General features: G+C 54.9%; 6 protein-coding genes across 9 annotated transcripts; all 6 read right to left on the bottom strand.

Annotated features, from left to right (window-relative positions):
* Positions 1-1,814: 1,814 nt before the first annotated feature.
* On the bottom strand, positions 1,815-20,290 carry LOC106029627 (maestro heat-like repeat-containing protein family member 2B). 4 transcript variants are annotated; one of them, XM_066996150.1, is made up of 41 exons: positions 19,566-20,289; positions 19,249-19,388; positions 18,783-18,905; positions 18,026-18,191; positions 17,745-17,843; positions 17,089-17,240; positions 16,475-16,618; positions 15,828-15,920; positions 15,471-15,540; positions 15,246-15,359; positions 15,086-15,159; positions 14,603-14,722; positions 14,356-14,463; positions 13,997-14,159; positions 13,834-13,874; positions 13,399-13,540; positions 12,940-12,992; positions 12,432-12,539; positions 12,049-12,168; positions 11,777-11,899; positions 11,123-11,278; positions 10,768-11,025; positions 10,375-10,454; positions 9,828-9,966; positions 9,620-9,712; positions 9,121-9,225; positions 8,787-8,910; positions 7,950-8,062; positions 7,709-7,861; positions 7,310-7,464; positions 6,917-7,079; positions 6,447-6,634; positions 5,382-5,519; positions 5,072-5,183; positions 4,723-4,866; positions 4,266-4,448; positions 3,969-4,121; positions 3,346-3,468; positions 3,009-3,111; positions 2,388-2,440; positions 1,815-2,209 (listed from the first exon to the last, which is right to left on the bottom strand). In XM_066996150.1, the coding sequence occupies exons 1-40, from the start codon at positions 19,588-19,590 to the stop codon at positions 2,406-2,408; spliced, it is 4,896 nt and encodes a 1,631-aa protein (XP_066852251.1). In that variant the 5' UTR covers positions 19,591-20,289; the 3' UTR covers positions 1,815-2,209; positions 2,388-2,405. The 4 variants fall into 4 exon arrangements, with proteins under 4 accessions (XP_066852251.1, XP_066852252.1, XP_066852253.1 ...); XM_066996151.1 differs by having other exon boundaries at positions 10,768-10,941; XM_066996152.1 differs by having other exon boundaries at positions 10,768-10,890.
* Positions 20,291-26,486: 6,196 nt separating this feature from the next.
* LOC136790723 (maestro heat-like repeat-containing protein family member 2B) lies at positions 26,487-32,119 on the bottom strand. Its single transcript, XM_066996143.1, has 12 exons — positions 31,772-32,119; positions 31,379-31,541; positions 30,909-31,096; positions 29,845-29,982; positions 29,535-29,646; positions 29,186-29,329; positions 28,729-28,911; positions 28,432-28,584; positions 27,809-27,931; positions 27,472-27,574; positions 26,851-26,903; positions 26,487-26,672 (listed from the first exon to the last, which is right to left on the bottom strand). The coding sequence occupies exons 1-11, from the start codon at positions 31,981-31,983 to the stop codon at positions 26,869-26,871; spliced, it is 1,554 nt and encodes a 517-aa protein (XP_066852244.1). The 5' UTR covers positions 31,984-32,119; the 3' UTR covers positions 26,487-26,672; positions 26,851-26,868.
* A 4,039-nt stretch (positions 32,120-36,158) lies between these two features.
* On the bottom strand, positions 36,159-81,380 carry LOC136790775 (uncharacterized). Its single transcript, XM_066996553.1, has 48 exons — positions 81,377-81,380; positions 80,707-80,873; positions 80,435-80,557; positions 79,781-79,936; positions 79,426-79,683; positions 79,033-79,112; positions 78,486-78,624; positions 78,278-78,370; positions 77,779-77,883; positions 77,445-77,568; positions 76,604-76,716; positions 76,363-76,515; positions 75,964-76,118; positions 75,571-75,733; positions 75,100-75,287; positions 74,039-74,176; positions 73,726-73,837; positions 73,377-73,520; positions 72,920-73,102; positions 65,934-66,053; positions 65,662-65,784; positions 65,008-65,163; positions 64,653-64,910; positions 64,260-64,339; positions 63,713-63,851; positions 63,505-63,597; positions 63,006-63,110; positions 62,672-62,795; positions 61,831-61,943; positions 61,590-61,742; positions 61,191-61,345; positions 60,798-60,960; positions 60,327-60,514; positions 59,273-59,410; positions 58,960-59,071; positions 58,611-58,754; positions 58,154-58,336; positions 51,064-51,183; positions 50,792-50,914; positions 50,139-50,294; positions 49,784-50,041; positions 49,391-49,470; positions 48,838-48,976; positions 48,630-48,722; positions 48,131-48,235; positions 47,797-47,920; positions 36,431-36,550; positions 36,159-36,281 (listed from the first exon to the last, which is right to left on the bottom strand). Exons 1-47 carry the CDS (start codon positions 81,378-81,380, stop codon positions 36,450-36,452), a joined length of 6,444 nt encoding a protein of 2,147 aa, XP_066852654.1. The 3' UTR covers positions 36,159-36,281; positions 36,431-36,449.
* On the bottom strand, positions 81,098-84,432 carry LOC136790724 (maestro heat-like repeat-containing protein family member 2B). The gene is made up of 7 exons (XM_066996144.1): positions 84,267-84,432; positions 83,912-84,169; positions 83,519-83,598; positions 82,972-83,110; positions 82,764-82,856; positions 82,265-82,369; positions 81,098-82,054 (listed from the first exon to the last, which is right to left on the bottom strand). The coding sequence occupies exons 1-7, from the start codon at positions 84,420-84,422 to the stop codon at positions 81,923-81,925; spliced, it is 963 nt and encodes a 320-aa protein (XP_066852245.1). The 5' UTR covers positions 84,423-84,432; the 3' UTR covers positions 81,098-81,922.
* A 1,684-nt stretch (positions 84,433-86,116) lies between these two features.
* LOC136790722 (maestro heat-like repeat-containing protein family member 2B) lies at positions 86,117-89,638 on the bottom strand. The gene is made up of 8 exons (XM_066996142.1): positions 89,406-89,638; positions 88,752-88,907; positions 88,398-88,571; positions 88,005-88,084; positions 87,458-87,596; positions 87,250-87,342; positions 86,751-86,855; positions 86,117-86,540 (listed from the first exon to the last, which is right to left on the bottom strand). The coding sequence occupies exons 2-8, from the start codon at positions 88,905-88,907 to the stop codon at positions 86,409-86,411; spliced, it is 879 nt and encodes a 292-aa protein (XP_066852243.1). The 5' UTR covers positions 89,406-89,638; the 3' UTR covers positions 86,117-86,408.
* Positions 89,402-94,836, bottom strand: LOC136790774 (maestro heat-like repeat-containing protein family member 2B). The gene is made up of 12 exons (XM_066996552.1): positions 94,833-94,836; positions 94,163-94,329; positions 93,891-94,013; positions 93,237-93,392; positions 92,882-93,055; positions 92,489-92,568; positions 91,942-92,080; positions 91,734-91,826; positions 91,236-91,340; positions 90,902-91,025; positions 89,678-89,797; positions 89,402-89,528 (listed from the first exon to the last, which is right to left on the bottom strand). The coding sequence occupies exons 1-11, from the start codon at positions 94,834-94,836 to the stop codon at positions 89,697-89,699; spliced, it is 1,266 nt and encodes a 421-aa protein (XP_066852653.1). The 3' UTR covers positions 89,402-89,528; positions 89,678-89,696.
* Between the last annotated feature and the right edge of the window lie 15,780 nt (positions 94,837-110,616).

Below are 110,616 nucleotides of genomic sequence, written 5' to 3'. Positions count from 1 at the left end.
GTCAAGAAAAAAACCTTGGGGACACAGCGTAATAGCAAGATGGAAAGGTGCTCAAGAAATGTTTCACAGTATTACTGCAGATTCACAGAGGTCAATATCTTTGTAATGTTTGCAGCAAGGGGAAATTTATAATGTTGTGTTCGTAAGGTACCCATAAAGCACCAGCTTTTTTACCACTGAGAACTCATGTAAGCATTATGAGACGTCTGCACTATTATTTTGTTTACCAGTTACTTTATTCATCAAGGATCTTAGGAGATGCCGACTGGAGCCCTCCTAATAACAGTTTTATGCCACAGGAATTTTCAACGTTTGAATGAAAGCCGTATTACAAACACTTGGCAAGAAATGTTTCTCCTAATGCCCTTCTAGCTGTATGGGAGTCGTATGTTTCTGTCAAGCTTACAGCTTAGGAAAGCCAAGGATTGCAGTAACTGTAGTAGAACCTCTGAGCTGGTATCCTATAGGAAAGCTCTGGTAGAGGCCTTGTTAAACTTTCTACTGCTCGTTATGATTCTGTTACACAACAGAAATTTTTGAGAAAGGGAAGAAAATAGTCCAAATTTTTTTTGAAAGCTGTTTTGGCCATAAAACAAAGTAAGAGCAAGGGACCTGCACAGGAGATCCAGTGTTTAGGAATAAAATGACAAGAGAGTCACAGAATCATAGCATGGTGGAGACTGGAAGGGACCTTAAAGCCCATCCAACACCCTGCCATGGGCAGGGATACCTCCCACCAGACCAGGTTACCCAAAGCCCCATCCAGCCTGGCCTTCAACACCTCCAGGGATAGGGCATGCACAGCTTCTCTGGGCAGCCTGTTCCTGTGTGTCACCACTGTCTGTGTAAAGAATTTCTTCCCAGTGCCTAATCTAAATCTACCCTGTTTCTCCACAGCTGAGGTGCAAGCCTGCAGGGAGGAAGAGACTGTCTTTGCACTGCAGGGGCTGTTCAGCCATTTCATCCATGTGCTCCTCTCTGTCTTTCCAGGTCGCTACTGGCAATGAGTTGGCATACGACGATGGCGTGCTTGGTGCAAGCTTGGTGCTTGAACTTCTCCACATGCGTCACGTGAACTTGACTTCCTCTGGCTGCCCAGATCGCTATAAACCACCTCAAGCTTGGCTCACTCCCTAAGGTACAGGATACATCTCTCCCACTTCTTGGTTAGTGCTTAGGTAACGCGATTATTGCTTAGGTAGCACATAGAAAAGCACCCCAGGTGCCCAAACAGATGTCGAGCCCCACTACTGCGCTTCGGATGTTACCATAACTCCCTACTTCGCCACAGGACACGAGGAGGGCTGGCGTAACATTACGGCATGCTGTAACGGTGCTGCGGCCATGGGCTCCACCCGCCCTGCCACAGTGGCGCCGCAAGCTCTGATTCGCTGAGAGGTGTCTCCGGGTGCCCCGGTGGAGTCCTCCCGGTCCATTGGGGAACCGGCTGGCACCATCTGGAACAGGCCAGAACCGACCGTGCAGGCTGTGCCCGGGGCAGCCCCAGCCTTGGCTCCCTCAGGGCCGCTCCTGCAGCCCCCCGCAACCCAGCCCTCGCGCCCTGCCCCCAACGTGGGGTGGGAGGACGGGGCAGGGGGACGGGAGCAGGCCTCAGCCCAGAGGCGCTGAGCAGCGGCGGTGCGCTGGGCCCTGCCCCGCTCTCCCCTCGCCCAGCCTGGCTGTGGCTGCCGTCAGGCAGCTGAGGCACTCCGTCCCCCGGCATCGCACGTGCTGGCTGCTCCCCTCCCAGCCTCGTCCTGCACAGGGCTGGAAACGGTTCCGATCCCATCCCATCCCTGAGGACTGGGGTGAGGCCGACCTGCCCACAGTGCCCAGGTCTCTCTCCTGGCCCACCTTGACGACAGGAGCGACGTTTGCTTTCTCCCAGTCCTCAGCAGCCTCTCCTGATCGCGGTGACATTTGAAGGATAATCCTGGGAGGCCTCACGGTGAGGTCTGCCAACTCCTTCAGAAGCCATTTGTGCATCCTGCCAGGCCTCGCCCCACAGGCTCCAGCGTGCCCCCCCTGGCCCTGGGAAAAAGACCCTTTGTCCACAGTGGTGAGGCCACATTGAGTTGTATTTCCCCAAGTACACAGCGGTGAGACCACGTGCGGAATTTTATTGCCCACAGTGTGCCACAGTCACGGAGGGCTTTGTCTGCCGCCTGCCACGCTCGGGTGTCCTCAGTGCTGCTCAGGCCTTGGAAAGCTGCAACAAGACAGAAAGAGCTGTGAGCAGCCAGCCCAGGCAGCTGTCCCCCCTGCCACCCTGGAGCTGCTCCCCCCTGGCTGGCCGGCCCCTGGTGCCGGGCATTTGCCGGGCTGCTTCTGGGCTCTGACCTCTGCCCAGACCCACGGATCCGGAGCTCAGCCCCACGTGAACCGACCTGCTATCTGACGGAGCCTCAATTCCTTCTTCTTCTTCTCGCCAGGATGTCATCTAAAGTACAGAGCAAAGAGGCAAACATCAGAGCACTGCTCCACAGCCCTGGCTTCCCGCCCTGCCCTACGGCTGGGACACATACTTGGGGAGCCACTGTGCAAGGCTCTAAATATCACAACTTGATGGTTGCTAAAGCTTTTTAAGGAACTCGGAGGCAGGTTGCAATGAAAAGCCCTGTGTCCCTGTCTACCCCATCTTGAGCCCATGGTACACAGCACGGTGGGTGCTGTGGCTCAGCCTCCGGAGCAGGCCCCGGCAAGGATGAACCAGCAAGCTGGTGCCTGGCAGGCTGCGGGGGGCAGGCTGGACTCGCTGCCCACCACGCTGCCTGCACCTCCCCGGGACGGGGCAGCGAGCCAATCTGAGCATCGCCCCGTGAGGCGCCCGGCCACTCTGCTAGCGCCAGCTGTGTGGTGCTTCTCCTGCACACAGGCCAAGCTCTGAGCAACCCTGTCTGCCCTGTTCTGCAAAGGCAGGGCCCAGAGGAAAGAGGAAAGAGAAAGCAGAGGCCCCTCCAGCTCTCTGGTCGGGAAAGGGAGTGGTAAGTTCCAGTGCGGGCTCTCACCAAGGATTTCGACGGCCGATGTGTGCAGCCTCTGACCGTTCTCTAGGCAGCCTCTCCTGGCTATGGTGTGGAGCCTGTCCAACATGGCGGGGGCGTATCTGGCCTAGGGAAAGACAGGAAGGCACAAGTTCATGTGGGTCCGAGAAGATGCCTTCTGTTGACCCTCAGCCAGCTGGCTGGGTGGGCCGCAGGGGGAAGGTGAGAGGCAGCGGGTGGCCAGGAGGGATGGCCATGTCCCAGTCCCGGCCAGCCCAGCATGCGTCACCGCACACTCCCCTCTGGGAGCCAGGGCAGGGCCGCAGGGCCCTGATGTCTCGCCGGAGCACAGCTTACTTACCAGGTGACTGCAGACCTCATACTGCAGCTCGTTTGCACCCAGCCTCTTGGAGAGATCGATGATCTCCTGCACCCGACTCAGCCCCATAAATGGAGCACAGAGACTGAAGGTGATCTTGCACATCTGAAAAAGAGAGTTGTGCCGTCATTCCTCCTCCACCAGAGTGTCTGGGGCCTACCCAGGGAGCTCGTCCAGCTGTGTGCTGCTGAGCTCCACCTGGGCGGGGGGCTGCCCGAGGGGCACTCGCTGGCAGGGGAATGCACTGGCGGCAGCAGAGGGGACCTGCTCCATCCCTTAGGCCGGCACCCGACCCAGTCCTGATGCCTGGCGGCCGGATCCGTGGGCTTGCTCCCCACTGCCCTCTCCCAGGGGAGCACCGGCTCCGGGAGGAAAAGGCAGGCACAGAGGCACGTGGCCAGAAAAAGGACCAGAGGCCTGAGATGGTCCTGCCAGCGATGCTGGTAAGACTGCCCTGGGCAGCACAGCGGAAGGCTCGGTGAACACTTTTAGGAGGGATCTGCAGAGACGCCCAGCAGCTGCTGAGCAGGCAGGAGTGGCAGAACGCCTCGGCCGTGGCCGCGCAGCTTTCTGTGGCTTTGGGAGTAAGCTGCAAGGGCACTTACGCTAGCAACTGCAAAGTCGGGATCCCGGAGGTGCAGGAGAAGGCTGACCCATGTTTCTGCCACTTCTCCGGCGAAGAACGACCGCTTGATCGAGGCTGAGGAGGCCAGGACTGAATAGAGGCGGAAGGCCGAGTAGCGAAGGTACTCTAGTTCCTGCAACCCAGAAACCCGTTTGTCAGCTGGGTAACGAGGCCAAAGCAGACATTCAGCCAGCAGAGGCCATCCACGCGGCGCGTGCAGGCCCCTGCCCACCCCCCACTTCTCAGACCAGCGGCAGAAAGAGTTGGGTTCACTCACAGACTCGAAGAACATCTTGGTGGACCTGGCGATGGCTTCAAAGGCCGATCCCAAGTTCACTGCCTGCAGCACCCTCACGAACTCAGCTAGCGCCACCATGCTTTCTGCAACCACCTCGGGACAGGCAATGTCCGCCAGGCTCTGTTGCAGCACCTGTACAACAGGTCTCCTGTGCTTTCGCACCTGCAAAGCCAAAGACACGCACAGACTTAGGGCTCTTCCTGCCTCAAAGAGCTGCTCTTTACGTGGCTGACAGGTCTGTTACGAAGCATTGTTACTCTGACATTTTGCACCAAATTTTCCCTTGGCAGCCCTGCTGGCATCAGGGGAAGGAGCGTGGCCTTAGGAAAGAGCCCTGTTTTTGCCTTTGCCGCTCTGTCCAGGCTCTCGAAGCAGCTCTCCCCCGGGGTCTTGCTAGGGAGGGGCTCCAGTCAGAGCACAGGAAAATCCGTCTCACCTCCACGGGCACACTGCTGACTGCGTTGCCCAGAGCTCTCACTGCCATCTGCCTTATGGTGCTGCTTCGGTGCTGTGCTTTCTCAGTGAAGACCCTGAGAATCTTCAGGACGTTCCTCCCCTCGATAGGCGGGTCATTCATCAGCTACAATAGAGCAACACATCCACGAGAGTCAGGACACAACCTCAGCCCAGGCACAGCACACAAACAGGGTTCGAACAAAGGAGCTTCCATCCGAGTCTCGATGGCGACGCTTTCTTCTGATCTCTTCCCACAGAAAGAGGCAGCCCAAGCAGCAATACCTTTAAGAAAAGCCCTCTGGAGCCCTCCTGCCCTCCTAGTGCCTCACCTCAGCAAAGAAAGCCATGGCCGTCAGCTGCAGGTTTGCTGATGGGCAGTCCAGCCACTGGGAGAAGCTCTCAATCAGCTCCTGTGAGATGAGCTGCGCACGGACCAGGACTCTGCACAAAGAGCACAAGAGGCAACGCCTGGTCAGGCGGGAAGGCTGCAGGCTGCCACCCCGGACTTCCCCTCCTCCAGCACAGGCGCTGTTCTGTCCTGCAGCAGAGCTCCCCGAGCACGCAGGAAAGGTCCCCGCCAGCCGTTGCCCTGGACGCAGCCACCCAGAGGAAGGTGAGATGCTGCCTTGGGGCTCTCACCTCGTCAGGAGGCACATGCCCTCGGCATGAGTGTGGGGGCTCTCCAGCATCGCCGACATTTTTTGCATCCAGGACGGCGTCAGCCAGTTCTTCTGAGTGCATTTGCTCAGCACTGACATAAGAGTTTCGCAAAAAGGCCTGGTGAAAGAACAAGAGCCAGAGGAGTCTCAGATCACAGCAGCATTCCGGAGGGGAAGACTTAGCAGAGCAAGAATGCTCAGCAGCTTTACGAGCCGGTTCTTCACTCATCCCAAGCTCCATCGAGGGAGAGGCAACTGAAGCAACGCTGTGTAGCCGCCAAGTCTGTAAAGCTGGCAAAAAAACAACTGTCTTTCTTAGACCTGGCAATGCCCCAAGCCACTTACAGAAGGACAAAACCCAGGGCCCCCAGGCTCAATCGATGCCAGGCACCCACAGCCCTCCCTACGGGCCCTTGCCGCCAGCACGTTGCGCAGAGGGGCTTGCAGGCTACAGACGGCCCCAGCTTTCTCCTGCCCTTGAGGAGCGGGAGCAGGGACAGAGCGCGGTGCTACAAAGAATTCCCGGGATGGGGCCCCCCAGCTGGGCCTTAAGGGGAGGAAAGAGCACCCTGCGGCAAAGTGCCCTGTTATGTTGTGGGGGGACTGACCTGACCACTCGAACCTCCGCAGGGAGGCAGCACCGCCTGAGTGCAATGGTTGGTGCACCCTGACAGGCCATGAATTACACCGGCAGGGCCTCTAGGGCAGGAAAGCACAGCTGCCTGTGGTCAGAGCTGGGCCACAAACCCTACGAGGATGTGGCAGCTGTGCTCGTGCTCCCTGGAAGTCACCACGCAGGAAGACCCTCAGCACACAGACATCTCTACCGTAATGAAAACAAACTTTGGACAAGCCATCATGCAATAATTACAGCCTGCCCGAGCGAAAAACAGAGAAAAGAAACCCCAAACAAACGGGGATGGGAGGAAAAAAACAAATCTGCAGCCTCAAGTGGCCTCATGCCTAGGAAGCAGGACAGGAAACAAACAAACATGCTTGCCTAGGCAATTCCAGGCCCCCCTTCCCTGCTCCTCCCGCTCCTGACCTGCGCACGTTGTCCTCTCGCCGCTGATCCTCAGAGAGCCCTCTCCAGGGGCTGAGGGGCGCAAACAGCATCTCTTCCCCCAGTGCCTCGCTGACCTGCAGCAGGAGCCCAGGGAGGAGGGAGGGAAGCAAGCTCTGGACCCCCTTCTCGGACTGCACAGACACCACTTCTGAGATGGCACAGGCGACCTACAGGGAAATTAGACCGAGAACCACCTGTTAAACAAGAGCTTTGCCACCAGCCCCGGCCCCCTGGCTGCCTGGGGCACTTTTACTGCCTGCACGTCCCGTATCCGTGACAGCCTTGCAGCCTGGGAGCAGCGGCTGTCCCGGCCGTCCCGAACTGCTAACGCGGAGACGCCCCAGCACAGCGTCCTGGCAGTGTCCAGAGACGTTTGCAAAGGGCACCCAACGCCTTTGCCTCGGACTTTGTGTGGGGGAGCAGACGCAAACCCCTGCCACTGAACGTACAGTCAAGGACTCCGGAGAAGGCTGGTGGTCCTCCAGCCTGCGACTGGACGAGCTGGGCTCGGAGCTGTCGTCTCCCACTCTCTTCAGCTTCTCGGATAAGCGCCTCAGCACACAGATGCCAATGCTGTCTTTCCCCAGAGTCCGCCACAGCTCCAGTGTGTTTCTGCAAAGGAGAAGATGTGCAACCATGAGCCCGTATGCTCTGTTACCTGTGATGCCTTCACCTCACTCTTCTTCAGCAGCTGGGCTGAAGATGCCCGGTTCCTACCAGCGATACGAGCACACCTCAGACATTTTGGTGTAGGAAAAGGAGCTGCTGCTTCACTTGGATCACCCTAGTGGAGACAAGCTACGGCTCTCTGACCCCAGCAAGAAAGGGAGTAGTGCACATACCTGTCCATAGGCACAAACTTCTGGATGATGACATCCGTCGTGAGCTCCTCGTGATAGCGGGCCAGGATCAGCACCGCATCGTGCACAAAGTACATGAACGAGGTCTGCAGCATGGACCATGTGCAGGTGTGCAGGATGGAGAGGACTCCTGGCACCTGAAAGAAGCAGGGGAGAAGGAATGTCTTGGTACGTCCTTGCTTCTGCGGGGACATGGACGTTCAGCCCATGAGCCACGCCTGCTCCCTTGCCACGCTTTCAAGCTTTAAGGCGAAATTTCACCCCTACCACCTTGCCCAAGCCCTGGCTCTGCACCGAGAGCTTCTTTAGCACACAAACGGCAAGATGTGTGGTGCGACAGCCAAAACGAGAAAGTCCACGTCGCGGAAAAATGTCTCTTACGTCTGGAAGAATGTCCTTTCCACATATTTTCACGAAGGTGATCATCCAGTTCCCTGCAGCACGCACACGTCTTCCTCTGGCACGCCGGAAGGTCTCCTTGATGGCCATCATGAAGTCCGTGGCCTGTTCTTTGGGGAAGTTTTTGCAAACGATCTGGAAAGAAACAAGAAACAGGAGAGATCCTGTCACGGCTCTGCTCCAGCTCTTCAGAACTTAATGCAAACTTGAGGGCACTCTTTACCTTTCCAATTTTGACAGAGGTCTGGAGCTGCTGAGATGCGGCGATCTGATTACTCAGCCCCTCACACCAGCTCGCAGGGTCGTCTGTCTCGAACACCCTGTTCGTGGCCTTGGCTGGAACGAGCATGGGGAGAAAAGGGGAGTCACACTTAGGGAAACTGAACTTCCGTTCCCGGGCTTTGCTGAAGGGGGACCAGAAGCCAGGGTAGTTAGTCTTTAACTCGGTGCAGCGGGATGTCCCTTGCCAGGTTCTGCAGCTGACAAGCTGGCGGTGCTTGTTTCAGGGGCTGCAGGCCTCTGCTCCCTGCAGCTGCCTCTCCTCCTGCCGCACAGGCCACCAGCGTCTCTGGGAGGCCCACACTCTCCTCAGCGCAGACAGATGCTGCTCAGTGAAAAGGTGGTAAGAACTGCCTTCGACGTGATTTCCCGGGGGGTTGGTTGGTGCCCCATCCAGCAGCTTCCTTCAGTACAGAGAGTGTTTCTCAAGGGGCTGGAAAGGGGTTGAACCAAAATCCATCGCCTCACGCTCTGGGCCTGCAGCTCAGCTCCCTCCTTCCTAACGCTCCTCACTTGAGGGGTCTACGTCCTGCTGTCAGCAGCGGGGGATGGCCCTGAGTGCCCCCGGCTGCAGGAAACGCTGCTGGCAGGTGGGACTGGGTGTTCCTCTGCCAGGATCCCTCCCCAGGTGGCTGGGGAGGTGGAGGACGAACAGGGTGGGGAGAGGACAGCAGCCGAGCACCGTGCCTCTCCTTTCCCTCCTGGCAGCAGGGCCCAGCCCCTGGGAGCCTGGTAGGGCCAGGCGGGGCACAGAGGGCCGGCAGGCGCCTGCTCTACTCACCTTGGATGTGGAGAAGGGAGCTGAGGCAGGTAGCGGCCAGCTGGCGGGAGCTGGTCACGGGGTCATAGGTCAGAGGCCCCAGCAATCCCGCCAAGGAGCCAAACGGCACGTAGGCACATCTTGTCTGCATGGGGGAGAGGAAGAACAAAGGCTGTAGGCGGCCCCAGCGCCCCCTTGCATCTCCCACCCGTGCCCCACTCAAGCCAGGACTGGGCAGAGGGGCCACCCCATAGTGCTGGGGGACCCGAAAGCCCGTGCACAGCTGGGCAGAGCTCCCCTTCCAGGCCCCAGTGGTTCCAGGGAGCAGGGGCACACGGTGGGCATCCTTACTCACCTGGAAAGTGACTCCATCTCTGCAATCCGCCAGCAGCTGGGCGTAGACCTGCAGGGCCCTCTTGCGCTCCCACGGATTGTCCGAGGAGAGCCGGAGCCACAGTACCTGGGGCAGAACAGCTCTGTCTCACAGGGGGCATCGTTCCCTTCCCGCCATCCCTCTCCATTTCCCTCCCTTCCTGGCACTTTCCCTGAGGGCCTGCCCTGCGGCCCCACCGAGTGGGCACTGGCACTGCTGCCTGCACTGCCCCACTCTCTTCAGACACACCTGCCCCCACCCAGGAGCTTTTTCATGCAGCCATCTCCTTGCTCCAGCCGGCCAAGGGATGCCTCCTGGCTCTCCCCCCTGCAGGGCCCATTTCTTTGCCTCCCTGAGGTCACAGTGACCTGGCATGGCAGCAGGAGGTTCCTGCTCCTCTGCTAATTCGCCAGGGGCCCCAGATCTCGGTCCCCACTACTGACAGGAGGCACGCTTTCCCCATCGCCCCATGGATACTCACGTGGACGATGTCTACGAAGACGACAGTGGTTGGCTTTGTCTTGAGCAGGACTGCCATGAGCCGGCCCAGAGCCTTCGTGGCCATGTGCAGAGACTGGAAGCAGAGGAGAGGGACAGAGATGCGGTATCACGGTTGCTGCCAGCGCACAGGTTGTGCTGGGGGGTGGGGTCCTGACCAAGATGTGGGCAGGGAAGGGACACCAAGGTACCTGTAGCTGCAGCAATGCCACCTCCGCGTTCCCTATCTCCTCCATCTGCTCATCCGCTGAAGGAAGTGGCAGAATGGACTGGCAGCAGTCAGACAGCAGGCTGCAAATTTCCTTCCTGCTAAAAGAGATCTTCAGCTTGCTGGCAAGGGGAAAAAGGAAGAGAAAAAAAAAAGAAGAGTTACTAGCGCTCTCCAGAGACGGTCAAATGGCATCTGGTCTTGTCCTCATCGACCGCCCCAAATCCAACCAGCCTAGCCTGTGGCGGTGAGTGCTGCCTTCAGCTCCAGCAGCTGCTCTCTCCTCCCCGGCAGCAAATACCCCCCAGCTCCAAAGTGAGGGAGACCCTGGGGCTCCTTATCTTCCCTGCCAGATGGCAGGAGGACCAGAGCCTTTCTCCCCGCCCAGAACCTTCCCTACAGGTCACTGGGCACAACAGACCAGCCCTCCCTCTTGTAGATGCTGCTCCTCTTCCCCTACCCCCTTTGGGAGTTCCCCGACAGGACGAACGTCATCCCGCCTCACAGCCCCCGCAGCTCCTCGCTCTTACCTCCACTGCTCCAGGGCCAGAATCACCTTCAGGTGCAGTGACGATGCCGGGAAGTCCCAGAGAGTCTTCCTCATCAAGTTCTGCAAGTCCCAGAGAGAAATTTGCAAAGTGGGCATTGGGCGTAGGAGAGCTCTTGCACCCTGCCCAGAGACGGGCGCTACTACCAGACACTGGCTCCATCACTCCTGCAGCTCCCACAGAGGCGCTGCAGGATGTAGCAGCTCCCCAGCGGCTGCCCAGCCATGGCCACTGACTGCCAGCACCCAACGGCCCCACCAGCTGGGGACATGGCTCTAGGAGCTCAGGAGCTCCCACTCAGCTGAGGGAGACCTTCATGCCTCATGGCATGGCCCAAAACTCCCCTGCAAGACAGCTCTGGCTCTGGGCACTCACCTGCAGGATCAGCAGCAGCTTGTGCTGCAGGACGGGATCAAAGCTGCCGAAGTTACCCACAGCTTGGATGGCACAACCGACCTCGGTGATGCTCTGCACCAGGGCGAGATTTTTCTCCAAGTTCTGAGGCCCAGCAGAGAAGAAAACACTTTGAACTGGATGAAGGTCCGCGGGCTGCAAGAGGAACATGTGCACGTGGGGGAAATCTAGGGGAAGGGCTTGGATCTTCATGCTGGGACAAACTGTTTCTTGGGGGACCTTTTGAAAGAGACGGCCCATCTCAGTATGCCCTAGCGCAGAGGGACTGGAGCTGGGGCACCCAGCATCCCTGCCCCTGCACGCCCCGAGCTCTCACCTGGCTACTGGAGATGTAGAGCAGCAGGATGTTGCCCACGATGTCTGCCTCCACGTGGGTGAGCAGTTGTTCCTTGGAGGCACGCAGTGCCATGCTGCTGTAGGTGAGCATGGCAGCATTGCAAGTGGCCTGAGCTCTCCTGCTGGCCCGGGTCATCTGCGTTGGTAAAGATGCTGTGAGACGTCTGCCCGATGGCCCCCCACACCCCACGATGCCCCTTGGGCTCCCGAGGCAGGAGCTGCCCTGCCCCTGCACCAGCTTCTTATTTCCCCGGGCACGTCCTGGCAGCTCCTCAAGCTGCTCCCCCAGCTCTCTGTGAGCTCTGGGGCCAGGAGTTGTTCCGAGCCCGCAGGCCGGGCTCTCGCATGGGGCTGGGCCGGAAGGGCGCAGCCTCTGTCACGCTGCATTTCGGTCAGGGGAACAGGGCTGTGTGCAAGCAGCCGCTGCAGCTCGGATCCACGAGGCACAAAACCCCATCCTCTCCGAAGACACCCCACGGGCCCCAGCTGCGGGGGGTCCCCTTCGAAGCGCAGGTCTCGAGGGGTTCTTACACTAGGGGCAACCTAAATGCAGCTGCCATGATTTGGCCGCTACTGGTGCAGAAGTGAAAAGAAGGTGGAAGAAAGCCAATGAGTGAAACCCCAAACGCTTCACCTTCTTGCGTCTGGAAGCCCCAAAACACTGGGCGTTGCACAGTGTGGCAGCAAACGTTGTGAAGGTCTCCAAGGCCAGGCGGAAGTGGCTGTCGGCGGCTTGGCAGACAAGAGAAATGATTCCCTGCAACAAAAGACCGAGGGACAGTTGGCACAGGCCCAGACGTTCAGTCACGGCCAGCCACAGTGGCAGGCAGCGATGAGGAGATGGAAAAGGCCTGGAGCAGGGCCGGAAGAAGCCCTTTCCCCCAGGGACAGACCAGGGAAACTCACCTGGGCCTCAGATGGCTCCTCAGGTTTTGCTTTCTTCAGATGTTGCAGCAGCTTCTCTTGGACGTGTGGGAGTTCCTGACAAGCTCCCAGCGTTGTCCCAAGAGCCTTGTACAGGAAAGCCTGGAAGGGAAAAAGCCGAGCCCGAGATGCAGCAACAGCGTGGCCTGCTGGAACGGGGCCAGACCAGGACAGGCCCCAGCGCACGGGGAGCAGCCGAGACCGGACGCAGGGATGGGCTTTAGCCAGCCCCGCTCAGCACGGAGGGAAAGGCCGCTGGGGGGCAAGGGCTGGGGAAGCAGCGCAGAGCACCGCCTGCAGCCCCAGCCCCGCAGGCGGGCGCCCCGTGGCTGCGCTGCCAGGGGAGAGCCGGGCGGGGAACTGACCTTCTCCCCAGAGCCGCTGGGAGAGCTGTCCAGCCGCTGGCTCAGCTCACAGCTCAGGCGCTTGATCCAGGCGTCGTCCTTGATGGTTTCCAGTGATGCCCTCAGGAACTACAGGAGAGAACAGGAGAGGAAGCGAATGTTTCTTTGCCTTTTGCCAGGGCCGTTTCCCACATTCCCAGGTCCCGGGAACCTGCTGGGGGAGAGCTGCCTGGAAGGACAGTCCCTCGCCCCACCTCACCACAACCCTCCCTCCTTTAACCCGCCTGCGCTCTTCTCCTTTGACACCCCTTTGGCTCAGGACAAGCAGGAAGAGGCAGTGCCAAGGCACACGGCCACGCCAGAGTGGCATTAAATGAGGGCATTCGCGTTCAGCTGTGGCCCGTGTGGGGAGAGACTCCTCTAGGCAGGCAGGCACCTTCTGCAGGAGGAGGCGCAGGGTGCCTGGGAAACGCCCCTGCCACCTGGGAAATGCTACCTCTATATGCTATGCCTCCCAAGGCTGCCGTACCTTCAGCAGATGGCGCTCCCACTCTGCAGAGTCTGGGATGTTCTCGTTTTCTCCTAGAAAGTAGGAAGAAGAAAAAAGCCCTTGCTTGGGATCAAGCCACAAAAGAAGAGCTGCTGCAAACCCGGCCTGGCCCAGGGAACCTGGTGGCTGCACCCCCTCCAGAGGCAGCCTTCCTGTCCCTCCCCACAAGCACCGTCCCAGCAGGGACATGGAGGTGCCACCAAGACCAGCATGCTGTCCGAGGGGACGGCAAGGGCCCCATCCATGCGCCGGGACGAATGGGTCGCTGTGGGACCACTCCCCCCCCCCCCCCAGCTTCAGTGCTGGCTCCCTGGAAGGGAAACGGCAGCAGAACAAGCACTGGGCAACAGGCAACGATTTCCCTTAGCCATGCTGGGAAGCTGACTTGTCATGCCCTCCCCTCCCTCCCCTGCCTCTCCATCCCCACCAGCACTTTACCCTTGAGGTACTGCAGCAGCAGGGGAATCTCGGTGTTCCACAGGGCCCCCACAGCTCCATGGATCCTGCTGTGGAGGCTCTGCATCACCAGCAAGGCAGCAGCTTGGAGTTCACTGCCCGCAAAAGGAGACCCCGCCACCACCTGTGTACAGAGAGCACAGAGAAGCAGGGTCACTTCTGCCGCAAGACCTGCGGCTTCTCCCATGAAGGAAGCAGCTCGGCGCTACCCCGGCTGCCAAGGAGCAGCTGATGGCTGCGCCCATCGTGCTTCAGCCACGGGAAGGGAACGGGGTCCCCAGGTGGCACACTCAGGACACGCTGCTCCCTCCCCAGGGCTCCTGACACCAGCCTCTAAAGCATCGCTGCCCCGGCCTCTCTGGACATCGCTGCCCTGTCCAGAAAAGCTCTTTCTTTCCCCAGGGCCCCACTACTCACCAGCAGGCGAGCCAGCAAGGTATGTGGCGTCAGCGTTGTCTCTGCGGGGAGAAAGAAATGCTGGGTGAGATGCCAAGCCACACTGTGCCCTGCCACTCTGACGTCCCTGCAGGACGCAGACACAGAGGTCAGCAGAGCTCATTGGGGGAGTTTCTACTCCTACCTTGCAACAGGGAGTTGAGGACATCGGGATCCAGCTCTTGATGCTCACGCGCTGCTGTTAACTCATTTCTCTCAGCCAGGGCTCGGAGACAGCGGGAGAGGGGGATCAGCATGCCCGTGTACTTGGCCGGCAACACATATATCAGCAGCCTCGGCCACAGGAGCTGTATGTAGGCAATGAGACAATTCAGCCCATCAGCATTTCTGCCTCAGCTCAGAGATGGAGAGGATGGTGTGCATCTCCCTGAGCCCTGGGCACTTCAGAGCACACTGGGGGGGAGCTTTCGGGTGTGCAAAGGGGTCTAGGAACAAACGGCCTGAAGGAGAGGAGCAGCAGCCGCAGGACAGAGTATGACTTACTTTGGCCATCCCTCTCACAGAGATGTCCAGTGACCCCAGGACGTCCATGCACAGCCCTTGGAGACCTCCTTCTTCCTGGGCTTCTTGGGCAGACAGGAGTCCTGCAGCCTGCAAGACAATGTTGGGAACCCCCCGGTTGCTCTCAGTTCCTGACCCAGAAGGCTCAGGCGTGGCCCCGCCAGTGCTCCCATGCCAGCCTCCTGGCAGCGCAGATCTCCCAAGGGAAGATGTTGCACACTGGCCTTACCCTTCTGCTCGAGCTCTGGCTGAACTCGCTGAAGATGTATCCCACAGCGTCCCACGCTGAACAGCTCTGGGCATTGGCACTGAGCAGCTCCCTGATGAAGTGCAGAACTGCCCTCCTCACCTGCCAGGGGTCAATTGTGGTTATGATTTTCCTGCTCCGAAGCCAAAGGGAAGCCACCTGCTCACCGGGGCAGCCCTTCCGGCCTGCATAGAGACAGCGAGGATGTAGGAGAAGCCTTTTCTCCTGAGGTCAGGGCACGCTTTAGCACCAGGCCGTGCATTTTCCCTGCACAGCACGGGGACACGGGGACCTGCCCATGCTGGCAGCGGCATCACCTCTCGCCATCAGCCCTCCAGTAACCAAGGAGCGGGGAAATGGTTGTCTAGGTCAGAGCCCTTCCAGTACAGTCTTGCCAGGCTCTGCCCTGCGGGAAAAGGTTTCTCTACCACCCCGACGGCATAGTCCCTTCCCAAAGCAGCTCACCCGGGTGCTGGGGTCCCTGCACACACACTTGACAGCCTCCACGACCTGGGGCAGCTTCTCTGTCATCGCGGGCTCTGCAAGAGATACAGCGAGGCATGCGTGGAGGCACAGCCCAGAGGGCGGAAGAGAGCCCTCAAAGCCCTGACCCCGCAGTACTGACCGTCACAGCGTGCCAGAGCACCGAGCAGACCCAGGGCTGCCACGCGCCCGGCCTCCCTCTCGTGGCTCAGCTGGGACTCCAGGAACAGGATCGTCTCCTCTGGGCAGATCCGAGCTGTGGGGAGGAAATCCCATCCTGCATTAGCAAGCAGCTTACACCCATTCCTGAGCTTTGGGAGAGAGCTGCCGGGACACCACGGGGCATCGCCACATCTCCTCTCCTTACCTTGCAGCAGGATGCACTGGGTCAGCTCTGCCTTATGGTCCTGGCTGTGCTCTTTGGTGTCGTCAGTGAGCTGTGGGAACAAGGTCCATTGGAGAAAGTCACATCGGCATCAAGAGGGACCGAAAAGGAACGGCGCTGCCAGCTCTCATCTCCCTGGGCACTCGTGGGAAGAGGACCCCCAGCCAAAACCCAGCCCACCCCACAGCGTCCACAGGGACACACGCACAGGTCTGGAGCACCCAGGAGCCACCCAGGAGCCAAGGCTGAGCAGCCTTCAAAGTCTCGGGGCTCTGGAGTCCTCCCGAGGCTCAGCCAAGAGGTAATTGCTGTGGCTGCGTGGGTGCAGGCTCCCCTTACCTCGTTGTACACGACACTGCTGATGGCAAGACACTTGCCCTTGGGGATGAGGGTCTGAACTTGCTCCAAGGCCTCCAGGAAATAAATGAGGCTCTGCAAGAGAACAAGAGAGGAAGAAAGGGCCAAAGCCATGTCAAGCCACTTGCGAATGGAGAAACTGTGCGCAGCTGAGGTCAGGGGAGTCCCCAGTGCTCCTGCACAGGGCTTCCTGTTCACCCTCCCCTCACGGCAGCACTAGGAGTCTCTTCTCTGAACAGAGCCTTCTTTTGGCAATGTTTCCAGGTATTTCCTACCCATCAGGCCTCTTACCCCCCGCCCCCCCCCGCCCCCCCCAGTCAGATACAACTGGACATGGCCCTGCACCTTAGAACAGAGCTCCCCATGCAAACAGCCCCCACGGAGGTGGTAGCAAAGCCTCTCGGCTCCCAGAGATGGGCCCCACTGACTCTCGGCTCCCTCCTGGCCCCATCACGGTTGCTCTTCTTTTGCCTGAAGAGCCCAGGGAGCCTCAGATCTCCATTGATCTCCCTGTTCCATCTTTCTCTAAGGGGAGCTCCCTGGCTCCTCCCTGCATGCCACAGATCCCCGAGCCCTCGTGCCACTCGCACAGACCCCACGTCCGTGCCAGGCCCTGTGCCACACCTCACCTTGGTCACCCTGGAGGTGTCTTGGACCGTTCGATACTGGTGCAGGAGCCAGAGGAGCTGCTCCCAGACCTGCTCCCGGTGCTCCTCCTTGTGCAGGAGGATGCACATCAGTGGAGTCATGGCCCTGATGACGGCCTGCTTGTCCTGGAGAGGAACCGGGGAGGCCCAGCGTCAAAGGCTGAAGGTCTGCCCTGCCCACGGAGACGACTTCCCCTCTCCCTCTCCCTCTCCCTCTCCCTCTCCCTCTCCCTCTCCCTCTCCCTCTCCCTCTCCCTCTCCCTCTCCCTCTCCCTCTCCCTCTCCCTCTCCCTCTCCCTCTCCCTCTCCCTCTCCCTCTCCCTCTCCCTCTCCCTCTCCCTCTCCCCATTCCCCTTTCCCTTCTGCCCTGCAGGAGACGGGCTCGCTCTGGAGGGCAGAGAGGTTTTCCCCACCCCTCACCCCCCCACCCTGCCTGCCCAAATGCCCTGGGATTCAGCTGCTTCCCCGCAGGGAGCCCCCAGCCCCAGGCATAGAGCCAGTCTGGGGCCTTTTGCAGCCAGCCCGCTGGGCACAGACAGAGGCACCGTCGGGGGCATCCCTGCTGCCATCCCCAGCTGGGAAACAGCAGTCCTCACCTCTTCCTCCTGGCAGTCCAGCCAGTTTCCTGCCACAGAGCAGAACACCTGGGAAAGGTTTTCGTATATCTGCTCTTTCTCCGTGGCAGGCAAGGGGCATCCTTTCCAGGTGCAGATGTAAATGTTGACCCCTTTCGCCCATTGCTCCAGAACTGCACCAAGAGAAGAGAAAAAGGAGCCTGTAGCAGGGAAGGTAGCGGCACCCCCCGCCAGCCTGCTGTAAGCACAGTTCAAGGCTCGCCAGGGTTCAGCTCAGGAGCAGATCTAGGTTTGAGGGCAAGTTGTGTGCTCGAGGTGTCTGGATGACAACGCCACGCTGTTTCTGTCCTCCACATGACGCCTTTTCCTCACAGTCTCCAGCATTTTCCTCTGCAGCCCCTGCCCTTCCCTTCCCAAATCTTTGCCCATCAGCACAGGGACATTAACCCGGGAGGAAAGCCCAGGAAGGCAGCAAAGGGACCCAGGAGTTCCCGGGCACCTTCACCTCCAGCCCACAGAAACCTCGTGGCCTTCACCCACCCTTTCCAGGTGCCCCAACGTTTTGGGATGGCCGAGGTCTGGGAGCACTGTGGGCTCAGGCCCGCCATGCCCGCTCTGAGACCGGAGCGAGGTGCCAAGGGCTGCCCTGCCCCTGCCCCTCCCCAGGGTCCACTCACCACCACAGGCGGCACGCAGGATCCGGCTGCTCCCTAACTGGCCCACCACGGTGCGCAGGCCCAACAGCATCATGCGCATGAAGGGGATGCACTGCAGGGCTGCGAAGAGAATGGAGAGTGGCCACGGTCAGAGCCCCCAGCTGGCACTGGCAGTGAGGGAAGAGGCGCTGCAGCCACGGTGCCCCCCAGCTCAGCACGGACCGTGTGGAGAGGGGAAGGATCCCTTTCCCCAGCTATCACAGACTGGCCCAAAGCGGGAGGATGGGGGTGCTGGACCGTACCATAGGTGCTGAAGAGTTTGCCCACAGTGATGAGCACGAACTCCTTGGAGATCTCCCCCGGGGCCTTCAGCTGGGCCTGGAGCTCGGCTATCACAAAGCTGAAGTGGGAGCGGGCCAGAGCCACCAGGACGTCACTAGCAGCCATCTTCGTGTCTTCCGTCACGCCCTGAAAAAGAGGCTCAGGTGAATTGCCCCCCGGGAGACAGGCTGAGGCACTTGGACGGGCTGAACAGGTGCAGGTGCCGGAGCACTGGCACAGAGACACTGTGGGGTCTCCCTCCTTGGAGATCTTCAGAAGCCGCCTGGACGCGGTCCTGGGCAGCCTGCTCTGGGTGGCCCTGCTGGAGCAGGGGTTGGACCAGGTGGACCCAGACAGTCCTGCCAGCCTCAGCCATCCTGTGATACCCTAATATGTGAACCAGCCAGCACCGGCTACGGGGCTTCAGCTCTAACGTTATCTGTGTGCTGGAGCCACTGGGAAGATGGCCCCTACTCCCCCACAACACCCCTTGGGGACAGCTGTGCCTGGGGCTGGGCGGCTGCCACCTCTGGTCCCCTGGGGAAGGAAGGTGAGCAGCTCCCCGGCTGTCGCTCCCCGCCTAGCCCAGGCAGGCATTTCCCCAGCCGCTTTGTCCCTCAGGGCTACTGGGGAGCCTCTGTTGGGCCCCAGTGCCAGAAAAACCTGTCTGCACTGCTCCAGATTTCCCTGAAATGCCTGGCAGGCTGCTCCCACCGCCTTCCAAGAGCACCATCTCACCTGGTCAGCTGTCAGGTCACGGGACACCTCTGCTATCAGCCGGTTCACGACACCGCACTGCAGGCGGCTGTCATCTCCCCACAAGACGCTCTCCAGCTCGCAGTAAGTCTGCGCTCTGTCACCCTGGGGACAGAGCACGACAGGGATCAGTTGCAGTTGCTTTGCCCTTCTTCCCAGGGAGCCGCCAGCTGCCCACCCCCGCTTGGCAGAGCCTAGGGACGTGCCGCTGGGGCTGGGAAGCTGCAATGGCAACACAAATCCCCTGGCCTCTAGGCTTTGGCACCCATGGGACCTTGGGACGGGGCCAGGGCAAATGACTGCTCCTTGGTTAGCTCCAGGCTGGGCCCTGCCCCGCGCCGGGGCTTCTGGACGAGGAAACCAAGAGGGCAGAGGTGCCGACAGGCACAGCTCCCCCTGCGGCACCCAGGGAACCCCACTGCATCATGGTGGGGTGCCCCCAGCTCACCTCCTCGTCTTGCAGACGCTCTAGCAGAGAAGTCACAACAGTGGCAAAGGTCGGGGCCGCTTCAGGGACAGGCCCCGTCACCCTGCCTCTGCTGTGGCGACGTCTACGTCTGGGCCGGCAGCCCACACAAGTAAAGAGACCTGGAAGGAAAGAACGGAGCAGGTGTCATTGGTGCTGCTGGCTGCAGGGGGCTGGAGCTGGTAGGGACAAGTATCTTGGCCAGTTTGGAGAGAAATCTCCGCAGGAGATGCAGCCCCGAGCAGCCTGCTGTGAAGGGTCCTGCTTCAGCCCCCAACCTCCCTCCCGCTGCCCCTCACCGCTAAGGGCTCTCAGCCTCTCCATCGCAGCAGGATGTCCCCAGATAGACACAATGCTCTCTCTGGGTCCTCCTCCTACAGGCCCCACAAGCAACTGGGCCACAGCTGGCACCCATGCCAGAGGGATATAGGAGCCAGGCACTGTGACATCACCACCAGGGCCTGTTACCACACAGAGGGCCGTCCCTACCTCACCACTGAAGTAGACTTGAAGAGGAAACTTCTGCACTGAGATACATCGTGGCAAACCTACAGTATCATGGTCTGGTTGTCACCTTCCACCACTTCTCCACTGGGGTCACAGGATCACAGAATATCCTGAGTTGGAAGGGACCCACAAGGATCACTGAGTCCAACTCCTGAGTCTCAAAGGACCGCCCAAAAAGTCAGGCCCTGTGTCCAAGAGCGTTGTCCAAATGCTTCTTGAACTCTGGCAGGCTTGGTGCTGTGACCACTGCCCTGGGGAGCCTTTTCCAGAGCCCGACCACCGTCTTGGTGCAGAACGTTTTCCTCACACCCAGCCTGACCCTCCCCTGTCACAGAATCACAGAATCACGGAATGGTTGAGGTTGGAAGGGACCTCCAGGGATCCTCTAGTCCAATCGCCCTGCTCAAGCTGGGTCACCTAGAGCATGTCACAGAGGATCGCATCCAGGCAGGTTTTGAATATCTCTAAAGAAAGAGACTCTACGACCTCCCTGGGCATCCCCATTCCAGTGCTTAGCTCCATGCCATTCCCTCAGGTCCTGCCGCTGTCCCCAGAGAGCAGAGCTCAGCGCCTGCCCCTCTTGCGTTTGACTAACCTCTGTGTCTGCCTTATGCTGTTTTATGAAAAACAGTGTTGAGAAATGCACGTATGTCTCCCAGATGCTTCCATTCTGCTTTTCACAAAAGAAAGGACATGAAGCTATACATACAGAACTGTATTAAAGTGTACACTGGAGCTTTGTGAAGTGTGCTGACTGATGTTTTTACTGGGGAGATGTTTCTCCAGGTATATGCCAGGTACATAAATCACTTTCCACTGCAAATAACTGATTTTTATAATTTTTCTGTAAAATGAAAATAGAAGCTGAGTAGCGTGAATTTGAGGTAGCTACTTACTGAATTATCAGCATGCTGTATTCCTAAACAGCAGTTTAAAGTCTTCCAGCTATACAAAAAAAAAAAAAAAAAAATTCCTGAAATTAAAAAGGTAACTACTTCAGGAAGATAATGCTTATAATTAATACATTAATGAAAATAAACTTGGTAGGATATTTCTGTGATCTACTACTCTACCTTTCTTTAGGAAAGCACCAAACTCAATAAAATCAGAAGTCGAACGAACATATCTATATATACTGATACTGCATTGAACCCAAATAGAAATCTTTTCTTGTTGCAGTCAGCAAAACCAGGTTATCTTTCTGAAAGAAGAGTCTGATGGCAATTTTATATAAAAATGTTCTGGAAATAAATCACCAGAACTAGACTCCCATTCTTCATCATACTGATTTTTATGGTCCAAAGAGAAGGATGATAAGAGTGACGCTCTAGCCTGGTAGAGAGCATATTCATCTGAGATATGGAGGTCCCAGGCTTTCCTTTCGTGAATACTGAAGTGTTTTGCACAAAATGGAACAGCTTTGACAGAACAGATTGAGAAAGACTCTGAAGCTTTAAGTACCGTTTCATACATTCTTCTCGTCCTCAAGTGTATGCTCAACCACGGATCACAACAAAAAAAAGAGTTCTTTCTAATATTCTTGATACCGCCACAGCGGCGCCACCAGCTCTGATGGGCTGAGAGGTGCCACTGGCTGCCTGGATTGGCCCGGTGGAGTCCTCCCGGTCCATTGGGGAACCATCCGGTACCATCCGGAACAGGCCAGAACCGGCTGTGCCTGGCCCGCCTCGAAGACAGTTAATTCCTGCTCAGTTGCAGTAGCAAGACTTTATTTTACAGTGCCAGTGTATCTAGTTAAAGAATGTTGTTTACTGGTGTATTCACAAATTAAAAAAGAAACAACACCAAGGTTTTTTATTTGTTTGTTTGTTTTCAGGAATTTGCACCGTAACATCCATCTTATGCACGGTAGTACTCTCACAATAGTGCAATAGAATCGCTTTTATTGTCATGTCCAACCTTTACTCTTCTTCCTAAACACACTCATCTTTTTGACTGGGGCATGAAAAGTACAGAATAAAAGTAATTCAGGAGGTTATATAAGATCTGTTAAAGCAGCAGGTATCAAATGGCTGTCTCACTTCACTTTCACTACTTCAGACGTAATTACTGCTGCTTAATGGCGGACGGGCTGGAGTCAAATTTGCAGTCTAAATATTAAGAGTGGGTGACGGCAACAATAAATATCTGTCAGCAGCTGCTTTCATATACTAAAAGAATCTGCTTGTGTCTGGTCAGAGTGATAAAACCATATGAGAGTTCACAAATTAACTGACTGTAAAAGGATTTGTCAGACCTGCTGGGCTTCTGAATTTATATATCATTTTGGAAAAATATTTGTAGCTACAGATTTGTGACTGTTGTAACAGGAAATCAAATCAGAGATAAGGAGAAAGGCAAGTATAAGGTTTTTTATCTACGTTTTATGCAACTGCCTCTACTTTTTGAACAGCGTATGCAGGACTTCCTAGTAAAGTACCTCACCTTCTGCTGACAAGGCAAGGAAAAGCGTGCAGCTTTGGGCGATAAGCGCACCTCTTACGTCATCAGCAGACACGTTTAGGATACTGTCATGTTAATGTATTGAAATTTCAGTAAGTATAGCTTTATATTTCTTCTGGCTTCTCTCGTCTTTCACTTCTAGCACTAGACATGTAAAAAAAGGCCCAGCAATCCCGCCAAGGAGCCAACCCGCTAAGTTTGTAAGCATCTGCCTCGGTAAGTTTCTTATCAAACACGCACATTGGGAACAAACGCCGACTCCACGCCACCGGGCCCTGGGGGACCCAAAGCCCCATCTTGGGGAGGGCTGGCGTGCTGTTACAGCGTGCCCTTACGGCGTGTTGTTACAGCGTGCCCTTATGGCGTGCTGTTACAGCGTGCCCTTATGGCGTGTTGTTACAGCGTGCCCTTATGGCGTGCTGTTACAGCGTGCCCTTATGGCGTGCTGTTACAGCGTGCCCTTATGGCGTGCTGTTACAGCGTGCCCTTATGGCGTGTTGTTACAGCGTGCCCTTATGGCGTGCTGTTACAGCGTGCCCTTATGACACCGGGGCCATGGGCTGCACCCGCCGTGCCACAGTGGCGCCGCAAGCTCTGATTCGCTGAGAGGTGTCTCCGGGTGCCCCGGTGGAGTCCTCCCGGTCCATTGGGGAACCGGCTGGCACCATCTGGAACAGGCCAGAACCGGCCGTGCAGGCTGTGCCCGGGGCAGCCCCAGCCTTGGCTCCCTCAGGGCCGCCCCTGCAGCCAGGCATGAGATCTATAATGGCAGAAAGCATTTCCATTTGGACCAGGCTGCCACCAGTAAGTGTTCTTGTGAGGGTGTGCTGCTGCGAATGAACAGCAGTCGTGCACTGGGCATCTGACGAGTTACAGCATGGGGACTGCACTCCCTGCCCATTTGTCTGCAAGGTCTTGAAGCTGTAGTGGGTTTATGTGGCAAGGTTTTGGCAGCAGGGGGCCATAGGGGTGGGTTCTGTGAGAAGAATCTAGAAGCTGCCCCTCGTTTGGTAAGGGCCCCGCTACTTATCAGAGCCGAACCAGTAAGTGATGTTGTTTGTGCTCTGTGAGAGCGTATTTAAGACGGGGGGGGGGGGGGGGGGGGGGGGGGGGGGGGGGAAGAAAACTGCCACACAGCAGCTGGGAGAGAGAGAGGAATGAGAAGAATGAGAAACAGCCTTGCAGGCGCCAAGGTCAGTGAAGAAGGAGGGGGAGAGGTGCTCCAGACACCAGAGCAGAAGTCTCCTGCGGCCTGTGGTGAGGACCATGGTGAAGCAGGCTGTCCCCCTGCAGCCCATGGAGTACCACAGTGGAGCAGGGTTCCACGCTGCAGCCCGTGGAGGAGACCACGGTGGAGCAGGTGGACCTGCACTGACAGAGGCTGCGGCCTGTGGAGGACCCCCACCAGAGCAGATTCTGGGCCAGACCTGTAGCCCGTGGAGAGAAGACCACGCAGGAGCAGGGACTCTGGCAGGAGCTGCTGCCCATGGGGGATCCAGGTTGAAGCAGTTTGCTCCTGAGGGATGGACCCCGTGGTACGGACCCATATCTGGAGCAGTTCTTGAAGAGCTGCTGCCTGTGGGCAGCCCACGCCGGATCAGTTTGGGAAGGACTCCACAGCACAGGGGACGAGAGTGACCGAGAAGGAGCAGTGGAGATGAAGTGCCATAGACTGACCACAACCCCCATTCCCCTGTTCCCCTGCGCCGCTCACGGGGAGGAGGTGGAAGAGGGTGGACGGTGGGGAAGGCATCTTTGGTTTCTTTCCTTTGTTTCTCGCTTCTCTAGCTTGTTAGTAATAGGCAAAAAATCTTACTGTCTCCCTACTCTGTTTTGCCCGTCACGATAATTGTTGAGCAATCTCCCTGTCCTTATCTCAATCCTCAAGCCCTTTGCATAGTATTTTCTCCCTGTTCCTCTCTGAGGAGGGGGAGTGAGAGAGCGGTTGTGGTGGAGCTCAGCCACCCATCCGAGTAAAACCACCACAGAAGCGTTTGTTGAGAACTACTTTTGAGAGCAGTTTTCCAAAGATGCCCAAGATGAGTTCCTGTAATGTGCAAAGTGTGAAAAGGGCTCTTTAGTGAAACCTGGGGGAAAAAGTTAAGATCCAGGTTATAGTAGTATACGTTCTTACGAAATGTACACATTGAGAACAGGGGTGGCAAGCAGTTTCTTCTTAAGGGAAGAGAGTTTTGTAGAAACAAATTTGGAGAGGTTTGTCAAGAAAAAAACCTTGGGGACACAGCGTAATAGCAAGATGGAAAGGTGCTCAAGAAATGTTTCACAGTATTACTGCAGATTCACAGAGGTCAATATCTTTGTAATGTTTGCAGCAAGGGGAAATTTATAATGTTGTGTTCGTAAGGTACCCATAAAGCACCAGCTTTTTTACCACTGAGAACTCATGTAAGCATTATGAGACGTCTGCACTATTATTTTGTTTACCAGTTACTTTATTCATCAAGGATCTTAGGAGATGCCGACTGGAGCCCTCCTAATAACAGTTTTATGCCACAGGAATTTTCAACGTTTGAATGAAAGCCGTATTACAAACACTTGGCAAGAAATGTTTCTCCTAATGCCCTTCTAGCTGTATGGGAGTCGTATGTTTCTGTCAAGCTTACAGCTTAGGAAAGCCAAGGATTGCAGTAACTGTAGTAGAACCTCTGAGCTGGTATCCTATAGGAAAGCTCTGGTAGAGGCCTTGTTAAACTTTCTACTGCTCGTTATGATTCTGTTACACAACAGAAATTTTTGAGAAAGGGAAGAAAGGGAAGAAAATAGTCCAAATTTTTTTTGAAAGCTGTTTTGGCCATAAAACAAAGTAAGAGCAAGGGACCTGCACAGGAGATCCAGTGTTTAGGAATAAAATGACAAGAGAGTCACAGAATCATAGCATGGTGGAGACTGGAAGGGACCTTAAAGCCCATCCAACACCCTGCCATGGGCAGGGATACCTCCCACCAGACCAGGTTACCCAAAGCCCCATCCAGCCTGGCCTTCAACACCTCCAGGGATAGGGCATGCACAGCTTCTCTGGGCAGCCTGTTCCTGTGTGTCACCACTGTCTGTGTAAAGAATTTCTTCCCAGTGCCTAATCTAAATCTACCCTGTTTCTCCACAGCTGAGGTGCAAGCCTGCAGGGAGGAAGAGACTGTCTTTGCACTGCAGGGGCTGTTCAGCCATTTCATCCATGTGCTCCTCTCTGTCTTTCCAGGTCGCTACTGGCAATGAGTTGGCATACGACGATGGCGTGCTTGGTGCAAGCTTGGTGCTTGAACTTCTCCACATGCGTCACGTGAACTTGACTTCCTCTGGCTGCCCAGATCGCTATAAACCACCTCAAGCTTGGCTCACTCCCTAAGGTACAGGATACATCTCTCCCACTTCTTGGTTAGTGCTTAGGTAACGCGATTATTGCTTAGGTAGCACATAGAAAAGCACCCCAGGTGCCCAAACAGATGTCGAGCCCCACTACTGCGCTTCGGATGTTACCATAACTCCCTACTTCGCCACAGGACACGAGGAGGGCTGGCGTAACATTACGGCATGCTGTAACGGTGCTGCGGCCATGGGCTCCACCCGCCCTGCCACAGTGGCGCCGCAAGCTCTGATTCGCTGAGAGGTGTCTCCGGGTGCCCCGGTGGAGTCCTCCCGGTCCATTGGGGAACCGGCTGGCACCATCTGGAACAGGCCAGAACCGACCGTGCAGGCTGTGCCCGGGGCAGCCCCAGCCTTGGCTCCCTCAGGGCCGCTCCTGCAGCCCCCCGCAACCCAGCCCTCGCGCCCTGCCCCCAACGTGGGGTGGGAGGACGGGGCAGGGGGACGGGAGCAGGCCTCAGCCCAGAGGCGCTGAGCAGCGGCGGTGCGCTGGGCCCTGCCCCGCTCTCCCCTCGCCCAGCCTGGCTGTGGCTGCCGTCAGGCAGCTGAGGCACTCCGTCCCCCGGCATCACACGTGCTGGCTGCTCCCCTCCCAGCCTCGTCCTGCACAGGGCTGGAAACGGTTCCGATCCCATCCCATCCCTGAGGACTGGGGTGAGGCCGACCTGCCCGCAGTGCCCAGGTCTCTCTCCTGGCCCACCTTGACGACAGGAGCGACGTTTGCTTTCTCCCAGTCCTCAGCAGCCTCTCCTGATCGCGGTGACATTTGAAGGATAATCCTGGGAGGCCTCACGGTGAGGTCTGCCAACTCCTTCAGAAGCCATTTGTGCATCCTGCCAGGCCTCGCCCCACAGGCTCCAGCGTGCCCCCCCTGGCCCTGGGAAAAAGACCCTTTGTCCACAGTGGTGAGGCCACATTGAGTTGTATTTCCCCAAGTACACAGCGGTGAGACCACGTGCGGAATTTTATTGCCCACAGTGTGCCACAGTCACGGAGGGCTTTGTCTGCCGCCTGCCACGCTCGGGTGTCCTCAGTGCTGCTCAGGCCTTGGAAAGCTGCAACAAGACAGAAAGAGCTGTGAGCAGCCAGCCCAGGCAGCTGTCCCCCCTGCCACCCTGGAGCTGCTCCCCCCTGGCTGGCCGGCCCCTGGTGCCGGGCATTTGCCGGGCTGCTTCTGGGCTCTGACCTCTGCCCAGACCCACGGATCCGGAGCTCAGCCCCACGTGAACCGACCTGCTATCTGACGGAGCCTCAATTCCTTCTTCTTCTTCTCGCCAGGATGTCATCTAAAGTACAGAGCAAAGAGGCAAACATCAGAGCACTGCTCCACAGCCCTGGCTTCCCGCCCTGCCCTACGGCTGGGACACATACTTGGGGAGCCACTGTGCAAGGCTCTAAATATCACAACTTGATGGTTGCTAAAGCTTTTTAAGGAACTCGGAGGCAGGTTGCAATGAAAAGCCCTGTGTCCCTGTCTACCCCATCTTGAGCCCATGGTACACAGCACGGTGGGTGCTGTGGCTCAGCCTCCGGAGCAGGCCCCGGCAAGGATGAACCAGCAAGCTGGTGCCTGGCAGGCTGCGGGGGGCAGGCTGGACTCGCTGCCCACCACGCTGCCTGCACCTCCCCGGGACGGGGCAGCGAGCCAATCTGAGCATCGCCCCGTGAGGGGCCCGGCCACTCTGCTAGCGCCAGCTGTGTGGTGCTTCTCCTGCACACAGGCCAAGCTCTGAGCAACCCTGTCTGCCCTGTTCTGCAAAGGCAGGGCCCAGAGGAAAGAGGAAAGAGAAAGCAGAGGCCCCTCCAGCTCTCTGGTCGGGAAAGGGAGTGGTAAGTTCCAGTGCGGGCTCTCACCAAGGATTTCGACGGCCGATGTGTGCAGCCTCTGACCGTTCTCTAGGCAGCCTCTCCTGGCTATGGTGTGGAGCCTGTCCAACATGGCGGGGGCGTATCTGGCCTAGGGAAAGACAGGAAGGCACAAGTTCATGTGGGTCCGAGAAGATGCCTTCTGTTGACCCTCAGCCAGCTGGCTGGGTGGGCCGCAGGGGGAAGGTGAGAGGCAGCGGGTGGCCAGGAGGGATGGCCATGTCCCAGTCCCGGCCAGCCCAGCATGCGTCACCGCACACTCCCCTCTGGGAGCCAGGGCAGGGCCGCAGGGCCCTGATGTCTCGCCGGAGCACAGCTTACTTACCAGGTGACTGCAGACCTCATACTGCAGCTCGTTTGCACCCAGCCTCTTGGAGAGATCGATGATCTCCTGCACCCGACTCAGCCCCATAAATGGAGCACAGAGACTGAAGGTGATCTTGCACATCTGAAAAAGAGAGTTGTGCCGTCATTCCTCCTCCACCAGAGTGTCTGGGGCCTACCCAGGGAGCTCGTCCAGCTGTGTGCTGCTGAGCTCCACCTGGGCGGGGGGCTGCCCGAGGGGCACTCGCTGGCAGGGGAATGCACTGGCGGCAGCAGAGGGGACCTGCTCCATCCCTTAGGCCGGCACCCGACCCAGTCCTGATGCCTGGCGGCCGGATCCGTGGGCTTGCTCCCCACTGCCCTCTCCCAGGGGAGCACCGGCTCCGGGAGGAAAAGGCAGGCACAGAGGCACGTGGCCAGAAAAAGGACCAGAGGCCTGAGATGGTCCTGCCAGCGATGCTGGTAAGACTGCCCTGGGCAGCACAGCGGAAGGCTCGGTGAACACTTTTAGGAGGGATCTGCAGAGACGCCCAGCAGCTGCTGAGCAGGCAGGAGTGGCAGAACGCCTCGGCCGTGGCCGCGCAGCTTTCTGTGGCTTTGGGAGTAAGCTGCAAGGGCACTTACGCTAGCAACTGCAAAGTCGGGATCCCGGAGGTGCAGGAGAAGGCTGACCCATGTTTCTGCCACTTCTCCGGCGAAGAACGACCGCTTGATCGAGGCTGAGGAGGCCAGGACTGAATAGAGGCGGAAGGCCGAGTAGCGAAGGTACTCTAGTTCCTGCAACCCAGAAACCCGTTTGTCAGCTGGGTAACGAGGCCAAAGCAGACATTCAGCCAGCAGAGGCCATCCACGCGGCGCGTGCAGGCCCCTGCCCACCCCCCACTTCTCAGACCAGCGGCAGAAAGAGTTGGGTTCACTCACAGACTCGAAGAACATCTTGGTGGACCTGGCGATGGCTTCAAAGGCCGATCCCAAGTTCACTGCCTGCAGCACCCTCACGAACTCAGCTAGCGCCACCATGCTTTCTGCAACCACCTCGGGACAGGCAATGTCCGCCAGGCTCTGTTGCAGCACCTGTACAACAGGTCTCCTGTGCTTTCGCACCTGCAAAGCCAAAGACACGCACAGACTTAGGGCTCTTCCTGCCTCAAAGAGCTGCTCTTTACGTGGCTGACAGGTCTGTTACGAAGCATTGTTACTCTGACATTTTGCACCAAATTTTCCCTTGGCAGCCCTGCTGGCATCAGGGGAAGGAGCGTGGCCTTAGGAAAGAGCCCTGTTTTTGCCTTTGCCGCTCTGTCCAGGCTCTCGAAGCAGCTCTCCCCCGGGGTCTTGCTAGGGAGGGGCTCCAGTCAGAGCACAGGAAAATCCGTCTCACCTCCACGGGCACACTGCTGACTGCGTTGCCCAGAGCTCTCACTGCCATCTGCCTTATGGTGCTGCTTCGGTGCTGTGCTTTCTCAGTGAAGACCCTGAGAATCTTCAGGACGTTCCTCCCCTCGATAGGCGGGTCATTCATCAGCTACAATAGAGCAACACATCCACGAGAGTCAGGACACAACCTCAGCCCAGGCACAGCACACAAACAGGGTTCGAACAAAGGAGCTTCCATCCGAGTCTCGATGGCGACGCTTTCTTCTGATCTCTTCCCACAGAAAGAGGCAGCCCAAGCAGCAATACCTTTAAGAAAAGCCCTCTGGAGCCCTCCTGCCCTCCTAGTGCCTCACCTCAGCAAAGAAAGCCATGGCCGTCAGCTGCAGGTTTGCTGATGGGCAGTCCAGCCACTGGGAGAAGCTCTCAATCAGCTCCTGTGAGATGAGCTGCGCACGGACCAGGACTCTGCACAAAGAGCACAAGAGGCAACGCCTGGTCAGGCGGGAAGGCTGCAGGCTGCCACCCCGGACTTCCCCTCCTCCAGCACAGGCGCTGTTCTGTCCTGCAGCAGAGCTCCCCGAGCACGCAGGAAAGGTCCCCGCCAGCCGTTGCCCTGGACGCAGCCACCCAGAGGAAGGTGAGATGCTGCCTTGGGGCTCTCACCTCGTCAGGAGGCACATGCCCTCGGCATGAGTGTGGGGGCTCTCCAGCATCGCCGACATTTTTTGCATCCAGGACGGCGTCAGCCAGTTCTTCTGAGTGCATTTGCTCAGCACTGACATAAGAGTTTCGCAAAAAGGCCTGGTGAAAGAACAAGAGCCAGAGGAGTCTCAGATCACAGCAGCATTCCGGAGGGGAAGACTTAGCAGAGCAAGAATGCTCAGCAGCTTTACGAGCCGGTTCTTCACTCATCCCAAGCTCCATCGAGGGAGAGGCAACTGAAGCAACGCTGTGTAGCCGCCAAGTCTGTAAAGCTGGCAAAAAAACAACTGTCTTTCTTAGACCTGGCAATGCCCCAAGCCACTTACAGAAGGACGAAACCCAGGGCCCCCAGGCTCAATCGATGCCAGGCACCCACAGCCCTCCCTACGGGCCCTTGCCGCCAGCACGTTGCGCAGAGGGACTTGCAGGCTACAGACGGCCCCAGCTTTCTCCTGCCCTTGAGGAGCGGGAGCAGGGGCAGAGCGCGGTGCTACAAAGAATTCCCGGGATGGGGCCCCCCAGCTGGGCCTTAAGGGGAGGAAAGAGCACCCTGCGGCAAAGTGCCCTGTTATGTTGTGGGGGGACTGACCTGACCACTCGAACCTCCGCAGGGAGGCAGCACCGCCTGAGTGCAATGGTTGGTGCACCCTGACAGGCCATGAATTACACCGGCAGGGCCTCTAGGGCAGGAAAGCACAGCTGCCTGTGGTCAGAGCTGGGCCACAAACCCTACGAGGATGTGGCAGCTGTGCTCGTGCTCCCTGGAAGTCACCGCGCAGGAAGACCCTCAGCACACAGACATCTCTACCGTAATGAAAACAAACTTTGGACAAGCCATCATGCAATAATTACAGCCTGCCCGAGCGAAAAACAGAGAAAAGAAACCCCAAACAAACGGGGATGGGAGGAAAAAAACAAATCCGCAGCCTCAAGTGGCCTCATGCCTAGGAAGCAGGACAGGAAACAAACAAACATGCTTGCCTAGGCAATTCAAGCCCCCCTTCCCTGCTCCTCCCGCTCCTGACCTGCGCACGTTGTCCTCTCGCCGCTGATCCTCAGAGAGCCCTCTCCAGGGGCTGAGGGGCGCAAACAGCATCTCTTCCCCCAGTGCCTCGCTGACCTGCAGCAGGAGCCCAGGGAGGAGGGAGGGAAGCAAGCTCTGGACCCCCTTCTCGGACTGCACAGACACCACTTCTGAGATGGCACAGGCGACCTACAGGGAAATTAGACCGAGAACCACCTGTTAAACAAGAGCTTTGCCACCAGCCCCGGCCCCCTGGCTGCCTGGGGCACTTTTACTGCCTGCACGTCCCGTATCCGTGACAGCCTTGCAGCCTGGGAGCAGCGGCTGTCCCGGCCGTCCCGAACTGCTAACGCGGAGACGCCCCAGCACAGCGTCCTGGCAGTGTCCAGAGACGTTTGCAAAGGGCACCCAACGCCTTTGCCTCGGACTTTGTGTGGGGGAGCAGACGCAAACCCCTGCCACTGAACGTACAGTCAAGGACTCCGGAGAAGGCTGGTGGTCCTCCAGCCTGCGACTGGACGAGCTGGGCTCGGAGCTGTCGTCTCCCACTCTCTTCAGCTTCTCGGATAAGCGCCTCAGCACACAGATGCCAATGCTGTCTTTCCCCAGAGTCCTCCACAGCTCCAGTGTGTTTCTGCAAAGGAGAAGATGTGCAACCATGAGCCCGTATGCTCTGTTACCTGTGATGCCTTCACCTCACTCTTCTTCAGCAGCTGGGCTGAAGATGCCCGGTTCCTACCAGCGATACGAGCACACCTCAGACATTTTGGTGTAGGAAAAGGAGCTGCTGCTTCACTTGGATCACCCTAGTGGAGACAAGCTACGGCTCTCTGACCCCAGCAAGAAAGGGAGTAGTGCATATACCTGTCCATAGGCACAAACTTCTGGATGATGACATCCGTCGTGAGCTCCTCGTGATAGCGGGCCAGGATCAGCACCGCATCGTGCACAAAGTACATGAACGAGGTCTGCAGCATGGACCATGTGCAGGTGTGCAGGATGGAGAGGACTCCTGGCACCTGAAAGAAGCAGGGGAGAAGGAATGTCTTGGTACGTCCTTGCTTCTGCGGGGACATGGACGTTCAGCCCATGAGCCACGCCTGCTCCCTTGCCACGCTTTCAAGCTTTAAGGCGAAATTTCACCCCTACCACCTTGCCCAAGCCCTGGCTCTGCACCGAGAGCTTCTTTAGCACACAAACGGCAAGATGTGTGGTGCGACAGCCAAAACGAGAAAGTCCACGTCGCAGAAAAATGTCTCTTACGTCTGGAAGAATGTCCTTTCCACATATTTTCACGAAGGTGATCATCCAGTTCCCTGCAGCACGCACACGTCTTCCTCTGGCACGCCGGAAGGTCTCCTTGATGGCCATCATGAAGTCAGTGGCCTTAATGCAAACTTGAGGGCACTCTTTACCTTTCCAATTTTGACAGAGGTCTGGAGCTGCTGAGATGCGGCGATCTGATTACTCAGCCCCTCACACCAGCTCGCAGGGTCATCTGTCTCAAACACCCTGTTCGTGGCCTTGACTGGAACGAGCATGGGGAGAAAAGGGGAGTCACACTTAGGGAAACTGAACTTCCGTTCCCGGGCTTTGCTGAAGGGGGACCAGAAGCCAGGGTAGTTAGTCTTTAACTCGGTGCAGCGGGATGTCCCTTGCCAGGTTCTGCAGCTGACAAGCTGGCGGTGCTTGTTTCAGGGGCTGCAGGCCTCTGCTCCCTGCAGCTGCCTCTCCTCCTGCCACACAGGCCACCAGCGTCTCTGGGAGGCCCACACTCTACTCTGCGCAGACAGATGCTGCTCGGTGAAAAGGTGGTAAGAACTGCCTTCGATGTGATTTCCCGGGGGGGGGGTTGGTTGGTGCCCCATCCAGCAGCTTCCTTCAGTACAGAGAGTGTTTCTCAAGGGGCTGGAAAGGGGTTGAACCAAAATCCATCGCCTCACGCTCTGGGCCTGCAGCTCAGCTCCCTCCTTCCTAACGCTCCTCACTTGAGGGGTCTACGTCCTGCTGTCAGCAGCGGGGGATGGCCCTGAGTGCCCCCGGCTGCAGGAAACGCTGCTGGCGGGTGGGACTGGGTGTTCCTCTGCCAGGATCCCTCCCCAGGTGGCTGGGGAGGTGGAGGACGAACAGGGTGGGGAGAGGACAGCAGCCGAGCACCGTGCCTCTCCTTTCCCTCCTGGCAGCAGGGCCCAGCCCCTGGGAGCCTGGTAGGGCCAGGCGGGGCACAGAGGGCCGGCAGGCGCCTGCTCTACTCACCTTGGATGTGGAGAAGGGAGCTGAGGCAGGTAGCGGCCAGCTGGCGGGAGCTGGTCACGGGGTCATAGGTCAGAGGCCCCAGCAATCCCGCCAAGGAGCCAAACGGCACGTAGGCACATCTTGTCTGCATGGGGGAGAGGAAGAACAAAGGCTGTAGGCGGCCCCAGCGCCCCCTTGCATCTCCCACCCGTGCCCCACTCAAGCCAGGACTGGGCAGAGGGGCCACCCCATAGTGCTGGGGGACCCGAAAGCCCGTGCACAGCTGGGCAGAGCTCCCCTTCCAGGCCCCAGTGGTTCCAGGGAGCAGGGGCACACGGTGGGCATCCTTACTCACCTGGAAAGTGACTCCATCTCTGCAATCCGCCAGCAGCTGGGCGTAGACCTGCAGGGCCCTCTTGCGCTCCCACGGATTGTCCGAGGAGAGCCGGAGCCACAGTACCTGGGGCAGAACAGCTCTGTCTCACAGGGGGCATCTTTCCCTTCCCGCCATCCCTCTCCATTTCCCTCCCTTCCTGGCACTTTCCCTGAGGGCCTGCCCCGCGGCCCCACCGAGTGGGCACTGGCACTGCTGCCTGCACTGCCCCACTCTCTTCAGACACACCTGCCCCCACCCAGGAGCTTTTTCATGCAGCCATCTCCTTGCTCCAGCCGGCCAAGGGATGCCTCTTGGCTCTCCCCCCTGCAGGGCCCATTTCTTTGCCTCCCTGAGGTCACAGTGACCTGGCATGGCAGCAGGAGGTTCCTGCTCCTCTGCTAATTCGCCAGGGGCCCCAGATCTCGGTCCCCACTACTGACAGGAGGGATGCTTTCCCCACCGCCCCATGGATACTCACGTGGACGATGTCTACGAAGACGACAGTGGTTGGCTTTGTCTTGAGCAGGACTGCCATGAGCCGGCCCAGAGCCTTCGTGGCCATGTGCAGAGACTGGAAGCAGAGGAGAGGGACAGAGATGCGGTATCACGGTTGCTGCCAGCGCACAGGTTGTGCTGGGGGGTGGGGTCCTGACCAAGATGTGGGCAGGGAAGGGACAGCAAGGTACCTGTAGCTGCAGCAATGCCACCTCCGCGTTCCCTATCTCCTCCATCTGCTCATCCGCTGAAGGAAGTGGCAGAATGGACTGGCAGCAGTCAGACAGCAGGCTGCAAATTTCCTTCCTGCTAAAAGAGATCTTCAGCTTGCTGGCAAGGGGAAAAAGGAAGAGGAAAAAAAAAAAAAAAAAAGAGTTACTAGCGCTCTCCAGAGACGGTCAAATGGCATCTGGTCTTGTCCTCATCGACCGCCCCAAATCTAACCAGCCTAGCCTGTGGCGGTGAGTGCTGCCTTCAGCTCCAGCAGCTGCTCTCTCCTCCCCGGCAGCAAATACCCCCCAGCTCCAAAGTGAGGGAGACCCTGGGGCTCCTTATCTTCCCTGCCAGATGGCAGGAGGACCAGAGCCTTTCTCCCCGCCCAGAACCTTCCCTACAGGTCACTGGGCACAACAGACCAGCCCTCCCTCTTGTAGATGCTGCTCCTCTTCCCCTACCCCCTTTGGGAGTTCCCCGACACGACGAACGTCATCCCGCCTCACAGCCCCCGCAGCTCCTCGCTCTTACCTCCACTGCTCCAGGGCCAGAATCACCTTCAGGTGCAGTGACGATGCCGGGAAGTCCCAGAGAGTCTTCCTCATCAAGTTCTGCAAGTCCCAGAGAGAAATTTGCAAAGTGGGCATTGGGCATAGGAGAGCTCTTGCACCCTGCCCAGAGACGGGCGCTACTACCAGACACTGGCTCCATCACTCCTGCAGCTCCCACAGAGACGCTGCAGGATGTAGCAGCTCCCCAGCGGCTGCCCAGCCATGGCCACTGACTGCCAGCACCCAACGGCCCCACCAGCTGGGGACATGGCTCTAGGAGCTCAGGAGCTCCCACTCAGCTGAGGGAGACCTTCATGCCTCATGGCATGGCCCAAAACTCCCCTGCAAGACAGCTCTGGCTCTGGGCACTCACCTGCAGGATCAGCAGCAGCTTGTGCTGCAGGACGGGATCAAAGCTGCCGAAGTTACCCACAGCTTGGATGGCACAACCGACCTCGGTGATGCTCTGCACCAGGGCGAGATTTTTCTCCAAGTTCTGAGGCCCAGCAGAGAAGAAAACACTTTGAACTGGATGAAGGTCCGCGGGCTGCAAGAGGAACATGTGCACGTGGGGGAAATCTAGGGGAAGGGCTTGGATCTTCATGCTGGGACAAACTGTTTCTTGGGGGACCTTTTGAAAGAGACGGCCCATCTCAGTATGCCCTAGCGCGGAGGGACTGGAGCTGGGGCACCCAGCATCCCTGCCCCTGCACGCCCCGAGCTCTCACCTGGCTACTGGAGATGTAGAGCAGCAGGATGTTGCCCACGATGTCTGCCTCCACGTGGGCGAGCAGTTGTTCCTTGGAGGCACGCAGTGCCATGCTGCTGTAGGTGAGCATGGCAGCATTGCAAGTGGCCTGAGCTCTCCTGCTGGCCCGGGTCATCTGCGTTGGTAAAGATGCTGTGAGACGTCTGCCCGATGGCCCCCCACACCCCACGACGCCCCTTGGGCTCCCGAGGCAGGAGCTGCCCTGCCCCTGCACCAGCTTCTTATTTCCCCGGGCACGTCCTGGCAGCTCCTCAAGCTGCTCCCCCAGCTCTCTGTGAGCTCTGGGGCCAGGAGCTGTTCCGAGCCCGCAGGCCGGGCTCTCGCATGGGGCTGGGCCGGAAGGGCGCAGCCTCTGTCACGCTGCATTTCGGTCAGGGGAACAGGGCTGTGTGCAAGCAGCCGCTGCAGCTTGGATCCACGAGGCACAAAACCCCATCCTCTCCGAAGACACCCCACGGGCCCCAGCTGCGGGGGGTCCCTTCGAAGCGCAGGTCTCGAGGGGCTCTTACACTAGGGGCAACCTAAATGCAGCTGCCATGATTTGGCCGCTACTGGTGCAGAAGTGAAAAGAAGGTGGAAGAAAGCCAATGAGTGAAACCCCAAACGCTTCACCTTCTTGCGTCTGGAAGCCCCAAAACACTGGGCGTTGCACAGTGTGGCAGCAAACGTTGTGAAGGTCTCCAAGGCCAGGCGGAAGTGGCTGTCGGCGGCTTGGCAGACAAGAGAAATGATTCCCTGCAACAAAAGACCGAGGGACAGTTGGCACAGGCCCAGACGTTCAGTCACGGCCAGCCACAGTGGCAGGCAGCGATGAGGAGATGGAAAAGGCCTGGAGCAGGGCCGGAAGAAGCCCTTTCCCCCAGGGACAGACCAGGGAAACTCACCTGGGCCTCAGATGGCTCCTCAGGTTTTGCTTTCTTCAGATGTTGCAGCGGCTTCTCTTGGACGTGTGGGAGTTCCTGACAAGCTCCCAGCGTTGTCCCAAGAGCCTTGTACAGGAAAGCCTGGAAGGGAAAAAGCCGAGCCCGAGATGCAGCAACAGCGTGGCCTGCTGGAACGGGGCCAGACCAGGACAGGCCCCAGCGCACGGGGAGCAGCCGAGACCGGACGCAGGGATGGGCTTTAGCCAGCCCCGCTCAGCACGGAGGGAAAGGCCGCTGGGGGGCAAGGGCTGGGGAAGCAGCGCAGAGCACCGCCTGCAGCCCCAGCCCCGCAGGACGAGGATGTCAGATGGGGGTGTTAGCGTTCATGAAGACACATAATCCACAAAGTGATTATATGAAGGTGTTTTATTAGGCGCTGGAAGTTAGGGGCATGCCTGCCCAAATCTAACTTTGTCTGATTTGTTCTCTTAGTTCTCTTTTATCCCCTAAGCTATTACAGACACATTAGGTTTCACAACTCATCTATGCATATTCATTTCCTAGCTCCGCCTAGCCTCGCTTCGTATGCTAATTATCAGTCCTTCTGCGCTTGCGTACTAATCTCTGATGGTCGTCAGGATGAAGTAAGATGTCTTCATCAGAGTTGAACTTTTTAACCTTTCCTTCTCACGCATGCTCTCTGAGCCCTTGGTCTCAGTCCAAACCGCAAGGTTGGTTTGATCCAGTTCCCAGAGTCCAAGAAGCCCCAGTTATCTAGACGTCTTGCAAATTGAGCATTCTTTTAATCCTCCTTACTCCTCATCATGAATTGGTGCGTTCTCATGTTACCCTTGCACATATATTTTGTATCTTCCAAGTACAGCCTCGGAACAGTACATCGCAAATGTAACATATTAAACAATATTGTATTATTTCTTCTTCTATTACTAACATTTCCCCCCTTTGAAAGCATTTCACTCCTTCGAGGAGGGCAAATGCTTTCACTAACTAACTAAAATGTTTTACACTCAGTGCTCACCAATAATATAATCAAGGAAAATAACTTCATTAGGAAGCAAGAAAATTACAAAGATTAGGATTGTCACAACATTTCATAAGTCCACCACTTCCGCTTTATTTTATGTTCGCTCTTCTGGTTGGTTTCACTTGATCTGAAACCGATTTTGTCTATTCAGTTTTCATTGCATTTCGCCTCCTGGGTTCCTCAGATTCTTTCTCTGAAATCCGGAGTTGTTAGATGCTGGTGGAGGATATTGAGGACGTGGTTCCATTTGCCGAGCAATGGTTTGCATCACTGTCCAGTTCCAGGTTGTCTTCCTTAGCATCAGACTTTTCAGCATTATAAATGTTAAGCAAATTAGTATCCCTACAATCACCAATATAATTATTGTCTCCAGTAAGGACTTAACCCAGTTACTAATAGTCCATCAGCTAAAAATTTTATCCAACCAGCTTGTTGTCATATCTTTCTCTTCCTGTTCTGCTTCTTGTTCTACTCAAGCCAGTTGTTCTATGACATGTTCTACATCAATAGTCACATTTGAAATGTGAATGCAGCAATGATCAATATGATCTTTTAGAAATCTGCATACTCCATGTTCCTTTAATAACAGTGTATCTAATGCCAATAGATTTTTGTAGCACCATTTTAGTTGTAGATTGTAGTTGGATATTAAGGTCTCTAAAGCCTTCTTTTGTGGCTCTCGTGCGCCTACTCACTTGTCCTGTAAGTTTATAAATCATTTCCCTATTTCGATAAGTAACTACCTTTGCAAATAGAGATTCTAATGCCCAATTGAATTTTACTCCATCCGAGGGTTCATGCCATATATCTTCATCTGCCCCTTCTTCTAAACTTCTTTTTGCTCTACTAATTTGTAGGGTTTCCAACTTTCCCTTAAAAGGAGACTTTTTCCCTATTGGACGCAGTGTGGGGAGGGAGTCCTAGAATTATTTCTTTTAGCTCCCCATCTATCGGCAGGTGTGTAGTCCAAGTTCCATTACTGGCTGCCCATACAAATTGTCCTGGACTTTGTATGGTACTATAGCTACAATCCACTGCAACTTGACTAGCCTGGCTATTTCTTTCCAAATTGTACTTAATTCCTCGGCAAACACATCCTGCCCTAAGAGCTATCAATACCGGAAGTAAGTGCTTGATATCTTCATTATTACTGTCGCAAGTGTATTTCTTCTCACAAGTCCACCAAGCTACCTTTGTTGACTCTTGTCTACCACTACTATCAACCCGGCTTACTGTATAAAACTGATCAGTTCCATTCTGCTTTCCCTGCCATTTAATACACCATGATGTATTCCCTCCATACTGGAATTTCTGCAATAAACTTACTGTCCAAGAACTATCCCACCCTTTCATTCCTTTTGGCTCATTTTTCTCTTGACATTCCCAAACAATCTTTTCTCTAACTCCTTCTACTACACGTAGTTTGTCGTAATAACACTGTCCCACATTCTTAAATCTGCCTATCGTTATGAATTGGTAGTTCTTCTTTTCACATTCAGACCTTGATGTTGGGGGGGCTCAGTTTCCTATAGTATTGTGTAACATTTATCCTCTCTAAAACTTTCACTTCTTTACATTGAATTGTTTCATTTCCTTTTACTTGGGGCAGTGGGGAGGTTATTGTACCCCACTCAAGCGGGTCCCCCGTTGCTTTTGGAATGGGCATACAAGCAGTAATTCTATCAGTTCCTTTAATTATGGCAAAATCTTTAATCCATCCGACCAGTAAATTCTCTGATGGTTGCCTGTGTGGGATCTGTACCACTTGTGTCCATGGTACCTGGCCCTCTCTTTTTCTTCTAGATCCTTTTCGGTGGGCTACCAATATTCCTTTATCCAATTTCGGATATACCAATATTTCTCTTATCCCGTAATCTGGGCTATTTTCATGTGTTACCATGCACCGCTAGTTTCCTTTGTTGACTTTAGTAACACTAAACAGGGTTCAGGTGGTAGCTCCTCTCAGTTGTTGTCCCAATTCTATGGTTTTACTTACGTACGCCTTCCCCTTCCATCCAGCCTTCAATCCTGTATTGTCCCTGGTTGTGTCTACGTATATTTCCTGGCTCTGTCCGGAGTCATTTATTTTTTCCCAGACCACCTGTAGAGAGCTAATTGTTATTGGTTTATTGTTATGCATTCGACATTCCAAAGTAACATTTTCTCCTTCGAATATTTCCTCTTTCTTATATTTTTCTGGTATTTCTAGGAACTCAATTACAAGGTATTTACACAAAACAATTACTGTTATCGTTACCGTTGTTAAGAACCCCAACATTGTATGGTTATACGCGCCTCATCTGTAGTTTTGTATTTCCGATTGCTCGCACTGACCAAAATTCGGGAACCTTTTTCACCCGAGTATAATGAATCCAAGCATCCACCCCTTCTACCTTTACAGCTGTAAAAGTAGTCAATAATACTTGATAAGGTCCGGCCCACCGTTCTCTCAGGGGTTCTTCATTCCAGTTTTTAATGTACACTCGGTCACCTGGCTGAATATCGTGGACAGGATTTTCCAGTGACAACGGTCGGTTCCACACCAGAACACTTTGAAGTTGAGCTAAAGTTTTACCAAGAGACAATATATAATTATAAACATCCTGGCTCCCTGTTATATGCATATTAGGATTTGATTCTGGGGATTCATAAGGCTTTCCATACATTATCTCATATGGGCTTACTGACATTCCACTCCTTGGCTTTATCCTTATTCTCAGTAAAGCTATAGGCAAAGCTTGTGGCCATTGTATTTTGGCTTCCTGGCAGATTTTACTGATCTGTCCCTTTAGAGTTTGGTTCATCCTTTCTACCTGTCCGCTAGATTGGAGTCTCCATGCAGTATGTAAATTCCAAGAAATTCCTAATAGCCGGCTTACGTCTTTAACCACAGATGCAACAAAGTGGGGTCCCCTATCCGAGGATATTCCTAACGGAAACCCCAAACCTCGGAATGGTTTTCCATTATATAACCATTTTACTGTCTCTTTAGCTTGATTGGTGCAACAGGGAAGGGCTTCTGGCCATCCGAAAAAGGTGTCAACCCCTACTAACAAATACCTATGTCCCCCAGTCCTAGGTACCTCTACAAAATCAACTTGCCAGTAATCTCCTGGTTCTATTCCTACTCTAACTCTTCCCATTTCAGCATGTTTTCTTGCTACTGGATTATTTTTCAGACAAATCGCACACTGACATTACTGATTTTGCCATTGTTAACATATGTGTAGAGACAATGCTACGTTTTAAAAATGGTACCATTGCCTCTGCACCCCAGTGACACTCATTATGTCTTGTCTGAAGTATTTCTCGCATCACCAAGGGGGATATTACTATCTGGCCCGTAGCGGTTACATAGCGTCCATCAGAGTTCTTTCGGGCCTTTAGGAGATTTGCTAATTTCTCATCCTCTGGCAAATATCTTGGGGTTCCCAAGATACAGCCTCGGAACAGTATATCGCAAATGTAACATATTAAACAATATTGTATTATTTCTTCTTCTATTGCTAACAGGGGCAGTCCTGTAAGCTGTCAGTGACTGAAATGTGACCTGTTGCACATGGAGTGGGTTAGGAACAGGAATTCACACCAGCTGTTTTGGACATGACTGCATTGTCATGTATATATTTGTACATAAAATCCTGTGTTTAATGGTAGATGATCTACCAGACTGCAAAGGAGAAACTCCTGGTCCAAGCGGGTTCCAGAAGTTCCGGTTGGTTTGAGCTGTGGGAGCAACTGCTTTCTCTTTCCTCTTTCCTCTGGGCCCTGCCTTTGCAGAACAGGGCAGACAGGGTTGCTCAGAGCTTGGCCTGTGTGCAGGAGAAGCACCACACAGCTGGCGCTAGCAGAGTGGCCGGGCCCCTCACGGGGCGATGCTCAGATTGGCTCGCTGCCCCGTCCCGGGGAGGTGCAGGCAGCGTGGTGGGCAGCGAGTCCAGCCTGCCCCCCGCAGCCTGCCAGGCACCAGCTTGCTGGTTCATCCTTGCCGGGGCCTGCTCCGGAGGCTGAGCCACAGCACCCACCGTGCTGTGTACCATGGGCTCAAGATGGGGTAGACAGGGACACAGGGCTTTTCATTGCAACCTGCCTCCGAGTTCCTTAAAAAGCTTTAGCAACCATCAAGTTGTGATATTTAGAGCCTTGCACAGTGGCTCCCCAAGTATGTGTCCCAGCCGTAGGGCAGGGCGGGAAGCCAGGGCTGTGGAGCAGTGCTCTGATGTTTGCCTCTTTGCTCTGTACTTTAGATGACATCCTGGCGAGAAGAAGAAGAAGGAATTGAGGCTCCGTCAGATAGCGGGTCGGTTCACGTGGGGCTGAGCTCCGGATCCGTGGGTCTGGGCAGAGGTCAGAGCCCAGAAGCAGCCCGGCAAATGCCCGGCACCAGGGGCCGGCCAGCCAGGGGGGAGCAGCTCCAGGGTGGCAGGGGGGACAGCTGCCTGGGCTGGCTGCTCACAGCTCTTTCTGTCTTGTTGCAGCTTTCCAAGGCCTGAGCAGCACTGAGGACACCCGAACGTGGCAGGCGGCAGACAAAGCCCTCCGTGACTGTGGCACACTGTGGGCAATAAAATTCCGCACGTGGTCTCACCGCTGTGTACTTGGGGAAATACAACTCAATGTGGCCTCACCACTGTGGACAAAGGGTCTTTTTCCCAGGGCCAGGGGGGGCACGCTGGAGCCTGTGGGGCGAGGCCTGGCAGGATGCACAAATGGCTTCTGAAGGAGTTGGCGGACCTCACCGTGAGGCCTCCCAGGATTATCCTTCAAATGTCACCGCGATCAGGAGAGGCTGCTGAGGACTGGGAGAAAGCAAACGTCGCTCCTGTCGTCAAGGTGGGCCAGGAGAGAGACCTGGGCACTGCGGGCAGGTCGGCCTCACCCCAGTCCTCAGGGATGGGATGGGATCGGAACCGTTTCCAGCCCTGTGCAGGACGAGGCTGGGAGGGGAGCAGCCAGCACGTGCGATGCCGGGGGACGGAGTGCCTCAGCTGCCTGACGGCAGCCACAGCCAGGCTGGGCGAGGGGAGAGCGGGGCAGGGCCCAGCGCACCGCCGCTGCTCAGCGCCTCTGGGCTGAGGCCTGCTCCCGTCCCCCTGCCCCGTCCTCCCACCCCACGTTGGGGGCAGGGCGCGAGGGCTGGGTTGCGGGGGGCTGCAGGAGCGGCCCTGAGGGAGCCAAGGCTGGGGCTGCCCCGGGCACAGCCTGCACGGCCGGTTCTGGCCTGTTCCAGATGGTGCCAGCCGGTTCCCCAATGGACCGGGAGGACTCCACCGGGGCACCCGGAGACACCTCTTAGCGAATCAGAGCTTGCGGCGCCACTGTGGCACGGCGGGTGCAGCCCATGGCCCCGGTGTCATAAGGGCACGCTGTAACAGCACGCCATAAGGGCACGCTGTAACAACACGCCATAAGGGCACGCTGTAACAGCACGCCATAAGGGCACGCTGTAACAACACGCCATAAGGGCACGCTGTAACAGCACGCCATAAGGGCACGCTGTAACAACACGCCGTAAGGGCATGCTGTAACAGCACGCCAGCCCTCCCCAAGATGGGGCTTTGCGTCCCAGAGGGCCCGGTGGCGTGGAGTCGGCGTTTGTTCCCAATGTGCGTGTTTGATAAGAAACTTACCGAGGCAGATGCTTACAAACTTAGCGGGTTGGCTCCTTGGCGGGATTGCTGGGCCTTTTTTTATATGTCTAGTGCTAGACATGTAAACTAGCTAGACATGCTAGACATAGTGCCGAGTAGCGAAGGTACTCTAGTTCCTGCAACCCAGAAACCCGTTTGTCAGCTGGGTAACGAGGCCAAAGCAGACATTCAGCCAGCAGAGGCCATCCACGCGGCGCGTGCAGGCCCCTGCCCACCCCCCACTTCTCAGACCAGCGGCAGAAAGAGTTGGGTTCACTCACAGACTCGAAGAACATCTTGGTGGACCTGGCGATGGCTTCAAAGGCCGATCCCAAGTTCACTGCCTGCAGCACCCTCACGAACTCAGCTAGCGCCACCATGCTTTCTGCAACCACCTCGGGACAGGCAATGTCCGCCAGGCTCTGTTGCAGCACCTGTACAACAGGTCTCCTGTGCTTTCGCACCTGCAAAGCCAAAGACACGCACAGACTTAGGGCTCTTCCTGCCTCAAAGAGCTGCTCTTTACGTGGCTGACAGGCCTGTTACGAAGCATTGTTACTCTGACATTTTGCACCAAATTTTCCCTTGGCAGCCCTGCTGGCATCGGGGGAAAGAGCGTGGCCTTAGGAAAGAGCCCTGTTTTTGCCTTTGCCGCTCTGTCCAGGCTCTCGAAGCAGCTCTCCCCCGGGGTCTTGCTAGGGAGGGGCTCCAGTCAGAGCACAGGAAAATCCGTCTCACCTCCACGGGCACACTGCTGACTGCGTTGCCCAGAGCTCTCGCTGCCATCTGCCTTATGGTGCTGCTTCGGTGCTGTGCTTTCTCAGTGAAGACCCTGAGAATCTTCAGGACGTTCCTCCCCTCGATAGGCGGGTCATTCATCAGCTACAATAGAGCAACACATCCACGAGAGTCAGGACACAACCTCAGCCCAGGCACAGCACACAAACAGGGTTCGAACAAAGGAGCTTCCATCCGAGTCTCGATGGCGACGCTTTCTTCTGATCTCTTCCCACAGAAAGAGGCAGCCCAAGCAGCAATACCTTTAAGAAAAGCCCTCTGGAGCCCTCCTGCCCTCCTAGTGCCTCACCTCAGCAAAGAAAGCCATGGCCGTCAGCTGCAGGTTTGCTGATGGGCAGTCCAGCCACTGGGAGAAGCTCTCAATCAGCTCCTGTGAGATGAGCTGCGCACGGACCAGGACTCTGCACAAAGAGCACAAGAGGCAACGCCTGGTCAGGCGGGAAGGCTGCAGGCTGCCACCCCGGACTTCCCCTCCTCCAGCACAGGCGCTGTTCTGTCCTGCAGCAGAGCTCCCCGAGCACGCAGGAAAGGTCCCCGCCAGCCGTTGCCCTGGACGCAGCCACCCAGAGGAAGGTGAGATGCTGCCTTGGGGCTCTCACCTCGTCAGGAGGCACATGCCCTCGGCATGAGTGTGGGGGCTCTCCAGCATCGCCGACATTTTTTGCATCCAGGACGGCGTCAGCCAGTTCTTCTGAGTGCATTTGCTCCGCACTGACATAAGAGTTTCGCAAAAAGGCCTGGTGAAAGAACAAGAGCCAGAGGAGTCTCAGATCACAGCAGCATTCCGGAGGGGAAGACTTAGCAGAGCAAGAATGCTCAGCAGCTTTACGAGCCGGTTCTTCACTCATCCCAAGCTCCATCGAGGGAGAGGCAAAGAACCGCTGAAGCAACGCTGTGTAGCCGCCAAGTCTGTAAAGCTGGCAAAAAAACAACTGTCTTTCTTAGACCTGGCAATGCCCCAAGCCACTTACAGAAGGACAAAACCCAGGGCCCCCAGGCTCAATCGATGCCAGGCACCCACAGCCCTCCCTACGGGCCCTTGCTGCCAGCACGTTGCGCAGAGGGGCTTGCAGGCTACAGACGGCCCCAGCTTTCTCCTGCCCTTGAGGAGCGGGAGCAGGGACAGAGCGCGGTGCTACAAAGAATTCCCGGGATGGGGCCCCCCAGCTGGGCCTTAAGGGCACCCTGCGGCAAAGTGCCCTGTTATGTTGTGGGGGGACTGACCTGACCACTCGAACCTCCGCAGGGAGGCAGCACCGCCTGAGTGCAATGGTTGGTGCACCCTGACAGGCCATGAATTACACCGGCAGGGCCTCTAGGGCAGGAAAGCACAGCTGCCTGTGGTCAGAGCTGGGCCACAAACCCTACGAGGATGTGGCAGCTGTGCTCGTGCTCCCTGGAAGTCACCGCGCAGGAAGACCCTCAGCACACAGACATCTCTACCGTAATGAAAACAAACTTTGGACAAGCCATCATGCAATAATTACAGCCTGCCCGAGCGAAAAACAGAGAAAAGAAACCCCAAACAAACGGGGATGGGAGGAAAAAAACAAATCCGCAGCCTCAAGTGGCCTCATGCCTAGGAAGCAGGACAGGAAACAAACAAACATGCTTGCCTAGGCAATTCAAGCCCCCCTTCCCTGCTCCTCCCGCTCCTGACCTGCGCACGTTGTCCTCTCGCCGCTGATCCTCAGAGAGCCCTCTCCAGGGGCTGAGGGGCGCAAACAGCATCTCTTCCCCCAGTGCCTCGCTGACCTGCAGCAGGAGCCCAGGGAGGAGGGAGGGAAGCAAGCTCTGGACCCCCTTCTCGGACTGCACAGACACCACTTCTGAGATGGCACAGGCGACCTACAGGGAAATTAGACCGAGAACCACCTGTTAAACAAGAGCTTTGCCACCAGCCCCGGCCCCCTGGCTGCCTGGGGCACTTTTACTGCCTGCACGTCCCGTATCCGTGACAGCCTTGCAGCCTGGGAGCAGCGGCTGTCCCGGCCGTCCCGAACTGCTAACGCGGAGACGCCCCAGCACAGCGTCCTGGCAGTGTCCAGAGACGTTTGCAAAGGGCACCCAACGCCTTTGCCTCGGACTTTGTGTGGGGGAGCAGACGCAAACCCCTGCCACTGAACGTACAGTCAAGGACTCCGGAGAAGGCTGGTGGTCCTCCAGCCTGCGACTGGACGAGCTGGGCTCGGAGCTGTCGTCTCCCACTCTCTTCAGCTTCTCGGATAAGCGCCTCAGCACACAGATGCCAATGCTGTCTTTCCCCAGAGTCCTCCACAGCTCCAGTGTGTTTCTGCAAAGGAGAAGATGTGCAACCATGAGCCCGTATGCTCTGTTACCTGTGATGCCTTCACCTCACTCTTCTTCAGCAGCTGGGCTGAAGATGCCCGGTTCCTACCAGCGATACGAGCACACCTCAGACATTTTGGTGTAGGAAAAGGAGCTGCTGCTTCACTTGGATCACCCTAGTGGAGACAAGCTACGGCTCTCTGACCCCAGCAAGAAAGGGAGTAGTGCATATACCTGTCCATAGGCACAAACTTCTGGATGATGACATCCGTCGTGAGCTCCTCGTGATAGCGGGCCAGGATCAGCACCGCATCGTGCACAAAGTACATGAACGAGGTCTGCAGCATGGACCATGTGCAGGTGTGCAGGATGGAGAGGACTCCTGGCACCTGAAAGAAGCAGGGGAGAAGGAATGTCTTGGTACGTCCTTGCTTCTGCGGGGACATGGACGTTCAGCCCATGAGCCACGCCTTCTCCCTTGCCACGCTTTCAAGCTTTAAGGCGAAATTTCACCCCTACCACCTTGCCCAAGCCCTGGCTCTGCACCGAGAGCTTCTTTAGCACACAAACGGCAAGATGTGTGGTGCGACAGCCAAAACGAGAAAGTCCACGTCGCAGAAAAATGTCTCTTACGTCTGGAAGAATGTCCTTTCCACATATTTTCACGAAGGTGATCATCCAGTTCCCTGCAGCACGCACACGTCTTCCTCTGGCACGCCGGAAGGTCTCCTTGATGGCCATCATGAAGTCAGTGGCCTTAATGCAAACTTGAGGGCACTCTTTACCTTTCCAATTTTGACAGAGGTCTGGAGCTGCTGAGATGCGGCGATCTGATTACTCAGCCCCTCACACCAGCTCGCAGGGTCATCTGTCTCAAACACCCTGTTCGTGGCCTTGACTGGAACGAGCATGGGGAGAAAAGGGGAGTCACACTTAGGGAAACTGAACTTCCGTTCCCGGGCTTTGCTGAAGGGGGACCAGAAGCCAGGGTAGTTAGTCTTTAACTCGGTGCAGCGGGATGTCCCTTGCCAGGTTCTGCAGCTGACAAGCTGGCGGTGCTTGTTTCAGGGGCTGCAGGCCTCTGCTCCCTGCAGCTGCCTCTCCTCCTGCCACACAGGCCACCAGCGTCTCTGGGAGGCCCACACTCTACTCTGCGCAGACAGATGCTGCTCGGTGAAAAGGTGGTAAGAACTGCCTTCGATGTGATTTCCCGGGGGGGGGTTGGTTGGTGCCCCATCCAGCAGCTTCCTTCAGTACAGAGAGTGTTTCTCAAGGGGCTGGAAAGGGGTTGAACCAAAATCCATCGCCTCACGCTCTGGGCCTGCAGCTCAGCTCCCTCCTTCCTAACGCTCCTCACTTGAGGGGTCTACGTCCTGCTGTCAGCAGCGGGGGATGGCCCTGAGTGCCCCCGGCTGCAGGAAACGCTGCTGGCGGGTGGGACTGGGTGTTCCTCTGCCAGGATCCCTCCCCAGGTGGCTGGGGAGGTGGAGGACGAACAGGGTGGGGAGAGGACAGCAGCCGAGCACCGTGCCTCTCCTTTCCCTCCTGGCAGCAGGGCCCAGCCCCTGGGAGCCTGGTAGGGCCAGGCGGGGCACAGAGGGCCGGCAGGCGCCTGCTCTACTCACCTTGGATGTGGAGAAGGGAGCTGAGGCAGGTAGCGGCCAGCTGGCGGGAGCTGGTCACGGGGTCATAGGTCAGAGGCCCCAGCAATCCCGCCAAGGAGCCAAACGGCACGTAGGCACATCTTGTCTGCATGGGGGAGAGGAAGAACAAAGGCTGTAGGCGGCCCCAGCGCCCCCTTGCATCTCCCACCCGTGCCCCACTCAAGCCAGGACTGGGCAGAGGGGCCACCCCATAGTGCTGGGGGACCCGAAAGCCCGTGCACAGCTGGGCAGAGCTCCCCTTCCAGGCCCCAGTGGTTCCAGGGAGCAGGGGCACACGGTGGGCATCCTTACTCACCTGGAAAGTGACTCCATCTCTGCAATCCGCCAGCAGCTGGGCGTAGACCTGCAGGGCCCTCTTGCGCTCCCACGGATTGTCCGAGGAGAGCCGGAGCCACAGTACCTGGGGCAGAACAGCTCTGTCTCACAGGGGGCATCTTTCCCTTCCCGCCATCCCTCTCCATTTCCCTCCCTTCCTGGCACTTTCCCTGAGGGCCTGCCCCGCGGCCCCACCGAGTGGGCACTGGCACTGCTGCCTGCACTGCCCCACTCTCTTCAGACACACCTGCCCCCACCCAGGAGCTTTTTCATGCAGCCATCTCCTTGCTCCAGCCGGCCAAGGGATGCCTCTTGGCTCTCCCCCCTGCAGGGCCCATTTCTTTGCCTCCCTGAGGTCACAGTGACCTGGCATGGCAGCAGGAGGTTCCTGCTCCTCTGCTAATTCGCCAGGGGCCCCAGATCTCGGTCCCCACTACTGACAGGAGGGATGCTTTCCCCACCGCCCCATGGATACTCACGTGGACGATGTCTACGAAGACGACAGTGGTTGGCTTTGTCTTGAGCAGGACTGCCATGAGCCGGCCCAGAGCCTTCGTGGCCATGTGCAGAGACTGGAAGCAGAGGAGAGGGACAGAGATGCGGTATCACGGTTGCTGCCAGCGCACAGGTTGTGCTGGGGGGTGGGGTCCTGACCAAGATGTGGGCAGGGAAGGGACAGCAAGGTACCTGTAGCTGCAGCAATGCCACCTCCGCGTTCCCTATCTCCTCCATCTGCTCATCCGCTGAAGGAAGTGGCAGAATGGACTGGCAGCAGTCAGACAGCAGGCTGCAAATTTCCTTCCTGCTAAAAGAGATCTTCAGCTTGCTGGCAAGGGGAAAAAGGAAGAGGAAAAAAAAAAAAAAAAAAGAGTTACTAGCGCTCTCCAGAGACGGTCAAATGGCATCTGGTCTTGTCCTCATCGACCGCCCCAAATCTAACCAGCCTAGCCTGTGGCGGTGAGTGCTGCCTTCAGCTCCAGCAGCTGCTCTCTCCTCCCCGGCAGCAAATACCCCCCAGCTCCAAAGTGAGGGAGACCCTGGGGCTCCTTATCTTCCCTGCCAGATGGCAGGAGGACCAGAGCCTTTCTCCCCGCCCAGAACCTTCCCTACAGGTCACTGGGCACAACAGACCAGCCCTCCCTCTTGTAGATGCTGCTCCTCTTCCCCTACCCCCTTTGGGAGTTCCCCGACACGACGAACGTCATCCCGCCTCACAGCCCCCGCAGCTCCTCGCTCTTACCTCCACTGCTCCAGGGCCAGAATCACCTTCAGGTGCAGTGACGATGCCGGGAAGTCCCAGAGAGTCTTCCTCATCAAGTTCTGCAAGTCCCAGAGAGAAATTTGCAAAGTGGGCATTGGGCATAGGAGAGCTCTTGCACCCTGCCCAGAGACGGGCGCTACTACCAGACACTGGCTCCATCACTCCTGCAGCTCCCACAGAGACGCTGCAGGATGTAGCAGCTCCCCAGCGGCTGCCCAGCCATGGCCACTGACTGCCAGCACCCAACGGCCCCACCAGCTGGGGACATGGCTCTAGGAGCTCAGGAGCTCCCACTCAGCTGAGGGAGACCTTCATGCCTCATGGCATGGCCCAAAACTCCCCTGCAAGACAGCTCTGGCTCTGGGCACTCACCTGCAGGATCAGCAGCAGCTTGTGCTGCAGGACGGGATCAAAGCTGCCGAAGTTACCCACAGCTTGGATGGCACAACCGACCTCGGTGATGCTCTGCACCAGGGCGAGATTTTTCTCCAAGTTCTGAGGCCCAGCAGAGAAGAAAACACTTTGAACTGGATGAAGGTCCGCGGGCTGCAAGAGGAACATGTGCACGTGGGGGAAATCTAGGGGAAGGGCTTGGATCTTCATGCTGGGACAAACTGTTTCTTGGGGGACCTTTTGAAAGAGACGGCCCATCTCAGTATGCCCTAGCGCGGAGGGACTGGAGCTGGGGCACCCAGCATCCCTGCCCCTGCACGCGCCGAGCTCTCACCTGGCTACTGGAGATGTAGAGCAGCAGGATGTTGCCCACGATGTCTGCCTCCACGTGGGCGAGCAGTTGTTCCTTGGAGGCACGCAGTGCCATGCTGCTGTAGGTGAGCATGGCAGCATTGCAAGTGGCCTGAGCTCTCCTGCTGGCCCGGGTCATCTGCGTTGGTAAAGATGCTGTGAGACGTCTGCCCGATGGCCCCCCACACCCCACGACGCCCCTTGGGCTCCCGAGGCAGGAGCTGCCCTGCCCCTGCACCAGCTTCTTATTTCCCCGGGCACGTCCTGGCAGCTCCTCAAGCTGCTCCCCCAGCTCTCTGTGAGCTCTGGGGCCAGGAGCTGTTCCGAGCCCGCAGGCCGGGCTCTCGCATGGGGCTGGGCCGGAAGGGCGCAGCCTCTGTCACGCTGCATTTCGGTCAGGGGAACAGGGCTGTGTGCAAGCAGCCGCTGCAGCTTGGATCCACGAGGCACAAAACCCCATCCTCTCCGAAGACACCCCACGGGCCCCAGCTGCGGGGGGTCCCTTCGAAGCGCAGGTCTCGAGGGGCTCTTACACTAGGGGCAACCTAAATGCAGCTGCCATGATTTGGCCGCTACTGGTGCAGAAGTGAAAAGAAGGTGGAAGAAAGCCAATGAGTGAAACCCCAAACGCTTCACCTTCTTGCGTCTGGAAGCCCCAAAACACTGGGCGTTGCACAGTGTGGCAGCAAACGTTGTGAAGGTCTCCAAGGCCAGGCGGAAGTGGCTGTCGGCGGCTTGGCAGACAAGAGAAATGATTCCCTGCAACAAAAGACCGAGGGACAGTTGGCACAGGCCCAGACGTTCAGTCACGGCCAGCCACAGTGGCAGGCAGCGATGAGGAGATGGAAAAGGCCTGGAGCAGGGCCGGAAGAAGCCCTTTCCCCCAGGGACAGACCAGGGAAACTCACCTGGGCCTCAGATGGCTCCTCAGGTTTTGCTTTCTTCAGATGTTGCAGCGGCTTCTCTTGGACGTGTGGGAGTTCCTGACAAGCTCCCAGCGTTGTCCCAAGAGCCTTGTACAGGAAAGCCTGGAAGGGAAAAAGCCGAGCCCGAGATGCAGCAACAGCGTGGCCTGCTGGAACGGGGCCAGACCAGGACAGGCCCCAGCGCACGGGGAGCAGCCGAGACCGGACGCAGGGATGGGCTTTAGCCAGCCCCGCTCAGCACGGAGGGAAAGGCCGCTGGGGGGCAAGGGCTGGGGAAGCAGCGCAGAGCACCGCCTGCAGCCCCAGCCCCGCAGGACGAGGATGTCAGATGGGGGTGTTAGCGTTCATGAAGACACATAATCCACAAAGTGATTATATGAAGGTGTTTTATTAGGCGCTGGAAGTTAGGGGCATGCCTGCCCAAATCTAACTTTGTCTGATTTGTTCTCTTAGTTCTCTTTTATCCCCTAAGCTATTACAGACACATTAGGTTTCACAACTCATCTATGCATATTCATTTCCTAGCTCCGCCTAGCCTCGCTTCGTATGCTAATTATCAGTCCTTCTGCGCTTGCGTACTAATCTCTGATGGTCGTCAGGATGAAGTAAGATGTCTTCATCAGAGTTGAACTTTTTAACCTTTCCTTCTCATGCATGCTCTCTGAGCCCTTGGTCTCAGTCCAAACCGCAAGGTTGGTTTGATCCAGTTCCCAGAGTCCAAGAAGCCCCAGTTATCTAGACGTCTTGCAAATTGAGCATTCTTTTAATCCTCCTTACTCCTCATCATGAATTGGTGCGTTCTCATGTTACCCTTGCACATATATTTTGTATCTTCCAAGTACAGCCTCGGAACAGTACATCGCAAATGTAACATATTAAACAATATTGTATTATTTCTTCTTCTATTACTAACATTTCCCCCCTTTGAAAGCATTTCACTCCTTCGAGGAGGGCAAATGCTTTCACTAACTAACTAAAATGTTTTACACTCAGTGCTCACCAATAATATAATCAAGGAAAATAACTTCATTAGGAAGCAAGAAAATTACAAAGATTAGGATTGTCACAACATTTCATAAGTCTACCACTTCTGCTTTATTTTATGTTCGCTCTTCTGGTTGGTTTCACTTGATCTGAAACCGATTTTGTCTATTCAGTTTTCATTGCATTTCGCCTCCTGGGTTCCTCAGATTCTTTCTCTGAAATCCGGAGTTGTTAGATGCTGGTGGAGGATATTGAGGACGTGGTTCCATTTGCCGAGCAATGGTTTGCATCACTGTCCAGTTCCAGGTTGTCTTCCTTAGCATCAGACTTTTCAGCATTATAAATGTTAAGCAAATTAGTATCCCTACAATCACCAATATAATTATTGTCTCCAGTAAGGACTTAACCCAGTTACTAATAGTCCATCAGCTAAAAATTTTATCCAACCAGCTTGTTGTCATATCTTTCTCTTCCTGTTCTGCTTCTTGTTCTACTCAAGCCAGTTGTTCTATGACATGTTCTACATCAATAGTCACATTTGAAATGTGAATGCAGCAATGATCAATATGATCTTTTAGAAATCTGCATACTCCATGTTCCTTTAATAACAGTGTATCTAATGCCAATAGATTTTTGTAGCACCATTTTAGTTGTAGATTGTAGTTGGATATTAAGGTCTCTAAAGCCTTCTTTTGTGGCTCTCGTGCGCCTACTCACTTGTCCTGTAAGTTTATAAATCATTTCCCTATTTCGATAAGTAACTACCTTTGCAAATAGAGATTCTAATGCCCAATTGAATTTTACTCCATCCGAGGGTTCATGCCATATATCTTCATCTGCCCCTTCTTCTAAACTTCTTTTTGCTCTACTAATTTGTAGGGTTTCCAACTTTCCCTTAAAAGGAGACTTTTTCCCTATTGGACGCAGTGTGGGGAGGGAGTCCTAGAATTATTTCTTTTAGCTCCCCATCTATCGGCAGGTGTGTAGTCCAAGTTCCATTACTGGCTGCCCATACAAATTGTCCTGGACTTTGTATGGTACTATAGCTACAATCCACTGCAACTTGACTAGCCTGGCTATTTCTTTCCAAATTGTACTTAATTCCTCGGCAAACACATCCTGCCCTAAGAGCTATCAATACCGGAAGTAAGTGCTTGATATCTTCATTATTACTGTCGCAAGTGTATTTCTTCTCACAAGTCCACCAAGCTACCTTTGTTGACTCTTGTCTACCACTACTATCAACCCGGCTTACTGTATAAAACTGATCAGTTCCATTCTGCTTTCCCTGCCATTTAATACACCATGATGTATTCCCTCCATACTGGAATTTCTGCAATAAACTTACTGTCCAAGAACTATCCCACCCTTTCATTCCTTTTGGCTCATTTTTCTCTTGACATTCCCAAACAATCTTTTCTCTAACTCCTTCTACTACACGTAGTTTGTCGTAATAACACTGTCCCACATTCTTAAATCTGCCTATCGTTATGAATTGGTAGTTCTTCTTTTCACATTCAGACCTTGATGTTGGGGGGGCTCAGTTTCCTATAGTATTGTGTAACATTTATCCTCTCTAAAACTTTCACTTCTTTACATTGAATTGTTTCATTTCCTTTTACTTGGGGCAGTGGGGAGGTTATTGTACCCCACTCAAGCGGGTCCCCCGTTGCTTTTGGAATGGGCATACAAGCAGTAATTCTATCAGTTCCTTTAATTATGGCAAAATCTTTAATCCATCCGACCAGTAAATTCTCTGATGGTTGCCTGTGTGGGATCTGTACCACTTGTGTCCATGGTACCTGGCCCTCTCTTTTTCTTCTAGATCCTTTTCGGTGGGCTACCAATATTCCTTTATCCAATTTCGGATATACCAATATTTCTCTTATCCCGTAATCTGGGCTATTTTCATGTGTTACCATGCACCGCTAGTTTCCTTTGTTGACTTTAGTAACACTAAACAGGGTTCAGGTGGTAGCTCCTCTCAGTTGTTGTCCCAATTCTATGGTTTTACTTACGTACGCCTTCCCCTTCCATCCAGCCTTCAATCCTGTATTGTCCCTGGTTGTGTCTACGTATATTTCCTGGCTCTGTCCGGAGTCATTTATTTTTTCCCAGACCACCTGTAGAGAGCTAATTGTTATTGGTTTATTGTTATGCATTCGACATTCCAAAGTAACATTTTCTCCTTCGAATATTTCCTCTTTCTTATATTTTTCTGGTATTTCTAGGAACTCAATTACAAGGTATTTACACAAAACAATTACTGTTATCGTTACCGTTGTTAAGAACCCCAACATTGTATGGTTATACGCGCCTCATCTGTAGTTTTGTATTTCCGATTGCTCGCACTGACCAAAATTCGGGAACCTTTTTCACCCGAGTATAATGAATCCAAGCATCCACCCCTTCTACCTTTACAGCTGTAAAAGTAGTCAATAATACTTGATAAGGTCCGGCCCACCGTTCTCTCAGGGGTTCTTCATTCCAGTTTTTAATGTACACTCGGTCACCTGGATGAATATCGTGGACAGGATTTTCCAGTGACAACGGTCGGTTCCACACCAGAACACTTTGAAGTTGAGCTAAAGTTTTACCAAGAGACAATATATAATTATAAACATCCTGGCTCCCTGTTATATGCGTATTAGGATTTGGTTCTGGGGATTCATAAGGCTTTCCATACATTATCTCATATGGGCTTACTGACATTCCACTCCTTGGCTTTATCCTTATTCTCAGTAAAGCTATAGGCAAAGCTTGTGGCCATTGTATTTTGGCTTCCTGGCAGATTTTACTGATCTGTCCCTTTAGAGTTTGGTTCATCCTTTCTACCTGTCCGCTAGATTGGAGTCTCCATGCAGTATGTAAATTCCAAGAAATTCCTAATAGCCGGCTTACGTCTTTAACCACAGATGCAACAAAGTGGGGTCCCCTATCCGAGGATATTCCTAACGGAAACCCCAAACCTCGGAATGGTTTTCCATTATATAACCATTTTACTGTCTCTTTAGCTTGATTGGTGCAACAGGGAAGGGCTTCTGGCCATCCGAAAAAGGTGTCAACCCCTACTAACAAATACCTATATCCCCCAGTCCTAGGTACCTCTACAAAATCAACTTACCAGTAATCTCCTGGTTCTATTCCTACTCTAACTCTTCCCATTTCAGCATGTTTTCTTGCTACTGGATTATTTTTCAGACAAATCGCACACTGACATTACTGATTTTGCCATTGTTAACATATGTGTAGAGACAATGCTACGTTTTAAAAATGGTACCATTGCCTCTGCACCCCAGTGACACTCATTATGTCTTGTCTGAAGTATTTCTCGCATCACCAAGGGGGATATTACTATCTGGCCCGTAGCGGTTACATAGCGTCCATCAGAGTTCTTTCGGGCCTTTAGGAGATTTGCTAATTTCTCATCCTCTGGCAAATATCTTGGGGTTCCCAAGATACAGCCTCGGAACAGTATATCGCAAATGTAACATATTAAACAATATTGTATTATTTCTTCTTCTATTGCTAACAGGGGCAGTCCTGTAAGCTGTCAGTGACTGAAATGTGACCTGTTGCACATGGAGTGGGTTAGGAACAGGAATTCACACCAGCTGTTTTGGACATGACTGCATTGTCATGTATATATTTGTACATAAAATCCTGTGTTTAATGGTAGATGATCTACCAGACTGCAAAGGAGAAACTCCTGGTCCAAGCGGGTTCCAGAAGTTCCGGTTGGTTTGAGCTGTGGGAGCAACTGCTTTCTCTTTCCTCTTTCCTCTGGGCCCTGCCTTTGCAGAACAGGGCAGACAGGGTTGCTCAGAGCTTGGCCTGTGTGCAGGAGAAGCACCACACAGCTGGCGCTAGCAGAGTGGCCGGGCCCCTCACGGGGCGATGCTCAGATTGGCTCGCTGCCCCGTCCCGGGGAGGTGCAGGCAGCGTGGTGGGCAGCGAGTCCAGCCTGCCCCCCGCAGCCTGCCAGGCACCAGCTTGCTGGTTCATCCTTGCCGGGGCCTGCTCCGGAGGCTGAGCCACAGCACCCACCGTGCTGTGTACCATGGGCTCAAGATGGGGTAGACAGGGACACAGGGCTTTTCATTGCAACCTGCCTCCGAGTTCCTTAAAAAGCTTTAGCAACCATCAAGTTGTGATATTTAGAGCCTTGCACAGTGGCTCCCCAAGTATGTGTCCCAGCCGTAGGGCAGGGCGGGAAGCCAGGGCTGTGGAGCAGTGCTCTGATGTTTGCCTCTTTGCTCTGTACTTTAGATGACATCCTGGCGAGAAGAAGAAGAAGGAATTGAGGCTCCGTCAGATAGCAGGTCGGTTCACGTGGGGCTGAGCTCCGGATCCGTGGGTCTGGGCAGAGGTCAGAGCCCAGAAGCAGCCCGGCAAATGCCCGGCACCAGGGGCCGGCCAGCCAGGGGGGAGCAGCTCCAGGGTGGCAGGGGGGACAGCTGCCTGGGCTGGCTGCTCACAGCTCTTTCTGTCTTGTTGCAGCTTTCCAAGGCCTGAGCAGCACTGAGGACACCCGAGCGTGGCAGGCGGCAGACAAAGCCCTCCGTGACTGTGGCACACTGTGGGCAATAAAATTCCGCACGTGGTCTCACCGCTGTGTACTTGGGGAAATACAACTCAATGTGGCCTCACCACTGTGGACAAAGGGTCTTTTTCCCAGGGCCAGGGGGGGCACGCTGGAGCCTGTGGGGCGAGGCCTGGCAGGATGCACAAATGGCTTCTGAAGGAGTTGGCGGACCTCACCGTGAGGCCTCCCAGGATTATCCTTCAAATGTCACCGCGATCAGGAGAGGCTGCTGAGGACTGGGAGAAAGCAAACGTCGCTCCTGTCGTCAAGGTGGGCCAGGAGAGAGACCTGGGCACTGCGGGCAGGTCGGCCTCACCCCAGTCCTCAGGGATGGGATGGGATCGGAACCGTTTCCAGCCCTGTGCAGGACGAGGCTGGGAGGGGAGCAGCCAGCACGTGCGATGCCGGGGGACGGAGTGCCTCAGCTGCCTGACGGCAGCCACAGCCAGGCTGGGCGAGGGGAGAGCGGGGCAGGGCCCAGCGCACCGCCGCTGCTCAGCGCCTCTGGGCTGAGGCCTGCTCCCGTCCCCCTGCCCCGTCCTCCCACCCCACGTTGGGGGCAGGGCGCGAGGGCTGGGTTGCGGGGGGCTGCAGGAGCGGCCCTGAGGGAGCCAAGGCTGGGGCTGCCCCGGGCACAGCCTGCACGGCCGGTTCTGGCCTGTTCCAGATGGTGCCAGCCGGTTCCCCAATGGACCGGGAGGACTCCACCGGGGCACCCGGAGACACCTCTCAGCGAATCAGAGCTTGCGGCGCCACTGTGGCACGGCGGGTGCAGCCCATGGCCCCGGTGTCATAAGGGCACGCTGTAACAACACGCCGTAAGGGCACGCTGTAACAGCACGCCATAAGGGCATGCTGTAACAACACGCCATAAGGGCACGCTGTAACAGCACGCCATAAGGGCACGCTGTAACAGCACGCCATAAGGGCATGCTGTAACAACACGCCATAAGGGCACGCTGTAACAGCACGCCATAAGGGCACGCTGTAACAACACGCCATAAGGGCACGCTGTAACAGCACGCCATAAGGGCACGCTGTAACAACACGCCATAAGGGCACGCTGTAACAGCACGCCATAAGGGCATGCTGTAACAACACGCCATAAGGGCACGCTGTAACAGCACGCCAGCCCTCCCCAAGATGGGGCTTTGCGTCCCCCAGGGCCCGGTGGCGTGGAGTCGGCGTTTGTTCCCAATGTGCGTGTTTGATAAGAAACTTACCGAGGCAGATGCTTACAAACTTAGCGGGTTGGCTCCTTGGCGGGATTGCTAGGCCTTTTTTTATATGTCTAGTGCTAGACATGTAAACTAGCTAGACATGCTAGACATAGTGCCGAGTAGCGAAGGTACTCTAGTTCCTGCAACCCAGAAACCCGTTTGTCAGCTGGGTAACGAGGCCAAAGCAGACATTCACCAGCAGAGGCCATCCACGCGGCGCGTGCAGGCCCCTGCCCACCCCCCACTTCTCAGACCAGCGGCAGAAAGAGTTGGGTTCACTCACAGACTCGAAGAACATCTTGGTGGACCTGGCGATGGCTTCAAAGGCCGATCCCAAGTTCACTGCCTGCAGCACCCTCACGAACTCAGCTAGCGCCACCATGCTTTCTGCAACCACCTCGGGACAGGCAATGTCCGCCAGGCTCTGTTGCAGCACCTGTACAACAGGTCTCCTGTGCTTTCGCACCTGCAAAGCCAAAGACACGCACAGACTTAGGGCTCTTCCTGCCTCAAAGAGCTGCTCTTTACGTGGCTGACAGGCCTGTTACGAAGCATTGTTACTCTGACATTTTGCACCAAATTTTCCCTTGGCAGCCCTGCTGGCATCGGGGGAAAGAGCGTGGCCTTAGGAAAGAGCCCTGTTTTTGCCTTTGCCGCTCTGTCCAGGCTCTCGAAGCAGCTCTCCCCCGGGGTCTTGCTAGGGAGGGGCTCCAGTCAGAGCACAGGAAAATCCGTCTCACCTCCACGGGCACACTGCTGACTGCGTTGCCCAGAGCTCTCGCTGCCATCTGCCTTATGGTGCTGCTTCGGTGCTGTGCTTTCTCAGTGAAGACCCTGAGAATCTTCAGGACGTTCCTCCCCTCGATAGGCGGGTCATTCATCAGCTACAATAGAGCAACACATCCACGAGAGTCAGGACACAACCTCAGCCCAGGCACAGCACACAAACAGGGTTCGAACAAAGGAGCTTCCATCCGAGTCTCGATGGCGACGCTTTCTTCTGATCTCTTCCCACAGAAAGAGGCAGCCCAAGCAGCAATACCTTTAAGAAAAGCCCTCTGGAGCCCTCCTGCCCTCCTAGTGCCTCACCTCAGCAAAGAAAGCCATGGCTGTCAGCTGCAGGTTTGCTGATGGGCAGTCCAGCCACTGGGAGAAGCTCTCAATCAGCTCCTGTGAGATGAGCTGCGCACGGACCAGGACTCTGCACAAAGAGCACAAGAGGCAACGCCTGGTCAGGCGGGAAGGCTGCAGGCTGCCACCCCGGACTTCCCCTCCTCCAGCACAGGCGCTGTTCTGTCCTGCAGCAGAGCTCCCCGAGCACGCAGGAAAGGTCCCCGCCAGCCGTTGCCCTGGACGCAGCCACCCAGAGGAAGGTGGTGAGATGCTGCCTTGGGGCTCTCACCTCGTCAGGAGGCACATGCCCTCGGCATGAGTGTGGGGGCTCTCCAGCATCGCCGACATTTTTTGCATCCAGGACGGCGTCAGCCAGTTCTTCTGAGTGCATTTGCTCAGCACTGACATAAGAGTTTCGCAAAAAGGCCTGGTGAAAGAACAAGAGCCAGAGGAGTCTCAGATCACAGCAGCATTCCGGAGGGGAAGACTTAGCAGAGCAAGAATGCTCAGCAGCTTTACGAGCCGGTTCTTCACTCATCCCAAGCTCCATCGAGGGAGAGGCAACTGAAGCAACGCTGTGTAGCCGCCAAGTCTGTAAAGCTGGCAAAAAAACAACTGTCTTTCTTAGACCTGGCAATGCCCCAAGCCACTTACAGAAGGACAAAACCCAGGGCCCCCAGGCTCAATCGATGCCAGGCACCCACAGCCCTCCCTACGGGCCCTTGCCGCCAGCACGTTGCGCAGAGGGGCTTGCAGGCTACAGACGGCCCCAGCTTTCTCCTGCCCTTGAGGAGCGGGAGCAGGGGCAGAGCGCGGTGCTACAAAGAATTCCCGGGATGGGGCCCCCCAGCTGGGCCTTAAGGGCACCCTGCGGCAAAGTGCCCTGTTATGTTGTGGGGGGACTGACCTGACCACTCGAACCTCCGCAGGGAGGCAGCACCGCCTGAGTGCAATGGTTGGTGCACCCTGACAGGCCATGAATTACACCGGCAGGGCCTCTAGGGCAGGAAAGCACAGCTGCCTGTGGTCAGAGCTGGGCCACAAACCCTACGAGGATGTGGCAGCTGTGCTCGTGCTCCCTGGAAGTCACCGCGCAGGAAGACCCTCAGCACACAGACATCTCTACCGTAATGAAAACAAACTTTGGACAAGCCATCATGCAATAATTACAGCCTGCCCGAGAGAAAAACAGAGAAAAGAAACCCCAAACAAACGGGGATGGGAGGAAAAAAACAAATCCGCAGCCTCAAGTGGCCTCATGCCTAGGAAGCAGGACAGGAAACAAACAAACATGCTTGCCTAGGCAATTCAAGCCCCCCTTCCCTGCTCCTCCCGCTCCTGACCTGCGCACGTTGTCCTCTCGCCGCTGATCCTCAGAGAGCCCTCTCCAGGGGCTGAGGGGCGCAAACAGCATCTCTTCCCCCAGTGCCTCGCTGACCTGCAGCAGGAGCCCAGGGAGGAGGGAGGGAAGCAAGCTCTGGACCCCCTTCTCGGACTGCACAGACACCACTTCTGAGATGGCACAGGCGACCTACAGGGAAATTAGACCGAGAACCACCTGTTAAACAAAAGCTTTGCCACCAGCCCCGGCCCCCTGGCTGCCTGGGGCACTTTTACTGCCTGCACGTCCCGTATCCGTGACAGCCTTGCAGCCTGGGAGCAGCGGCTGTCCCGGCCGTCCCGAACTGCTAACGCGGAGACGCCCCAGCACAGCGTCCTGGCAGTGTCCAGAGACATTTGCAAAGGGCACCCAATGCCTTTGCCTCGGACTTTGTGTGGGGGAGCAGACGCAAAGCCCCTGCCACTGAACGTACAGTCAAGGACTCCGGAGAAGGCTGGTGGTCCTCCAGCCTGCGACTGGACGAGCTGGGCTCGGAGCTGTCGTCTCCCACTCTCTTCAGCTTCTCGGATAAGCGCCTCAGCACACAGATGCCAATGCTGTCTTTCCCCAGAGTCCTCCACAGCTCCAGTGTGTTTCTGCAAAGGAGAAGATGTGCAACCATGAGCCCGTATGCTCTGTTACCTGTGATGCCTTCACCTCACTCTTCTTCAGCAGCTGGGCTGAAGATGCCCGGTTCCTACCAGCGATACGAGCACACCTCAGACATTTTGGTGTAGGAAAAGGAGCTGCTGCTTCACTTGGATCACCCTAGTGGAGACAAGCTACGGCTCTCTGACCCCAGCAAGAAAGGGAGTAGTGCACATACCTGTCCATAGGCACAAACTTCTGGATGATGACATCCGTCGTGAGCTCCTCGTGATAGCGGGCCAGGATCAGCACCGCATCGTGCACAAAGTACATGAACGAGGTCTGCAGCATGGACCATGTGCAGGTGTGCAGGATGGAGAGGACTCCTGGCACCTGAAAGAAGCAGGGGAGAAGGAATGTCTTGGTACGTCCTTGCTTCTGCGGGGACATGGACGTTCAGCCCATGAGCCACGCCTGCTCCCTTGCCACGCTTTCAAGCTTTAAGGCGAAATTTCACCCCTACCACCTTGCCCAAGCCCTGGCTCTGCACCGAGAGCTTCTTTAGCACACAAACGGCAAGATGTGTGGTGCGACAGCCAAAACGAGAAAGTCCACGTCGCGGAAAAATGTCTCTTACGTCTGGAAGAATGTCCTTTCCACATATTTTCACGAAGGTGATCATCCAGTTCCCTGCAGCACGCACACGTCTTCCTCTGGCACGCCGGAAGGTCTCCTTGATGGCCATCATGAAGTCCGTGGCCTGTTCTTTGGGGAAGTTTTTGCAAACGATCTGGAAAGAAACAAGAAACAGGAGAGATCCTGTCACGGCTCTGCTCCAGCTCTTCAGAACTTAATGCAAACTTGAGGGCACTCTTTACCTTTCCAATTTTGACAGAGGTCTGGAGCTGCTGAGATGCGGCGATCTGATTACTCAGCCCCTCACACCAGCTCGCAGGGTCGTCTGTCTCAAACACCCTGTTCGTGGCCTTGGCTGGAACGAGCATGGGGAGAAAAGGGGAGTCACACTTAGGGAAACTGAACTTCCGTTCCCGGGCTTTGCTGAAGGGGGACCAGAAGCCAGGGTAGTTAGTCTTTAACTCGGTGCAGCGGGATGTCCCTTGCCAGGTTCTGCAGCTGACAAGCTGGCGGTGCTTGTTTCAGGGGCTGCAGGCCTCTGCTCCCTGCAGCTGCCTCTCCTCCTGCCACACAGGCCACCAGCGTCTCTGGGAGGCCAACACTCTACTCTGCGCAGACAGATGCTGCTCGGTGAAAAGGTGGTAAGAACTGCCTTCGACGTGATTTCCCGGGGGGGGGGTTGGTTGGTGCCCCATCCAGCAGCTTCCTTCAGTACAGAGAGTGTTTCTCAAGGGGCTGGAAAGGGGTTGAACCAAAATCCATCGCCTCACGCTCTGGGCCTGCAGCTCAGCTCCCTCCTTCCTAACGCTCCTCACTTGAGGGGTCTACGTCCTGCTGTCAGCAGCGGGGGATGGCCCTGAGTGCCCCCGGCTGCAGGAAACGCTGCTGGCGGGTGGGACTGGGTGTTCCTCTGCCAGGATCCCTCCCCAGGTGGCTGGGGAGGTGGAGGACGAACAGGGTGGGGAGAGGACAGCAGCCGAGCACCGTGCCTCTCCTTTCCCTCCTGGCAGCAGGGCCCAGCCCCTGGGAGCCTGGTAGGGCCAGGCGGGGCACAGAGGGCCGGCAGGCGCCTGCTCTACTCACCTTGGATGTGGAGAAGGGAGCTGAGGCAGGTAGCGGCCAGCTGGCGGGAGCTGGTCACGGGGTCATAGGTCAGAGGCCCCAGCAATCCCGCCAAGGAGCCAAACGGCACGTAGGCACATCTTGTCTGCATGGGGGAGAGGAAGAACAAAGGCTGTAGGCGGCCCCAGCGCCCCCTTGCATCTCCCACCCGTGCCCCACTCAAGCCAGGACTGGGCAGAGGGGCCACCCCATAGTGCTGGGGGACCCGAAAGCCCGTGCACAGCTGGGCAGAGCTCCCCTTCCAGGCCCCAGTGGTTCCAGGGAGCAGGGGCACACGGTGGGCATCCTTACTCACCTGGAAAGTGACTCCATCTCTGCAATCCGCCAGCAGCTGGGCGTAGACCTGCAGGGCCCTCTTGCGCTGCCACGGATTGTCCGAGGAGAGCCGGAGCCACAGTACCTGGGGCAGAACAGCTCTGTCTCACAGGGGGCATCTTTCCCTTCCCGCCATCCCTCTCCATTTCCCTCCCTTCCTGGCACTTTCCCTGAGGGCCTGCCCCGCGGCCCCACCGAGTGGGCACTGGCACTGCTGCCTGCACTGCCCCACTCTCTTCAGACACACCTGCCCCCACCCAGGAGCTTTTTCATGCAGCCATCTCCTTGCTCCAGCCGGCCAAGGGATGCCTCTTGGCTCTCCCCCCTGCAGGGCCCATTTCTTTGCCTCCCTGAGGTCACAGTGACCTGGCATGGCAGCAGGAGGTTCCTGCTCCTCTGCTAATTCGCCAGGGGCCCCAGATCTCGGTCCCCACTACTGACAGGAGGGATGCTTTCCCCACCGCCCCATGGATACTCACGTGGACGATGTCTACGAAGACGACAGTGGTTGGCTTTGTCTTGAGCAGGACTGCCATGAGCCGGCCCAGAGCCTTCGTGGCCATGTGCAGAGACTGGAAGCAGAGGAGAGGGACAGAGATGCGGTATCACGGTTGCTGCCAGCGCACAGGTTGTGCTGGGGGGTGGGGTCCTGACCAAGATGTGGGCAGGGAAGGGACAGCAAGGTACCTGTAGCTGCAGCAATGCCACCTCCGCGTTCCCTATCTCCTCCATCTGCTCATCCGCTGAAGGAAGTGGCAGAATGGACTGGCAGCAGTCAGACAGCAGGCTGCAAATTTCCTTCCTGCTAAAAGAGATCTTCAGCTTGCTGGCAAGGGGAAAAAGGAAGAGAAAAAAAAAAGAAGAGTTACTAGCGCTCTCCAGAGACGGTCAAATGGCATCTGGTCTTGTCCTCATCGACCGCCCCAAATCCAACCAGCCTAGCCTGTGGCGGTGAGTGCTGCCTTCAGCTCCAGCAGCTGCTCTCTCCTCCCCGGCAGCAAATACCCCCCAGCTCCAAAGTGAGGGAGACCCTGGGGCTCCTTATCTTCCCTGCCAGATGGCAGGAGGACCAGAGCCTTTCTCCCCGCCCAGAACCTTCCCTACAGGTCACTGGGCACAACAGACCAGCCCTCCCTCTTGTAGATGCTGCTCCTCTTCCCCTACCCCCTTTGGGAGTTCCCCGACACGACGAACGTCATCCCGCCTCACAGCCCCCGCAGCTCCTCGCTCTTACCTCCACTGCTCCAGGGCCAGAATCACCTTCAGGTGCAGTGACGATGCCGGGAAGTCCCAGAGAGTCTTCCTCATCAAGTTCTGCAAGTCCCAGAGAGAAATTTGCAAAGTGGGCATTGGGCGTAGGAGAGCTCTTGCACCCTGCCCAGAGACGGGCGCTACTACCAGACACTGGCTCCATCACTCCTGCAGCTCCCACAGAGGCGCTGCAGGATGTAGCAGCTCCCCAGCGGCTGCCCAGCCATGGCCACTGACTGCCAGCACCCAACGGCCCCACCAGCTGGGGACATGGCTCTAGGAGCTCAGGAGCTCCCACTCAGCTGAGGGAGACCTTCATGCCTCATGGCATGGCCCAAAACTCCCCTGCAAGACAGCTCTGGCTCTCGGCACTCACCTGCAGGATCAGCAGCAGCTTGTGCTGCAGGACGGGATCAAAGCTGCCGAAGTTACCCACAGCTTGGATGGCACAACCGACCTCGGTGATGCTCTGCACCAGGGCGAGATTTTTCTCCAAGTTCTGAGGCCCAGCAGAGAAGAAAACACTTTGAACTGGATGAAGGTCCGCGGGCTGCAAGAGGAACATGTGCACGTGGGGGAAATCTAGGGGAAGGGCTTGGATCTTCATGCTGGGACAAACTGTTTCTTGGGGGACCTTTTGAAAGAGACGGCCCATCTCAGTATGCCCTAGCGTGGAGGGACTGGAGCTGGGGCACCCAGCATCCCTGCCCCTGCACGCCCCGAGCTCTCACCTGGCTACTGGAGATGTAGAGCAGCAGGATGTTGCCCACGATGTCTGCCTCCACGTGGGCGAGCAGTTGTTCCTTGGAGGCACGCAGTGCCATGCTGCTGTAGGTGAGCATGGCAGCATTGCAAGTGGCCTGAGCTCTCCTGCTGGCCCGGGTCATCTGCGTTGGTAAAGATGCTGTGAGACGTCTGCCCGATGGCCCCCCACACCCCACGACGCCCCTTGGGCTCCCGAGGCAGGAGCTGCCCTGCCCCTGCACCAGCTTCTTATTTCCCCGGGCACGTCCTGGCAGCTCCTCAAGCTGCTCCCCCAGCTCTCTGTGAGCTCTGGGGCCAGGAGTTGTTCCGAGCCCGCAGGCCGGGCTCTCGCATGGGGCTGGGCCGGAAGGGCGCAGCCTCTGTCACGCTGCATTTCGGTCAGGGGAACAGGGCTGTGTGCAAGCAGCCGCTGCAGCTCGGATCCACGAGGCACAAAACCCCATCCTCTCCGAAGACACCCCACGGGCCCCAGCTGCGGGGGGTCCCCTTCGAAGCGCAGGTCTCGAGGGGTTCTTACACTAGGGGCAACCTAAATGCAGCTGCCATGATTTGGCCGCTACTGGTGCAGAAGTGAAAAGAAGGTGGAAGAAAGCCAATGAGTGAAACCCCAAACGCTTCACCTTCTTGCGTCTGGAAGCCCCAAAACACTGGGCGTTGCACAGTGTGGCAGCAAACGTTGTGAAGGTCTCCAAGGCCAGGCGGAAGTGGCTGTCGGCGGCTTGGCAGACAAGAGAAATGATTCCCTGCAACAAAAGACCGAGGGACAGTTGGCACAGGCCCAGACGTTCAGTCACGGCCAGCCACAGTGGCAGGCAGCGATGAGGAGATGGAAAAGGCCTGGAGCAGGGCCGGAAGAAGCCCTTTCCCCCAGGGACAGACCAGGGAAACTCACCTGGGCCTCAGATGGCTCCTCAGGTTTTGCTTTCTTCAGATGTTGCAGCGGCTTCTCTTGGACGTGTGGGAGTTCCTGACAAGCTCCCAGCGTTGTCCCAAGAGCCTTGTACAGGAAAGCCTGGAAGGGAAAAAGCCGAGCCCGAGATGCAGCAACAGCGTGGCCTGCTGGAACGGGGCCAGACCAGGACAGGCCCCAGCGCACGGGGAGCAGCCGAGACCGGACGCAGGGATGGGCTTTAGCCAGCCCCGCTCAGCACGGAGGGAAAGGCCGCTGGGGGGCAAGGGCTGGGGAAGCAGCGCAGAGCACCGCCTGCAGCCCCAGCCCCGCAGGACGAGGATGTCAGATGGGGGTGTTAGCGTTCATGAAGACACATAATCCACAAAGTGATTATATGAAGGTGTTTTATTAGGCGCTGGAAGTTAGGGGCATGCCTGCCCAAATCTAACTTTGTCTGATTTGTTCTCTTAGTTCTCTTTTATCCCCTAAGCTATTACAGACACATTAGGTTTCACAACTCATCTATGCATATTCATTTCCTAGCTCCGCCTAGCCTCGCTTCGTATGCTAATTATCAGTCCTTCTGCGCTTGCGTACTAATCTCTGATGGTCGTCAGGATGAAGTAAGATGTCTTCATCAGAGTTGAACTTTTTAACCTTTCCTTCTCACGCATGCTCTCTGAGCCCTTGGTCTCAGTCCAAACCGCAAGGTTGGTTTGATCCAGTTCCCAGAGTCCAAGAAGCCCCAGTTATCTAGACGTCTTGCAAATTGAGCATTCTTTTAATCCTCCTTACTCCTCATCATGAATTGGTGCGTTCTCATGTTACCCTTGCACATATATTTTGTATCTTCCAAGTACAGCCTCGGAACAGTACATCGCAAATGTAACATATTAAACAATATTGTATTATTTCTTCTTCTATTACTAACATTTCCCCCCTTTGAAAGCATTTCACTCCTTCGAGGAGGGCAAATGCTTTCACTAACTAACTAAAATGTTTTACACTCAGTGCTCACCAATAATATAATCAAGGAAAATAACTTCATTAGGAAGCAAGAAAATTACAAAGATTAGGATTGTCACAACATTTCATAAGTCCACCACTTCTGCTTTATTTTATGTTCGCTCTTCTGGTTGGTTTCACTTGATCTGAAACCGATTTTGTCTATTCAGTTTTCATTGCATTTCGCCTCCTGGGTTCCTCAGATTCTTTCTCTGAAATCCGGAGTTGTTAGATGCTGGTGGAGGATATTGAGGACGTGGTTCCATTTGCCGAGCAATGGTTTGCATCACTGTCCAGTTCCAGGTTGTCTTCCTTAGCATCAGACTTTTCAGCATTATAAATGTTAAGCAAATTAGTATCCCTACAATCACCAATATAATTATTGTCTCCAGTAAGGACTTAACCCAGTTACTAATAGTCCATCAGCTAAAAATTTTATCCAACCAGCTTGTTGTCATATCTTTCTCTTCCTGTTCTGCTTCTTGTTCTACTCAAGCCAGTTGTTCTATGACATGTTCTACATCAATAGTCACATTTGAAATGTGAATGCAGCAATGATCAATATGATCTTTTAGAAATCTGCATACTCCATGTTCCTTTAATAACAGTGTATCTAATGCCAATAGATTTTTGTAGCACCATTTTAGTTGTAGATTGTAGTTGGATATTAAGGTCTCTAAAGCCTTCTTTTGTGGCTCTCGTGCGCCTACTCACTTGTCCTGTAAGTTTATAAATCATTTCCCTATTTCGATAAGTAACTACCTTTGCAAATAGAGATTCTAATGCCCAATTGAATTTTACTCCATCCGAGGGTTCATGCCATATATCTTCATCTGCCCCTTCTTCTAAACTTCTTTTTGCTCTACTAATTTGTAGGGTTTCCAACTTTCCCTTAAAAGGAGACTTTTTCCCTATTGGACGCAGTGTGGGGAGGGAGTCCTAGAATTATTTCTTTTAGCTCCCCATCTATCGGCAGGTGTGTAGTCCAAGTTCCATTACTGGCTGCCCATACAAATTGTCCTGGACTTTGTATGGTACTATAGCTACAATCCACTGCAACTTGACTAGCCTGGCTATTTCTTTCCAAATTGTACTTAATTCCTCGGCAAACACATCCTGCCCTAAGAGCTATCAATACCGGAAGTAAGTGCTTGATATCTTCATTATTACTGTCGCAAGTGTATTTCTTCTCACAAGTCCACCAAGCTACCTTTGTTGACTCTTGTCTACCACTACTATCAACCCGGCTTACTGTATAAAACTGATCAGTTCCATTCTGCTTTCCCTGCCATTTAATACACCATGATGTATTCCCTCCATACTGGAATTTCTGCAATAAACTTACTGTCCAAGAACTATCCCACCCTTTCATTCCTTTTGGCTCATTTTTCTCTTGACATTCCCAAACAATCTTTTCTCTAACTCCTTCTACTACACGTAGTTTGTCGTAATAACACTGTCCCACATTCTTAAATCTGCCTATCGTTATGAATTGGTAGTTCTTCTTTTCACATTCAGACCTTGATGTTGGGGGGGCTCAGTTTCCTATAGTATTGTGTAACATTTATCCTCTCTAAAACTTTCACTTCTTTACATTGAATTGTTTCATTTCCTTTTACTTGGGGCAGTGGGGAGGTTATTGTACCCCACTCAAGCGGGTCCCCCGTTGCTTTTGGAATGGGCATACAAGCAGTAATTCTATCAGTTCCTTTAATTATGGCAAAATCTTTAATCCATCCGACCAGTAAATTCTCTGATGGTTGCCTGTGTGGGATCTGTACCACTTGTGTCCATGGTACCTGGCCCTCTCTTTTTCTTCTAGATCCTTTTCGGTGGGCTACCAATATTCCTTTATCCAATTTCGGATATACCAATATTTCTCTTATCCCGTAATCTGGGCTATTTTCATGTGTTACCATGCACCGCTAGTTTCCTTTGTTGACTTTAGTAACACTAAACAGGGTTCAGGTGGTAGCTCCTCTCAGTTGTTGTCCCAATTCTATGGTTTTACTTACGTACGCCTTCCCCTTCCATCCAGCCTTCAATCCTGTATTGTCCCTGGTTGTGTCTACGTATATTTCCTGGCTCTGTCCGGAGTCATTTATTTTTTCCCAGACCACCTGTAGAGAGCTAATTGTTATTGGTTTATTGTTATGCATTCGACATTCCAAAGTAACATTTTCTCCTTCGAATATTTCCTCTTTCTTATATTTTTCTGGTATTTCTAGGAACTCAATTACAAGGTATTTACACAAAACAATTACTGTTATCGTTACCGTTGTTAAGAACCCCAACATTGTATGGTTATACGCGCCTCATCTGTAGTTTTGTATTTCCGATTGCTCGCACTGACCAAAATTCGGGAACCTTTTTCACCCGAGTATAATGAATCCAAGCATCCACCCCTTCTACCTTTACAGCTGTAAAAGTAGTCAATAATACTTGATAAGGTCCGGCCCACCGTTCTCTCAGGGGTTCTTCATTCCAGTTTTTAATGTACACTCGGTCACCTGGCTGAATATCGTGGACAGGATTTTCCAGTGACAACGGTCGGTTCCACACCAGAACACTTTGAAGTTGAGCTAAAGTTTTACCAAGAGACAATATATAATTATAAACATCCTGGCTCCCTGTTATATGCGTATTAGGATTTGGTTCTGGGGATTCATAAGGCTTTCCATACATTATCTCATATGGGCTTACTGACATTCCACTCCTTGGCTTTATCCTTATTCTCAGTAAAGCTATAGGCAAAGCTTGTGGCCATTGTATTTTGGCTTCCTGGCAGATTTTACTGATCTGTCCCTTTAGAGTTTGGTTCATCCTTTCTACCTGTCCGCTAGATTGGAGTCTCCATGCAGTATGTAAATTCCAAGAAATTCCTAATAGCCGGCTTACGTCTTTAACCACAGATGCAACAAAGTGGGGTCCCCTATCCGAGGATATTCCTAACGGAAACCCCAAACCTCGGAATGGTTTTCCATTATATAACCATTTTACTGTCTCTTTAGCTTGATTGGTGCAACAGGGAAGGGCTTCTGGCCATCCGAAAAAGGTGTCAACCCCTACTAACAAATACCTATATCCCCCAGTCCTAGGTACCTCTACAAAATCAACTTACCAGTAATCTCCTGGTTCTATTCCTACTCTAACTCTTCCCATTTCAGCATGTTTTCTTGCTACTGGATTATTTTTCAGACAAATCGCACACTGACATTACTGATTTTGCCATTGTTAACATATGTGTAGAGACAATGCTACGTTTTAAAAATGGTACCATTGCCTCTGCACCCCAGTGACACTCATTATGTCTTGTCTGAAGTATTTCTCGCATCACCAAGGGGGATATTACTATCTGGCCCGTAGCGGTTACATAGCGTCCATCAGAGTTCTTTCGGGCCTTTAGGAGATTTGCTAATTTCTCATCCTCTGGCAAATATATTGGGTCTCCCAAGATACAGCCTCGGAACAGTATATCGCAAATGTAACATATTAAACAATATTGTATTATTTCTTCTTCTATTGCTAACAGGGGCAGTCCTGTAAGCTGTCAGTGACTGAAATGTGACCTGTTGCACATGGAGTGGGTTAGGAACAGGAATTCACACCAGCTGTTTTGGACATGACTGCATTGTCATGTATATATTTGTACATAAAATCCTGTGTTTAATGGTAGATGATCTACCAGACTGCAAAGGAGAAACTCCTGGTCCAAGCGGGTTCCAGAAGTTCCGGTTGGTTTGAGCTGTGGGAGCAACTGCTTTCTCTTTCCTCTTTCCTCTGGGCCCTGCCTTTGCAGAACAGGGCAGACAGGGTTGCTCAGAGCTTGGCCTGTGTGCAGGAGAAGCACCACACAGCTGGCGCTAGCAGAGTGGCCGGGCCCCTCACGGGGCGATGCTCAGATTGGCTCGCTGCCCCGTCCCGGGGAGGTGCAGGCAGCGTGGTGGGCAGCGAGTCCAGCCTGCCCCCCGCAGCCTGCCAGGCACCAGCTTGCTGGTTCATCCTTGCCGGGGCCTGCTCCGGAGGCTGAGCCACAGCACCCACCGTGCTGTGTACCATGGGCTCAAGATGGGGTAGACAGGGACACAGGGCTTTTCATTGCAACCTGCCTCCGAGTTCCTTAAAAAGCTTTAGCAACCATCAAGTTGTGATATTTAGAGCCTTGCACAGTGGCTCCCCAAGTATGTGTCCCAGCCGTAGGGCAGGGCGGGAAGCCAGGGCTGTGGAGCAGTGCTCTGATGTTTGCCTCTTTGCTCTGTACTTTAGATGACATCCTGGCGAGAAGAAGAAGAAGGAATTGAGGCTCCGTCAGATAGCAGGTCGGTTCACGTGGGGCTGAGCTCCGGATCCGTGGGTCTGGGCAGAGGTCAGAGCCCAGAAGCAGCCCGGCAAATGCCCGGCACCAGGGGCCGGCCAGCCAGGGGGGAGCAGCTCCAGGGTGGCAGGGGGGACAGCTGCCTGGGCTGGCTGCTCACAGCTCTTTCTGTCTTGTTGCAGCTTTCCAAGGCCTGAGCAGCACTGAGGACACCCGAGCGTGGCAGGCGGCAGACAAAGCCCTCCGTGACTGTGGCACACTGTGGGCAATAAAATTCCGCACGTGGTCTCACCGCTGTGTACTTGGGGAAATACAACTCAATGTGGCCTCACCACTGTGGACAAAGGGTCTTTTTCCCAGGGCCAGGGGGGGCACGCTGGAGCCTGTGGGGCGAGGCCTGGCAGGATGCACAAATGGCTTCTGAAGGAGTTGGCGGACCTCACCGTGAGGCCTCCCAGGATTATCCTTCAAATGTCACCGCGATCAGGAGAGGCTGCTGAGGACTGGGAGAAAGCAAACGTCGCTCCTGTCGTCAAGGTGGGCCAGGAGAGAGACCTGGGCACTGCGGGCAGGTCGGCCTCACCCCAGTCCTCAGGGATGGGATGGGATCGGAACCGTTTCCAGCCCTGTGCAGGACGAGGCTGGGAGGGGAGCAGCCAGCACGTGCGATGCCGGGGGACGGAGTGCCTCAGCTGCCTGACGGCAGCCACAGCCAGGCTGGGCGAGGGGAGAGCGGGGCAGGGCCCAGCGCACCGCCGCTGCTCAGCGCCTCTGGGCTGAGGCCTGCTCCCGTCCCCCTGCCCCGTCCTCCCACCCCACGTTGGGGGCAGGGCGCGAGGGCTGGGTTGCGGGGGGCTGCAGGAGCGGCCCTGAGGGAGCCAAGGCTGGGGCTGCCCCGGGCACAGCCTGCACGGCCGGTTCTGGCCTGTTCCAGATGGTGCCAGCCGGTTCCCCAATGGACCGGGAGGACTCCACCGGGGCACCCGGAGACACCTCTCAGCGAATCAGAGCTTGCGGCGCCACTGTGGCACGGCGGGTGCAGCCCATGGCCCCGGTGTCATAAGGGCACGCTGTAACAGCACGCCATAAGGGCATGCTGTAACAACACGCCATAAGGGCACGCTGTAACAGCACGCCATAAGGGCACGCTGTAACAACACGCCATAAGGGCACGCTGTAACAGCACGCCATAAGGGCACGCTGTAACAACACGCCATAAGGGCACGCTGTAACAGCACGCCATAAGGGCATGCTGTAACAACACGCCATAAGGGCACGCTGTAACAGCACGCCAGCCCTCCCCAAGATGGGGCTTTGCGTCCCCCAGGGCCCGGTGGCGTGGAGTCGGCGTTTGTTCCCAATGTGCGTGTTTGATAAGAAACTTACCGAGGCAGATGCTTACAAACTTAGCGGGTTGGCTCCTTGGCGGGATTGCTAGGCCTTTTTTTATATGTCTAGTGCTAGACATGTAAACTAGCTAGACATGCTAGACATAGTGCCGAGTAGCGAAGGTACTCTAGTTCCTGCAACCCAGAAACCCGTTTGTCAGCTGGGTAACGAGGCCAAAGCAGACATTCACCAGCAGAGGCCATCCACGCGGCGCGTGCAGGCCCCTGCCCACCCCCCACTTCTCAGACCAGCGGCAGAAAGAGTTGGGTTCACTCACAGACTCGAAGAACATCTTGGTGGACCTGGCGATGGCTTCAAAGGCCGATCCCAAGTTCACTGCCTGCAGCACCCTCACGAACTCAGCTAGCGCCACCATGCTTTCTGCAACCACCTCGGGACAGGCAATGTCCGCCAGGCTCTGTTGCAGCACCTGTACAACAGGTCTCCTGTGCTTTCGCACCTGCAAAGCCAAAGACACGCACAGACTTAGGGCTCTTCCTGCCTCAAAGAGCTGCTCTTTACGTGGCTGACAGGCCTGTTACGAAGCATTGTTACTCTGACATTTTGCACCAAATTTTCCCTTGGCAGCCCTGCTGGCATCGGGGGAAAGAGCGTGGCCTTAGGAAAGAGCCCTGTTTTTGCCTTTGCCGCTCTGTCCAGGCTCTCGAAGCAGCTCTCCCCCGGGGTCTTGCTAGGGAGGGGCTCCAGTCAGAGCACAGGAAAATCCGTCTCACCTCCACGGGCACACTGCTGACTGCGTTGCCCAGAGCTCTCGCTGCCATCTGCCTTATGGTGCTGCTTCGGTGCTGTGCTTTCTCAGTGAAGACCCTGAGAATCTTCAGGACGTTCCTCCCCTCGATAGGCGGGTCATTCATCAGCTACAATAGAGCAACACATCCACGAGAGTCAGGACACAACCTCAGCCCAGGCACAGCACACAAACAGGGTTCGAACAAAGGAGCTTCCATCCGAGTCTCGATGGCGACGCTTTCTTCTGATCTCTTCCCACAGAAAGAGGCAGCCCAAGCAGCAATACCTTTAAGAAAAGCCCTCTGGAGCCCTCCTGCCCTCCTAGTGCCTCACCTCAGCAAAGAAAGCCATGGCTGTCAGCTGCAGGTTTGCTGATGGGCAGTCCAGCCACTGGGAGAAGCTCTCAATCAGCTCCTGTGAGATGAGCTGCGCACGGACCAGGACTCTGCACAAAGAGCACAAGAGGCAACGCCTGGTCAGGCGGGAAGGCTGCAGGCTGCCACCCCGGACTTCCCCTCCTCCAGCACAGGCGCTGTTCTGTCCTGCAGCAGAGCTCCCCGAGCACGCAGGAAAGGTCCCCGCCAGCCGTTGCCCTGGACGCAGCCACCCAGAGGAAGGTGGTGAGATGCTGCCTTGGGGCTCTCACCTCGTCAGGAGGCACATGCCCTCGGCATGAGTGTGGGGGCTCTCCAGCATCGCCGACATTTTTTGCATCCAGGACGGCGTCAGCCAGTTCTTCTGAGTGCATTTGCTCAGCACTGACATAAGAGTTTCGCAAAAAGGCCTGGTGAAAGAACAAGAGCCAGAGGAGTCTCAGATCACAGCAGCATTCCGGAGGGGAAGACTTAGCAGAGCAAGAATGCTCAGCAGCTTTACGAGCCGGTTCTTCACTCATCCCAAGCTCCATCGAGGGAGAGGCAAAGAACCGCTGAAGCAACGCTGTGTAGCCGCCAAGTCTGTAAAGCTGGCAAAAAAACAACTGTCTTTCTTAGACCTGGCAATGCCCCAAGCCACTTACAGAAGGACAAAACCCAGGGCCCCCAGGCTCAATCGATGCCAGGCACCCACAGCCCTCCCTACGGGCCCTTGCCGCCAGCACGTTGCGCAGAGGGGCTTGCAGGCTACAGACGGCCCCAGCTTTCTCCTGCCCTTGAGGAGCGGGAGCAGGGGCAGAGCGCGGTGCTACAAAGAATTCCCGGGATGGGGCCCCCCAGCTGGGCCTTAAGGGCACCCTGCGGCAAAGTGCCCTGTTATGTTGTGGGGGGACTGACCTGACCACTCGAACCTCCGCAGGGAGGCAGCACCGCCTGAGTGCAATGGTTGGTGCACCCTGACAGGCCATGAATTACACCGGCAGGGCCTCTAGGGCAGGAAAGCACAGCTGCCTGTGGTCAGAGCTGGGCCACAAACCCTACGAGGATGTGGCAGCTGTGCTCGTGCTCCCTGGAAGTCACCGCGCAGGAAGACCCTCAGCACACAGACATCTCTACCGTAATGAAAACAAACTTTGGACAAGCCATCATGCAATAATTACAGCCTGCCCGAGAGAAAAACAGAGAAAAGAAACCCCAAACAAACGGGGATGGGAGGAAAAAAACAAATCCGCAGCCTCAAGTGGCCTCATGCCTAGGAAGCAGGACAGGAAACAAACAAACATGCTTGCCTAGGCAATTCAAGCCCCCCTTCCCTGCTCCTCCCGCTCCTGACCTGCGCACGTTGTCCTCTCGCCGCTGATCCTCAGAGAGCCCTCTCCAGGGGCTGAGGGGCGCAAACAGCATCTCTTCCCCCAGTGCCTCGCTGACCTGCAGCAGGAGCCCAGGGAGGAGGGAGGGAAGCAAGCTCTGGACCCCCTTCTCGGACTGCACAGACACCACTTCTGAGATGGCACAGGCGACCTACAGGGAAATTAGACCGAGAACCACCTGTTAAACAAAAGCTTTGCCACCAGCCCCGGCCCCCTGGCTGCCTGGGGCACTTTTACTGCCTGCACGTCCCGTATCCGTGACAGCCTTGCAGCCTGGGAGCAGCGGCTGTCCCGGCCGTCCCGAACTGCTAACGCGGAGACGCCCCAGCACAGCGTCCTGGCAGTGTCCAGAGACATTTGCAAAGGGCACCCAACGCCTTTGCCTCGGACTTTGTGTGGGGGAGCAGACGCAAAGCCCCTGCCACTGAACGTACAGTCAAGGACTCCGGAGAAGGCTGGTGGTCCTCCAGCCTGCGACTGGACGAGCTGGGCTCGGAGCTGTCGTCTCCCACTCTCTTCAGCTTCTCGGATAAGCGCCTCAGCACACAGATGCCAATGCTGTCTTTCCCCAGAGTCCTCCACAGCTCCAGTGTGTTTCTGCAAAGGAGAAGATGTGCAACCATGAGCCCGTATGCTCTGTTACCTGTGATGCCTTCACCTCACTCTTCTTCAGCAGCTGGGCTGAAGATGCCCGGTTCCTACCAGCGATACGAGCACACCTCAGACATTTTGGTGTAGGAAAAGGAGCTGCTGCTTCACTTGGATCACCCTAGTGGAGACAAGCTACGGCTCTCTGACCCCAGCAAGAAAGGGAGTAGTGCACATACCTGTCCATAGGCACAAACTTCTGGATGATGACATCCGTCGTGAGCTCCTCGTGATAGCGGGCCAGGATCAGCACCGCATCGTGCACAAAGTACATGAACGAGGTCTGCAGCATGGACCATGTGCAGGTGTGCAGGATGGAGAGGACTCCTGGCACCTGAAAGAAGCAGGGGAGAAGGAATGTCTTGGTACGTCCTTGCTTCTGCGGGGACATGGACGTTCAGCCCATGAGCCACGCCTGCTCCCTTGCCACGCTTTCAAGCTTTAAGGCGAAATTTCACCCCTACCACCTTGCCCAAGCCCTGGCTCTGCACCGAGAGCTTCTTTAGCACACAAACGGCAAGATGTGTGGTGCGACAGCCAAAACGAGAAAGTCCACGTCGCGGAAAAATGTCTCTTACGTCTGGAAGAATGTCCTTTCCACATATTTTCACGAAGGTGATCATCCAGTTCCCTGCAGCACGCACACGTCTTCCTCTGGCACGCCGGAAGGTCTCCTTGATGGCCATCATGAAGTCCGTGGCCTGTTCTTTGGGGAAGTTTTTGCAAACGATCTGGAAAGAAACAAGAAACAGGAGAGATCCTGTCACGGCTCTGCTCCAGCTCTTCAGAACTTAATGCAAACTTGAGGGCACTCTTTACCTTTCCAATTTTGACAGAGGTCTGGAGCTGCTGAGATGCGGCGATCTGATTACTCAGCCCCTCACACCAGCTCGCAGGGTCGTCTGTCTCAAACACCCTGTTCGTGGCCTTGGCTGGAACGAGCATGGGGAGAAAAGGGGAGTCACACTTAGGGAAACTGAACTTCCGTTCCCGGGCTTTGCTGAAGGGGGACCAGAAGCCAGGGTAGTTAGTCTTTAACTCGGTGCAGCGGGATGTCCCTTGCCAGGTTCTGCAGCTGACAAGCTGGCGGTGCTTGTTTCAGGGGCTGCAGGCCTCTGCTCCCTGCAGCTGCCTCTCCTCCTGCCACACAGGCCACCAGCGTCTCTGGGAGGCCAACACTCTACTCTGCGCAGACAGATGCTGCTCGGTGAAAAGGTGGTAAGAACTGCCTTCGACGTGATTTCCCGGGGGGGGGGTTGGTTGGTGCCCCATCCAGCAGCTTCCTTCAGTACAGAGAGTGTTTCTCAAGGGGCTGGAAAGGGGTTGAACCAAAATCCATCGCCTCACGCTCTGGGCCTGCAGCTCAGCTCCCTCCTTCCTAACGCTCCTCACTTGAGGGGTCTACGTCCTGCTGTCAGCAGCGGGGGATGGCCCTGAGTGCCCCCGGCTGCAGGAAACGCTGCTGGCAGGTGGGACTGGGTGTTCCTCTGCCAGGATCCCTCCCCAGGTGGCTGGGGAGGTGGAGGACGAACAGGGTGGGGAGAGGACAGCAGCCGAGCACCGTGCCTCTCCTTTCCCTCCTGGCAGCAGGGCCCAGCCCCTGGGAGCCTGGTAGGGCCAGGCGGGGCACAGAGGGCCGGCAGGCGCCTGCTCTACTCACCTTGGATGTGGAGAAGGGAGCTGAGGCAGGTAGCGGCCAGCTGGCGGGAGCTGGTCACGGGGTCATAGGTCAAAGGCCCCAGCAATCCCGCCAAGGAGCCAAACGGCACGTAGGCACATCTTGTCTGCATGGGGGAGAGGAAGAACAAAGGCTGTAGGCGGCCCCAGCGCCCCCTTGCATCTCCCACCCGTGCCCCACTCAAGCCAGGACTGGGCAGAGGGGCCACCCCATAGTGCTGGGGGACCCGAAAGCCCGTGCACAGCTGGGCAGAGCTCCCCTTCCAGGCCCCAGTGGTTCCAGGGAGCAGGGGCACACGGTGGGCATCCTTACTCACCTGGAAAGTGACTCCATCTCTGCAATCCGCCAGCAGCTGGGCGTAGACCTGCAGGGCCCTCTTGCGCTCCCACGGATTGTCCGAGGAGAGCCGGAGCCACAGTACCTGGGGCAGAACAGCTCTGTCTCACAGGGGGCATCTTTCCCTTCCCGCCATCCCTCTCCATTTCCCTCCCTTCCTGGCACTTTCCCTGAGGGCCTGCCCCGCGGCCCCACCGAGTGGGCACTGGCACTGCTGCCTGCACTGCCCCACTCTCTTCAGACACACCTGCCCCCACCCAGGAGCTTTTTCATGCAGCCATCTCCTTGCTCCAGCCGGCCAAGGGATGCCTCTTGGCTCTCCCCCCTGCAGGGCCCATTTCTTTGCCTCCCTGAGGTCACAGTGACCTGGCATGGCAGCAGGAGGTTCCTGCTCCTCTGCTAATTCGCCAGGGGCCCCAGATCTCGGTCCCCACTACTGACAGGAGGGATGCTTTCCCCACCGCCCCATGGATACTCACGTGGACGATGTCTACGAAGACGACAGTGGTTGGCTTTGTCTTGAGCAGGACTGCCATGAGCCGGCCCAGAGCCTTCGTGGCCATGTGCAGAGACTGGAAGCAGAGGAGAGGGACAGAGATGCGGTATCACGGTTGCTGCCAGCGCACAGGTTGTGCTGGGGGGTGGGGTCCTGACCAAGATGTGGGCAGGGAAGGGACAGCAAGGTACCTGTAGCTGCAGCAATGCCACCTCCGCGTTCCCTATCTCCTCCATCTGCTCATCCGCTGAAGGAAGTGGCAGAATGGACTGGCAGCAGTCAGACAGCAGGCTGCAAATTTCCTTCCTGCTAAAAGAGATCTTCAGCTTGCTGGCAAGGGGAAAAAGGAAGAGAAAAAAAAAAGAAGAGTTACTAGCGCTCTCCAGAGACGGTCAAATGGCATCTGGTCTTGTCCTCATCGACCGCCCCAAATCCAACCAGCCTAGCCTGTGGCGGTGAGTGCTGCCTTCAGCTCCAGCAGCTGCTCTCTCCTCCCCGGCAGCAAATACCCCCCAGCTCCAAAGTGAGGGAGACCCTGGGGCTCCTTATCTTCCCTGCCAGATGGCAGGAGGACCAGAGCCTTTCTCCCCGCCCAGAACCTTCCCTACAGGTCACTGGGCACAACAGACCAGCCCTCCCTCTTGTAGATGCTGCTCCTCTTCCCCTACCCCCTTTGGGAGTTCCCCGACACGACGAACGTCATCCCGCCTCACAGCCCCCGCAGCTCCTCGCTCTTACCTCCACTGCTCCAGGGCCAGAATCACCTTCAGGTGCAGTGACGATGCCGGGAAGTCCCAGAGAGTCTTCCTCATCAAGTTCTGCAAGTCCCAGAGAGAAATTTGCAAAGTGGGCATTGGGCGTAGGAGAGCTCTTGCACCCTGCCCAGAGACGGGCGCTACTACCAGACACTGGCTCCATCACTCCTGCAGCTCCCACAGAGGCGCTGCAGGATGTAGCAGCTCCCCAGCGGCTGCCCAGCCATGGCCACTGACTGCCAGCACCCAACGGCCCCACCAGCTGGGGACATGGCTCTAGGAGCTCAGGAGCTCCCACTCAGCTGAGGGAGACCTTCATGCCTCATGGCATGGCCCAAAACTCCCCTGCAAGACAGCTCTGGCTCTGGGCACTCACCTGCAGGATCAGCAGCAGCTTGTGCTGCAGGACGGGATCAAAGCTGCCGAAGTTACCCACAGCTTGGATGGCACAACCGACCTCGGTGATGCTCTGCACCAGGGCGAGATTTTTCTCCAAGTTCTGAGGCCCAGCAGAGAAGAAAACACTTTGAACTGGATGAAGGTCCGCGGGCTGCAAGAGGAACATGTGCACGTGGGGGAAATCTAGGGGAAGGGCTTGGATCTTCATGCTGGGACAAACTGTTTCTTGGGGGACCTTTTGAAAGAGACGGCCCATCTCAGTATGCCCTAGCGTGGAGGGACTGGAGCTGGGGCACCCAGCATCCCTGCCCCTGCACGCCCCGAGCTCTCACCTGGCTACTGGAGATGTAGAGCAGCAGGATGTTGCCCACGATGTCTGCCTCCACGTGGGCGAGCAGTTGTTCCTTGGAGGCACGCAGTGCCATGCTGCTGTAGGTGAGCATGGCAGCATTGCAAGTGGCCTGAGCTCTCCTGCTGGCCCGGGTCATCTGCGTTGGTAAAGATGCTGTGAGACGTCTGCCCGATGGCCCCCCACACCCCACGACGCCCCTTGGGCTCCCGAGGCAGGAGCTGCCCTGCCCCTGCACCAGCTTCTTATTTCCCCGGGCACGTCCTGGCAGCTCCTCAAGCTGCTCCCCCAGCTCTCTGTGAGCTCTGGGGCCAGGAGTTGTTCCGAGCCCGCAGGCAGGGCTCTCGCATGGGGCTGGGCCGGAAGGGCGCAGCCTCTGTCACGCTGCATTTCGGTCAGGGGAACAGGGCTGTGTGCAAGCAGCCGCTGCAGCTCGGATCCACGAGGCACAAAACCCCATCCTCTCCGAAGACACCCCACGGGCCCCAGCTGCGGGGGGTCCCCTTCGAAGCGCAGGTCTCGAGGGGTTCTTACACTAGGGGCAACCTAAATGCAGCTGCCATGATTTGGCCGCTACTGGTGCAGAAGTGAAAAGAAGGTGGAAGAAAGCCAATGAGTGAAACCCCAAACGCTTCACCTTCTTGCGTCTGGAAGCCCCAAAACACTGGGCGTTGCACAGTGTGGCAGCAAACGTTGTGAAGGTCTCCAAGGCCAGGCGGAAGTGGCTGTCGGCGGCTTGGCAGACAAGAGAAATGATTCCCTGCAACAAAAGACCGAGGGACAGTTGGCACAGGCCCAGACGTTCAGTCACGGCCAGCCACAGTGGCAGGCAGCGATGAGGAGATGGAAAAGGCCTGGAGCAGGGCCGGAAGAAGCCCTTTCCCCCAGGGACAGACCAGGGAAACTCACCTGGGCCTCAGATGGCTCCTCAGGTTTTGCTTTCTTCAGATGTTGCAGCAGCTTCTCTTGGACGTGTGGGAGTTCCTGACAAGCTCCCAGCGTTGTCCCAAGAGCCTTGTACAGGAAAGCCTGGAAGGGAAAAAGCCGAGCCCGAGATGCAGCAACAGCGTGGCCTGCTGGAACGGGGCCAGACCAGGACAGGCCCCAGCGCACGGGGAGCAGCCGAGACCGGACGCAGGGATGGGCTTTAGCCAGCCCCGCTCAGCACGGAGGGAAAGGCCGCTGGGGGGCAAGGGCTGGGGAAGCAGCGCAGAGCACCGCCTGCAGCCCCAGCCCCGCAGGACGAGGATGTCAGATGGGGGTGTTAGCGTTCATGAAGACACATAATCCACAAAGTGATTATATGAAGGTGTTTTATTAGGCGCTGGAAGTTAGGGGCATGCCTGCCCAAATCTAACTTTGTCTGATTTGTTCTCTTAGTTCTCTTTTATCCCCTAAGCTATTACAGACACATTAGGTTTCACAACTCATCTATGCATATTCATTTCCTAGCTCCGCCTAGCCTCGCTTCGTATGCTAATTATCAGTCCTTCTGCGCTTGCGTACTAATCTCTGATGGTCGTCAGGATGAAGTAAGATGTCTTCATCAGAGTTGAACTTTTTAACCTTTCCTTCTCACGCATGCTCTCTGAGCCCTTGGTCTCAGTCCAAACCGCAAGGTTGGTTTGATCCAGTTCCCAGAGTCCAAGAAGCCCCAGTTATCTAGACGTCTTGCAAATTGAGCATTCTTTTAATCCTCCTTACTCCTCATCATGAATTGGTGCGTTCTCATGTTACCCTTGCACATATATTTTGTATCTTCCAAGTACAGCCTCGGAACAGTACATCGCAAATGTAACATATTTGGAACATGTAAATGTAACATGGGCCTGCAGCTCAGCTCCCTCCTTCCTAACGCTCCTCACTTGAGGGGTCTACGTCCTGCTGTCAGCAGCGGGGGATGGCCCTGAGTGCCCCCGGCTGCAGGAAACGCTGCTGGCAGGTGGGACTGGGTGTTCCTCTGCCAGGATCCCTCCCCAGGTGGCTGGGGAGGTGGAGGACGAACAGGGTGGGGAGAGGACAGCAGCCGAGCACCGTGCCTCTCCTTTCCCTCCTGGCAGCAGGGCCCAGCCCCTGGGAGCCTGGTAGGGCCAGGCGGGGCACAGAGGGCCGGCAGGCGCCTGCTCTACTCACCTTGGATGTGGAGAAGGGAGCTGAGGCAGGTAGCGGCCAGCTGGCGGGAGCTGGTCACGGGGTCATAGGTCAGAGGCCCCAGCAATCCCGCCAAGGAGCCAAACGGCACGTAGGCACATCTTGTCTGCATGGGGGAGAGGAAGAACAAAGGCTGTAGGCGGCCCCAGCGCCCCCTTGCATCTCCCACCCGTGCCCCACTCAAGCCAGAACTGGGCAGAGGGGCCACCCCATAGTGCTGGGGGACCCGAAAGCCCGTGCACAGCTGGGCAGAGCTCCCCTTCCAGGCCCCAGTGGTTCCAGGGAGCAGGGGCACACGGTGGGCATCCTTACTCACCTGGAAAGTGACTCCATCTCTGCAATCCGCCAGCAGCTGGGCGTAGACCTGCAGGGCCCTCTTGCGCTGCCACGGATTGTCCGAGGAGAGCCGGAGCCACAGTACCTGGGGCAGAACAGCTCTGTCTCACAGGGGGCATCGTTCCCTTCCCGCCATCCCTCTCCATTTCCCTCCCTTCCTGGCACTTTCCCTGAAGGCCTGCCCCGCGGCCCCACCGAGTGGGCACTGGCACTGCTGCCTGCACTGCCCCACTCTCTTCAGACACACCTGCCCCCACCCAGGAGCTTTTTCATGCAGCCATCTCCTTGCTCCAGCCGGCCAAGGGATGCCTCTTGGCTCTCCCCCCTGCAGGGCCCATTTCTTTGCCTCCCTGAGGTCACAGTGACCTGGCATGGCAGCAGGAGGTTCCTGCTCCTCTGCTAATTCGCCAGGGGCCCCAGATCTCGGTCCCCACTACTGACAGGAGGGATGCTTTCCCCACCGCCCCATGGATACTCACGTGGACGATGTCTACGAAGACGACAGTGGTTGGCTTTGTCTTGAGCAGGACTGCCATGAGCCGGCCCAGAGCCTTCGTGGCCATGTGCAGAGACTGGAAGCAGAGGAGAGGGACAGAGATGCGGTATCACGGTTGCTGCCAGCGCACAGGTTGTGCTGGGGGGTGGGGTCCTGACCAAGATGTGGGCAGGGAAGGGACAGCAAGGTACCTGTAGCTGCAGCAATGCCACCTCCGCGTTCCCTATCTCCTCCATCTGCTCATCCGCTGAAGGAAGTGGCAGAATGGACTGGCAGCAGTCAGACAGCAGGCTGCAAATTTCCTTCCTGCTAAAAGAGATCTTCAGCTTGCTGGCAAGGGGAAAAAGGAAGAGAAAAAAAAAAGAAGAGTTACTAGCGCTCTCCAGAGACGGTCAAATGGCATCTGGTCTTGTCCTCATCGACCGCCCCAAATCCAACCAGCCTAGCCTGTGGCGGTGAGTGCTGCCTTCAGCTCCAGCAGCTGCTCTCTCCTCCCCGGCAGCAAATAACCCCCAGCTCCAAAGTGAGGGAGACCCTGGGGCTCCTTATCTTCCCTGCCAGATGGCAGGAGGACCAGAGCCTTTCTCCCCGCCCAGAACCTTCCCTACAGGTCACTGGGCACAACAGACCAGCCCTCCCTCTTGTAGATGCTGCTCCTCTTCCCCTACCCCCTTTGGGAGTTCCCCGACACGACGAACGTCATCCCGCCTCACAGCCCCCGCAGCTCCTCGCTCTTACCTCCACTGCTCCAGGGCCAGAATCACCTTCAGGTGCAGTGACGATGCCGGGAAGTCCCAGAGAGTCTTCCTCATCAAGTTCTGCAAGTCCCAGAGAGAAATTTGCAAAGTGGGCATTGGGCGTAGGAGAGCTCTTGCACCCTGCCCAGAGACGGGCGCTACTACCAGACACTGGCTCCATCACTCCTGCAGCTCCCACAGAGGCGCTGCAGGATGTAGCAGCTCCCCAGCGGCTGCCCAGCCATGGCCACTGACTGCCAGCACCCAACGGCCCCACCAGCTGGGGACATGGCTCTAGGAGCTCAGGAGCTCCCACTCAGCTGAGGGAGACCTTCATGCCTCATGGCATGGCCCAAAACTCCCCTGCAAGACAGCTCTGGCTCTCGGCACTCACCTGCAGGATCAGCAGCAGCTTGTGCTGCAGGACGGGATCAAAGCTGCCGAAGTTACCCACAGCTTGGATGGCACAACCGACCTCGGTGATGCTCTGCACCAGGGCGAGATTTTTCTCCAAGTTCTGAGGCCCAGCAGAGAAGAAAACACTTTGAACTGGATGAAGGTCCGCGGGCTGCAAGAGGAACATGTGCACGTGGGGGAAATCTAGGGGAAGGGCTTGGATCTTCATGCTGGGACAAACTGTTTCTTGGGGGACCTTTTGAAAGAGACGGCCCATCTCAGTATGCCCTAGCGCGGAGGGACTGGAGCTGGGGCACCCAGCATCCCTGCCCCTGCACGCCCCGAGCTCTCACCTGGCTACTGGAGATGTAGAGCAGCAGGATGTTGCCCACGATGTCTGCCTCCACGTGGGCGAGCAGTTGTTCCTTGGAGGCACGCAGTGCCATGCTGCTGTAGGTGAGCATGGCAGCATTGCAAGTGGCCTGAGCTCTCCTGCTGGCCCGGGTCATCCGCGTTGGTAAAGATGCTGTGAGACGTCTGCCCGATGGCCCCCCACACCCCACGACGCCCCTTGGGCTCCCGAGGCAGGAGCTGCCCTGCCCCTGCACCAGCTTCTTATTTCCCCGGGCACGTCCTGGCAGCTCCTCAAGCTGCTCCCCCAGCTCTCTGTGAGCTCTGGGGCCAGGAGTTGTTCCGAGCCCGCAGGCCGGGCTCTCGCATGGGGCTGGGCCGGAAGGGCGCAGCCTCTGTCACGCTGCATTTCGGTCAGGGGAACAGGGCTGTGTGCAAGCAGCCGCTGCAGCTCGGATCCACGAGGCACAAAACCCCATCCTCTCCGAAGACACCCCACGGGCCCCAGCTGCGGGGGGTCCCCTTCGAAGCGCAGGTCTCGAGGGGTTCTTACACTAGGGGCAACCTAAATGCAGCTGCCATGATTTGGCCGCTACTGGTGCTGAAGTGAAAAGAAGGTGGAAGAAAGCCAATGAGTGAAACCCCAAACGCTTCACCTTCTTGCGTCTGGAAGCCCCAAAACACTGGGCGTTGCACAGTGTGGCAGCAAACGTTGTGAAGGTCTCCAAGGCCAGGCGGAAGTGGCTGTCGGCGGCTTGGCAGACAAGAGAAATGATTCCCTGCAACAAAAGACCGAGGGACAGTTGGCACAGGCCCAGACGTTCAGTCACGGCCAGCCACAGTGGCAGGCAGCGATGAGGAGATGGAAAAGGCCTGGAGCAGGGCCGGAAGAAGCCCTTTCCCCCAGGGACAGACCAGGGAAACTCACCTGGGCCTCAGATGGCTCCTCAGGTTTTGCTTTCTTCAGATGTTGCAGCGGCTTCTCTTGGACGTGTGGGAGTTCCTGACAAGCTCCCAGCGTTGTCCCAAGAGCCTTGTACAGGAAAGCCTGGAAGGGAAAAAGCCGAGCCCGAGATGCAGCAACAGCGTGGCCTGCTGGAACGGGGCCAGACCAGGACAGGCCCCAGCGCACGGGGAGCAGCCGAGACCGGACGCAGGGATGGGCTTTAGCCAGCCCCGCTCAGCACGGAGGGAAAGGCCGCTGGGGGGCAAGGGCTGGGGAAGCAGCGCAGAGCACCGCCTGCAGCCCCAGCCCCGCAGGACGAGGATGTCAGATGGGGGTGTTAGCGTTCATGAAGACACATAATCCACAAAGTGATTATATGAAGGTGTTTTATTAGGCGCTGGAAGTTAGGGGCATGCCTGCCCAAATCTAACTTTGTCTGATTTGTTCTCTTAGTTCTCTTTTATCCCCTAAGCTATTACAGACACATTAGGTTTCACAACTCATCTATGCATATTCATTTCCTAGCTCCGCCTAGCCTCGCTTCGTATGCTAATTATCAGTCCTTCTGCGCTTGCGTACTAATCTCTGATGGTCGTCAGGATGAAGTAAGATGTCTTCATCAGAGTTGAACTTTTTAACCTTTCCTTCTCACGCATGCTCTCTGAGCCCTTGGTCTCAGTCCAAACCGCAAGGTTGGTTTGATCCAGTTCCCAGAGTCCAAGAAGCCCCAGTTATCTAGACGTCTTGCAAATTGAGCATTCTTTTAATCCTCCTTACTCCTCATCATGAATTGGTGCGTTCTCATGTTACCCTTGCACATATATTTTGTATCTTCCAAGTACAGCCTCGGAACAGTACATCGCAAATGTAACATATTTGGAACATGTAAATGTAACATGGGCCTGCAGCTCAGCTCCCTCCTTCCTAACGCTCCTCACTTGAGGGGTCTACGTCCTGCTGTCAGCAGCGGGGGATGGCCCTGAGTGCCCCCGGCTGCAGGAAACGCTGCTGGCAGGTGGGACTGGGTGTTCCTCTGCCAGGATCCCTCCCCAGGTGGCTGGGGAGGTGGAGGACGAACAGGGTGGGGAGAGGACAGCAGCCGAGCACCGTGCCTCTCCTTTCCCTCCTGGCAGCAGGGCCCAGCCCCTGGGAGCCTGGTAGGGCCAGGCGGGGCACAGAGGGCCGGCAGGCGCCTGCTCTACTCACCTTGGATGTGGAGAAGGGAGCTGAGGCAGGTAGCGGCCAGCTGGCGGGAGCTGATCACGGGGTCATAGGTCAGAGGCCCCAGCAATCCCGCCAAGGAGCCAAACGGCACGTAGGCACATCTTGTCTGCATGGGGGAGAGGAAGAACAAAGGCTGTAGGCGGCCCCAGCGCCCCCTTGCATCTCCCACCCGTGCCCCACTCAAGCCAGGACTGGGCAGAGGGGCCACCCCATAGTGCTGGGGGACCCGAAAGCCCGTGCACAGCTGGGCAGAGCTCCCCTTCCAGGCCCCAGTGGTTCCAGGGAGCAGGGGCACACGGTGGGCATCCTTACTCACCTGGAAAGTGACTCCATCTCTGCAATCCGCCAGCAGCTGGGCGTAGACCTGCAGGGCCCTCTTGCGCTCCCACGGATTGTCCGAGGAGAGCCGGAGCCACAGTACCTGGGGCAGAACAGCTCTGTCTCACAGGGGGCATCGTTCCCTTCCCGCCATCCCTCTCCATTTCCCTCCCTTCCTGGCACTTTCCCTGAAGGCCTGCCCCGCGGCCCCACCGAGTGGGCACTGGCACTGCTGCCTGCACTGCCCCACTCTCTTCAGACACACCTGCCCCCACCCAGGAGCTTTTTCATGCAGCCATCTCCTTGCTCCAGCCGGCCAAGGGATGCCTCTTGGCTCTCCCCCCTGCAGGGCCCATTTCTTTGCCTCCCTGAGGTCACAGTGACCTGGCATGGCAGCAGGAGGTTCCTGCTCCTCTGCTAATTCGCCAGGGGCCCCAGATCTCGGTCCCCACTACTGACAGGAGGGATGCTTTCCCCACCGCCCCATGGATACTCACGTGGACGATGTCTACGAAGACGACAGTGGTTGGCTTTGTCTTGAGCAGGACTGCCATGAGCCGGCCCAGAGCCTTCGTGGCCATGTGCAGAGACTGGAAGCAGAGGAGAGGGACAGAGATGCGGTATCACGGTTGCTGCCAGCGCACAGGTTGTGCTGGGGGGTGGGGTCCTGACCAAGATGTGGGCAGGGAAGGGACAGCAAGGTACCTGTAGCTGCAGCAATGCCACCTCCGCGTTCCCTATCTCCTCCATCTGCTCATCCGCTGAAGGAAGTGGCAGAATGGACTGGCAGCAGTCAGACAGCAGGCTGCAAATTTCCTTCCTGCTAAAAGAGATCTTCAGCTTGCTGGCAAGGGGAAAAAGGAAGAGAAAAAAAAAAGAAGAGTTACTAGCGCTCTCCAGAGACGGTCAAATGGCATCTGGTCTTGTCCTCATCGACCGCCCCAAATCCAACCAGCCTAGCCTGTGGCGGTGAGTGCTGCCTTCAGCTCCAGCAGCTGCTCTCTCCTCCCCGGCAGCAAATACCCCCCAGCTCCAAAGTGAGGGAGACCCTGGGGCTCCTTATCTTCCCTGCCAGATGGCAGGAGGACCAGAGCCTTTCTCCCCGCCCAGAACCTTCCCTACAGGTCACTGGGCACAACAGACCAGCCCTCCCTCTTGTAGATGCTGCTCCTCTTCCCCTACCCCCTTTGGGAGTTCCCCGACACGACGAACGTCATCCCGCCTCACAGCCCCCGCAGCTCCTCGCTCTTACCTCCACTGCTCCAGGGCCAGAATCACCTTCAGGTGCAGTGACGATGCCGGGAAGTCCCAGAGAGTCTTCCTCATCAAGTTCTGCAAGTCCCAGAGAGAAATTTGCAAAGTGGGCATTGGGCGTAGGAGAGCTCTTGCACCCTGCCCAGAGACGGGCGCTACTACCAGACACTGGCTCCATCACTCCTGCAGCTCCCACAGAGGCGCTGCAGGATGTAGCAGCTCCCCAGCGGCTGCCCAGCCATGGCCACTGACTGCCAGCACCCAACGGCCCCACCAGCTGGGGACATGGCTCTAGGAGCTCAGGAGCTCCCACTCAGCTGAGGGAGACCTTCATGCCTCATGGCATGGCCCAAAACTCCCCTGCAAGACAGCTCTGGCTCTCGGCACTCACCTGCAGGATCAGCAGCAGCTTGTGCTGCAGGACGGGATCAAAGCTGCCGAAGTTACCCACAGCTTGGATGGCACAACCGACCTCGGTGATGCTCTGCACCAGGGCGAGATTTTTCTCCAAGTTCTGAGGCCCAGCAGAGAAGAAAACACTTTGAACTGGATGAAGGTCCGCGGGCTGCAAGAGGAACATGTGCACGTGGGGGAAATCTAGGGAAGGGCTTGGATCTTCATGCTGGGACAAACTGTTTCTTGGGGGACCTTTTGAAAGAGACGGCCCATCTCAGTATGCCCTAGCGCGGAGGGACTGGAGCTGGGGCACCCAGCATCCCTGCCCCTGCACGCCCCGAGCTCTCACCTGGCTACTGGAGATGTAGAGCAGCAGGATGTTGCCCACGATGTCTGCCTCCACGTGGGCGAGCAGTTGTTCCTTGGAGGCACGCAGTGCCATGCTGCTGTAGGTGAGCATGGCAGCATTGCAAGTGGCCTGAGCTCTCCTGCTGGCCCGGGTCATCTGCGTTGGTAAAGATGCTGTGAGACGTCTGCCCGATGGCCCCCCACACCCCACGACGCCCCTTGGGCTCCCGAGGCAGGAGCTGCCCTGCCCCTGCACCAGCTTCTTATTTCCCCGGGCACGTCCTGGCAGCTCCTCAAGCTGCTCCCCCAGCTCTCTGTGAGCTCTGGGGCCAGGAGTTGTTCCGAGCCCGCAGGCAGGGCTCTCGCATGGGGCTGGGTCGGAAGGGCGCAGCCTCCGTCACGCTGCATTTCGGTCAGGGGAACAGGGCTGTGTGCAAGCAGCCGCTGCAGCTCGGATCCACGAGGCACAAAACCCCATCCTCTCCGAAGACACCCCACGGGCCCCAGCTGCGGGGGGTCCCCTTCGAAGCGCAGGTCTCGAGGGGTTCTTACACTAGGGGCAACCTAAATGCAGCTGCCATGATTTGGCCGCTACTGGTGCTGAAGTGAAAAGAAGGTGGAAGAAAGCCAATGAGTGAAACCCCAAACGCTTCACCTTCTTGCGTCTGGAAGCCCCAAAACACTGGGCGTTGCACAGTGTGGCAGCAAACGTTGTGAAGGTCTCCAAGGCCAGGCGGAAGTGGCTGTCGGCGGCTTGGCAGACAAGAGAAATGATTCCCTGCAACAAAAGACCGAGGGACAGTTGGCACAGGCCCAGACGTTCAGTCACGGCCAGCCACAGTGGCAGGCAGCGATGAGGAGATGGAAAAGGCCTGGAGCAGGGCCGGAAGAAGCCCTTTCCCCCAGGGACAGACCAGGGAAACTCACCTGGGCCTCAGATGGCTCCTCAGGTTTTGCTTTCTTCAGATGTTGCAGCAGCTTCTCTTGGACGTGTGGGAGTTCCTGACAAGCTCCCAGCGTTGTCCCAAGAGCCTTGTACAGGAAAGCCTGGAAGGGAAAAAGCCGAGCCCGAGATGCAGCAACAGCGTGGCCTGCTGGAACGGGGCCAGACCAGGACAGGCCCCAGCGCACGGGGAGCAGCCGAGACCGGACGCAGGGATGGGCTTTAGCCAGCCCCGCTCAGCACGGAGGGAAAGGCCGCTGGGGGGCAAGGGCTGGGGAAGCAGCGCAGAGCACCGCCTGCAGCCCCAGCCCCGCAGGACGAGGATGTCAGATGGGGGTGTTAGCGTTCATGAAGACACATAATCCACAAAGTGATTATATGAAGGTGTTTTATTAGGCGCTGGAAGTTAGGGGCATGCCTGCCCAAATCTAACTTTGTCTGATTTGTTCTCTTAGTTCTCTTTTATCCCCTAAGCTATTACAGACACATTAGGTTTCACAACTCATCTATGCATATTCATTTCCTAGCTCCGCCTAGCCTCGCTTCGTATGCTAATTATCAGTCCTTCTGCGCTTGCGTACTAATCTCTGATGGTCGTCAGGATGAAGTAAGATGTCTTCATCAGAGTTGAACTTTTTAACCTTTCCTTCTCACGCATGCTCTCTGAGCCCTTGGTCTCAGTCCAAACCGCAAGGTTGGTTTGATCCAGTTCCCAGAGTCCAAGAAGCCCCAGTTATCTAGACGTCTTGCAAATTGAGCATTCTTTTAATCCTCCTTACTCCTCATCATGAATTGGTGCGTTCTCATGTTACCCTTGCACATATATTTTGTATCTTCCAAGTACAGCCTCGGAACAGTACATCGCAAATGTAACATATTTGTAACATGTAAATGTAACATGGGCCTGCAGCTCAGCTCCCTCCTTCCTAACGCTCCTCACTTGAGGGGTCTACGTCCTGCTGTCAGCAGCGGGGGATGGCCCTGAGTGCCCCCGGCTGCAGGAAACGCTGCTGGCAGGTGGGACTGGGTGTTCCTCTGCCAGGATCCCTCCCCAGGTGGCTGGGGAGGTGGAGGACGAACAGGGTGGGGAGAGGACAGCAGCCGAGCACCGTGCCTCTCCTTTCCCTCCTGGCAGCAGGGCCCAGCCCCTGGGAGCCTGGTAGGGCCAGGCGGGGCACAGAGGGCCGGCAGGCGCCTGCTCTACTCACCTTGGATGTGGAGAAGGGAGCTGAGGCAGGTAGCGGCCAGCTGGCGGGAGCTGATCACGGGGTCATAGGTCAGAGGCCCCAGCAATCCCGCCAAGGAGCCAAACGGCACGTAGGCACATCTTGTCTGCATGGGGGAGAGGAAGAACAAAGGCTGTAGGCGGCCCCAGCGCCCCCTTGCATCTCCCACCCGTGCCCCACTCAAGCCAGGACTGGGCAGAGGGGCCACCCCATAGTGCTGGGGGACCCGAAAGCCCGTGCACAGCTGGGCAGAGCTCCCCTTCCAGGCCCCAGTGGTTCCAGGGAGCAGGGGCACACGGTGGGCATCCTTACTCACCTGGAAAGTGACTCCATCTCTGCAATCCGCCAGCAGCTGGGCGTAGACCTGCAGGGCCCTCTTGCGCTCCCACGGATTGTCCGAGGAGAGCCGGAGCCACAGTACCTGGGGCAGAACAGCTCTGTCTCACAGGGGGCATCTTTCCCTTCCCGCCATCCCTCTCCATTTCCCTCCCTTCCTGGCACTTTCCCTGAGGGCCTGCCCCGCGGCCCCACCGAGTGGGCACTGGCACTGCTGCCTGCACTGCCCCACTCTCTTCAGACACACCTGCCCCCACCCAGGAGCTTTTTCATGCAGCCATCTCCTTGCTCCAGCCGGCCAAGGGATGCCTCTTGGCTCTCCCCCTGCAGGGCCCATTTCTTTGCCTCCCTGAGGTCACAGTGACCTGGCATGGCAGCAGGAGGTTCCTGCTCCTCTGCTAATTCGCCAGGGGCCCCAGATCTCGGTCCCCACTACTGACAGGAGGGATGCTTTCCCCACCGCCCCATGGATACTCACGTGGACGATGTCTACGAAGACGACAGTGGTTGGCTTTGTCTTGAGCAGGACTGCCATGAGCCGGCCCAGAGCCTTCGTGGCCATGTGCAGAGACTGGAAGCAGAGGAGAGGGACAGAGATGCGGTATCACGGTTGCTGCCAGCGCACAGGTTGTGCTGGGGGGTGGGGTCCTGACCAAGATGTGGGCAGGGAAGGGACAGCAAGGTACCTGTAGCTGCAGCAATGCCACCTCCGCGTTCCCTATCTCCTCCATCTGCTCATCCGCTGAAGGAAGTGGCAGAATGGACTGGCAGCAGTCAGACAGCAGGCTGCAAATTTCCTTCCTGCTAAAAGAGATCTTCAGCTTGCTGGCAAGGGGAAAAAGGAAGAGAAAAAAAAAAGAAGAGTTACTAGCGCTCTCCAGAGACGGTCAAATGGCATCTGGTCTTGTCCTCATCGACCGCCCCAAATCCAACCAGCCTAGCCTGTGGCGGTGAGTGCTGCCTTCAGCTCCAGCAGCTGCTCTCTCCTCCCCGGCAGCAAATAACCCCCAGCTCCAAAGTGAGGGAGACCCTGGGGCTCCTTATCTTCCCTGCCAGATGGCAGGAGGACCAGAGCCTTTCTCCCCGCCCAGAACCTTCCCTACAGGTCACTGGGCACAACAGACCAGCCCTCCCTCTTGTAGATGCTGCTCCTCTTCCCCTACCCCCTTTGGGAGTTCCCCGACACGACGAACGTCATCCCGCCTCACAGCCCCCGCAGCTCCTCGCTCTTACCTCCACTGCTCCAGGGCCAGAATCACCTTCAGGTGCAGTGACGATGCCGGGAAGTCCCAGAGAGTCTTCCTCATCAAGTTCTGCAAGTCCCAGAGAGAAATTTGCAAAGTGGGCATTGGGCGTAGGAGAGCTCTTGCACCCTGCCCAGAGACGGGCGCTACTACCAGACACTGGCTCCATCACTCCTGCAGCTCCCACAGAGGCGCTGCAGGATGTAGCAGCTCCCCAGCGGCTGCCCAGCCATGGCCACTGACTGCCAGCACCCAACGGCCCCACCAGCTGGGGACATGGCTCTAGGAGCTCAGGAGCTCCCACTCAGCTGAGGGAGACCTTCATGCCTCATGGCATGGCCCAAAACTCCCCTGCAAGACAGCTCTGGCTCTGGGCACTCACCTGCAGGATCAGCAGCAGCTTGTGCTGCAGGACAGGATCAAAGCTGCTGAAGTTACCCACAGCTTGGATGGCACAACCGACCTCGGTGATGCTCTGCACCAGGGCGAGATTTTTCTCCAAGTTCTGAGGCCCAGCAGAGAAGAAAACACTTTGAACTGGATGAAGGTCCGCGGGCTGCAAGAGGAACATGTGCACGTGGGGGAAATCTAGGGGAAGGGCTTGGATCTTCATGCTGGGACAAAGTGTTTCTTGGGGGACCTTTTGAAAGAGACGGCCCATCTCAGTATGCCCTAGCGCGGAGGGACTGGAGCTGGGGCACCCAGCATCCCTGCCCCTGCACGCCCCGAGCTCTCACCTGGCTACTGGAGATGTAGAGCAGCAGGCTGTTGCCCACGATGTCTGCCTCCACGTGGGCGAGCAGTTGTTCCTTGGAGGCACGCAGTGCCATGCTGCTGTAGGTGAGCATGGCAGCATTGCAAGTGGCCTGAGCTCTCCTGCTGGCCCGGGTCATCTGCGTTGGTAAAGATGCTGTGAGACGTCTGCCCGATGGCCCCCCACACCCCACGACGCCCCTTGGGCTCCCGAGGCAGGAGCTGCCCTGCCCCTGCACCAGCTTCTTATTTCCCCGGGCACGTCCTGGCAGCTCCTCAAGCTGCTCCCCCAGCTCTCTGTGAGCTCTGGGGCCAGGAGTTGTTCCGAGCCCGCAGGCAGGGCTCTCGCATGGGGCTGGGCCGGAAGGGCGCAGCCTCTGTCACGCTGCATTTCGGTCAGGGGAACAGGGCTGTGTGCAAGCAGCCGCTGCAGCTCGGATCCACGAGGCACAAAACCCCATCCTCTCCGAAGACACCCCACGGGCCCCAGCTGCGGGGGGTCCCCTTCGAAGCGCAGGTCTCGAGGGGTTCTTACACTAGGGGCAACCTAAATGCAGCTGCCATGATTTGGCCGCTACTGGTGCAGAAGTGAAAAGAAGGTGGAAGAAAGCCAATGAGTGAAACCCCAAACGCTTCACCTTCTTGCGTCTGGAAGCCCCAAAACACTGGGCGTTGCACAGTGTGGCAGCAAACGTTGTGAAGGTCTCCAAGGCCAGGCGGAAGTGGCTGTCGGCGGCTTGGCAGACAAGAGAAATGATTCCCTGCAACAAAAGACCGAGGGACAGTTGGCACAGGCCCAGACGTTCAGTCACGGCCAGCCACAGTGGCAGGCAGCGATGAGGAGATGGAAAAGGCCTGGAGCAGGGCCGGAAGAAGCCCTTTCCCCCAGGGACAGACCAGGGAAACTCACCTGGGCCTCAGATGGCTCCTCAGGTTTTGCTTTCTTCAGATGTTGCAGCAGCTTCTCTTGGACGTGTGGGAGTTCCTGACAAGCTCCCAGCGTTGTCCCAAGAGCCTTGTACAGGAAAGCCTGGAAGGGAAAAAGCCGAGCCCGAGATGCAGCAACAGCGTGGCCTGCTGGAACGGGGCCAGACCAGGACAGGCCCCAGCGCACGGGGAGCAGCCGAGACCGGACGCAGGGATGGGCTTTAGCCAGCCCCGCTCAGCACGGAGGGAAAGGCCGCTGGGGGGCAAGGGCTGGGGAAGCAGCGCAGAGCACCGCCTGCAGCCCCAGCCCCGCAGGACGAGGATGTCAGATGGGGGTGTTAGCGTTCATGAAGACACATAATCCACAAAGTGATTATATGAAGGTGTTTTATTAGGCGCTGGAAGTTAGGGGCATGCCTGCCCAAATCTAACTTTGTCTGATTTGTTCTCTTAGTTCTCTTTTATCCCCTAAGCTATTACAGACACATTAGGTTTCACAACTCATCTATGCATATTCATTTCCTAGCTCCGCCTAGCCTCGCTTCGTATGCTAATTATCAGTCCTTCTGCGCTTGCGTACTAATCTCTGATGGTCGTCAGGATGAAGTAAGATGTCTTCATCAGAGTTGAACTTTTTAACCTTTCCTTCTCACGCATGCTCTCTGAGCCCTTGGTCTCAGTCCAAACCGCAAGGTTGGTTTGATCCAGTTCCCAGAGTCCAAGAAGCCCCAGTTATCTAGACGTCTTGCAAATTGAGCATTCTTTTAATCCTCCTTACTCCTCATCATGAATTGGTGCGTTCTCATGTTACCCTTGCACATATATTTTGTATCTTCCAAGTACAGCCTCGGAACAGTACATCGCAAATGTAACATATTAAACAATATTGTATTATTTCTTCTTCTATTACTAACATTTCCCCCCTTTGAAAGCATTTCACTCCTTCGAGGAGGGCAAATGCTTTCACTAACTAACTAAAATGTTTTACACTCAGTGCTCACCAATAATATAATCAAGGAAAATAACTTCATTAGGAAGCAAGAAAATTACAAAGATTAGGATTGTCACAACATTTCATAAGTCCACCACTTCTGCTTTATTTTATGTTCGCTCTTCTGGTTGGTTTCACTTGATCTGAAACCGATTTTGTCTATTCAGTTTTCATTGCATTTCGCCTCCTGGGTTCCTCAGATTCTTTCTCTGAAATCCGGAGTTGTTAGATGCTGGTGGAGGATATTGAGGACGTGGTTCCATTTGCCGAGCAATGGTTTGCATCACTGTCCAGTTCCAGGTTGTCTTCCTTAGCATCAGACTTTTCAGCATTATAAATGTTAAGCAAATTAGTATCCCTACAATCACCAATATAATTATTGTCTCCAGTAAGGACTTAACCCAGTTACTAATAGTCCATCAGCTAAAAATTTTATCCAACCAGCTTGTTGTCATATCTTTCTCTTCCTGTTCTGCTTCTTGTTCTACTCAAGCCAGTTGTTCTATGACATGTTCTACATCAATAGTCACATTTGAAATGTGAATGCAGCAATGATCAATATGATCTTTTAGAAATCTGCATACTCCATGTTCCTTTAATAACAGTGTATCTAATGCCAATAGATTTTTGTAGCACCATTTTAGTTGTAGATTGTAGTTGGATATTAAGGTCTCTAAAGCCTTCTTTTGTGGCTCTTGTGCGCCTACTCACTTGTCCTGTAAGTTTATAAATCATTTCCCTATTTCGATAAGTAACTACCTTTGCAAATAGAGATTCTAATGCCCAATTGAATTTTACTCCATCCGAGGGTTCATGCCATATATCTTCATCTGCCCCTTCTTCTAAACTTCTTTTTGCTCTACTAATTTGTAGGGTTTCCAACTTTCCCTTAAAAGGAGACTTTTTCCCTATTGGACGCAGTGTGGGGAGGGAGTCCTAGAATTATTTCTTTTAGCTCCCCATCTATCGGCAGGTGTGTAGTCCAAGTTCCATTACTGGCTGCCCATACAAATTGTCCTGGACTTTGTATGGTACTATAGCTACAATCCACTGCAACTTGACTAGCCTGGCTATTTCTTTCCAAATTGTACTTAATTCCTCGGCAAACACATCCTGCCCTAAGAGCTATCAATACCGGAAGTAAGTGCTTGATATCTTCATTATTACTGTCGCAAGTGTATTTCTTCTCACAAGTCCACCAAGCTACCTTTGTTGACTCTTGTCTACCACTACTATCAACCCGGCTTACTGTATAAAACTGATCAGTTCCATTCTGCTTTCCCTGCCATTTAATACACCATTTTTCTGGTATTTCTAGGAACTCAATTACAAGGTATTTACACAAAACAATTACTGTTATCGTTACCGTTGTTAAGAACCCCAACATTGTATGGTTATACGCGCCTCATCTGTAGTTTTGTATTTCCGATTGCTCGCACTGACCAAAATTCGGGAACCTTTTTCACCCGAGTATAATGAATCCAAGCATCCACCCCTTCTACCTTTACAGCTGTAAAAGTAGTCAATAATACTTGATAAGGTCCGGCCCACCGTTCTCTCAGGGGTTCTTCATTCCAATTTTTAATGTACACTCGGTCACCTGGCTGAATATCGTGGACAGGATTTTCCAGTGACAACGGTCGGTTCCACACCAGAACACTTTGAAGTTGAGCTAAAGTTTTACCAAGAGACAATATATAATTATAAACATCCTGGCTCCCTGTTATATGCATATTAGGATTTGGTTCTGGGGATTCATAAGGCTTTCCATACATTATCTCATATGGGCTTACTGACATTCCACTCCTTGGCTTTATCCTTATTCTCAGTAAAGCTATAGGCAAAGCTTGTGGCCATTGTATTTTGTCTTCCTGGCAGATTTTACTGATCTGTCCCTTTAGAGTTTGGTTCATCCTTTCTACCTGTCCGCTAGATTGGAGTCTCCATGCAGTATGTAAATTCCAAGAAATTCCTAATAGCCGGCTTACGTCTTTAACCACAGATGCAACAAAGTGGGGTCCCCTATCCGAGGATATTCCTAACGGAAACCCCAAACCTCAGAATGGTTTTCCATTATATAACCATTTTACTGTCTCTTTAGCTTGATTGGTGCAACAGGGAAGGGCTTCTGGCCATCCGAAAAAGGTGTCAACCCCTACTAACAAATACCTATATCCCCCAGTCCTAGGTACCTCTACAAAATCAACTTGCCAGTAATCTCCTGGTTCTATTCCTACTCTAACTCTTCCCATTTCAGCATGTTTTCTTGCTACTGGATTATTTTTCAGACAAATCGCACACTGACATTACTGATTTTGCCATTGTTAACATATGTGTAGAGACAATGCTACGTTTTAAAAATGGTACCATTGCCTCTGCACCCCAGTGACACTCATTATGTCTTGTCTGAAGTATTTCTCGCATCACCAAGGGGGATATTACTATCTGGCCCGTAGCGGTTACATAGCGTCCATCAGAGTTCTTTCGGGCCTTTAGGAGATTTGCTAATTTCTCATCCTCTGGCAAATATCTTGGGGTTCCCAAGATACAGCCTCGGAACAGTATATCGCAAATGTAACATATTAAACAATATTGTATTATTTCTTCTTCTATTGCTAACAGGGGCAGTCCTGTAAGCTGTCAGTGACTGAAATGTGACCTGTTGCACATGGAGTGGGTTAGGAACAGGAATTCACACCAGCTGTTTTGGACATGACTGCATTGTCATGTATATATTTGTACATAAAATCCTGTGTTTAATGGTAGATGATCTACCAGACTGCAAAGGAGAAACTCCTAGTCCAAGCGGGTTCCAGAAGTTCCGGTTGGTTTGAGCTGTGGGAGCAACTGCTTTCTCTTTCCTCTTTCCTCTGGGCCCTGCCTTTGCAGAACAGGGCAGACAGGGTTGCTCAGAGCTTGGCCTGTGTGCAGGAGAAGCACCACACAGCTGGCGCTAGCAGAGTGGCCGGGCCCCTCACGGGGCGATGCTCAGATTGGCTCGCTGCCCCGTCCCGGGGAGGTGCAGGCAGCGTGGTGGGCAGCGAGTCCAGCCTGCCCCCCGCAGCCTGCCAGGCACCAGCTTGCTGGTTCATCCTTGCCGGGGCCTGCTCCGGAGGCTGAGCCACAGCACCCACCGTGCTGTGTACCATGGGCTCAAGATGGGGTAGACAGGGACACAGGGCTTTTCATTGCAACCTGCCTCCGAGTTCCTTAAAAAGCTTTAGCAACCATCAAGTTGTGATATTTAGAGCCTTGCACAGTGGCTCCCCAAGTATGTGTCCCAGCCGTAGGGCAGGGCGGGAAGCCAGGGCTGTGGAGCAGTGCTCTGATGTTTGCCTCTTTGCTCTGTACTTTAGATGACATCCTGGCGAGAAGAAGAAGAAGGAATTGAGGCTCCGTCAGATAGCAGGTCGGTTCACGTGGGGCTGAGCTCCGGATCCGTGGGTCTGGGCAGAGGTCAGAGCCCAGAAGCAGCCCGGCAAATGCCCGGCACCAGGGGCCGGCCAGCCAGGGGGGAGCAGCTCCAGGGTGGCAGGGGGGACAGCTGCCTGGGCTGGCTGCTCACAGCTCTTTCTGTCTTGTTGCAGCTTTCCAAGGCCTGAGCAGCACTGAGGACACCCGAGCGTGGCAGGCGGCAGACAAAGCCCTCCGTGACTGTGGCACACTGTGGGCAATAAAATTCCCCACGTGGTCTCACCGCTGTGTACTTGGGGAAATACAACTCAATGTGGCCTCACCACTGTGGACAAAGGGTCTTTTTCCCAGGGCCAGGGGGGGCACGCTGGAGCCTGTGGGGCGAGGCCTGGCAGGATGCACAAATGGCTTCTGAAGGAGTTGGCGGACCTCACCGTGAGGCCTCCCAGGATTATCCTTCAAATGTCACCGCGATCAGGAGAGGCTGCTGAGGACTGGGAGAAAGCAAACGTCGCTCCTGTCGTCAAGGTGGGCCAGGAGAGAGACCTGGGCACTGCGGGCAGGTCGGCCTCACCCCAGTCCTCAGGGATGGGATGGGATCGGAACCGTTTCCAGCCCTGTGCAGGACGAGGCTGGGAGGGGAGCAGCCAGCACGTGCGATGCCGGGGGACGGAGTGCCTCAGCTGCCTGACGGCAGCCACAGCCAGGCTGGGCGAGGGGAGAGCGGGGCAGGGCCCAGCGCACCGCCGCTGCTCAGCGCCTCTGGGCTGAGGCCTGCTCCCGTCCCCCTGCCCCGTCCTCCCACCCCACGTTGGGGGCAGGGCGCGAGGGCTGGGTTGCGGGGGGCTGCAGGAGCGGCCCTGAGGGAGCCAAGGCTGGGGCTGCCCCGGGCACAGCCTGCACGGCCGGTTCTGGCCTGTTCCAGATGGTGCCAGCCGGTTCCCCAATGGACCGGGAGGACTCCACCGGGGCACCCGGAGACACCTCTCAGCGAATCAGAGCTTGCGGCGCCACTGTGGCACGGCGGGTGCAGCCCATGGCCCCGGTGTCATAAGGGCACGCTGTAACAACACGCCGTAAGGGCATGCTGTAACAGCACGCCAGCCCTCCCCAAGATGGGGCTTTGGGTCCCCCCGGTGCCCGGTGGCGTGGAGTCGGCGTTTGTTCCCAATGTGCGTGTTTGATAAGAAACTTACCGAGGCAGATGCTTACAAACTTAGCGGGTTGGCTCCCTGGCGGGATTGCTGGGCCTTTTTTTACATGTCTAGTGCTAGAAGTGAAAGACAAGAGAAGCCAGAAGAAATATAAAGCTATACTTACTGAAATTTCAATACATTAACATGACAGTATCCTAAACGTGTCTGCTGATGACGTAAGAGGTGCGCTTATCGCCCAAAGCTGCACGCTTTTCCTTGCCTTGTCAGCAGAAGGTGAGGTACTTTACTAGGAAGTCCTGCATACGCTGTTCAAAAAGTAGAGGCAGTTGCATAAAACGTAGATAAAAAACCTTATACTTGCCTTTCTCCTTATCTCTGATTTGATTTCCTGTAACAACAGTCACAAATCTGTAGCTACAAATATTTTTCCAAAATGATATATAAATTCAGAAGCCCAGCAGGTCTGACAAATCCTTTTACAGTCAGTTAATTTGTGAACTCTCATATGGTTTTATCACTCTGACCAGACACAAGCAGATTCTTTTAGTATATGAAAGCAGCTGCTGACAGGTATTTATTGTTGCCGTCATCCACTCTTAATATTTAGACTGCAAATTTGACTCCAGCCCGTCCGCCATTAAGCAGCAGTAATTACGTCTGAAGTAGTGAAAGTGAAGTGAGACAGCCATTTGATACCTGCTGCTTTAACAGATCTTATATAACCTCCTGAATTACTTTTATTCTGTACTTTTCATGCCCCAGTCAAAAAGATGAGTGTGTTTAGGAAGAAGAGTAAAGGTTGGACATGACAATAAAAGCGATTCTATTGCACTATTGTGAGAGTACTACCGTGCATAAGATGGATGTTACGGTGCAAATTCCTGAAAACAAACAAACAAACAAAAAACCTTGGTGTTGTTTCTTTTTTAATTTGTGAATACACCAGTAAACAACATTCTTTAACTAGATACACTGGCACTGTAAAATAAAGTCTTGCTACTGCAACTGAGCAGGAATTAACTGTCTTCGAGGCGGGCCAGGCACAGCCGGTTCTGGCCTGTTCCGGATGGTACCGGATGGTTCCCCAATGGACCGGGAGGACTCCACCGGGCCAATCCAGGCAGCCAGTGGCACCTCTCAGCCCATCAGAGCTGGTGGCGCCGCTGTGGCGGTATCAAGAATATTAGAAAGAACTTTGTTGTTGTTGTGATCCGTGGTTGAGCATATACTTGAGGGCGAAAAGAATGTATGAAATGGTATGTCCATGCTGCAGACCTCATTCATGTACTTCCTGCACCATGCAGTGCTGATCCTGGCCCGCTATCTCGAGGAGCTCACAATTTTTGGAGTCTTTTAGTAACTTAAGTCTTAATTTTTCTTGATGGATAACTTGGATTAAGGTTAGGAATGGATTTGAAAAATTACCCTAGAATACTGTGCTTATGTGCTACAGAATTGCCACGATGACTTATCTTAAACCATTTTCAAAATGGATCATGTTAAACCAGATGTGGCACTTTTATCCTGGAACAACAGTATTCACAGATGAATTATTCAGAGACTGCTGTTCTGGAAAAGCTATTCTTCAGTAAGTATTCCTGAGAAATTCACATATAGACAATATTTTCTGCTGATGTTCTTCATAATTCACTCATCACTCACAACATTTAGTGTAACAGCAGTCAGGAAGCAGGGGTGAAAAGAACCACAAACCTCACTTGATATGCTATGTGGGTTGTTTTTCTTGCAAGTAGCTTAGATGTTCCTTTATGGCCATTAAAATTTTATTAAAATGCATGAGAGACATCCATTATAAACCAGTAAAAAAAATCAACTGATATTCCATATCAATTGAGAGTAATTTATCCACCTCTGCTCCCAGTTCCAACCCCCCCCCCCCCGAAAAAAAGCTCTCCCCCAAAATTAGTAATTTAGAAAGGACAGGAAAATATTTTCATACTGTACTGAAAAACTGATTAAGCCGTTAGTTTTGGATCAGTATTGAGACCTTCTGTCTAGAAATCCAGCCAGTTCCAAACAGTGCTAGCTTAGCTCCTTGACATTGTGGTGCAAATGACGTTTCCTGACCTTGCATACTTTGAAGGCAAAGTGTATGGCCTTCACACAACAACTCTGAGAAGAATGAGAGTAACCCATAAATATTTGAAGTGCAGTGATAGTAAGGAAGAATAACCCTTTAGAATAAATACCGTGGTGCAACTGGAGTGAATAGGAAGAAATTAAGGAAAAGGTGAAACGTAGGTGGACTGCCATGAGAAAATTCCTGTTCATAAGTTTGTGAACTTGTGATTTCCCAAGAGAAGTGGGGGAAAATGCTCTCACTGAGATCTTTTCATGCTGGTCTGTAGTCACATGCGACCCTGCTATAGCACTGACTGAGTGTAGACTATCTGTGAAGTACCTGAAGGTTTAGTTTACCTGTTAGCGTAGCAACCACATAACCACCAAGTGATTATATGAAGGTGCTTTATTCAGCGCTGGAAGCCGGGGCAGGTGCCCAAATCTGGCTTCAAGTCCCGTTACTTCCCAGCCGTTATTTATACATACAATATTGCGTCAGGTATACATATTCATTACAGGTTGCAACATCAGCCTCGCTTTTCATTCTAATTAGCTCCCCTCCCCTTTGCACATGCGTGGCGCACTCTGGTGGTCGTCCAGGTGGTCGTCCAGATGAAGTAAGGAGTCTTCCTCTCCGCTAAACTCTTTCACCTTTCTCACTCGACGCATGCTCCCTCCGCTCCTTGGTTCTGCTTCAACTCATTTCATCATCTCCAGGCCCTTATCCAAGGTCAGGTTGTACCTGTTCCCTCCCAGGGTTCCCCTTCAACGATTCCTTTAAATGTTCAATGTACTCCCTAGGTTTCCAGTATACATAGATTACTTGATAATGTAAGTACATTTAATAATATTTAATTATACCGTATGATCCATCACCTGAGAAACATTAATAGAACATCCATTCGATTCTCCCCAACACTAACATTTCCCCCCTTTGAAAATACTTCACTCATACCAAGAGCAAGTATTTTCATTACTATTAAAACATAATTATATACATCCTGTTTACCGGTAACATGCATATTCGGGTTCGGTTCAGGAGACTCATAAGGTTTTCCATACATGATTTCATAGGGACTTACTGACATCCCACTTCTTGGCTGGCTTTATTCTAATTCTTAGCAAAGCTATCGGTAAGGCCTGTGGCCACTGTATCCTAGCCTCCTGACAGATTTTGCTTAATTGACCTTTTAAGGTTTGGTTCATCCTTTCTACTTGACCACTAGATTGAGGCCTCCATGGGGTATGTAAGTTCCAGGTAATTCCTAGTAACCTACTAACCTCCTTAACCACATTGGCAGTGAAATGTGGTCCCCTGTCTGAAGAAATACCCAGTGGTACACCAAATCTAGGGACTATTTCCCGTAGTAACCATTTTACCGTTTCCTTTGCTTGGTTGGTGCGACAGGGAAGGGCCTCCGGCCATCCTGAAAAAGTATCAACCCCTACCAATAGGTATTTATAACCTCTTGCTTTAGGCAGTTCCACAAAGTCTATTTGCCAGTAATCTCCAGGCTCTATTCCAGCTCTAATTCTCCCCATCTCAGCATGTTTCCTTGCTACCGGGTTATTCTTTAAGCAAAGCTCACATTTTGACATTACTGATTTTGCCATTGTTAACATGTGTACCGAGATGACACCTCGTTTCAAATAGGTCACCATTGCTTCTGCACCCCAGTGACATTCGTTATGTTTTATTTGTAAAATTTCTCGCATTATTATAGGAGGCACTATGAGTTGTCCTGTCGTAGTCACATACCACCCGTCAGGATTCTTCTGGGCCTTCATCAAATTTGCAAGTCTCTCATCTTCCGCGGAATACCTTGGGTTTTTAGGTAATTTGAAACAAGAGAGGCCTACCTTCGATGGAATTAGAGCCATTACTTTCCGTACTTCACGCGCGACCTTCCGGGCCGTCAAATCTGCCAATCTGTTACCTTCTGCAATCTCTGACATCCCTCCTTGATGAGCTTTACAATGCATTATGGCCACCTGTTGGGGTTTCTGTACAGCTGTTATTAATTTCAATATTTCTTCCTGATATTTTATATTAGTCCCTTGTGAGGATAGCATTCCCCTTTCTTTCCATAATGCCCCATGTACGTGGACTACCCCGAATGCATATTTTGAATCTGTCCAAATATTCACATTCTTACCCTCGCTTAGTTCCAGGGCCCGCGTCAGGGCGACTATTTCTGCTCGTTGGGCTGAAGTCCCCGGAGGTAGGGAATTTGCCTCGATCACTACCTTTGATGTAGTTACTGCGTATCCTGCATAACGAGTCCCATTTTCCACGAAGCTGCTTCCATCCGTGAAAAGTTCCCAATCTGGTCTCTCCAGAGGCTGATCTTTTAAGTCTGTTCTGCTGGCATAGGTATGTTCGATGATCTCCACGCAATCATGACTGAGGTCTCCTTCCTCCGCAGTTGTTCCTAGAAACACTGCTGGGTTCAATAGGTTAGTAGTTCTTAAGATTACATCATCTTGCTCAGTTAGTATAGCTTGATATTTCATCATTCGGCTGGGCGATAGCCAATGGCCCCCCTTTTGCTCCAATACCGTAGTCACCATATGTGGCACGAACACTTCAATTTGTTTCCCTAATGTGAGCTTCCTGGCTTCCTGTATTAAAAGGACTGTGGCTGCCACGGCCCTTAAACACGAGGGCCATCCGGCGCTTACCGCATCCAATTGTTTAGAAAAATACCCCACAGGTCTTTTCCAGCTCCCAAGTCGCTGGGTCAGTACTCCTAATGCCAATCGTTGTCTCTCATGCACAAACAGCTGAAAGTCCTTTGATAAGTCCGGCAAGCCCAAGGCAGGCGCCTTTATCAGGGCTTCTTTTAATTTCTTAAAGGCCTCTTGTTGTGGCTTTCCCCAGGTAAATGTACAGGCCTTTTGGGTTTCATAGAGGGGCTTTGCTATGAGTCCATAGTCCATTACCCACAGTCTACACCACCCGGCCATACCTAGGAAAGCCCGTAGTTCGTGCAGATTTCGCGGCTCGGGGATTTCACAAATAGCTTGTATTCGGTTAACTCCCAATTTTCTTTGTCCTTGAGAAATTTCACATCCCAAATAAATTACTGTTGTGCACGCGATTTGTGCCTTTTGTTTAGAAACCTTATACCCATTTAGTCCCAATTGATTCAAAATATCAATAGTTACCTGAATACATTCCGACTCTCCTTCGGTAGCTATTAATATATCGTCCGCATATTGTAGCAGCAAGTATCGGTCCTTTGGTACCTGGATCTGTTCTTGGTTAATCCAGTCTTCTATTTCTTTAGCTAGTTGACTGCCGAAGAGGGTCGGGCTATTCTTGAATCCTTGAGGCAACCTTGTCCAGGTTAGTTGCATCTTTCGTCCGTTCCGTGGATTTTCCCATTCAAAAGCAAAAAGCTTTCTACTTTCCTTGTCTATGGTTATGCAGAAGAAGGCGTCTTTTAAATCAATTACCGTAAACCACTTATATTTCTCTTTTACAGATGTTAACAATGTATAAGGATTAGCCACCACTGGGTGAATATCTTTTGTTATTTCGTTTATTGCCCTAAGGTCCTGCACTAGCCTGTATTCCCCATTAGGTTTCTTTACTGGGAAAATTGGGGTATTATATTCAGATTTGCATTCCTCCAGAATGTGGTAGCTAAGAAATTTATCTATAATCTTTACTATCCCTAGCCTAGCTTCTAGCTTCAACGGGTACTGTTTAATCCGTACCGGTCGGGCCCCTTCCTTAAGTTCAATTTTTACTGGCTGGGCTAGTTTTGATTTTCCAGGCTATTTCCAACAGCCTATCCAAATTTCTCAAATCTGCACCTTCTAACTTTTGCAATTTCTTCCTAATATCCTCTTGGGCTTGTCCCAAGAAAATGAGTGCTAATTGAGCTTTAGCTTGCTCAGTCTCTACGTCTAAATCTGTATATTTCTTAGCAGTTTCTTTCAATCTCTCTAAAAAGGCGGAAGGTGATTCCGCTTTTTCTTGCCTGACATTATACAATTTTGACCAATTTATGGTCCGGGGCATGGCATTCTGTACCCCGATTTGTACCCAATCTTGATATCTCTTCAGCCTCCTTATTCCATCCCCTGTGTTATAATCCCATTGGGGATCCTCGGTGGGGAAGTTTTGATCCAGGTTTCCAAGCACTAATCCATTACGTATATCTTCTCGGGCTCTCTCTCTGGCTGCCCGTAATACCATGTCCTTTTCTGTTGAATCCATCAAAGTATCCAGGATCACCTGGAGATCATCCCAATCGGGATTTTGGGTTTTAATTATCATTTTCATTATCCTAGCTACTTTATCTGGGTTTTCCCTGTAGGTGCCGGCTGCTTGCTTCCATATCATTAAATCCCCAGCTGAAAAGGCACCTTGACATATACCGGTCCTTCTGTCCCCACTCCTTGCCTGAGGGGAGCGATTATTTTCCTTCCCTCTTCATTTATAGTTTCCCCTGCCCTTCGCTGTTGCCGGGTCCTATGTGACACAGGGGAGGCTAAAGTCGGGGATTCTCCATCACTACTGCTATCTTCCTTTTCTCTTTTCCCTCCCTGTCTTGGCTCTTTCGGCGGAGCCGACGGCGCAACTTCCAAATCGATATTTCCATTATTCATTTCCCCATAATACTTATTATTCTCTATTGCCTGATGCTGTATACAGCGTCTCTCCTTAGTACATGCACAACAACGTTCCTCAGTTGAAACCTCAAGCACCATTATTCCACAAGCATGCTGCCATTCAGGCTTTCGGCGCAAATAAAAGAATAATTCCACATACGGCAGTTCATCATATTTTCCTTCCCGCTTACAAAATAGCATCAATTGTAAAATTGTATTATATTGCAATGTCCCATTCTCAGGCCAAGTTTCTTGGTCCTCTAGTTTATACTGTGGCCACCAAATGTTACAATAATCAATCAGCTTTCCTTTCCGCATTTCTTGACCAAAACCTCCCTCTTTCCAGTGTGCTAGCAAACACCCCAGCGGGGATGTCCGCGGGATAGGTACATCTTTTCCCAGAATTTCTTTAATCTTTTTCATTTTGAGCTTATAATACGGACCCAAAAGCTGCCGGAGCAGCAACACACTCTCCCGAAAGCTGCTGGAGCAACAACACACTCTCCCGAAAGCTGCAGCAACACACTCTCCCGAAAGCTGCTGGAGCAACAACACACTCTCCCGAAAGCTGCAGCAACACACTCTCCCGAAAGCTGCAGCAACACACTCTCCCGAAAGCTGCTGGAGCAACAACACACTCTCCCGAAAGCTGGAGCAACAACACACTCTCCCGAAAGCTGGAGCAACAACACACTCTCCCGAAAGCTGCAGCAACACACTCTCCCGAAAGCTGCCGGAGCAACAACACACTCTCCCGAAAGCTGCTGGAGCAACAACACACTCTCCCGAAAGCTGCTGGAGCAACAACACACTCTCCCGAAAGCTGCAGCAACACACTCTCCCGAAAGCTGCAGCAACACACTCTCCCGAAAGCTGCCGGAGCAGCAACACACTCTCCCGAAAGCTGCCGGAGCAGCAACAGCACACTTTCCAGAAGCTGCCGGAGCAGCAGTGTGCTTTCCCAAAAGCTGCCGGAGCAGCAGCGTGCTTTCGCAAAAGCTGCCGGAGCAGCAGCAGCACGCTTTCTACATACCAATAATACCTGGTGCTGACCCTTCAGCACAAACCAATACAGTTACCAATGCCGAACCTGCAGAGCTTTCGCTCTGTCTAACGGACGGCGCCTAGGCTTACCCCGGGAGCTCCCTGCCCAACCGAGCGTGGCTTTCGCCGCGTCTGACCGGCAGGCTTTCCCAACCAAATCGGTACCGAATACCCAAAGTTAAAAGCACCTTTGCTTACCGTTCCAGTGGTACGTCGTGAGCAGCGGAGGTCGGTCGTGGTCGACTGCTCCCCGAGAATCCCTCGGTGCCGGCTGGAGCGAAACCGAGACACGATCCGCCTCAGCAGTGCCCACGCAGTCCCATCTGGGTCGCCAAAATGTTAGCGTAGCAACCACATAACCACCAAGTGATTATATGAAGGTGCTTTATTCAGCGCTGGAAGCCGGGGCAGGTGCCCAAATCTGGCTTCAAGTCCCGTTACTTCCCAGCCGTTATTTATACATACAATATTGCGTCAGGTATACATATTCATTACAGGTTGCAACATCAGCCTCGCTTTTCATTCTAATTAGCTCCCCTCCCCTTTGCACATGCGTGGCGCACTCTGGTGGTCGTCCAGGTGGTCGTCCAGATGAAGTAAGGAGTCTTCCTCTCCGCTAAACTCTTTCACCTTTCTCACTCGACGCATGCTCCCTCCGCTCCTTGGTTCTGCTTCAACTCATTTCATCATCTCCAGGCCCTTATCCAAGGTCAGGTTGTACCTGTTCCCTCCCAGGGTTCCCCTTCAACGATTCCTTTAAATGTTCAATGTACTCCCTAGGTTTCCAGTATACATAGATTACTTGATAATGTAAGTACATTTAATAATATTTAATTATACCGTATGATCCATCACCTGAGAAACATTAATAGAACATCCATTCGATTCTCCCCAACACTAACATACCCATGAGGTTTGTTTGCTTCAGTTACATGCTGGAAAACTGACATAGAGTGAATTTTTCAAATGTGTAAAATGTAAAGAAGTGAACAAGCATATAATAATTATTCCTGACTACAGCTTTAAAGACATCACTGTTTTCTTTGTGGTCAGTTCTAGCTGTTTTAGCTTCTCAGTTCCCCACAGGACTTTTTACTGCAGCACCCTCACAAAATCAGGTTTCTTTCCTGATGTGTGTGCAAAGTTAGGGTATCTGTGTAATTCTTGCAGTTCAGTTCAGCAGGCTTTTGCCAAGTAGCAGATTTCAAGGGAACCTCCTATTGGTCTCCTCTGGAAGCAATTGATTAGTACCTTTGTTTTAAACAAAATATTTTTCCAAAATATTTTCTCCTTAAATAAGCTTTTTATAGCTTGTAACCATTTTAATTCTTCCGTAAATTATATTTTGGGAGGAAAATCACTCTTTTTTCCAGTACTAGGAAGTTAATATGTACTGATCTCAGCCAGTAGAGCCAAAGGTGTCTATGAAACATGCCAGGTGGATAAGCTGCTTTGCTATTAATGATGAATCATCGCTTGTTTGCATTCATTTCACTCATTTCTTAAAATTGTAACCCTGAAAGTCTGAGAAGAAATAAATTAGGTTTTAAAAATTTCCACCTTTCTGACAGCTTCTAAAATTGTACTGCAAAACTTAATCCTTAATTTTTGCAGCACCCTCAGTATTATAGCACATAATTTTAGGTGGTCTTCTCCAGGTAGAAGCTGTGAATTAAATTCTACACATAGACATTAATCTGCTTCTACAGTTTACTTGCAAGCCCAGGAAATGTTACCAACTTTGTCCACTGAAACAGCACAAACCTTTAACAGAACAACATGAATCATAACATGATGTGGTGGTTTTACTCGGGTGGGCGGCTGAGCTTCACCACAACCGCTCTCTCACTCCCCCTCCTCAAAGAGGAACGGGGAGAAAATACAATGAAAAGGGCTCAAGGGTTGAGATAAGGACAAGGAGATCGCACAGTAATTATCGTGACGGGCAAAACAGACTCAGCAAAGGGAGATAGTAAGATTTATTGCCTATTACTAACAGCTAGAGAAGCGAGAAACAAAGGAAAGAAACCAAAAGCACCTTCCCCCCTGTCCACCCCCTTCCACCTCCTCCCCCCAAGCAGCGCAGGAGAACGGGGGAACGGGGGTTACGGTCAGTCTGTAGCGCTTCTTCGCCGCAGCTCCTTCTCGGTCACTCTCGTCCCCTGTGCTGTGGGGTCCCTCCCACGGGATGCAGTCCTTGCTGAACTGATCTGGCGTGGGCTGCCCACAGGCAGCAGCTCTTCAAGAACTGCTCCAGATATGGGTCCGTACCACGGGGTCCATCCCTCAGGAGCGAACTGCTCCAACCTGGATCCCCCACGGGCAGCAGCTCCTGCCACGTCACCTGCTCCTGCATGGTCTCCTCTCCACGGGCTGCAGCTCCGGCCCGGAATCTGCTCCGGCAGGGGTCTTCCACAGGCCGTAGCCTCCTCCAGGCCACATCCACCTGCTCCACCACGGTCTACTCCATGGGCTGCAGGGTGGAACCCTGCTCCACCGTGGTACTCCATGGGCTGCAGGGGGACAGCCTGCTTCACCATGGTCCTCACCACAGGCCGCAGGGGACTTCTGCTCCGGCGCCTGGAGCACCTCTCCCCCTCCTTCTTCACTGACCTTGGCGCCTGCAAGGCTGTTCCTCACTCCTCTCACTCTCCCAGCTGCTGTATGTCGTAGCTTTTTTTCTGTCTTAAATATGCTCTCACAGAGGCACAAAACAACATCACTTATTAGCTCATCTGTGGTCAGCAGTGGGGCCCTTACCAAACATGGGGCAGCTTCTCGAGCCTTCTCACAGAAGCCACCCCTATGGCCCCCTGCTACCAAAACCTTGCCACATAAACACACTACACGAGTGACCAAGAGTCCTCTCTGTCCTTGAAATCACTATGTTTTCATCTCATATGATATTAGACAAATGGACACTGCAAACAAGCGCAAAATATCGTGATACTACATGTACAGGGGACTGGAAATGTTTGGAATACATCACATCAACTCTGCTAACAAATTAGGTCCCAGTCATATATTTTTTTAGGTATATTAGTGTATATGTGTATAAATCTGCTTACTATTAATATGCCTAGATTGTTGAGTTACACAAGCAGAAAACTTTTAACTCACACTTAA

Source organism: Anser cygnoides, chromosome 4, assembly GCF_040182565.1.
Source record: "Anser cygnoides isolate HZ-2024a breed goose chromosome 4, Taihu_goose_T2T_genome, whole genome shotgun sequence".
Classification (NCBI taxonomy): domain Eukaryota; kingdom Metazoa; phylum Chordata; class Aves; order Anseriformes; family Anatidae; genus Anser; species Anser cygnoides.
This window is presented reverse-complemented; position numbering and strand designations above follow the sequence as displayed.

What these genes read in the sequence shown, in the direction of transcription:
- LOC136790775 (XM_066996553.1), bottom strand. An exon ending in TGGCATTGCTGCAGCTACAG is followed by an intron (nt 63,598 to 63,712) that starts GTACCTTGCTGT and finishes CTCTGCTTCCAG; the next exon opens with TCTCTGCACATGGCCACGAA. An exon ending in TCTTCGTAGACATCGTCCAC is followed by an intron (nt 63,111 to 63,504) that starts GTGAGTATCCAT and finishes GTTCTGCCCCAG; the next exon opens with GTACTGTGGCTCCGGCTCTC.
- LOC136790722 (XM_066996142.1), bottom strand. Translation starts at nt 88,907, where the DNA reads ATGACCCGGGCCAGCAGGAGAGCTCAGGCCACTTGCAATGCTGCCATG. An exon ending in TCTACATCTCCAGTAGCCAG is followed by an intron (nt 88,572 to 88,751) that starts GTGAGAGCTCGG and finishes TTCCTCTTGCAG; the next exon opens with CCCGCGGACCTTCATCCAGT. An exon ending in CTGGCCCTGGAGCAGTGGAG is followed by an intron (nt 87,597 to 88,004) that starts GTAAGAGCGAGG and finishes TCCCCTTGCCAG; the next exon opens with CAAGCTGAAGATCTCTTTTA.
- LOC136790774 (XM_066996552.1), bottom strand. An exon ending in TCTACATCTCCAGTAGCCAG is followed by an intron (nt 93,056 to 93,236) that starts GTGAGAGCTCGG and finishes TTCCTCTTGCAG; the next exon opens with CCCGCGGACCTTCATCCAGT. An exon ending in AGCTGCTGCTGATCCTGCAG is followed by an intron (nt 92,569 to 92,881) that starts GTGAGTGCCCAG and finishes TGGGACTTGCAG; the next exon opens with AACTTGATGAGGAAGACTCT.
- LOC136790723 (XM_066996143.1), bottom strand. Translation starts at nt 31,983, where the DNA reads ATGTCCCCGCAGAAGCAAGGACGTACCAAGACATTCCTTCTCCCCTGC. An exon ending in AAGTTTGTGCCTATGGACAG is followed by an intron (nt 31,542 to 31,771) that starts GTATATGCACTA and finishes TCTCCTTTGCAG; the next exon opens with AAACACACTGGAGCTGTGGA. An exon ending in CCATGGCTTTCTTTGCTGAG is followed by an intron (nt 29,330 to 29,534) that starts GTGAGGCACTAG and finishes GCTCTATTGTAG; the next exon opens with CTGATGAATGACCCGCCTAT.
- LOC106029627 (XM_066996150.1), bottom strand. Translation starts at nt 19,590, where the DNA reads ATGGAGAGGCTGAGAGCCCTTAGCG. An exon ending in AAGTTTGTGCCTATGGACAG is followed by an intron (nt 7,080 to 7,309) that starts GTATGTGCACTA and finishes TCTCCTTTGCAG; the next exon opens with AAACACACTGGAGCTGTGGC. An exon ending in ATCGGCCGTCGAAATCCTTG is followed by an intron (nt 2,441 to 3,008) that starts GTGAGAGCCCGC and finishes TCTGTACTTTAG; the next exon opens with ATGACATCCTGGCGAGAAGA.
- LOC136790724 (XM_066996144.1), bottom strand. Translation starts at nt 84,422, where the DNA reads ATGACCCGGGCCAGCAGGAGAGCTCAGGCCACTTGCAATGCTGCCATG. An exon ending in CTGGCCCTGGAGCAGTGGAG is followed by an intron (nt 83,111 to 83,518) that starts GTAAGAGCGAGG and finishes TCCCCTTGCCAG; the next exon opens with CAAGCTGAAGATCTCTTTTA. An exon ending in TCTTCGTAGACATCGTCCAC is followed by an intron (nt 82,370 to 82,763) that starts GTGAGTATCCAT and finishes GTTCTGCCCCAG; the next exon opens with GTACTGTGGCTCCGGCTCTC.